Below are 121,896 nucleotides of genomic sequence, written 5' to 3' on the forward strand. Positions count from 1 at the left end.
TGCCACAAAGTTCACTGAGTAACCTTGGGCCTGTCACTGTTTCTCAGATTACTTTGCAGAGCTGTTATGAGGATGTATTGGGGATGAGAGCAATCATGTACACCATCTTGAGCTCCTTGGAGGAAAGGCAGGATAAAAACAAAATGATGAAAAATAACTAATAAACCAGGGAGTGAGAGGGGCATTTTGCTTCTGATACTCACCCTTTGACAGTTCCCCTCCACCCCATGTAGGCTTGCATGGAGCTGACCTATACTCTGCTTTCTTTTGGTACCAAACAAAGGCCATTTTATGCCCCAATGCATTTAAATTGTTTTTTAAGGTCTGTTTTTCTGCTGCTTTAAACTACTTTTTGTTGCCTTTGACTTTATATTTCTTTACCAACTATTGTCATGCATTATTCTATTTGTAAACTACCCTGGAAATTGAAGAGCCATCTAGGAATTCATCAGTATCATAATCAAATTATTGTTAGATTTCAAACCCAGCAGCCCAGATAAATTATTTTAATATGAATATGCTTGGAAAAATAACTCTGGAAAAGAAGATCCTTGCCACCTTATAGACCATCTTCCAACATGGCCACCCGTATCTGTGTCTGAAATCAATAGATTTGTAGCCCAACTAAAACCTGGGAAGGCCTTAGGGAGGACTTCATCCCACCAGAAGTTATTAAAAGCAATCTGGACTTCTGGGCTCCTATACTGGCCTCTCTCTTTACTTGCATTGATTTCCATGGACGAGCCCCCATTAAATTGGGGGCTGGCAGTCATTGCTTCCATTTTTTAAAAAGGGTCAAATGATGATCTGGCTAATTATAGACCAATCAGGCTACTTAATACCATCAGCAAGCTCTATGCAAGACATTTACAAAGGAAATTCTTGGACTGGTTGGAGTAAGAGAACATTCTAGCAGATGAACAACCTGGTTTTAGGGAAAGGCGATCCACTATCGATCAATGCTTCATCTTACCTCATTTGATTAGGAAATATTTCTCTTGTAAAAGAACTTCCCCATATGCCGCCTTCATAGACTTTAGAGCCACATTTGATTCCATATCCCGACCCAATTTGTGGAAAAAAATTGGAGGCATCTTTGATTGATAGATGATTTATCTACCTAATTTGAATGCTGCATGAAGGGACTTCTCTTAAAAGTAAGATAAATACTCCTCAGGGTCATCTTACTAGAGCAATCAAAACTGCAAAGGGAGTTAAACAAGGCTGCATACTGGCTCCACTTCTGTTCAATTTCTGTATCAATTCTATGGTGGATTTTCTTCGCAACAATAATTTCCACCCCAAAAAACTAGCTGGAAGAGACATCACTGTCCTGCTCCCATTGGCCTTAAAAGAGTGCTGAGAGCTTTATCTCTTTTCTGCAAAGAAGACCATCTAAGTGCTCAGTCACCAGAAAACTAAAATTATGGCATCTGCTTTAAAAAAACAACGACCCAGGGGACACTGCTGGACTATAGATGGACATAAAGTAGAACAGGTCTCCTGCTCCAAATACCTGGGTATAGTCTTTCATGCTTCAGGAAGCAGGAAAGCGCGTGGAGACTATGCTACTAGCAGTGCTCAGAGGAGCTCAATGGATATACAAAAATTCTTCAGATCTAAAGGAGACCATTATACACCAGCAGCATTGAGATTATTTGAAGTAAAGTCTGTTGCCCAACTCTTATATGGTGCCCAGCTAGGTTCCTTTCCAAATTTGACATTGCTGGTGTGCATCCAATCTAAATTTATAAGATCAATCTTTCAGGTCCCTAAATGTGTCACCAATGTCATCTTGAGGCTGGAGGCAGGTCTCTTGAGCAAAGAGGCCAGAATATGGATGTCTATACTCAACTACTGGCTAAGATTCTCATTTTTTCCTACTGGGCTTGCTCCCATTGTTCTCAAGGAACAATCTGCATGGTATCAGGCAGTTATGACCTAAATTCTAGCTCTGGGCTTTTCTCTTGAAGAATTGCTCAGAATGGGGTTTGAGCAGCCTAAGTCAGCCATCAAACAGTGTATCACAGACACAGAACGCCAAATGGATCTGGATAGGTCCCCATCTTTTATTGTCAATGATTGCAGCAGGTATCTCTCAACGCTTATGGAGTATCTAAGCAATCTGGAAGTGCCTAAATATCGAAGGGCGGGGTAGGCAACCTAAGGCCCCCAAGCCACCCCCGAACCGAGCCACCTGCTCGACGAGCCCCCACGAGCTGTGCTAAACCGGCAATGCGTGGCGCAGGAACTCACTTCCATGGCACTGGAAATCGTGTCCACGCAGATGCCAGAAATTGTGTCTGCACGGACGCCAGAAATTGCAGGAGCATGCGTTCCTGTGTGAGCACAATCCGACCCACGGAGAGATCTGCGCTGGAGTGAACCGGCCCAGGCGAGGTAAACCATGCTGACCCCTGTCGTAGGGCATTCACCTTGGCTCAATGCTGCTCTCCCCTCTGCTGTTCCATTTTGTCTCACATTCTACAAATGCTAGAAACGTCTGCTTTTTAAAAATGAAATCTGTGATCCTGAGAATTATGGTTCATTTAGGGGAACAACTATCCCCTTGACTTCCCATGGACCTCTGCCAGATTAAACCCTGTGGAGGCCCCTAGGCAGCTTGCAAATTATCTCCTACTAGGCTTTTGTAATTTTGTTTCAAGATCAAATCAATATTATTTTGATCCATTGTCGCGAGTCCCCTAAAAGGCCCATAGGTTGATGCCAACTCTGCCTATTTGGTAATCCAGTAGGGTACCTGCATGGTACGCTATTGATGAAACATTCAGTGGTTCAGGGAGAGGTGTAGGCTAACACATCTATTCCATCTCCTTTCCCCCATTCACATGACAGCCACTACAGTACCAAACTACCTCTTCAAAGAAGCCCACATCCTTAGAATTCTAATCAGCTACTTCCTATTGATGTGTCATTTGAAATTCTGAGAGTGCCGTTGCCAGGCTTAAAGGTATAGTGACCATTATTTGGAACGAATGCTGAATATTCATCATGTCTGTGAATAACAGGCCCCTGCTGAGAGATCTAGAAGGAGGTGATGCTCTTGGGAATGCATAGAGTATAAACAGCTCTGAACTTTAAACAGCATTGTGGAGTCTTGGATCACCTCAAAGTTATATTATTGCACGGGGAGGATAGGAAAATGATATGAAGCAGGAATGCCTTCCAGATAGGGACAGGGGAGAAATTTGATTTGGTTCTCATTTAAAGGTGAACCTACCTAATTCACACTTCAAAAAAAATATGCAAACCAAAATACAAATATGATTTAAAATTCACATTTTTCTAAATCTTGTAGTGCTGTCATCTGTACCAAAAAAAATGTATATACTAGTGTAACATGTGCATGTAAAAGCTTGTACAGTGGTACCTCAGGTTAAATACTTAATTCGTTCCGGAGGGCCGTACTTAACCTGAAACTGCTCTTAACCTGAAGCACCACTTTAACTAATGGGGCCTCCTGCTGCCGCTGCGCCACTGGAGCACGATTTCTGTTCTCATCCTGAAGCAAAGTTCTTAACACGAGGTAATGTTTCTGGGTTAGTGGAGTCTGTAACCTGAAGCGTATGTAACCTGAGGTACCACTGTATTAGATAAAATAACATGCAAAAAACATTGCATTTTGGGAAATCGCTTGCCAAAGTTAGCATATTAGTCAAAATTGCATACAGAAATATTTATCATGAGGGCCATATTATCTAGATTAGAGAAAAGGTGGGCAGCCATTTTCTGCTTATAGGGAATTACCTTTGTGCAGTAGGCTACATTCCAGCCATGGCAAGCCAGTGGTTCCTGTACCTATGTCTCTCTGTCCCAGATTCCCAATGAAGCAATGAAGGAATCAAGAGGCATTATGACAATTCGGTGACATATTTCAACCAAGGCAAAGGCATTTGAGGAGGGCATGGGATAATGTCAGGGTGGGGTGTGGCCTAGAAAGGGGCATGCATGGTCTACAGAAAACCCCAAGGCCTAGACAGAGAGTCCTGAAGGGGCACATTAAGACCCCTGGCTTGAAGTTCCCAACCAGTGGTCTAGAGTAAAAAATGGTATGGGTTTCAATTTATTTGACTAACTGACTAGCTTACTGCAATGTGCTCTATGGGGCTGCCCTTGAAGATAATTTGGAAACTTGTGGCTGATTTGGACTCTGGGCTTTTTTTCAGCCGGAACCAGTGGCGTAGCATGGGGGGTGCAGGGGGGGGCCGGCCGCACCGGGCGCAACATCTGGGGGTTAGGGTTAGGGGGTGCAAATCCACGGGTTAGGTGGCGCAAATTACTTGCCTTGCCCCGGGTGCTAACAACCCACGCTACGCCACTGGCCGGAACTCATTGGAACTCAGTTCTGGCTCCTCTCAGGTGGATGAGAAGAAGGGAGGCATTCATGGTGAATTCTGGCATCTCTTTTCTAGAAAAAGAGCACTGGTTGGATAGTGTGCATTCGGATGGAATCTGAAGTTTTCCGACCAAATGGCCTACCCTTTGACCAAGGCAGCTCTTAAGGGACAAGTGGCCTTCCAAAGCCATCAGGAGCACAATGGAATCTGCGGAAGTGAACGTCTTGCCCAATTAAATGTTCCCGCAGAAAGCAGGATGGGCAAGAATCCAGCAGCCACAGAACTTGAAAACACTGAATGTCTAATTGCTCCAGAGAGAAATTAAAGAAGAGCCAAACAATGATGGCTGAAAACAAAAGGCCTATAACAAGAGATAATTGACTGTGTGGTAAGCTGCTGAACAGATAATTCAATATTTAAACAAGTGCTCTGATTGCTGCTAAAGAAGAGTGTTGCACCAGCAGTGCCAGTAAGTTGGCAGCCATATTTCCACGTATCCCACACCTGACCTCTCAGCAGCTTACATAAAATATAAAATATACCTTAAGTCTGCCATTAAAAATTCAAACTATAAATAATATACAGCAGGGATGTTGTTTTTAAATAAAGTACACCCACATACTAAAATATACATCAAATTTACATGTCTGGATAGGCTTTCTTATATTCATTGGGTTATTTCACACCAGTTGTGAGGCAGGTGGGGGTGGTTTGGGGGAAATGGTGTCTTGGCCCAAACTGAGATTCATGCTAGTAACTCAGCCAGTTTCTCAATTAAAAGCCATACAGTCAAAATGAGGATTTTTTTTATTTATTTTGTTTGTATGTTTCAAAAGTTTGTATACTGCTTAATCAAGGCCATCTCCCAGTGGCCTGCAGCAGGGCTACTCAAAGTGGTGGTCCATGGGCTGGTGGCAGTCCACAAGCCATTGGCCACTGGTCCCCAATGGCTCGACCAGTTCCTGGCACATTAGAGGGGGGGTTGACAGCATATCACATCAGATAGCTTACGAAGCACTGGTGTACAGGAAACCCAATACACTGGTACCTCAGGTTAAGTACTTAATTCGTTCTGGAGGTCCGTACTTAACCTGAAACTGTTCTTAACCTGAAGCACCACTTTAGCTAATAGGGCCTCCTGCTGCTGTTGCGCTGCCGGAGTACGATTTCTGTTCTCATCCTGAAGCAAAGTTCTTAACCTGAAGCACTATTTCTGGGTTAGCGGAGTCTGTAACCTGAAGCGTATGTAACCTGAAGCGTATGTAACCCAAGGTACCACTGTACAATAAGGGTAAAAATGAATTTAAAATGTAAAATCAGAACTCAATATTTAAAACCTTCTGAATTTTTTTTTAAAAAACAGTCCTCAATAAGTGCTGGAAGTTCAACAGAGAGAGGGCCTATTTGATCCCAACTGAAAGGGAGTTACACAAAATTAGGCCTGCAGTACTGAATGAACAGCACCTGGTGGATCAGAGGCATCCACCCGAGCCCTGGGGGACCACTAACAATGGCTCCCTGGAAGACCTTCATGATCAAGGAGGGATATAAGGGATCAGGTGGTCCCTGAGATATCCTGCACCCAAGTTGTTAAGGGCCTTGCAAATTAATGCAAGCACCTTGACTCTGGCCTGGTAGCATATGGACAACCACTGCAGGCTTTTGAGCACTGGAATTATGAGCCGGCAATTGTCTCCACCAACAGCGTAAATTAATAATGCAGAATTTTAAAGAATAAGCTCTTTACTGAGTTAAAATAAACTTCTTCATAAACAACATGGTTCCAAACAATTTGACTGGGATTACATACTGCTCACAACTGAGGCAGGCTGACTCTGAGTGACTGAAATCTGACAGAGAACACACAGAAAAAATGGCTGCTAAGTCACATGTCAGAGTGACTCCACAGTCAGCAGTTAGGCCTGAATAACCTTAGTAGGCCCTCTGCAACCGTTTAAGCTTTTTGATCAGCCATTTTAAAGATCATTTTGTACCATTCTCATGGTGCTTTACGTTTTATTGTATATATTGCTGTATATATCCTTGTTACAGTGGTACCTCGCAAGACGAATGCCTCGGAAGACGAAAAACTCGCAAAACGAAAGGGTTTTTCGTTTTTTGAGTTGCTTCGCAAGACGGATTTCCCTATGGGCTTGCTTCGCAAGACGGAAACGTCTTGCAAGTTTGTTTCCTTTGTCTTGCAAGTTTGTTTCCTTTTTCTTAAAACTGTGCATTCACTTCGAGGAGCAACTCATAGCACGCGGTGTGGTAGCCTTTTTTGAGATTTTTGAAGACTTTGGTGATGTTTGAAGCTTTTCCAAAGTCCGTGCTTCGCAAGACGAAAAAATCGCAAGATGAAAAAACTCGCAGAACGAATTAATTTCGTCTTGCGAGGCACCACTGTATATTGAAAGAGTTGACAGTATATAAATCTTTATTGTTAATGATAGCCAGCCCACAATGGATTCAGGGCTAGGTGGACATGAGTGTACAATCATTATCACCAGGATGTTTCTATTACGAAGTTCTGTAACTGCCCCCTTCCCTTATGGTATAACAGAAGCCTTGCTATGCTTGCATTAGTTTGCAGATAGCTCCAGTAATAGAGATAAGAATCTACCAGCTTAGCAAAATACTGTAAATGTGACCTTTAGGGTCTGGAAAGTACTTAGGTAATGTAAACTATAAGGCATAACAGGAAGCTAGAGGTTTTGCCAAAATCATATATGAAACTGCAAATGCAAGGAAGGAAAAACACAAGAATCCCCACAAAATGGGGAGAAGACCAATGAGAGCTTAGCATGTTTTGTCCATGCAGGATTCTAACCAATTAGGGAAGCTTATAGGGATCGGGCACAAGCCCAGGTATTTTTGCAGTGTGTAGAAGTATCTGCTTCTCCCAACGCTTGGCACACAGGCTTTGTGAAAATCACCCTGTGTCTTGATTGATGCATCTCTCAATAAACTGAATACCTTTCATCTCCTCAACTGGCTTTAATGGGGGAAGTGGTGCCAGAGACCCTTTGGGGGGGCAGTTTACATTATTGTTGTTGTTTATTAAATTTGTATACCTCCCTATACCCACAGTTCTCAGGGCAGTTCACAGGATAAAATCACAACATAAAAACATGAAATGCACAATCAAAACAAAAACAACCCAATACCCCATTCCACTTTCATAAGTAAATATAAACACACAAAATAATTACACAAATATGTAAAACTAACGTTCACTGCAACACATAGAAGCTGCCCTCCTGAATCAGACCACTGATCCATCAAGGGTGAGACATACATATTTTAGCACCCACTCTAGCTGACCTGGCACTGTATGTGTGCAAAGCATGAGCTCGTCTGCCAAGCTGTGGCTCTTGGTCCTCCCTACCTCATTTCCCCTTCCCCACCAATTCAGAATTCTCCACCTGCGAATGGCAGCCGCAGCATTTCCTCCTTCCAGGAGGCTGAAGAAATATTGCAGTCTGCATCTTCAGCGACATGTCTGTTCATCAGCTGTGTTTACCCCCATGGTTCTATTTCCAGTGCTCAAATATGAAAGGGAACGAATGGAGGAGCAGAAGGTGCCATTTCCATAGCTACCAACAAAGCACTGACAGCATGAAGTAATGAAGAGGCCCCCTTTTTACCAAGGCACAGCTGTCATTAGCATTCAGTGCGGCAAGTCAAGAGACTCACTCACGAGGACAGGTGTGCACAAAGAGGATGCACGTAAGTTCCCAGCAGAAGGTAGAGCACCACTTTATCATAAAGGGAGCAAGGCACTGCTAGGCTGAGTCAGAGTGCAAATTTGTTATGTCTACAGAGGTTTAATGAGAGACAGCAGGGGGTGTTAAAAACTGTGCAGTCAAAATGCTCATGATCTCCTTGGTGACTCACACAACACCCAGGACCATGTGTATGTTGCTGCACAATGCAGAATCTAATCACCGTAGAAGTTCAACTGTCTTTTCTTTAAAAACAAAGAAAGCATGTAGTCCTCAAGGGTCTTGAGGGGAAAATGGAAACATGCAGGGAGCTGCAATGCAGAAAGCTCAAATGTAGACGGAGGAGTCAATTCAGGGTTGTGTGGTTCTCAACTTCTTAGGACCTATATCATTATAGCAGTCCATATCACTGTAGCCATACTAAAGCCAGAAGTTCCAGTTACCAAACTTAAAACCATGGAGAGACCTGGTCTGAACAAAGACATTGGATTCTTATCTCATTATACATGACAAAGCCATTTTTCACCTTCTCAACCCTTGCTTTTTCCTGTAAGACCTATTGCAGTTGTTAAGAGTCGTCAACAGGCTCATCACAGCTATCTGCCAATCACCCAATCCCACCACCCTTCTGAGTAATACCCCTCCCCACCTTCTCACTATATAGAAGGGTCTGGTGACTTCTGTTTCAGTGTATCTGAAGAAGTGTGCATGCACACAAAAGCTCATACCAAGAACTAACTTAGTTGGTCTTTAAGGTGCTACTGGAAGGAATTTTTTTATTTTGTTTTGACTAAAGCCAGAAGGCCACCTTCTCTTCTTGCCCTTCACCAATCCACTCCTTGGAAACATTCAAAGTTCTTTGAAAACCCAAGTACTCCCCAAGAATCAGCCACAAGCTCACTGGTACCACATCTATTTGCATGCAGAATGTCCCAGGTTCAGTCCTCAGCATCCCTGGGGAGGGCCAGGAATGTCCCACATCTCAGCCCTAGAGATCTGCTTCCAGTCAGGGTGGGCTACGCTAAGCTGGACCCACCAGTGGTCTCACTTGATATAAGGCCGCCACATCATCCATCAACAATAGATAGACTGGGAGAGAAATAATGCAGGGCTGGTTATTGACCAAACTTTTTAGCACCAGCAGTGTGTTGTGGGGGGTGCAGCCAGGGAGATTGTCCCAGGAGCATGTACTTGAGGAGCACATTTTTTTTTGGGGGGGGGACAAGTTTGTAAACTTTAAGAGTCTAAAAAGGCCACAAGAATAGAAAACTGCCTTGGCAGGGGGTGGGGGACTTTTTGGCCATGGCAGTCCTTCTTTCTCTACAGGCACTGCAGGGTTCTGTCTTCATCCTGGACGCCTGGATTGTGGGTGCTGCAGCAGTGGCATCTGGGATGATGTGAGGGCTCCTTCTCAAAGCCTAGGACCCTGCAGAGCCCTCCTGCCCCAAGCCAGGCAAGCCCCTCCTCTCTCAGCTTACACTTCTGTAGAAAGATCCTCCGGCTCTGTACTATTCCTTCCCTTCCTGGCTTAAAAGGCACCCTCACCAGGAAACCTTCCAGAAGCAGCAGCATCAGTGACTTCAACTTCAACTGTGCCACTGCTACTTCTTCTTTCTCTTTGATTTCACCAGGAATTATTGCTATGCCTCCTCTATCACCACCACAGTTCCCAAGAGTGCTTGTTTGCGCAAGCACACACTTAAACAAATTGATGTTTTTATTTTGTTTTTATTTCTCAACCACCACCATTTATTTGGTTGTTAAAGCCCATCCCCAATCACATATGCAGGGACGTGGGTGGCTCTGTGGGTAAAACCTCAGCGCCTAGGACTTGCCAATCGCCCGCAGCGGGGTGAGCTCCCGTCTTTCGGTCCCAGCTCCTGCCCACCTAGCAGTTCGAAAGCACTCTTAAGTGCAAGTAAATAAATAGGTACCGCTTTATAGCAGGAAGGTAAATGGTGTTTCCGTGTGCTGCGCTGGTGCTGGCTCGCCAGTTGCAGCTTTGTCACGCTGGCCACGTGACCCGGAAGTGTCTCCGGACAGCGCTGGCCCCCGGCCTCTTAAGCGAGATGGGCGCGCAACCCCAGAGTCGGTCACGACTGGCCCGTACGGACAGGGGTACCTTTACTTTTACCTTTAATCATATATGCAGATTTACATTGAAGTTACTCACGCTGGAGTTAAGGTTTTGCTCACAGGCAAATGCACAGGACTGGGCTTCATGGCTGCACTCCAAATCTTTTGCATGCTTACTTCAGAGTAAACCATTGCAAGTCTTTGCAGTATAAGCATACAGGATTGGACTGTTTATATTTTTGCCCCTTTCTGTTTATATTTTTGGCTCTTTCTGCTCCCCCTTTTAGTTTTTGTGCAAAGGTGACTTTGAGCCCCCTACTCTCTTTCAGCCTGACTGTGTCAAATATATGGAGAATATTTGCATTGGGAAATGAAGATGCAAATGATGCTGACGACTGAGCTGCTTTCAGTACAAATACTATTTTAATTGCTGGTTTTAGATATACTGTGATGTATTTAAAGTATTGTTTTTAAGTAGATTGTTTTTATTATTTATTATTTTATAACTGATGTTTTTAAATGTTGTAAGCCACCTTGAATCCCAACTTGGCAGGAAGGGGAGATTAGCAACTGACTGGTAGTAACTTAGATTTTCTGAATCCAGTTAATTATTTATTAATTTGCATTTCTTTCTTTTTAAACTGTAGATGCAAGAATCTGTGCCCTCTTATTTAATGATGCATCTTCCCTCTTTTGGTGATGCATAAGTGGCCACCCAGCTCCCACTACCTCCAGTATTTTAATTATCTCCACAGAATAATAATATTGCTGTGTATATGTAGATGGAATCTGAATATGCAAAAAGGGAGAATAATTGATTTGTCCCTCTAGTTTGGGAGGGAGTTTCCCATCTTTCTTTGAGATGCAATTGATTTACTGTGATGAGAGGTTTTAATCAAAGTGCTGTGTGCTGAAGACATAAGTTACAGTGAACAGGTGCTTGGGGACCATTTCTTGAAGGACTTGCTGACATCCTTAACTTTCAATGTCATCAATCAAGAGTGTTTCCCTTCTCCCCAGACTGCTAAATTGCCCAATAATATCTAGAACCAAGGAACAATACAAACCCTGTATAGATCTCTATAAATAATATGTCCATAAATATGTCAGAGGAATTACCCAGAATGCCAACCAACAACCTTTTTGACATTAAACAATCCATCTTTCATAAAATTCATCTCAAATGGTGAGAGAATAATAGCCACCACATTATTCCATTTACATTAGCCCTGTTTGGCTGCTCTGAAACTGTGGCCTCATCTATGCTATACATTGAAAGCACTCTGTCCGCTTTACCAGTCATGGCTTCCCTCAAAGAATCTTGGAAACTGTTGTTTGTCAATGGTACTGAGAATTGTAGCTCTGTAAAGAGGCAGCTACAGTTCTCAAGATTCTTTGTGAGAATTCACGTGCTTTAAAGGAGACACTGTCAATCCCTGGTGACTGGGAGTGGCCGCCAAGACCATAAAACACTGGTTCTGAAAGACCTACATTGGCTCCCAGTATGTTTCTGAGCACAATTCAAGGTGTTGGTGCTGACCTTGAAAGCCCTAAACGGCCTTGGCCCAGTAAACCTGAAGGAGCGTCTCCACCCCCATTGTTCTGCCCGGACACTGAGGTCCAGCGCCGAGGGCCTTCTGGTGGTTCCCTCACTACAAGAAGTGAGGTTACAGGGAACCAGGCAGAGGGTTTTCTTCGTAGTGGCACCCGCCCTGTGGAACACCCTCCCATCAGATGTCAAGGAGATAAACAACTATCTGACTTTTAGAAGACATATGAAGGCAGCCCTGTTTAAGGAAGTTTTTATTATTTGATCTTTTATTGTGTTTTTAATATTCTGTTGGGAGCTGTGCAGAGTGGCTGGGGAAACCCAGCCAGATGAGTGGGGTATTATTATTATTACCTTCAAAGGTAACCCCACGTAGAGCCCATTGCAGTAGTCCAAGCGGGAGATAACTAGAGCATGCACCACTCTGGCGAGACAGTCTGCAGGTAGGTAGGGTCTCAGCCTGCATACCATATAGAGCTGGTAGGCAGCTGCCCTGGTCACAGAATTGACCTGCACCTCCATGGACAGCTGTGAGTCCAAAATGACTCCCAGGCTGCGCACCTGGACTTTCAGGGGCACAGTTCCCTGTTCAGAACCCCACACCTACCCACACCCTTTTCCCCAAGAACAGTACTTCTATCTTGTTTGGATTCAACCTCAATCCATTAACTGCCATCCATCATCCAACTGGCTCCATTATTATTATTATTATTATTATTAATAATAATAATCATTTATACCCCACCCATTCGCCGCCTTCCCTGGTTCCGATTTAAATAATATAGATATTAAAAACCATGGGGGAGAGGACAGAACCTTGAGACACCCCAGAAGCGAGCGTCCCAGAGTCCAAACACTCATCTTCCAACACCACTTTCTGGACACGACCCAAGAGGAAGGAGTGGAACTACCGCGTAACAGTGCCCCCAGCTCCCCACTCCTGTATTCAAATATAATAGGATGTTTTAAGGAATCTAGCAGGGTGGTGAGCAGGGAAGCAGCTGCCACATCAGGAAAAAATGGCTGTCCCCAACAGTTACTCTGATCAAATTCACAGTTGCTTTTAGACAGATGAGTATGTGTGGTGTGTGAATGTTTTGCTTCCTCTTATCTAGCTTGGCCCTGAATTCTTCTTAGCCAGTTGAAGCAAGAGGTTTACAATTTATGTCTCCAACTTCCAATAAAGCACAAAGTGTTCATTAAACAATGTGCCTCTGGAGCCCTCTTGTGTGGAAACTCTATAGCTCACCCTTGATATAATATTGGTCTAAATTTCCAATAGGCTATATAAACTTCTATTTGTTTGTTCAACACAGGCACCTAGACAGCACTTTTTCGCAGGGGGGTTGGGAATGGTGGGCACTACCCCACGTACAGTCGGATGTGTGCTGTTTTTCAGTCTGCTGTGGTCCCCGCTTCTAGCGATAAGTACAGAACCAGAATGGAATACAGATGAAAGCGCTGGCTCTCACAGGAGCATCCTGTGAGGAAGCATGTCTACTGTGGTGTTGAAAACAGACAAGTAAAATTTTCTTTCTTTTTTTTTTTTAAAGAGAATTTTCTTATATGCGACCACCACAGCTAGGATAGTAATAGCATCTAAATGGAAAGCTAAAGAACTACCTACCAAGGAGGAATGGATTCTCAAATTAAATGAATATTTAAAATTGGCTAAATTAACAGCATCCATACGACAGCAGTCAAATCAAAAACTAAAATGGCAATGCTTTGATGATTATATGCTCGAAAAAAGACATACCAACTGGCAATGTGGAATTCATAGGAGCCAGTTGGTGGGCATTGCCATTCAAATGTTGCACGTGCACTGCATCGTGTGACTGATTATGCGGATTGTGGTTTACCTCCCCCCCCCCAATACTTTATTCAAGTTGGCACCCTGGTAGAATTCATATCATTCAAAGGAAAGGAATTGGGGGGGGGGGGAGAGAGATTTGTTATCCAATCCAATCCGATACTTTCAAACATTCCAAAAGAGAATGGTGAGCTCTTAGGGTTAATTCAGACATTATTCATGTTTCTCATGTGACAACTCATGAGAAAAAGGTCATTAAACTTTCCCAGGCTTAAGGAAATGCCACCTCCCATTTTTGCCAGCCCTAGGCCAGCCCAAAGTTATTCCTTCTATTACCTGGTGGGCAATGGCAGTAGTGGGCACACAGAGAGGGGAAACATGTATTCTTGCATCTCTATCTCCCAAATTAGCAGTGAGTTGAGGTACAAAAAGTGCTCCCCCCCCCCCACAATGTCAGGAAGATGGAAGAGGAGGTGGAAGGAGACAAACCTTCCCTGTCTCTTCTGCTTATGTGTCAGCTAGCATGTAATAACTCCAGAGCCTGAATTTAACAGAGGGAGCTTGGGTGGGTAAGGGAAACTGGGCATTTGTCTCCAGTTTGAATTTTGATTAGAGCCAGAAAAGTTTACTTCTTGCATGAGGGTGGTTTTTCTACAAGTCCACAAATTTTACACCCAAAACTGACTCAGGAGAATGTCAGCAATAGCTCTCATTTCCAACAACAAAATGCCAGGAAAGTGTATCTTCTCTTGCAGAATCTTAGTAAAATCTAAACATTATAAGAATCTAAAAACTGCCTGGCTGGATTACACCAGCAATTGTGGAGGGAGTTTAATGTTAAGTGATAGCAAGGCAAGAGCAGGATGAAGTGAAAGGGCCTGTGTGGAAAGCTGATAATAATGGGAATGAATGTGCTGGGAGTGGGAGTGGGCCAAAGAATCCGTTGAGTCCCTCCAAAAGGCAGAATGGGAATAGGATCAATTGAGAAGGATAATAATTTTGGAGAATAACTAAATGAACTGTTTGCGTCAATCTTCACTGAAGAGATCCTTAGAGAGACAGCCCCTTATCTGATTTGTCCTCTGAGGTGATAAATCTGATCAACTGATTCAACCTGAAGAGTCTATGCTGGCAGCTTTAGCAGAAACTAATAAATTAAGAAGGTGCTGCATCAAGACTGCATCTGTCCCAAAGTTCCTGAGAAATGTGACGTTTCTGATCTAGCTAGTGACTCTGGAGTGCAACATATCCTCACAATCGTTTAAGTAGCAGTTTTCATTGTACTAGATACTTTAGAAGTCTTTCATCTTATTCATTATCAATAGCCCCATTTTAAAGATGAGGAACGGGCTGGGATAACTACATGGATGTCAGAAGCTGCTTGGGTGGCCATCCTCTTAGATGTCTTTGAAAGGGGATGAAACACATTCATGTGGCATAAGACTAAGGCTTGAGTTAGTCCCCCAAAAGAGGTGCTCTGGGAAAGTGAAGATGGAAATGGGGAGGGGGGAACTTGCCCCTATTCCAAACTCTGCTCAGCTCAGGCACATGACCCAGTGGAAAATACACTCACAAAATGAGTGGTGTAATAGTTGTTTTCTCTCCGTCAGGCTCAAGTTGGCCCGGCCAGCAGTAGCCCCATTCCTCAATGGAGTTTGAAACAGAGGTAAGTTACAGCAGCATCATTTACCCCGTCATATATTACAGCAGCTTCCTATAGTTTGGATTGCTCTTATCCATTATGTTCCCCATGCAAACACACATTTGGTTTTGCTAGACTGACTATTGATCCATCTACCTATAAGATTTCTTGCCCAGTCTTCATTATAAGGTCCCACCATGTTACAGCAATAAAACACATAATTATGAAAAAAGACAAAACCATTAAAACTGCATCACAAGCAAAGCCCTCCCAAATGGAGCATGGTAATATCAATTCAATAGAAAAAGTGGGTCCAACAAAACAAAAAACCCTGTCAACTCTCCAACTGATAATATGATCGCCATCTTTGAATGCCTGAAGGGATTCAATATGACCTTAACCAGGGATAGGCAACCTAAGGCCCGGGATCCAGATGTGGCCCAATCGCCTTCTCAATCCAGACTGCAGACGGTCCAGGAATCAGTGTGTTTTTACATGAGTAGAATGTGTCCTTTTATTTAAAATTCAAATCTGGGTTATTTGTGGGGCCTGCCTGGTGTTTTTACATGAGTAGAATGTGTGCTTCTGTTTAAAATGCATCTCTGGGTTATTTCTGGGGCATAGGAATTCGTTCATTTTCTTTTCTTTTCAAAATATAGTCCGGCCCACCACATGGTCTGAGTGATGGTGGACCGGCCGACGGCTAAAAAAGGTTGCTGACCCCTGGTTTATTTCAAATCTTGCTCGCTCATTCCTTTGGAACTGGCAGCGGGGGTGTTTATTTCCACATTCTGTATCCAAATCTTTGCATAAGCTTACATCTAACAAAAAAGTGTCTTTTAAAAGTTGCAGAATCACACTGGTATTTGAATGCATACTGCCTCTAAGCAGTTGCCAAATGTTCCAAACGACAAGTACTCTGGAGTTATGATTTGTGTTCTTCCGAGCATTCAAAGCAAGCTGCATTCTAACTGCCTCAGAATTCCAAGGAGCAGTTGCTACGGTGCTCCGACCAGCTTCATTCTTTTCAGGTCTTGTCCTAGATCAGACACTGGAAGAGAAAGACCTGGAAAAAGCCCTCGCTCTGGGAAAAGACTGGTTGAAGAACTGATTCATGCAGGTGCATATATGCAGCGCTCCTCAGTTCCCCACCAACATAGCAGTGTTTTCTCACATAGGAACAAATTGACTTTTATTTCCTTTTGTATGCAACAACGGCAGCAAGGATACTCATCGCTAAGAATTGGAAAACTCAAGATCTACCCACACTGGAAGAGTGGCAGATGCAGCTGATGGACTATATGCAACTGGCCGAGATGACTGGCAGAATCCGAGACCTGGGAGAAGAGAGGGTTGAGGAGGACTGGGGGAAATTTAAGATTTATTTACAGAAATACTGTAATTTGGTTGAATGCTAAGAAGGATGCTAGATCATAAATAACTGCCTACCATTGAATTAGATTTGATTTTGACGATAAGTGAGAAATAAGGAAAATATAAATTTTTTGGAGAATTGTTAGATTTTATCTAAATGAGCGGAGATAAATATTGTAAACAAGTGGGTAATTTGCCTGGAAAAAATCTTCTGTAACGATGTAAGTGGGAGTGGGAGATGTGAGGGAGTCCAAAGAAGAGACGAAACTATGTTATGATATAAGTAATTTTTATTTATGCATTTGTATTCAAAAATCTTAATAAATATGAAATTTAAAAAAAAGACTTTTATTTCCTTTTGTCCTGTCTGAGAGCCACTTGGTAGGCTTTTCACAGTGTATGTGTGTGTGTGAGAGAGAGAGAGAATGAGGACTAAAGCCAGAAAGGATTCGGGACTTCCGGGTTAGCGCCATTGGCAATGGCGGAGCTCCTCTTACAGAGAGGAACCCGCTCCGCGAAAATCGGGTCTTGCTGCCGCGGCGAAGGCGGAGACCCTCTAAAAATCCCAGGCGGAGGAAGCCTGGGAACATGGGATTCGGCTGACACCAGGAGCGCCTCCCCTACTCGCAGGGAACCCCTTTTTTGGGGGGGTCCGAAGTGACGTGGGGTGAGCGGCACGGTGTTTTGAATTGACCGCTATTTTTACGGAGTGAAGCCACACAGCCGTTGCCGGATAGCGCTGATTTTTTCCTGTGGACAATTGGATTTTAAACAACAACCCGTGAGTAGAACGGAAAATTGGACTTTTAAACAAGTTAATTTGGCACCGAACGGGGAAGGCTCAAACAGGAAGTCCACCTTCCCTTTCTGAAAATAGACTGAAGCAAAGTAGTTGCTAACTAAGGTCTTTGGAAAGTCTTATGTAAAGGACCAAAACTCCACTGACTGAAATTATTTAATCGCCCCTGGAAGCGGGGGGAGAATCTAAAGGAGAAGGTGAAAATTTAAAATTTAAAATTGAAGCACCATGTCTCTGAACCTGGGAGCGGTTTGCAAAAGCCCATCGACAGTGAACAGGATAAATTTGACAGCTAGTCTGAAAGAAGGACATTGTTTCCATTGTCCGCTTCTGCGCTTAAAAAGAAGAAAAAGTAACTAAAAATTGTTACTAAATTTACTTTTGGAATTGTGCTGGAAAGGATTGATACAAATGAAGTCTGGCTTCCAAACCAATGACTTCAAATTATAAGGAGATTCCAACTAAACATTAGAAAGAACTTTCTGACAGTGGAAGGGATTCCATCAGTAGGTGGTGAACTTCGCTAGAGCATTTTATTTTATTTTTTTTTTTTTTAAATAATTTTATTGCATTTTTCACAAAAAGGAACAAAAAAGCAAATTTTCACAAACATTACAAAAAGAAAAATTTTCACAAACATTACAGAAGAAAAAAAAAAAAAAAGACATAGACAAAAAAAGAAGAGAAAAAAGGAGATTTTAACATAAAAAAACAAAAAAAAATCCCTCACTTTCCAATTATAACCTTCAAAACCTTATTTTCCTTACTTCCACCCGCCTCCCGATCTTGTATTCTATGTAATAATTAGTTCAGCAAGCTCAATCTTTATTCATTTTGATTCTTGATCCCTCCCTTTGTGCTCTTATTTAACTCAGTCACTAGAACCCCTTCTTTCCTTTTCAATGTCCTCAACATTCAAAGATTTTACAGTGTTTTTGTAGATAAACTTTAAACTTCTTCCAGTCCTCTTCCACCTGCTCTTCTCCTTGATCTCGAATTCTGCCAGTCATTTCAGCCAGTTCCATATAGTCTATTACTTGCATCTGCCATTCTTCCAGAGTGGGTAGATCTTGTGTCTTCCAATACTTTGCGATGAGTATTCTTGCTGCTGCTGTAGCGTACATAAACAAAGTTCTATCCTTCTTTGGCACCAATTGGCTGACCATGCCCAGAAGAAAGGCCTCTGGTTTCTTCAAGAAGGTATACTTAAATACCTTTTTCAGTTCATTATATATCATCTCCCAGAAAGCCTTGATCCTTGGGCACGTCCACCAAAGGTGAAAGAATGTCCCTTCAGTTTCTTTGCATTTCCAACATTTATTATCGGGCAAATGGTAGATTTTTGCAAGTTTGACTGGGGTCATGTACCACCTATATATCATTTTCATAATATTCTCTCTTAAGGCATTACATGCCGTGAATTTCATACCGGTGGTCCACAACTGTTCCCAGTCAACAAACATAATGTTATGACCAACGTCTTGTGCCCATTTTATCATAGCAGATTTTACCGTTTCATCCTCAGTATTCCACTTCAACAGCAAGTTATACATTCTCGACAATATCTTAGCATTGGGTTCTAACAATTCTGTTTCCAACTTTGATTTTTCCACCTGGAAGCCAATTTTCCTGTCCAAATGATAGGCCTCTCTTATCTGAAAATAATGTAACCAGTCTCGCACCTTATCCTTAAGTTTCTCATAGCTTTGCAATTTCATTTTATCTCCCTCCTGCTCCAGAATTTCCCAATATTTTGGCCAGTTAGATTCCATATTGAGTTTTTTTAAGGCCTTTGCTTCCATAGGTGAGAGCCACCTAGGGGTTTTATTTTCCAATAAATCTTTGTATTTCATCCAGACATTAAACAATGCTTTCCTGACAATATGGTTTTTAAATGTCTTGTACACTTTAGCCTTACCGTACCACAAGTATGCATGCCACCCAAAAACGTTATCATATCCTTCCAAATCCAAAATATCCGTGTTTTCAAGAAGTAGCCAATCCTTCAGCCAGCAAAAAGCTGCTGCTTCATAATATAACTTGAAGTCCGGCAGGGCAAACCCCCCTCTTTCCTTTGCGTCAGTAAGAATTTTGTATTTTATTCTGGGCTTTTTGCCCTGCCAGACAAATCTAGAAATTTCTTTTTGCCACTTCTCAAAACAGTCCATTTTGTCAATGATTTGTAGCGTCTGAAACAAAAACAACATTCTTGGCAATACATTCAATTTGATAACAGCAATTCTACCCAGTAAGGAAAGTTTCAAGTTTGTCCAAATTTCAAGATCTTTTTTCACTTCTGACCAACACTTCTCGTAATTATCTTTAAATAAATTTACATTCTTCGAAGTCAAGTTCACCCCTAGATATTTCACTTTTTTCACCAATATTAAACCTGTTTCTTCCTGAAACCTTTCCTTCTCTACTGCTGTCAGATTTTTCTCTAAAACCATAGTTTTTGATTTATTCAATTTAAAACCTGCCACCCGACCAAATTCTTGTATTATTTCCAGTGCTCTTTTAGAACTAGGGATTGGCTCCTGTAGCGTCAGTACTAAGTCATCTGCATAGGCTTTAAGTTTATAGTGTTTAACTCCGACCTGTATACCCTGAATCTGTTGGTCCCTTCTAATCATATTCAGCAAGACCTCCAGGACTGAAATAAAAAGCAAAGGGGAAATTGGGCAGCCTTGTCGTGTCCCTTTCTCTATCTTAACTTCTTCCGTTACTGCATTATTCACTATTAATTTCGCCTTCTGTTCTGAGTAAATCGCGCCTATACCGTTTCCAAACCTTTCTCCAACCCCCATCCCTTGCAAATTTTTCCTCATAAAGCTCCAGGAAATATTGTCGAAGGCTTTCTCCGCATCAATAAATATTAAAACAGCTTTTGTATTTATATTAACTTGTAGCTTTTCTAAAATGTCAATTAAGTTTCTCGTGTTATTTGACAATTGTCTGCCTGGGAGAAAGCCAGCTTGGTCTTTATGAATCATTGTTGCTAAAACTTTTTTCAATCTTCTAGCTAAAATATCAGCAAAAATTTTATAATCCACATTAAGTAGGGATATGGGGCGGTAGTTCTTTAGTTGTGTCTTTTCTATCTCATTTTTCGGTATAAGCGTGATGTAAGCTTCTTTCCACGACTCCGGCGCTCTTTTCCCTTCCATAATTTCATTGCCAACCTCCATTAGAGGTTGAATTAAGTAATCTTTCATGTCTTTGTAGTATTTGGAGGTTAGCCCATCCGGGCCTGGAGACTTGCCTAGTTGCAAGTTCTTAATGGCGCCTTCAACCTCCTGTTCAGAAATTTTGTCGTTCAGTATTAGTTTATTCTCCTGGGAGATTTTTTGTAATCCATTTGTTTCCAAAAATTTCTCGATTTTGATCTCATTCTGTGGCCCTTGTGAATACAGTTGTTTAAAGTATCTCTGGAAGCAGTCTTGAATCTCCCGTGGGTTTTGTATATTTCGTCCATTTACTTCAAGATTGGTAACAGTATTTAACTTCTGTCTTTTCTTCAGCTGCCAAGCTAGCAGCTTTCCACACTTATTGGCCGATTCGAAGGTTTTTTGTCTCATTTGTTTAATTTTCCATTCTATATCCTGGTTAACCATTTTCAGATATTGTGCCTGATGTAATTTAATTTCTCGTAGAATGTCCTGTGACTTAGGTTTAGTCCTTAATCTCTTCTCGCCTTCTCTAATTTTCTCTAAAATCTTTTCTTTCTTCTCCTCTTGAAGTTTCCTCTTTATAGCATTTTGCTGGATCAAAAACCCCCTCATTACGGCTTTACTTGCATCCCAGATTACTCTTTTCTCCACGGTAGTCTTCAAATTTATCTCAAAATAGTCTTTTAATGTTTTTTGGGCCTTTTTCACAATTTCAGAGTCTCTAAACAAGGTGTCATTCATTCTCCATCTAAAGGAACCAGTGGGTGTTAGTTTCATATCCATCTTCACTGGGTTATGGTCGGAGCAGATTTTGGGGCAGATTTCCACCTTTCGAATCTTGGGTGCCATCCCTCTTGTAATCCAAATTTGGTCTATTCTAGTCCAGGTCAAATTGGCTTCAGAGAAGAAGGTCCCCTCTCTACCTAGGGGATTTTTAGTTCTCCAAATATCAATCAAGTCCATATTGTCTGTCAATTCAAAAAAGGTCTTTGGTAGTCTTCCATCTTTTGTGACTACTTGTCTTTCAGATTTATCCATATATGTCGAGACAACGCCATTCATATCTCCCATCAAAATGATATTTCGATCTATAAAGTCCATTAACGTCTCATGCAGTTTCTTATAAAACTCTGATTTCCCCTCATTAGGTGCATAGACTCCAATTATTACTAATTTCTCTCCTTGGAGTTGTATTTCAATTGCCACAAATCGTCCATGTTCATCTTTAAGGAGAAACTTTGGTGATAATTTCTCTTTTGCGTAGATCACAACTCCTCTTTTTTTTACTTTGTCTGATGAAATAAAGTCTTGGCCTAACTTTTTATTTATCAATAATTTCCTTTGGAGTCTTGTTATATGTGTTTCTTGTAGGCAAATTAGGTCCAGTTGTTCCTTTTTCAGAATATGAAAAATCCTCTTCCTTTTGCTGGGGGAGTTCAAACCTCGAACATTCCAAGTTAACATCTGCAGAGACATGTTGTTGTTATTCTGATGTTCCACCAGTTGCTCCTAGAAGTTGCTCTTGGTTTGTCGGCGGTATCTCTTTCCGTTGGTCCAGTCCCAAGAGAGTTCTTCCTAAGTCAGGTGGTCCCAGTCCTAATATTTCCGAGTCTTTTGTTCTGGCCTCTCTTTGTAATTCTTCTCCAAAATTTCTCAGAAAACTCTCTTTATCTTCCTCTGATCTTATCTTAATTTTCTTTCCTTTAAATGTAAACGAGAGGCCTTGTGGGAATTCCCACCTGAACAAAATTCCGTTTCTTTTTAGCAGGTCCACCAAATTTCCGTAATTGGTTCTAAGATCAAGCAGGTATTTCGGGATATCTTTAAAAATCTCAATTCTCACCCCTTGGATATCGAGTGCTTTCTGGTAGTGTAGACTCAGTATTTTATCTCTTTCCTCTTTTGTCCTTAGAGCAATCAAGCAGTCTCTCGGCCTATTTTTCCTCTTAACCCTTCCCAATCGAAAAGCACTCACTATCTTAAATTCTTCTTTCTCTGGATCCAGGTCCCAGCACTCCTCAAATTCCGATGTCAACAATTCTATCAAGTCTCCTTCTTCTGTTTCTGGGACCGATCTAATTCTCAAGTTGGTCTGTTTCTCTTTAAGTTCAATCAAAGAGAATTGTACCTTGTATTCGTCCAATTTTTTATTTATTGGTGGTATCTTTTGTTCTACTGCCAATACCCTCTCTTTGGCTTCCTCCGCTATCTTCTTTGTCTCTTTAGACTCCTGCACCAGTCTGTCAATCGCCTGGGTGTTAGTATTCACATTCGTCCCCAAATCGTTTACTTTTTGCCCCAGGTCCTTAACAGTTGAAGTATTTTGATCAATCTTAGCTGTCAAATTTTGCAGAGCCGATAAAATCTTGTCTAATGTTGCAGAATCCGATCCTGTTCCTTTTGATTCTTCCCTTTCTGTGGCTTGTGGGACAGAGAGTCCTGCTGATGATGTTCTTCTATGCTGGAGTTGCTGCTGTGCCTGCAGCTGCTGCTGTTGTTTAATTTTTGCTCTTGTTGATACTTTATCTGGAGGCTGTAACTTGTCTGGTTGTTTCTCTTCCATTGCTTGCCTCTAGAAATCAAGGTCACTCACACAATTCCCAAGCTTCCTTCTTAGCTATAAACAATATAGAAACTCTATAGCTCACCCTTGATATAATATTGGTCTAAATTTCCAATAGGCTATATGAACTTCTATTTGTTTGTTCAACACAGGCACCTAGACAGCACTTTTTCGCAGGGGGGTTGGGAATGGTGGGCACTACCCCACGTACAGTCGGATGTGTGCTGTTTTTCAGTCTGCTGTGGTCTCCGCTTCTAGCGATAAGTACAGAACCAGAATGGAATACAGATGAAAGCGCTGGCTCTCGCAGGAGCATCCTGTGGGGAAGCATGTCTACTGTGGTATTGAAAACAGACAAGCAAAATTTTCTTTCTTTTTTTTTTTTAAAGAGAATTTTCTTATATGCGACCACCACAGCTAGGATAGTAATAGCATCTAAATGGAAAGCTAAAGAACTACCTACCAAGGAGGAATGGATTCTCAAATTAAATGAATATTTAAAATTGGCTAAATTAACAGCATCCATACGACAGCAGTCAAATCAAAAACTAAAATGGCAATGCTTTGATGATTATATGCTCGAAAAAAGACATACCAACTGGCAATGTGGAATTCATAGGAGCCAGTTGGTGGGCATTGCCATTCAAATGTTGCACGTGCACTGCATCGTGTGACTGATTATGCGGATTGCGGTTTACCTCCCCCCCCCCCCAATACTTTATTCAAGTTGGCACCCTGGTAGAATTCATATCATTCAAAGGAGAGCCACTTGGTAGGCTTTTCACAGTGTATGTGTGTGTGTGAGAGAGAGAGAGAATGAGGACTAAAGCCAGAAAGGATTCGGGACTTCCGGGTTAGCGCCATTGGCAATGGCGGAGCTCCTCTTACAGAGAGGAACCCGCTCCGCGAAAATCGGGTCTTGCTGCCGCGGCGAAGGCGGAGACCCTCTAAAAATCCCAGGCGGAGGAAGCCTGGGAACATGGGATTCAGCTGACACCAGGAGCGCCTCCCCTACTCGCAGGGAACCCCTTTTTTGGGGGGGTCCGAAGTGACGTGGGGTGAGCGGCACGGTGTTTTGAATTGACCGCTATTTTTACGGAGTGAAGCCACACAGCCGTTGCCGGATAGCGCTGATTTTTTCCTGTGGACAATTGGATTTTAAACAACAACCCGTGAGTAGAACGGAAAATTGGACTTTTAAACAAGTTAATTTGGCACCGAACGGGGAAGGCTCAAACAGGAAGTCCACCTTCCCTTTCTGAAAATAGACTGAAGCAAAGTAGTTGCTAACTAAGGTCTTTGGAAAGTCTTATGTAAAGGACCAAAACTCCACTGACTGAAATTATTTAATCGCCCCTGGAAGCGGGGGGAGAATCTAAAGGAGAAGGTGAAAATTTAAAATTTAAAATTGAAGCACCATGTCTCTGAACCTGGGAGCGGTTTGCAAAAGCCCATCGACAGTGAACAGGATAAATTTGACAGCTAGTCTGAAAGAAGGACATTGTTTCCATTGTCCGCTTCTGCGCTTAAAAAGAAGAAAAAGTAACTAAAAATTGTTACTAAATTTACTTTTGGAATTGTGCTGGAAAGGATTGATACAAATGAAGTCTGGCTTCCAAACCAATGACTTCAAATTATAAGGAGATTCCAACTAAACATTAGAAAGAACTTTCTGACAGTGGAAGGGATTCCATCAGTAGGTGGTGAACTTCGCTAGAGCATTTTAAACAGAGGTTGGATGACATCTGTCAGGGATTCTTTAGCTTTAATTTCTGCATTGCAGGAAGTTGGACTAAACAGCCTCTTGGGAACTCCTCCAACTCTACAATTTTGTGATTCTAAGTCCAGCACTCTGTCCTCACAGAGACCAACCAGATGCCCCCAGGGGAAATCTTCAAGGAAAGTCTGAGTGCAACAGCAGCCTCTCCACCTGTGATTCACTGGTATCTGACAGTGAAGGGAGGTTTTGTTCATCACAGCTCATAGTGCTGATAGCCTCATCGTCATCCGTGTATTTGTCTTAACCAGTTTGAAAGCCGTCCAAGCCGTCACTACCTCTTTGTGAATTCCAGAATTTGATTATGTGATGCATGAAACAATCCACTGAAAATGTTCAGATAATTACTCTTCCAAAGAACAACCTGGGCCGCTTTCTTTTTCATACCTTGGGATGGGCTGTATTTGAACGATACCTAGCCCCTCGTTGGTGCTTTAACATTTACTCTGCCAAGTCTGACAGTCCAAGAGAGCTGCTGGTGAATTATTAGCTTGGAAGCCTGTCAGACCCCAGCTTTGTGCCTTCTCGGCGTCTCAGTTGGGATTCAGCTCATCCATCACTCCTGACATTCACATAATTCAACAAGAGGAATGGTGGGTTGTCAGTCAAGACAAGAGTTCCTCCCTGGATCACCTCAGCTCATGACACTCATAAATATTCTATGCAATTTTGGTTCAAACGCCAATTCACTCAGCTCTCCTGTTCCAATCAATAATGTCCATTGGCTGTCAGAACCTAGATGACCAGTGGGTACACAGGAAGTTGCCTTATACTGAGCCAATCTCTCAGAAGTGTGGACACTATCAGCAGCTCTCCAGGGTTTCAGGCAGCGGTCTGTCCTGGCCATGCCTGGAGGTGGCAGGGACTGAACCTGAAACCTTCTGAATGTCCCCTTGTTAGAGGAAGAGACCACCCTTATAACATCCTGTTATATTCATTGAAATACCTGGGATTGCTCAGCCAGCAGAGCATGAGACTCTTAATCTCAGGGGCGTGGGTGGGTTCAATCCCTACGTGTGAAAGATTCCTGCACTGCAGGGGGCTGGACTAGGTGGTCCTCATGGTTGCTTATAACACTATGGTTGAACAATAGAACTCCCTTCTATGGTTCTATGGTTCCACAGGTACACTGAAACAGTGCAATCTTTTGTATGTGTACTCAAAAATAAGGCCTCATTCTGCTTCAATGGTGCTTACTCCTCAACAAGTATTCTTAAGGTTGCAGCCAAAGTCACTGCATTTAACATGCCTTGCTTTAATTCTTCTAAATCAGGGAGAGTCAATGTGACGCTCTCCAGAGCTTGCTTGGCTCCCAGCACCTTTCAGCCCCATACAGCATGATCAGTGGCCAGGGATGTTGCTTTGCCCTCTTCTAAATCATTGTCTTTCCGTGTTCTGGATAACAGCTTGGGAGTGAAGATCAGGACCATGGTGAATAGGCCTTATGCTACAATACTGATGAAAATCATTTCTGGGAACAATAGTTCCTTGGGAAATTGTTCACCTGGAAGGGAGTAAAGGTAAAGGTACGCCTGAGCATTAGGTCCAGTCGTAGACGACTCTGAGGTTGCAGCACTCATCTCGCTCTATAGGCCAAGGGAGCTGGTGTTTGTCCGCAGACAGCTTCCAGGTCACGTGGCCAGCATGACTAAGCTGCTTCTGGCAAACCAGAGCAGTGCACGGAAACGCCGTTTACCTTCCCACTGGAGTGGTACCTATTTATCTACTTACACCTGATGTGCTTTCGAACTGCTAGGTTGGCAGGAGCAGGGACCAAGCAACGGGAGCTCACCACGTCACAGGGATTCGAACCGCCAACCTTCTGATCAGCAAGCCCTAGGCTCTGTGGTTTAGACCACAGCGCCACCCGCATCCCATGGAAGGGAATAGCCCCAAGCAAAAAGACCCAGTGTCAAATGCCTGACAACCTAATTCATCTTACAGGCAGGTCTAGAAGCAGCTGTGTGGCCATGTTTCTACTTTACAAGGGACAGCAGTCTATTTGAAGGACCATCTGGTTTTAAAAACCTTAAACAGGGAAAGTGAGGGCCTGGAAGCTGCCCGGAACAGTAAGCCGAGGTCAACTGGCCAGTCCTCCCCACAGCAGTGGAGTGTATTGCATTTCTGTTTAAATGATAAAAAGGTAAAGGTAAAGGACCCTTGACAGTTAAGTCAAGTCGTGAACGACTCTGGGGTTGCGGCGCTCATCTCACTTTACTGGCCGAGGGAGCCAGTGTTTGTCTGCAGACAGTTTTTCTGGGTCATGTGGCCAGCATGACTAAGCTGCTTCTGGCGAAACCAGAGCAGCGCACGGAAACACTGTTTACCTTCCCTGCCAGAGGAAGTTATCTGCTTGCACTTTGACGTGCTTTCAGACTGCTAGGTTAGCAGGAACAGGGACTGAACAACGGGAGCTCACCCCGTTGCGGGGATTCGAACCGCTGACCTTCCGATCGGCAAGCCCAAGGCTCAGTGGTTTACACCACAGCGCCACCCGGGTCTGTGGTAGTTATGTCTAAAGCAATGCATGTATGTGTATAAAGTAGAATATGCAGATTTATGCAGATCTGTATCTTCTCTTGGTGATGCATTCCATCTCTTCCTTTTGGAAAGAGCCACCTTAATCTAGACATCTGTATAAATATGTACTCTCTTTGTGCTTCTTCTAATATTCAGTGTCTTTAGATGCCCTCAGGTTCTAGAACTACGAGTTATATTTCCATTAATTGAATGGCAAAGCCCTTATTTTGCCAAGCATTTAACTCTCAACCTGTTGGCTACTGAAAGTCAATGAGGTTATGCACTTTAGAAATCTATATAGAGAAATAAATCTGTGACTCTTGCTTATTATTAGTATTAAGCCACGTTAGGAGCTCTTTTTGAAAGCCGGAAAGTATTTGATACTTATAAAAATGTAGCAAAGATGATTCTAGCTTTTCTGTTGTGTCTTGCTACCACCTAGTGTTCTCAGACATTGAAGCTGAGTTTTCTCCACTGTTTACTAGATTGGAACTGTCACTTTGAAAAGGGGAACTGTCTCAGGTTAATCCACATAATATTTAATGTACAGGACTTCCCAAAAATAATCCAAGGAACTGTAGTTCATCCCTCACTGAACTACAATTCCCAGCACGCTTGCCAACCTTCCGTTCCCATGATTCTTTGAAGAAGTCACATGCTTTAAATGTATAGTGCAGATGCGACATTAGTTAAAACTGATCACATGCAAAGAACAAGAGGGGGACGGGAAACATAGACTTGTAGAGTTGGAAGGGATCATGAGGTTCATAGCCCATCCTGGCTTTGGAGTGACAAAAAGAGACTTCTCAAAGAGCTTCAGCACCACTATCTGAGCAAGTCCATTATGACCATTGTATCCAGATATGTTCTCTCCTGTGTAGAGCAACAGAAGTACCGGTATTTCATGAAATTTGTTTACAGCTTGATTGTATAATTAAAAAAACCCTCGAAGGGCCACCTGGAATAGCCACACCCCCATGTTCACACATGCACTGAAAACACCTTCAGGGAGGGGGGCTTTGCTCATACAGCAGTATCATGGAAGGCACCCCCATGACATGGTTGTACAGGGTTCCAGGTCATGGGGAGCCCTTTGAGCAGAGGCTCCTATTCCTGCAAGTCTTTTGCTATAGGTGGCGCTGTGGTCTAAACCACAGAGCCTAGGACTTGCCAATCAGAAGGCTGGTGGTTCGAATCCCCGCAACGGGGTGAGCTCCCATTGCTCGGTCCCTGCTCCTGCCAACCTAGCAGTTCGAAAGCAGGTCAAAGTGCAAGTAGATAAATAGGTCCCGCTCTGGCGGGAAGGTAAACGGCATTTCCGTGCACTGCTCTGGTTTTGCCAGAGGCAGCTTAGTCATGCTGGCCACATGACCTGGAAAAACTGTCTGTGGACAAACGCCGGCTCTCGGCCAGTAAAGCGAGATGAGCGCCACAACCCGAGTCATCCGCGACTGGACCTAACGGTCAGGTCCTTTTACCTTTTAGGGCTGCCATACATCCAGATTTTCCTGGACATCACCGGGATTTCAACTGATGTTTCGGGGTGTCCTGGCTTTTACTTTTTGAAATGTGGCAACCCTAGCTATCTGTGGACACCAGGGTGCAGCTGGCCAGCACATGACATGTGGGGCATGACTACTCAGTATCACTCAGCTTTCATGTTCGTTCTGCGGAAGAGCTACAACACTTGCAATAGGCGTCCCAATCCACACCCATGGGGATGCTTATATGAACATGTGAGGTCAAAAATGTGTTTTCCTTTAAGATGTTACTAGGCTTTTTGTGTGTGTTACACTCATTAAAATGTATATTCTGAAAGATGTATGCACCAAATGCAATGTTTATGCATGTTTAGTAAGCAACATAATTTAAAACTAGTATTCTGTGGCATGCTGCCCTCAACACTGGAGGAGAAATGCAGTGTTATACTACATGAATTTAGGACAGTAGAGACACAGGAAGCTTAACTGTAGTCACACCAGCTGGAACTCAACGGAACTTAATTCCACCACCTCCCAGATGGGTTCCAGCACCTCTCAGGTGGGCGCCATTGCCATTCTAAGAGAACAAGAGAGTTCACTGTGAGCTCCGGCAGTTTTTCTCTAGGAAAATAGCAGTAAGTCACCCCATTGGTCCTTCTAGCTCATTGTTGTCTACAGAGACTTATAGCGGCTCTCCATTGTTTCAGAAAGGAGTCTCTCCTGGTCCCTACTTGGACATGCCAGGGATGGAACCTAGGACCTTCTGCATGCAAAGCAGCTGCTCTTATACCTGAACTACAGTCCTTGTGCTTTAAAGCCATCCAAGTTGTCCTATGAACCAACATGGACCTCACTAGATTGCAACTTGCACAAACACAGAAGAACCAAACGGAAGACCACCAAGACACAAGGAGACGCCGACTGAAACAACAACGTTTTGTCTTTATTAGGAGTTCCCATGGTAATATAACACAGAGTTCGTAAGGAAGAAAAAACACAAGACTCATTTTATGCCATTGAGAGAATGGTCAAATTTTATCAGTACTCCTTTTGTCTACACACATGATCAGCTTATTCACTTACAGCTCCTTCACTCATGTTCACAAGCACAAATCCAAGGGTTAAAATCCATCTAGTAGTAAATTCTACATGGTTTAATTTTTTTTTAAATTATTATCATTATTTTCCTTTTTCTTTAGAGCATCAAGTCACTGCGGCAAATTAATTCCAAGTTCAATGTCATTTCCTTTAAGCATTTACATATGACATTCATGAAACAGACACACAAAGCGAGCAAGCTCCCACAGGAAAAAAACATGCTTACATAGCCTGCAAAGTTTTATTTTTTAACAAATCCTTTATTCCCTCCCCCCTTAAAAAAACACACACAATGGTCCAAGAACAAAATAATGAACACGAGGGGGAAAAGGAAGACTCAAGTGAATCACAAAGAGCTGCGCATGTTTCGTATAACTGAAACATGGGGTTGCATCCCACTAACCTCGACTCAAAGCACACTCATTGAACCTAATGGATCGAAGTTAGCCATGTCTATTAATTTCAATGAGTCTACTCTGATCAGGACTAACATTGGATACAACCCATGGTCACTTCCCCCCTCCCCCTTCCCGAAACAGAACTTTGCTTAAATTCATCGAAGCATAAGTGGTGAGGAGAGAGAGAAAAATTAAAAAGCTGCAAATATATATATTACCCTTAACTAAATATTTTTTAATTATTTAATAAAAAGTGCAATCTCTGAAGCAAACAAAACAGAACCAAAACACAAATGAAACTGTCTGGAATGATGAACAGCCATCAGTTATGGGTGAAAGGGTGAGAAAGGGGGAATTCAGTTCAAGCCTCGACTGCCTTTCAGCATCTGACTGGCAGATTTTTACTACTCCTGGCTGAGTTGCACAGTACACAGCCTGGAATACAGAAAGCGTCCCACACTAAAGTCCAGTTGAGCTATTACCTTAGGCTTGTTCACACATTACACTAAACACAGGTACAAGCTGTGTGCAGGTGGGTGCATCTGCTGCTGACTGACTGTGCAAACTACACACTTGTTGACTACACACCTTTGAAAATCTACAGAAGAGCACAGCTCCACTACAAAGGGGTGTTGGTGCACTCACTGAATATAATGTGTGGTCTCCGTATACAAATAGTTGAGCTGTGCACTCATTATTCACAAGTAGCATTCAACGCACAATCAAGCATACATTCATTCAAGCAAACACTTGCATAACACTTTGCAACTGTCTTCAGGGTAATGTATTTTGTGAACACCCCTCGCATGTAAGCTCAACATGTGAAGGAGGGGGTAATGTGAATGTGCCCATTGTCCCCAGCAATAATGCCTCTTGTGTCTTCAGAGCTGTATATATCCTGGCAAATATACAGGGGAGGAGGCGTATGATGTCACGCATAGGCCCAGCAGGCCCACTGCTTGGGAACCAATGCACAGGACTCAAGGCTCATCCCCACTCCCCCATGCCCAGTGCAGCAGGGTACACTAGGCAGTAATGGGTGTGTGGCTCCAGAAAGGATCAGAGAGGGGCAAATGCATTATGCAGGTGTTAACTACAATGGTGGGAGAGGAGTGAGTTCAGTCTGTAGGGATGGCTGCCTCTGTAATCTCCTAGCCCCCTCCCAGATTCCAAGGAGGCTGCTGCTCCCCTTTTTCACATCACTCAAAGAAATTGGCTTTAGTGTGGCAGATGTGTTTTGAGGAATGGGCTGTGGAGCCACTTTTGTAGATCACAACTCCATCACTTGTTGGACTTTAAAAGACAAAACACATTGACCTGGCTATATTCTACTTTTCTTTTCAAAGAATCAGCAAATATACAGATGTTAGGATTTTTAAAACTAGCTTGTATTGTTGCTTTTTTAAAAAAAGAGGGGAAATGTGTGGCAAAGTATCAATTTAAAATCAACTGAAATGAGTGAACGAAGGAAATGAGGTTAAGCTGCCTTCACAATTAAGAATTTATTGTAAGGTTCTATGCAATATTTCCATATGTTCTTTACTTAGGGCTGATCGTGTGGCACCTCCACATGGACACTCAGGAACAAGAATCTGGGCTGTACTTGGGAAAACCTTTTCTAATAAGGGGGTGGGGGGAAAACATGCTATTGGCCCCACAATGTGTAATCTGCTTCCATGCACACAGACCCTATGCAGCTCAATCCACATTTAAAAGGGCGTCAGGCTTACTTCAGATTCCCCATAGGTCTAATGAAATGCCTCTACACAGCAGTGCACCAAAAAAAGGAGGAATGATTTAAGTACAGCTTAGCACATTATCAACTTCGTAGAATGCAGTGACCTAAATTGGCACAAGCGATTTAAGGGTCAGTACACAGACACCTGCCCATTAGATTCAGCTCCAGGCTAACCCAGTCCTGCTGCAAGCACAAAGGAAAGGAGGTTGCCATATGGTATAACACAGGCTCTTGTGTGCAGGGGCAATGTTCCAAGGCAGCCCAAGAAACCAGGAGTCTTATGTGCAGTCCATGTACCTGCTCAGTCTCTCATCTACTCAAGCAACCCCACCCATAAGACTGCAAGCCTTGACTGTGGAGAGGCAAGGGTGGATGGAGGCATGGGAGGTGGGCATGGGCCAAAGGGGGTTGATGGGCAAGGGAGGAAGGGTGGTGGAAGAGACTGGCACAGTATTTGCACATGAGGAGGTGAGGAATCCAGGCACAGTTATGCGTCTGGTGGTGCATCCATGATAAGACCAGACCAGTGGTTTTCAAAGGGTGTGGCACGCCACACAGGTGTGGCAGGAGGGGATGGCAAGCATGGCAGGAAGATTCAAGGACAATCAAAGAACCATTTCAGTGTAGCAGGGATATGCAACCAGAAACTGTATCCATGCCTCTCTCCAAGAGCATTGGCTATTCTTCTACAGTTCTCCACATGTTGTGAGCAAGGATTTTCAACTCTGACATATATGGAAGGTCAGAAAAGAGAAAGGCTTCTTTATGTTGATGAGAAGATGAGAGTTTGTCTCAAATTAGACCTAATATAAATGAGACTACCAGGCAAAAGTAAGCTCACACCACTCACTGATGTGTAAGCATACGTACTTAAGATACATATGTATGAGGCTTATTTATCATTCAATTTTAGGGATGGTTCATGTTCTTATGTAGCTGCATTGTTTTATACTTTCTGGGTGTTCCATGATCATATTATAAAGTAGTTGTGTTCTACGTTATGAATCAAGCGCTGCTAGGACTTGTTTCTTTTTGTTGTCCAATGCATTTCTTATTAATAAAGAAATTGGCGTGGCACAAGCAAATTTTTATTCTGAAAGTGTGTCCCAGAGAAAGAAGTTTGGAAACCACTGGACTAGACTGTTTTTAAAGAGATTCCCATTTCCCTCCAAGTTCTACTGAAGGAGATGCTGGTTTTTGCTTTTTAAGGGAATGGGTCATTTGGCAGCACGGTTCCAAGCTAGATCTCCTGATTTTAGTTCTGAACCCAACTGATAAAGAGCTGGTGTTTAGAAAGTTCTCCAACGGATGGACATGCAATGGCACCAATAAATGGTGACTTACTCTATGCAGAATCTGACACCCTTACCAAAAGGAGAATGGAAAACCAGTTAACGATACTGCTTGGACACCCAGCAAATCAAGGTGGAGCTGGCCCAAAAATCAAGTGAATTATCTGACATACAGATAGGATGACCATAAGTTGTTAGAAGGACCTTGGACCTCATGAGGCTCAGAAAGACCAGGATGAGCTTAATTTCAAAATAAGGCATCTCAAAGTATAACAATGTAACACACAGAAGCAAGCACACATGTCTCCTCTCTCTCTCTCTCTCTCTCTCTCTCTCACACACACACACACACACACACACACACACATCTATTAAAACAAGGAAATGGATGAACAAATGATCCTTCAATTCCGAGATGGGATTAGCGCATTAAAACCCAAGAACAACACGGGCTACATCCTCCCAGCACCATAATACCTGAAACCTTAGCAGCACAACTTCTACCTTCCTCTAATTGGAAAGTGGGGTGGATACAGATTTGGTCCTAGGGAAATCATGACTCCCACATTTTTTAAGATGCAGGGCTGCAAGTCCAGTTTCTGAAACATCCAGTTTAAAACCTCATTTTTTTCCTATTCCTCTTTCCAATAGTTAAACGTGAACCTTCATTTATATAAAAAGTAAAATATAAAGCAGCTTCTGGGAAATTCACTTTTTCCTTCCTTTTTTAAAAGAAAAACAAAAAGATAAAATGGTGTTAATGGTGATATAAGTCACAAGTTCTACTCTTCAATGATTTACTCCTTTTTTCTGCATCCCCCATGTGTCAAAATGGGGGAGGGGGAGTTTCCCAAATGTATAAGGAGGGGGAGGAACGAATAGGTTCTGTGAATATGGGGGCGGGGGGGGGGGGGGAGATTGACAACAAAGGGGCTGGGGAACTGCAGCCTTAACTAGGCCTTACCCATTGGTTGCCCGCAGTAACCATCACAGGCTCTAAAATAATCAAAAAAAGGGTCTTCAAGTGCCCCACCCTCTCCCATGATCCGCTAAGCGGTCATGAAATTTTCCCCCCCTTTCATTGCTCTTTTTTTAACCCAAGCTGGTGATATTGGCACGGCCACCAGGAGGCGCCACTATGCGCTGCGTAGTGCGGCGTGGAATATTATCGTCAATCTGTGCACCTAGAAGGAAAGGGACAAAGAAGGAGAGGTGCATAAGCATAGTGAAAAACTGAGAATATATACATAAATACATAGATTTATTGTGACTTAAGTTAATGGTGACTTCAATGTCTGGCTCTGGCTGGCGCAAAATGATGCAGAGAGACACTGGATGGGGACAGACTGCCATCAGCACAGCACACCAGTGCTTAAAAGCTTGTACTGGCTGCCCATAGGTTACCAGGCCCAGTGGCAAAGCTGCATGCTACGCTACCAGGGGAGGAGAGCAGACGGGTGTGGTGCGTGCCCCGGGGGGGCGTGGCGTGCACCCCAGGGGCATGGCATGCCCCCATGAGGGCGTGGCCTGCATTCTGGGGGCATGGCACCAGGGGGTGCTCAGCGTGTGTCCGGGAGGCACCATTCCAGAATAGTAGTGCCGGGGGAGGTCCGCTCCCTCCGCACCCCCGTTCCTCCACCAGTGACCAGGCCAGGTTCAAGGTCCTTGTGTTAATTTGCAATGCCCTTTTGGGTTCAGGATATCTTAAGGACCACCTAATTCCTTATATCTGTACCGGATCATGGAAAGTGTTTTTGGAGGTCCCTGATGACCCCACCCCATGACTTGTAACTTCTAGAAATTGTGTGCTCAGTGTTGTGGGCCCAAGCTTGTAGAACTGCCTCCCAGGTGCCCACCTTCCTTGCTGAATTTCAGGTGCATAACATTGTCTTATTCCAGCAGCCATTTTAAGGTAGTGTGTGTCTGGTTTTATTCTCTACAGGGTCTATTTTAATGCACACCACTTAGAAATGCTAATAACTGAACAGCATATAAATGCCTTAAGTAACTTAAATGAACAATAAAATGTGCTCCCAAGTCCACAATGCTCTCAATCCAGCACACTCTCAGGACTTCTCTTTACAACAAACATGAAAGCACCTTCCGTATCAACTCATCTCCCCCTGCAATACTACTAATTTGCTCATCAGGTCCTGCTCAAAGTTCCGTTCATTGGGGAGTTTTGGTTGCTGCTGACAAGAATCAGGGCCTTTTTGATAATGGCCCCTCTGGAGTGGAATTCCTGTTTTGTGCATGGGAAGGAAGAGGACCCAGGGCCTTCAAGAAATAAAACAGAAATAAGATTTCACCATAATAATTTAGCCTCACATAGGTATGTACCAGACAAGCTAAATCCAGACTGGTGCAGGTTCCTGACAGGCGGGGCCTGCTGCTTCGCTGGAGACGTCTTGGCTGAGGATGCCGGTGTGACAGTTTTCGGTGTCACTGATACTTCACAGACTGGGCCGTCATACAGGCCACGAGGAACACCCCTCAGCTCAGCCAGCTAGGGGAAAGAAGGGGAAATGCAGGAGAAAAAAGCACTGAGAAGCAGCCCTGGTTATGGACACATTCAGCTTTAACTATCAATGTTCCAGCTCTCAACATGCAGGAATGAGAAATCTGTGACCCTCTAGCTGCCATTGGACTCCAACCACCATCAGCCCCAGACAGCATGGTCAATGGTGAAGGATGATGGGAGTTGTAGTCCAAAGTCTGAAGGGACTTTGGCCTTCCAGATGTTGTTGAACTACAACTCCCATTGCTCCTGGCCATGCTTGCTGGGGCTGATGGGAGTTGTAGTTCAGAAACATCTGCAGGGCCAAACCTATACATGCTTATTCAGAAGGCCCCACTTCTGTTCAGTCAGTGGGGCTTGCTCCCCTGTAAGTGTGTTTAGAACTGAAGCCCAAATGTTTCAAGTTGACAAAGAGTTAGCCCTGTGGATCAAATGTTCTTAATGGAGGAGTCATCCTGCCCAAGCCAACTCTTTTTCACTGCTTAAACTCAAACCAAACAGAATGCTTTCATCCAGCAGAGGGCAGTATTTGAAAGAGATTCATTTTACTTATAACAAACTTCAGCAACCTGGGTGCCATCTGGATGTTTTCAACTACAACTCCCACCATCCCCAGACAACTCAGCCGTAATCCAAAACATCCAGAAATCACCAGGATGGCAAAGACAGGCTTCTCTTCCTAGATCTCTTGAAGAGAGCTAGATAACAATTACAATCAGGCCAGTGAGCTAGGCTTAACTCCAGTGTAGCTATGATGATTTACAACTGAATTTGGTTCCGAAAGAAGAAAATCAAGGCAGGTTTTAAACTTTTGGTCTCTTGCTAATAGCTTTTGTTTCTGGCGCTTGTTTCTGGTGCAACCCATTGACTTCCTAAACCACACCTTAAAACAAGGGTCAGCAAACTTTTTCAGGAGGGGGTCAGTCCACTGTCCCTCAGACCTGGGGACCCACCCTCTCCCAAAAGCACTCCCCTCCCCCAAAAGGACCCCGCCGCCACTCATGCCGCCACCGTCTTGCCTTCGGCAGCATCGTCCTCTACCTCGGCCAGGGGTCCGCAGGGTGCAGAGCCCATGGCGCTGACCTGGGCGGCAGAGGTAGCCTCCCTGCCACCACCACTTCTTCCCGCTCGGCTCTTGGTCATATGTGGCCGCCTCAGTGGGAAGGAAGGGGCGTTGCCCAGAGGCGTCTGCGGCTTCGGATTGGCTGCAGGAGCTTTTTGCAGCCAATCCGAAGCCAAGCCAGCGTCACGCAAGTCAGTCCCTGCGCGGCGAATCCTCCACGCCACACCAGTTTAGCACGGGGACTGACTGAGCGGATGGCCCCTGGGCCTTAGTTTGCCATAGTCATTCTGCTACAAAATTGTTTGGTGTTTTTTTAAAAATTGAGAGGTGGGTGGAAAAGGGGAATAAAGACAACCAAAATGTTTTATTTCTGCATTAAAGCGTTCCGAACAATGGGAGAAAATTAAGGATGGGTCTTTGACCTAGGATGGTGTGTGTGTCGTTCAGAAGGTAAGCATTGGGACCAGGCTCTCAGCAGCACCACATACACAAAGCAGTGTGTGATACACACTTTTATTAGGGGCTGCAACCCATTCACTCTGCTCGCCGACTGCACCTACCCCTTTGCACTTGTGATACACCTCACCCATCCCCTCGCTTATTCCCTCAGCTTGCCCCACCCCTCCCCCATGGCTTCCCCCAAGCCCCACCTGCTTTCAAAGGGGGAGGGAGGCTTGCTAACCCCCCTACCTCTGTTAAACTGTTCACCTGGGCCTGCCTGCCGTTCCCCCTGCTGCGTTTGGCACAGTCTACTAGGGGCCACACAAACTGCAGAGTGTGATGACACTTTACTTTCAAGGCATGCCGATGGAGGCTGGTTAAGTGCAGATTGAGGTTGGTAGGGCAATGGCTACCTCAATGGAATTCAACATCTAACTGTTGCAACTATGTGAACCTGAACGATTAAAATCCTGCTATCCAATTTACTGAGCTTTCAAAGGACACACGTTCATCCAGCATACTCACCCTGCTCCTGGCCTTGATGCGCTTGTAAACAAAGTCAGGGAAGGGCTTCCTGGCAACGTATCGCCCAGAGCCCTCAGTCACATGGAGGTTGCTGTCCTCCAGCACAATCTTCCCCTGGCTGATGACCACCAGTGGTGACCCACGGCACTCCATACCCTCAAAGATATTGTACTCCACAGCCTAGGAGGGAATTGAAGAGTTAGCCCCAGTCTAAATTTTAGTTGAAGCTTCTCTTATTTAATGTTCTCATAGCACACTGTTAACTCCCTGATGACAGTTTCCACCCACGCCCTACGGTTAGGCATATTAAAAAGGCTCCCTCTGGTGCCAAGTGATATTTTCGGGTGCCAGAGTGATGTGTGCTTCCAGTTTCAAATTCAGAAAGCAAGTTTAATTCAGAAAGCAATTTTGCCTAAGCCATTAGAAGTTTGGGAGAAACTCTTCAGTCCAGATGTGCAACTCAGAGCTTGCACGTTCTTGCGTAATCCTTCTGTATTTCTGTCACTCACACAAACAATGCAGTGGAGGTTTGTGCTTGGACAGGGAGTGGGGGGAAGCGCAGAAACCACTTACTATGTTGTGAGTCTTGGCTGAGATTGTCTTGACGCTGTCTGGGTCCCAGATCACCAGGTCAGCATCAGAGCCCACAGCTATACGTCCCTTCCTGGGATAGAGGTTGAAGATCTTGGCTGCGTTGGTGCTGGTCACAGCTACAAACTGGTTCTCATCCATCTTACCAGTAACCTAACCGTAAAAAGGTAGCATCCCCATCAGAAGAACAGAGGCAATAATAAAGAAATCCTTAAAAGCAAACACAGTAACTCAAAATTCATACAGTGCTGAAATAGGGGGCAATCCTGCTAATCTAAATACTAGTTGAAACTTCTGTCCACTTTGATGAAACTGACCAATGGTTGGAATCCTTTCCCAAATTTTTTATATTTTTTATCAGGTTGCTTTTTCAAATCAGGATAAGCATGTCACCTATATAGAAAATCTTTACTTGCTGTTCCATCTTATAAGATGTATGATAGGTACAGTTTGAACCTGATTCATTTTCACTAACCATAGTTTAATCAAAACTTGGTTACCCGAGTTTGGGCATAATGAAGAACTATGGTTAGAAACAAAATTAGAAACAAAAGCTTCTGATCTCCTTTGCTGTGCAAAAGAGGAGAAATGGGGAGAAGCAAGTGTACCTGGTTGTTCATGTAGCAGAAAAACATGATTTCTTTTGACATCCACACTGGGACATAAATTTGCCTTCTGTTTCCTGTACTTGAGACCACTGGAGTCAGCTGTGATACTTTGAATATATTAGGTTACCTGTTTATCATGTTTGGGGTATACTCCACCAACTTAGAACCACACTCATCACAAAATATTTAACCCGAGCATTTTGAATATATTTAGCACTTTTGCTAAATGGTCAAAATATTTATTCCTTCCCCCAACACTTCTAAAAGTGAAGTGCAAACAGTCTAGGCCAGCTCAAATGAGCAGCTGACCAGCAGCAAACCATTGTCCACTGCTATCACAGTTCCCTACCAGAAGTATTCAAAGTAATCATAGGAGAGGGAAGGGACAAGATGGAATGGTGTGGCTCAGTGGTCGACCACATGCTTTGAATGCGGGAAGTCACAGGTTCAACCCCCTGTATCTCCAGGTTGGAGGTGGGAGCATCCCGTTACAAACCCTGGAGAGTTTAGACTTCCGGGTTAGCGCCATCGGCAATGGCGGCGTTCCTCTGACTGAGAGGAACCCGCTCCATGGAATTCGGGTCGTGCCGCCGCGGCGAAGGCGGAGACCCTTTAAAAATCCCAGGCGGAGGAAGCCTGGGAACGTGGGATTCGGCTGACACCAGGAGCGCCCCCCCTACCCGCAGGGAAACCCCTTTTTGGGGGTTCCAAAGTGACGTGGGGTGAGCAGCGCGGTGTTTTGAATCGACCACTATTTTTTACGGAGTGAAGCCGCGTAGCCGTTGCCGGAGAGCGCTGACTTTTTCTTGTGGACAAACCCTGGAGAGTTTAGATAATGCTGAGCTACATTGACCCAGAGTCTGACTTGGTATAGCAAGGCAGCTTTCTATGATCCCATGGATAGGCTAAGAAGCAGCTTGAGCTCAGGGGATTCTGTCCATGCAAGGAAGGGAACCCCCCACCCCTCGCCCAATGTTTCAATACCAAAACTCTAAGACTGATAAGAGAGTCTTCCAACATTGTGGATTCATTGTGCTCTGTCCATTTCAACAAGGCTCAAAAGGCCCCAGAACTGGCCTAGGATCTCAAGTAACATCAGCAAGAGATTGCCTGCGTGAACCAAGACCTCTCCTGCCCCATCAAAGCAACACACCACAGCTTTATCCCAGATGATGGACATCCTTTCCTCAGTTCCATTGGTTCCTTCAGGGATCAGAGTAAAGTTGTCCTTCCCAACAGCTTTCTGGGCAGTGTTGAAGGTACAGTGGCCACTGCCAGTGACTTGGAGGTCTCCACTGAAACCAAAGACAAGAGGTGTGTCATCAACAGGAGTTACATCCAGAGCATGAAGCTACCATTGCAAAGATCAAAACAGTCTTCAGGGGTCAGGGCTGAATGGAAAACAACGGAATGAATGGAAAACTATGTCAGGAGTGCTCTGATGGTGTTTCCTACTTGGCAGGGGGTTGGACTCGATGGCCCTTGTGGTCTCTTCCAACTCTATGATTCTATGGAACCCATTTCATCTAGAGAAAAGACATAACTTCCTAATGGTCTGCCTTGGAAGGTGATGGTCTCTCCTCTGCTGGGGAGAGGCTGGATGGCCATTAAGGGATGGAGTAGTTCAGAAGTAGACAATCTGAGAACCTCCAGAGGATGTTGGACTCTAATTCCCATCAGCTCCAGCCAGTATGACCAGGGGAGATGGAAGTTGAAGTCCAACAACTTCTGAAGGGTACCATGCTGCCTACCCCTGCTGCAGTTGCACCGTGTGTTGTAGTTCTGGCAGCGATCAGGTGATTTGGACTAGAAGACCTCTAGTGTCCTTCCCATCTCTTAATATCCAAGAAACCTTTCTATTTACCCATGGCTTGCTAGCATTCACCTAAATAACCAAGGAAGAGAGTTTTCTGGCACAACCTTGCTAACTTACTCAAATGAGACCGCTTTTTTGAGCAAATAGGGAAACTTGAATGTTATGAGAATATGGAAGAGGAGATATGTGCTGTTCTTGAAGAGAAGGAAGGAGGAGCTGTAACCTCCCAGATGTCAAATGAGAGCTGCAATTTGTGGCCTGACATGAAGGCAATAAAGGAGAATAACAATTTGATGTGGAAAGCTTGGCCTGAATTGGTGAGCCTGAAACTGAGAGATCCCCTTTTGTGGAGACCTGAAGACCGAAGGATTACAAACTTGATCAAGGCGGAAATCGGAGCTTTGGGGACATTTGGACTTGAAAGGAGTATGTCGGGGTACCCTATAGGCTCTTTTTTCAAGTATGGAGGGCTGGCTGGGAAAAATATGGATCCTGTTGGGCCAAAGCTTTTCCGAAATCTGGGGTTTAACATTAAGGACTATCAAAAAGGCCGGCAGAGAGGAACTGAAAGAGATTTAAAAGCCTCGGATGTGAGATCTCCAGGCTAGACAAGATATTGAATTGATGAACACTTGTTGGGGACTGTAACCGGGAAAGGGGTGGGTGGAGTCTGGGAATCCAAAGGGTATATAACTATAACTTGTTTTATTTTTATTCTGGTTTGCTACTTGTTTGGAACTGGGGAAAGCCGTGGAAGGGAAATTTTGGTCGATTTTAGGAAAAATGATGAAGAATGAGTAATGACGTTTAAGTATCTGATGTTTAAATTTGGATATAAGGATTTGCTGTATTAATAATTTAAATTGGAATACAAGAAGGGGAGGTGAGAGGAGGTCTGAGAAATAAGTTAACGGAAATAAGTAATGGAAAATGTATTTGTTTTAATTTTGTACTTTTGTATTTTTGTTATCTTTTTGTCTTTTTTCTTTTCTTTTTGTTTTTATATTAATTGTGGAAAACCTAATAAATATATTTAAAAAAAACAAAAAACAACAACAAATGAGACAGCTTTTTAAACATTTGTTTTATTTATTACAATTCTGCTTTAGCAGAATACATATTTAACCTTTTTATAAAAAAGGAGGGGGAATTAGACATTTTCAACTAAAAAAATGGCACAGTTACATCAGCCCTTCTGCAACATTGTGTCCTCTTTGAAAATGCTTAAATCTACTATTTTCATTCTTTTTTTCCCTCCCACAAGAATGCCAATTATGTTCATGGGAAGGTTTGGGGGAATGGGGGAAGGAGAGAATATTTTCTCTGGGGAGAAGAGTCAGAGATTTTTTATGTTACTATTTTTATTTTTTGAAAGTTACTAAGGTTTGAAAAAACCACCAATTCTGTTTGAGTCTGCACTCAGACATATACTTCTGGTGAAGGACAACACTGATCTCTAGGGGAACAGATATCAAGTTTAGGGCAGGACACAGCTGTGGAGATTCGAATCTCACTTCTCATTTGGCTTTCAAGTTGACTCAACTGCCAGCCATGAAAAGGACGACCACAACAGCCCACTTCAGACATCATACTAAACCAAGCTTCTTGAAACTGAGGCCCTCCATATGTTTGAGATACCAAATCCCATCAGCTGCACCCAGCTGTGTTGGAAGGGAGGGGAGGGAAGGATGTGGAGTCAGTGGAATCAACACTACTATCACCACAGACATGAAGCAAAACCCTGTAAGCACTGTGGAAGGTCTTAGTGGTAGAACATGGGTGTTGCATGCAGAAGCTCGCTAGTTCAGTTCCTGGCATCTCCAAGGAAGGCTGGGGGTGCCCCCTAGATCTTCAGCCTTGAATCTCCAGATGTGGTTGGACTGCAGCTCCCATCATCTTCGACCAGCCTAGTCAACCTAGTCAGGGATGATGTGAGTTGCAGCCCAACAGCAACTAGAGAAGAAGAAGAAGAAGAAGAAGAGTTTGGATATGATATCCCACTTTATCACTACCCTAAAGAGTCTCAAAGTGGCTAACATTCTCCTTTCCCTTCCTCCCCCACAACAAACACTCTGTGAGGTGAGTGGAGCTGAGAGACTGGCCCAAGGTCACCCAGCAGCTGTATGTGGAGGAGCGGAGACGCAAACCCGGTTCCCCAGATTACGAGACTACCGCTCTTAACCACTACACCACACTGGCCACATTATCCTTAAAGCACTTTTATCTTTAACCTCCCTTCACAGCTGATCTTTTACTTTAAGCGCGTGCGCACACACACTTTTACTTGCCTGAATATTACCTCTCCTTTTCTCACTCTCTAGGAAACACTGAGCTTCACCAATGCCGGCGGCCTCTCATCCTTACCTTCCAATCTCCTTTCACAGGCCCAGAAAGCGGGGGGTGGGGGATGAATGCCCATACTGTATTCAAAATCACCCCCTCCCTCAATTTGCCCTCCCTTATTCTGTATACTTATTCTGTATTATAAGAACCTAATCCAAAACTTCTCGAGGTCACCAGGTTGGAAAAGTCTGTTTAGTGTGGTTAGTGTAGCGGGGCAAACAGGAGCCACAGCAAGTCTTGGACTCAACCTCAACATCCCCTCAAAACAAAGAAAATTTTACAATGGGAAATTGGGGGCAGTTGGTACAGAATGAAAAAAAATATCTGGGGGGAATTGTTAACCATTATCAGCTTCCTTCATAGCAGCAACTGGATCGCTGTTTTCAGCCAAGACACACTGTTCTCATGTTTTTATGCTACTCATTACTTCTAAAGTACTTTCCAGTCCACACTGTGCAAGGAAGAAGATCAAAGGCAGGCAATGCCCATAGGCTAACACAGTAATGGTCTTATCTGCCTTCACATCATGCTTTCTCTACCAACGCTCGATGCTCCAGAAAAGGAAGACATCAAAAACCAGGAGAAAAGGGGAGGGAAACCACCCAGAGGTAATGAGTGAGCAATCCCTGTGTGAACGCGGACAGTTAAAAGAGGGAAAAAATGGCCACAGGTTGCCTAATGGGGTGGAGCTGATGATAATTGTATAACCTGTTTGAACTGAAGTTTAATTAAATCCTGGAAGGGAAAACACTCTACAGTAGCCTCCCCCAAACTTGGATTCCAAATGTTGTTGGACTAATAATAATAATAATAATAATAATAATAATAATAATAATTTATTTATTTATACCCCGCCCATCTGGCTGAGTTTCCCCAGCCACTCTGGGCAGCTCCCAAACGAGTGTAAAAAACAATAAAGCATTAAATATTAAAAACTTCCCTAAACAGGGCTGCCTTCAGATGTCTTTTAAAGAGAAGATAGCTGCTTATTTCCTTCACATCTGAAGGGAGGGCATTCCACAGGGCAGGCGCCACTACCGAGAAAGCCCTCTGTCTGGTTCCCTGTAACCTCACTTCTCACAATGAGGGAACCGCCAGAAGGCCCTCGGAGCTGGACCTCAGTGTCCGGGTATAATGATGGGGGCAGAGACGCTCCTTCAGGTATACAGGACCGGGGCTGTTTAGGGCTTTAAAGATCAGCACCAACACTTTGAATTGTGCTTGGAAACATACTGGGAGCCAATGCAGATCTGCTGCATTCTGGATTAATTGCAGTTTCCGAGTCACCTTCAAAGGTAGCCCCACGTAGAGCGCATTGCAGTAGTCCAAGCGGGAGATAACCAGAGCATGCACCAATCTGGCGAGACAGTCTGCTGGCAGGTAGGATCTCAGCCTGTGTACCAGATGGAGCTGGTAGACAGCTGCCCTGGACACAGAATTGACCTGCACCTCCATGGATAGCTGTGAGTCCAGAATGACTCCGAGGCCATGCACCTGGCCCTTCAGGGGCACAGTTACCCCATTCAGGACCAGGGACTCCCCCTACAGCAATCATCAACATCATGCTGGCTCCCATGAAGACATAATGCAAAAATATAGGAACTTTTGAATAATTTGTAAGGCTCTGCAAGATATTAGCGGGTAAACCTTTTCTGCACAAAAAGGGAGGTGAGGAGGGATCGCAAAACTGTCTGAATGACAATCAAAATCTTGTGTGTTTTTGCACTTTTTTGCTTCCTCTTGGGCAGTGCCTTCTCTTTTTAGAAACAGTATTATTCTTCCTCTTGTGTGAACTAGCCTGTCAGAAATCATGCAGCCTGTGTGACAGCATCACAGTGGCAAGTTAGCCAACCAAATCTGGCTATATAATAATGTTGTAAAGACAAACCAGAATGAGAGCAATGCTTTCTGCCTTCACAAAGAACGGGCAAATGTTTCTACTTTCCTTGAATTATTGTCAAAGGGGGAAGGTTGTGGTGAGAGTTTTAGTAGAACACAAAGTTTTGGTTCAGCCCTATTTATACAGGTCACAGAATTCAGATAGCACAGAATTTCTCTTTTTAAATACACTCATCTCAGGAACTTTCCCTCTACTTACCAAGACAGCAGAGAATTGAGAAAGTCTGGAGTAGTTGGGTCAGGGCTCAGTGGTGGAGAGGTGACAAAAGCAGCTGCTTTGGCCCAGTTTTTACTCCAGTAGTGTGACCCATCAGTGCCCAAACTCGCTGTTATGGGCTCACCATAGACCACAGTGCCTGCAGAACAGGGTGACAGAAACAGGATAGATGTAACCGTTGCAGAACATACGATACTATGCAGATGTTTTGCAGATGTTCTAAGGAAGAAATGTCTGGAAGTTTGGGAACATACGATGCAGTCACACCGAGCCATACCATTGCTCTATCTAGCCTGGTATTGTCTACTCTGGCTGGCAGCAGATTTTCAGGCTTTTTTCACATTACCATATCCTGTGGCAATGAGTCCCACAGATCAAGAGTGAGGCCCTTGTGGCCTTCCAGAGGTGTTGCTGGACTACAACTCCCATCTTCCCTGACTACAGCCCAAGCTGGAGGGCCACAGGCTCCTCTCCTCTCATAAAGTAATCGTGCTATGAGAAAAATGGGTTTTTTTTCCTCCATGTTGAATCTGCTGCCCATGAGGCACCTTACGCTTAACACAGTATTATACCATCAAGGTTTTCTCCAAAGAAACCTGGGAACTGTTAAAAACACTCTGCAAACAACTCTCCCGTGTTTCAAGAACTGTAACCCCAGGGAATCTAAGCTAAAGAAAAGCTCCTTGCTTCAAAGCAACAGCTGCACCTTTCGACACCTGGAGGTCAAAGGTGAGGTCCTCCCAGCTCTGATCTCCCTCACAGCTTTCAGTCTCCTCTCTCTGCTTCTCTTCATTGCCTTCCTTTGTACAGGTCACTGCTCTTGTTAACACTGTTTAACGTGGTTTGAAAATAATCTGTTTCTAAATATACCTAAAAGGCCTCGTCCTCTCATATCTATCTGGACCAACTCCACAGGGTTGTTGTGAGGGGAAAACAGGGAACGGGGAGGACATGATGCATGCTGATTTGAGCTCTGTGGGTGCAAAAGGCAAGCTATTAGTTTAGTTATTCGTTTTATTCATTTGAACATCCCTTTCTAACCATTTCCCACTGGCTAGTAAAGGCATTTGTTTCTTCTTTCGGTCAGGGCCATAACTAGGGGATGGTGAAGAAGGACCCTGCCAGGGTGCAGGCGGGTGGGGAGCCCAAAATCCCCGCAGCCTTTGGCAAGACCTGGCAGCCAGGGATGGGTGAGGAGGAGGAGGAGGACTCTGAATCGGAATCCGGTGGGCAAAACAGGATCCTCGCTCGATCTGGAGACGAGTAAACATGAGTGCCGCTGCCTGAAATAGAACTTGCATGCGCAGGAATATCCAGGCAGAGATTGAGATGGGCTAGTAGCTCGCACTCAGGAAGGTTTGCCCAGGTTTCTAGTCCGCATTAAAGCAGGTCTTTCGAAAGGGGACAGGCATTTCTCTCTCCCCCACCCATTTTTTTTTAATAAAAAAACCAAAACCCACAGCAACAGAGATTAGTCTTCCAACTTGTTTATAGTGGAATTCAGCTTAGAACTGGGAGCATTTGGAGTAACAAAAGAATGCATTTAAGCATGCACAGAGTGCAAGCGCCGTGCAACTGGTTTTTGAAGAAAGCTGTTGTCTGTGGGGGTGTAAGGGGGTGTCCTTCTGGCAGTGTAACCTGACTTACATTTGAGCTTTAGCAATTGAGCTCTGCTGAGATGTGAATAAACATTCTCAGGCTTACAAAGAAAGGCGGGTATCTTTAAAAAAACAACCCACATCTCAGATGCTTTAAATAGAAACTAATAAGGCTTTAGCAATAAAAGAGAGGGGGGAGAGGGGAAATGGGAGCTATTGACACCATTTGAACAGCAATTCCCTGAAGGCTAGAATGCAGAGAAAGAATCTGAAGTTAAAAGAATGCTCTGTTGATGTCTAACAAGATGCCTCCCTTGGCCCACACAGTCCCAATGAACAGGACAACTAGCAGAAGCAAAGGCCAGCCTTAAGGCTGCTTTGCACATTGCGCTTGTTTAAAGTGTATGCCTAAAAACATCAGGCAATTACAGTGGTACCTTGGGTTAAGTACTTAATTCGTTCTTAACCTGAAAGTGTTCTTAACCTGAAGCACCACTTTGGCTAATGGGGCCTCCCGCTGCCGGAGCACGATTTCTGTTCTCATCCTGAAGGAAAGTTCTTAACCCGAGGTACTATTTCTGGGTTAGCAGAATCTGTAGGCTGAGAGAGAGTGACTTGCTCTAAGCCAAACAGACAGCTTCATAGTTGTGTGGGGATTTGAACCCTCGTCTCCCAGGTCCTACTCCAACACTCGAACCACTAATCCACACTGGCTCTTGTCAAAAGAGCTGATGGTCAAAGGTCTAGGACATGGTTAAAGAGATCATGCTTTTCATACTTGCAAAACTTGCGTTACCAAGGCAACTATGCAAGTGGTGGAACAAAACAAAAGGAGGAAAGTTGGATTAGAAAGCCCCAGTCCCAAGCAAGCTATTTGGCCTGTAGAACAAGCTCATCAGAAAAAACCTAAATGCTCAGGAAGTTAAAATCCAGATTGGACAGAGAATGCAAATGTATCCATACAGCACTGCCAAGAAAACAAAAGAGTGGAAGAATCAACAGGAATTTTCCATCCAGCACTTACCCTTTTTCCTGGCCTGGGCGATAACTTCAGCTGCACTTTTGCTCATCACCTTGCTGACATATAAGGGGCAGTTGGTTTGGTTAGCAATGGTTATAGCCCTGTTCACAGCTTCAGCCTCCACCTACGGAGGGGAGGGGGAGACACACAGATCTATCTTAGTAATAAGCCACCCCCAGCCAAGGCTTCCATTATTATTTCCCTTTGGAAAATGAAACCCTAAAAAGAAGAAATTAATGACACAAAACAAGTGGCATATGGAGACTACAAACAAATTGGATTAAATGTTGTGGTGTTTCCAAAGAACCCTGGGAATTGTAGTTGTTAAGGCTGTTGTCTCAATGCATGTTGGGCTACAACACCCATAATCCATGCTGGCTGCGGCTGATGAGAGTTGGGAGTCTCCCAGGTTCTCTCTGGCCTCCCCCACGCTACGCCTCTGGTCGATGGCTATTGCCACATCTCCCAGAAGCAAATTCCATACTTTAATGATGTGCTGTGAATAATTACTTCCTTTTGCTTGTCCAAATCTCCTACTATTCAGCTTTGCCGGATGATCTTGGTCTAATATTAATGCAGCCGGGGGGGGGGGGGCTGTGCTCTATCCACTTTCTCCTAACCATGCATAATTTTACAAAGCCCCCCTTCGTTTGCCTTTACCTCTGCCCCTCCCAAAATTTTAGAAAGCCTCTCAGGCAGCTGCAAGTATTTCTGACTCACTGCTGGAGGCAAACAAACCATTACTAAAAGCCACATTAAAACCTCACTGTGGCGTTTTCCGTGTGGGTGGGGAGGCCACGGCTGCAAAATGTCACCTTTCAAATCCCTGGGCAATGCAAGTTGTGCTTTCCGGCTGGATGAATATAGTCACACAGATCACTGCCAAACATCTTAACCCACTTTGCACTTCTATGTTCCTTGCTGATTATTCTGCTGTCCTTTTCCTCCCTCTCTTTCCAAGCAAAGCTATGAAGCTGGAATGGGGAAACTGCAGTCCACAGGTGGTTGCTAAACGACAACTCCCATCAACCCTGACCACTGGCCATGGTGTTAATTCAGCCTGGGCCCAAAGTACAATGGTGCCCCGCAAGACGAATGCCTCGCAAGACGAAAAACTCGCTAGACGAAAGGGTTTTCCGTTTTCCAAGGTGCTTCGCAAGACGAATTTCCCTATGGGCTTGCTTCGCAAGACAAAAACGTCTTGCGGGTTTGCTTCCTTTTTCGTAAAACTGTTAATACCTGGGGAATCCGCGCTCCACAAGACGAAAAAATCACAAGATGAAGCGACTTGCGGAACAAATTAATTTTGTCTTGCGAGGCATCACTGTACCTTTAGGACTGTCCAATTCCTTATGCTCCACCTCAACCAATGAAGTCTTCTGCTGGGGCACTTTCAGTGGTCCTACATGCCCCTGAAGTTTGGATGGACCTTTTACCAGATGCTGAGCCTTTGGTGTGGACCTCTTTGGTGTGGACCTCTTTGCTAACAGATGTTTGGCAGGAATCAGCCCGGCTCGTTTTCAGACTTCTTCTAAAAACTGTCTCATTCAGACAGGAATTTCAAACCTGAGTTCTTTGGCCAACCAGCTTTTACCCATATGCATGCATGCATGCATGTATATTTGTTTGTTTGTTTGTTTGCAAGGAGAAGTTCTAACTCTGCCCAGGCTTGCATCCCAGAGACCACTTCAGGCAGCAATACAAGTTGCCAGTCTCTGCAGCTACAGCAGGCACAGTGACTTCATTCCCAGAGGCGCACTCCATCGTCCCTCAAGACGGATGCCAATTATTATTGTTTTTACTGTGTTTTTCAAGTTGTATACTGCTCTAAGGTATTTTATATTAAAGTGCAGTTTAGAAATTAGATAGGTAGACAGACAGATAGCATCTGATCGTGGACAAAGCTTTGCAAATGCATTGAGCATTTCACCAGGGGTGAAGAACCCACGGAGCCTCCAGGCCTGTCCCCAGGCAACACCCCTCAACTGTCCTACTTCATATCCTCGCCTTGGATGCTTTTCACCTGCATGGAATGGGTCCGTGAGCCTTGATCACGCCTCTTGCTTGCCTGGATGGAGGATGGCAGGGGGTGTGGGAGGGGGTGAGTAGAAACTAGCCTACTGTACTAAGGTAAATTTTGCTTTCATTTTCCACACATTTTGACCCCTGGTCCCGCCCAGTACTAGCATGTGCCCCCCTCCACCCTAAAAAAGAAGATTGCCCAGATGGGAATGTGGCTTTTAAGCTGAAGAACATTCCCTGTGCCTGGACCATTCTGTTCAACAGCACATTCCCAGTTCCTCATTTCCTGTGATGCAGATATAAAACTCCATCTGTCCCATGAAGCGGATTTGGAAAGCATGTAGGAAAGTAAGGGGAATCCAGCAATCATTCGGGCGGGGGGGGGGGGGGGGGAGAGAGGACCTGATCTTCCCTTACCTCACCACTGCATGCTGCCTCACCAACCTTCCCATCTTGTGTTCCACTGCTCCTCGGAAGAAATCAGCAACGCTCCTGCAGCTTTCAGCTCCCTACCCTTGCAGAAACGTGGCTTCCCTTCTTCCCATCACCGATATTGTTACTGCCTTCTCCTTTAGAGGTTTCTTCACCTCCCCCTCTCCACACTCACAATGGGTCCAAGTAGCACAGACTTGAAATCTGAGCCAAAATTCTGCTGGTGCCCCTCTGCACACACACCCCCTCACATCAGATCCTCCATTTCCTGATGAGATCTTGATGCTTGGTTTTCCTTCGCCAGCAACTTGCTTTTGTGACACCAATATACCTTTTGGCAGGCTCGCTGACCCAGATGCCTAGCTAACCACCTCCTACAACAGGCTTGGGAACCGTGTTTTGCCTGAAGGCTGCATTCCCTTCTGGGTGCCTCGTGCCAGGAGTGGGCAGAGCCACAGGCAAAAGCAGGCGGAGCAACAAACATAAATGTTTCCTCTGTACAGTGGACTAGTTTCTAAAAACACACACACACATCTCTCTGTCCCTTCATCCAGGCTAACAAGATCTACAACTGCCTTTCAATTGAAGAGATGGATAGCTCAGTTGGTTAGAGAGTGGTGCTGATAATGCCATGGTTGCAGGTTCAATCCCCGTAAGGGACAGCTGCATATTCCTGCATTGTGGGGGTTGGACTAGATGATCCTCAGGGTCCCTTCCAACTCTATGATTCTGTGAACTAACCCCTACCCCACTGGGGCCTCTGTGCCATCTGGCCACCTCTGTTGTACATGTGGCTACCATGTGTAGAATGCAAACTCCTCAATGTGGGATGCAGTATTCTGTGTTATTGCTACTGGCGTCATGAAAGGCAATTGAGGCAAAGGAGTAAGCCAAAACTATCCATCACCTCTTCAGGCCTGCTCAAAACGTGCCCCTCGGGGCCGGTGATGCCTAGCTCCAGGATCCTCTGCTGTTCCTAAAGCAAAATGGAAAGGAGAAAAGATTAAATGTCTTTTACTAGCATGTGTCAAGGACTTCTTCCAAAGTGCTGAAGCTAATTCGCTTGTTTCCAAGGTCTCTCCCCTGACCTGCCATCTTGCCCATTGACAGTGGAACCTGCTCCATTTGAGAAAATGGGATACAGCCCCATCCCCATCTTACTAACAACCAGTCTAGGGGGTACCAGTCTCTGCCATCTTCCTCCTCCTTAGTCTCAGGCTTGCCCTTATAGAATTCAGTGGGGAGGAGGATGGGGACAAAACTAGAATTAAGTTGGCTCCACTCGTCGTCGGCTCTGGCCCCAGTCCCAATGGGAAAAAGCCATCACTATTGCTGAGCAAACTCCTTTTCAGAACGCCTGAAGGGAGTTCATTACTTCTCATGATTGGGAAACTCTGCTTACCTCAGCAATGATGTCTCCATTTTCAGCATGAACTTGGGCTATGGCCCCAATGTCACGGATCACACTCAGGACCTCGTATATCTAGGGAGACAAGAGAGAAAGGATGCTGGCTTTCCTAAATTACGTTTCCCTCATCTCTAAAACTCACCCTCCCATTCCAGGACTCAGGGAATGAATTTTCCAGCTACCTCAACCCCATCCATGGAATTCTGAGAAGTTAACACAAAAAGATTCCGTACAGCCATAACTGAGCAGCTATCTATCTCGTTTCTACATCTCCCTCCAGCATAGATTTGTCCTCATCTGACAACACTTCAGGGTGGGTTAAGCTACCCCAAGGCAGCCTAGAAAGAGCAACAGATGAGCAAGGATTTGAACCTTGGCCTCCAACCATATTGGCTGGGCTGGGCCAGCTGCTCACCATAAAGTAAACTAAGAGCATAATGACCAAACCTACAGGCAGGGCCTGAAGCCAAGAGCACCCCCCCCCCCCCCGCTGGTGTACAGAGTTTGAAAATCTAGAAGAGATTTAAATGTATGCATGTTTCTAGTTTACAGCTCCCATAGTCACTGTCATCAACTGGCATGCTAGCTGGGGCCGATGGGAGTTGGAACTCACAACATCTGGAGGGTCACAAGTTCCCCACTCCTGATTTTTGAAAAACAGAGGGGGGGGGACACACTCAGCCACCTTGTATTAAGGTAAGAACCTCCCACCAAAAGGTCTTAGCCCCCACCCTACCTCAAATCCATATTTCCTTGAAAAACTGTCAGGGTATTTTTGCCCTGCACCCAAGGAATGTCCAAAAAATCTGGGCCAAATATTTTGGATCAGCTATAATGCAAACCAAGAAGGTACCATACCTGAGAATCTGAGAGTTGGAAGTGATCCTTGAAAGCCATATACACCAAGAAAGAATTCACTCCTATCAGAAGCAAGAGAGAAAAGGAAATTTAAAATCCATCAGAATTCCATTTAGTTGTAAACATATGGACAACCACATTGGGTCATACCTATGTGAAGCCCCAATTTTACCATACAGTCCGATAGAGAAGGGCAAAAGCTTCTCAAACCCAAACACCACATGACAAGCCAGTTATGTAACCCTGGCTTTAAGACCTGGTGCTAAAAGTTTGCTTTTTTTGCTCCTCCCTCCTTCCTTTATTCTTTGTTGTGTTTTTAGATGGAAAATCCATTTGGAGGGGCTGTCTTTTCTTTCCTTATCCTTATCCTTTTCCTTTTCTTTTTTCATTTATCTGGAAGCCACTGTGGAAACCCTATTGCTTGAAGAGCCACGGGAAAAGTTTTTAAACAAGCAAACAAATGTAGATCAGATTTGCCTATTTGCACGTTCTCATTACTTATGATTGCAGGAACACGATCCCACGTGCACCACGAGAGCAGTTATAACATAGGGTATGAGAATGGTGACATTGTGGCGAGGCCAGGAGCTGCTATTCCCTCTCTGGACAGAATGGGAAGCCCATTCAAAATGGAAGGGCCACAGCAGTGGTAGAGCACATGCTCTGCATGTACAAGCACCAAGGGTCAATCCCTGGTGCCTCCAGGCAAGGCTGGGAAAAGCTCCCGCCTTCAACCCTGGAGAGCCACCGCCAGACACTGCTGACCATACTGAGCTAGGTGTGCCACAGGTCTGCCTTGGCATAAATCAGCTTCCTGATTCATTCTGGATGGCATTTGGCTGCTGACTCAATTGGAGTTTTTACAAAATTACAGTGGTGCCTCGCAAGACAAAAAGAATCCGTTCCGCGAGTCTCTTCGTCTAGCAGTTTTTTCGTCTTGCGAAGCAAGCCCATTAGCGGCTTAGCGCTATTAGCGCTATTAGCGGCTTAGTGGCTTAGAAAAAGGGGGGGGGAGTCGGAAAAACTCGCAAGACATTTTCGTCTTGCGAAGCAAGCCCATAGGGAAATTCATCTTGCGAAGCACCTCCAAAACGGAAAACCCTTTCGTCTAGCGGGTTTTTCGTCTTGCAAGGCATTCGTCTTGTGGGGCACTACTGTAATTGTGTAGTATGTTGAAAGGCTGTTGCTATTGCTCTCATTGATGCGCCTTATGCTTGGGATATTTACATAAGCCACATTGAGCATGGGGAAATGACTATTTAAATAATTTATTTATTTAAATAATGTATCTATTATTTAAATCCTCTCTATGCCCTGTACAGCAAAACCAGGTATGACTTCTAAGTGGAAAGCAGAATTCAAAGTTGCAGCTAGGATGCAGATGTTTTTGTGCCTTTGTGTTTGCCTCAGAAACTAAAGAACTGAGCAAGCACTAAATAAAGACTCCTCAGGCTTACCATGATCCTTAACCAAGGCTTCCATCTCCTCCTGAACTCCTTTATGCCACTCCGTGATGTCCACATGCAAAGAGTAATCGCAGCAGGACTTGCTGTCTGCCCACTCTCGCCACTGGTCAAATGCAGAGAGCAAACTGGTGCCTGGCTCAGGAACAACGTGATCAACTGAAGAAATAAAATAAAAAATACAAACATTGGCAAAAACAAATGCATGCTCATGGGTGTGTTTTTTAATTCTTTTACTACTAATGCTCAAAGCAGCTTAAAACATTTTATAAGTTCATCTACAACAACAATCTAGAAACAAATGCTTAACTGCAAAAGATTCACTCGCCAGTGGCAAGCCGGAAAGGGCATTTGTGAACCCTTGCTTATGAATTGCCTTGGAAATGAACCAGACCTTCCCCTGCACAATGCAAGGGGTGCAGAGATGGGAGAGATGCGGACAGTACAGGAAAATCCCCTTCACACATTCAGGTTTGAAAATACTTCTGTGATATAACCAAAATCTTGAAAAATACAGTGGTACCTCGAGTTACAGGCGCTTCAGATTACAGACGCTTCAGGTTACAGACTCCACTAACCCAGAAATAGTACCTCGGGTTAAGAACTTTACCTCAGGATGAGAACAGAAATTGTGCGGCGGCAGCGGGAGGCCCCATTAGCTAAAATGGTGCTTTAGGTTAAGAACAATTTCAGGTTAAGAATGGACCTCTGGAACGAATTAAGTTCTTAACCTGAGGTACCACTGTATATTGTCATTTGTGTCTGGAGTCGCATCACTATAAAGTGGAGTTTAATTTTTTTAACTTAATCTATTTTTCATTTCATTTTAATTGGATGTTCTGGTATATTTGACATGCTGTTGGGGTGGGGAGAGAGAAGAAACCCTAAAAGGTGCGCTGCAAATTATTCTGCTGACCTCTCCCACACATTTCAAGGCTTGCAGCAACATTACTTTGAGAAAGTATAGGAGGCTGTTTTAAGTGCCTTCCAGACCTTCACCACATGCAATGCATAAAACACGGCCTTGAACATAATACTGCCACACTCTGTTTACAATGCTACAGATCAGAAATGGGGGGCTGCTTTTCAGACATCTGGTTTGACATGCAAAAGTTGTGAGCAGGGTCAGTGGAGCAGACAGTGTTTATGACAATTTGACAAGTACAGTGGTACCTCAGGTTAAGTACTTAATTCGTTCGGATGTCCGTTCTTAACCTGAAACTGTTCTTAACCTGAAGCACCACTTTAGCTAATGGGGCCTCCCACTGCCGCCGCGTGGCCACGCAATTTCTGTTCTCATCCTGAAGCAAAGTTCTTAATCTGAAGCACTATTTCTGGGTTAGCAGAGTGTGTAACCTGAAGCATATGTAACCCGAGGTACCCCTGTAGTAGGTGCCGTCCTGCTCCCACCACCACACTGTTTGGAGAAGGATCTGAAAGGGGCTCCAGACATACTTTGAATCAGAAGTGGGACCCTCCAGATGTTGTTGGACTTCAGCTCGCATCTGGACCAGTCATCAAGACCAATGCTGAGGGATGATGGGAATTGTAGTCCAACAACTTCTGGAATGCCAAAGGATTCCTGAGTTCTGCTTCGACTATATTAAAAGAGTTACCCCTGAAGATAGCCACAAAACTTGAAATGAATTGGGCCAAATTGCAAGTATCACGTTCCTGGAAACTCATTGCAATCAAAATGGTTCCTTCCCAAATTTCAAGTCCAAAACTAAAGCAAAAACAAAAGACACATTCTCCGCAATCACTTGTGAAAGCAGCTAGGGTTCACTCGCTCCAAATGCCCACCAATGCATCACAGCAGGCTTAAGAAAGCAGAAGTGGTTTTGGTACAAATGGAAAAGGAAGTCTGCTCCAGGATTAGGAACATGGCACATGAAAGCAACACTGTCACCCCATTTTCTGCAATTCCCTTTCAGCACTTTGACAGTTCAAGGCTGCACTAAGCCAAGACTGGCACCACTTATTAATTCTCATCTGTAAGCTGGCAGCTGTTCGTGATAAATAATACACTATTTGCAAAACAGCTCAGGGTATTATGCAAATCAAACACTACAGTACTGGAAACAGCAGCCACCAAGGCCCACCAAGTATTTCACATGTAAAAAAGCAGCCAAATGATAGCAAATTGGCATTCAGAACCTCTAAATGCAGTGCTATTTTTCTAGAAAAAGAGGTGCCAGAACTCACTATGAACACCTCTCCCTCGTTCTCTCAGAATGGCAATGGCACCCACCTGAGAGGTGAGCTCTTGCGAGTTCCAGCTGAAAAAAAGCCCCGTCTAAATGGATCCAGCAAATATTGTCAGTAGGTCCCAGAACCAACTCTTGTGGATGGCCCTGATCCATGGTGGTCATGCCTCTGCTCTTTGCAGGCCCCACTCTTCTCCTACCTTGTATCCTGAACTCAGGAATAGGGCTGGGCAATATATCAATATATCATCCAAAACGGTTTGAAATCCATATTGTGATATGGGTTTAATAACTTTTGACCTGACAATATATCGCAAATCATGGGGTGGGTGGGTGGGTGCATGCATGTGCTATGCAAAAATCACAATGTGGGGGGAACCATGAAGCCAGCCAATGCCTCTACATAGCTCCATCCTTATTTCAAACATTGTGATATATCAGTATAAAGCTCATCTCGCTTTATTGGCCAAGGGAGCCGGCGTACAGCTTCTGGGTCATGTGGCCAGCATGACTAAGCTGCTTCAGAGCAGCGCACGGAAACGCCGTTTACCTTCCCGCCTATTTAACTACTTGCACTTTGACGTGCTTTCGAACTGCTAGGTTGGCAGGAGCTGGGACCGAGCAACGGGAGCTCACTCTGTCGCGGGGATTCAAACCGCCGCCTTCTGATCAGCAAGTCCTAGGCTCTGTGGTTTAACCCACAGCGCCACCCGCGTCCCTATACTATATACTATATAAGTATAGTATTGTGATATTTGGCTGGTGATACATCACAATGCCAAAAACCAGATATCGTCCAGCCCTACTCAGGAGACAACTAGGTCTCCACGCCCATGTCACTTCAGAACAGAATCTTGAGTTACTTTAAGACTTCACACAGTGGAGGCATACTATACATGCTTCACAAGCAAAAGATCCTCAGCATCTCCCAAGTTGGGATGGCTAGAGAACTGCTACCAGCCAGTGTGGACTGTACTGAGCCCATGTATAAAGCAGCTTGTTGTTGTTGAATTATTAATTCAATACATTTATTAAATTATTTATTATTTATTAAATTTGTATACTGCCCTATACCTGCAGATCTCAGATATACATGACTATCCAAGGTGTTATTCCATTCATGTATGGTCAGCTCCAGACACGAATGCGTCCAATGACTTCTGGCCATCTCACAGCAGAATGTGGATTCCCTTAACCATTTTCATTCCCCCCCCCCCCACACATGTAACTTTCAACCCCAACTCCCAAAGCAAACCTCCAATTACAATCTCCCGCATTCTTCCTCCCAACCCTGGCTTGTTTCTTGATTGCTGCCTTTGTCTCTACTGTTCCCCTTTCCCACCGCCCTCCTTCTCCCCCGAACAAATTAATCAGCTCAAAATAAAAACAAACAGACAATAAGCCAAAGCTAGACAACAAGGCTAACCACTGTTTGCTTATCAGTGAGGTTTTATGCACCAAGCCACACTGAAAACATTATGTGCCTTCTTTTTTTAAAAAAATAAACTGGTTGGGGGAGATAAGCACCATTAATGTATCCGACAGGGAACTGCAAAAGAAACTGCACTATCAGATTTATTTCAGCCCCTCCCCTCTAAAAACTCCCAAATACCAAACAAAAATAGCAGAGTTGAAAGAAATCTTTCATAAGGCAGTAGCCATTCATAAAGGGGACAGGCAAAATCCAAGAATATGATTCTACCAAGAGTATTTAGAAAATAATGGGAAGTTCACCAAATTGGTAAACATGGGTACATTTGAAAGGAAAGACCAACTTTTCCTCAAAACATTTATGTTCTTTTAATTTTTATTATTCAAACCAGTGGTTTTCAACCAGTGTACCATGGTACCCTGGGATGCTGTGGGAATCACTAGCCTCTGTCCCTCTTTCGTTCCCTCCTTGGATGCCCTCTTGCATCTCTGCCTCTCTGTTGCATCAGCCCTGGTGAATGGTGCCTCTGGAGCTGGCCAATTGATGCTTCCCTGGCTCCTGTGGGGCGACGTGAGGAGGCACCTCTCTTTGAGGCAGGGGGGGCAGCTCATAGGACTCCTAAGGTGAGGGGAGAGGAGAGGAAGCTGAGGGAACACTCCACAATGGAGGGTGTTCGAAAAAGGGTGAGGGGTTGCCACCTCTGCAGGCAAGAGGTGATATAACTGGGTTCCTGAGCTCCACAGGGGTGCCACAGAAGGAATGTAGTTGGTTAAGGGAGCTGTGGACTCAAAAAGGTTGAAAACCTCTGATTTTAACCATTTATACAGCACCTAACTACAATCACAGAATTGTAGAGTTGGAAGGCTCCCCGTGGTCATCTAGTCCAAGCCCCTGAAATACAGATCTCTGCTAGCCAACCAACCTCCAATGACACCTTCCACCGTCAAACAGCTCTTACCCTCTGAAAGTTCTTCCTAATATTTAGCTGGAATCTCCTCTCTTATAATTTGAATCCAGTGGTTTAGTTACTACCCACTGGAGCAGCATAAAACAAGCCTGCCCCATCTTCCACCTGACAGCTGTTGCCGGCTAAAAATCCCAGAATTCCCTGTGAGGCAGGACACTCTGGGAATTGTAGCTCTCTGAGCAGAAAAGGGGATGTTTTAACTACTCTCAGCACTGTTAACTAACTAGAGTTCCCAGGATTTTTGCAGGAAGTCATGGCTGTTTTAAGCAGTATGATACAGCTATAAATGTATAGGGCAGGTAGGGCCTTACAGAGCAAAAGAACAAGATGTCTCTTAGGCATAGGGCACACAAGAAGAACATACAGATCTCCTGCATCACACATGTTTTCAGCCAAAATCGGGGTTATAGCCACTGGTATTTCTGAGGTGCAAAATAATGAATACTCTGACAGCCAACTCTGACAGCTCCAACTTAACTGATGGACCGTGTTCTGCAGGAGCCAATCAAAAGCGAAGGGTGCCCCAGTATCAAGCCACTCATTGAAAGAAAATGTTTAGCAGTCCCTAAATCAAGACAAACAACTCTAGTGTATTTGCAACACCAACTGGCTAGAATTGGCTCAATCTGCTCCTGGCACAGAGGGAATCAAGTTGACCTGGATGAAGCTAAGCTTAGTCGCCTGGTGGGTCCCAGGACAATCACTCTACTGGAGCTATTTTATTTGAATGGGACTCCATCAGGATTGTGTAACAGGAAAGTCACCCATAGAGAGATAGATAATTATAATTACTACTATCTGTAGTCTGGGGGTTTACCTAAGATATTGCCTCAGGTAACATGCCCACTTGACCGCTTCGATCTGCACAACTGGCACTGTTACAGATGCCATATAATGCCCATTCTGCATTCATAAGAAATTTATCTTTTTAGTGTGGCAGCACCTATACTTTTGAATTTGCTGCCTGTTGACATCAGGCAAACACCTTGGTTGTACTCTTTTCGGACCCTGTTAAACATTTTTTGCTAGACAAGCCTACACAGATATGCAGAATACTGGCTGGTATCTTAATTTTTTTTAAGTGTATCACCCTTTTTTTAAAGTTTCAAATCGTTGTTTTGAACTGTTTTTACTAACAATTTTATTTTTCATTCCTCTTGTACACTGCTTTGAGGTTTCTTTTTACAATCAAGCGGTGTATAAATTATATGTAAATAAAATTATAAGTAAATAAATAAAGAGTATGAGAACATCCTATGCAGCAAAAAGCTCCCCTTTGATAGTAAAAGCCCTGCATGCATAAAAAAGTGAAATCAATGTGGACAGATGGGGAGCGGGGAATAGGCAAGGAAGAAGAATTTTATCGTTTCCTGCTATTATACTGCACGGCCATCTTTGTGCACATGTGTGTGTAAAAAACATCCTGGCTGTGCAAATAAACAGTTTGTGCTTTATTCGGCCACTTTTTCCTGGCATAACTATTAATAGACACAATAACAATTATCGGCACATAGGGAACGCTCTCTCTTCCCTGCTCCCCTAAACTTTATGCTCACACACACAAAGGTCTGGCTAATCATTAAAAGCATATAGGAAATTTCCTTCATTATTTGAGTTAGGGAACAACACTTAACAGCAGGAAAACAGGTGTTAGTTTTAACTAGAAACTTTGCTTAAGGGTTGCATCAAACTTTCCGCACACTATAAAAACGCTTACTGTTTTATGCACACAAAATCAAATGATGATAAGTCAAAAGTCATTTATAACACAGAAATCCTTAAAAAAGGGGATACACAAAAGACTCTTAGTGGACATCTTTGCCTCCCAAGTGAAATATTAAATAACATTTGTATGTTCTAATACATCTGGGTAATGTGACTTAACCTCAACAGCATTAGGTCTGCCTGCATGTGATGAAATTGTGGGAACTCTACCAAGTGAATTTCCTCTTGCAAGCCATTTCATTTAAGAATGTAATTAGAGTTAGCAGTGGGAGCTAGCCAGCTTCCTCCCAACACATGAATTTGGAGTTGCTGTTACAGAATATGCATACTCAGTGCTCAGCAAACTTTGTGGGATGGGACTTTTATTAAAACCACATCTCACACTTGACACCACTGATTTAGGAAGTTTCCAGTGAGGGACAAGAGAAGAGTATAAGCCGCTTCTTCTACTATATAGAAGTTAACAACAGGTCAACAAAAATGGATTTTATGTACTCTAATGGTAGCCAAGAGACCGATATCGATGAACTGGAAGAATAAAGACATTATCTCCTTTAATCTGTAAATTGATAATATGATAACACTTGCAACTGCTTGGATAAATATGACAATTTTGGAATGAATTTATACAAAATGTAGTAGGCTATTAATACTCAGTGGCGTAACGTGGGTTGTCAGCACCCGGGGCAAGGCAAGTAATTTGCGCCCCCTAACCCATGGATTTTAGTAGGGGCAGAGAGCTGCGAGTGTGAGCACGCCCCCCCAGATGTTGCGCCTGGCCCCCCTGCACCCCCCACGCTACGTCACTGTTAATATTTACATTAGTATTAGTATAATAATATCAAATTTATAAAAGAATGTATGGGTTAGGGTATTTTTGTTAATATTCATATGTTTTTCCCCTTTACACAGTTTTGTTTTCTTTACACAGTTTTTTTTTCTTTTTGTATCACTTTATTGTTTTATAATTTAATTTTTTTCAATAAAGTATCAATTTAAAAAGTTTACCTCCACATAAAAACCCAAAGATAACCCAGGGTGGTTATATAATGTATACGTAGGTGGGATCTGCCACATTTTGTAACCAGAGCAGGGGGATCTGCAACATTTTGGTGTTAGCAGTGGGATCTGCTATACCTTACATGGCTCAGGACCTCAATACCTTAAGGACAGCCTCTCCCCATACGGACTGGTCCAAACCCTGCACTTGTCATCTGAGGCCCCTCTTCGTGTGCCTCCCCAATGAGAGGTCCAGAGGGTGACAGCATGAGAACAGGCCTTCTCTGTAGTGGCTGCCCGTCTGTGGAATGGTCTCTCCAGAGAGGCTCACCTGGCGACATCACTACATGTCTTTAGGCACTAGGGGAACACATTCCTCTTCACCCAGGCCTTTGGCCATTAAACAATCAATGCCCTTTAAATATGAAGGACTGTATTATTACTATTATAATTTTCTGTGATTGTTTTATTGATTTTTTATTATGTTATGTAAATTATGTTTTTAATGTTGTACACCGCCCTGGAATATTCAGATGAAGGGCAGTACATAAATTACAATAATAATAATAAAGCAAAAGTCATGCATTTTTCAAGAGGCGAGGAATCCTTTAGTGAGACATCCCACCCAATGGGTTCCTTACTGTGGCTTGTTTAACTGTTTTATTAAAATACACTGCAGCTTTTCATAAAATAGAACAAACACTTTTTTTGCACCTGGCAAATACTGGAAGGCAAAGTATTTCCCAAGTCCTGGGAAACCTCTTCTCAGTTTCATAGTGACAATACAGATATGACACTGGAATTCTCTTAACAATGGCTATTGGGGCCAGGCTAAGAAATGGAGCACACATGATGGCTGAATTCACAAACAATAATACGCCAGAAATCAGTCTCACAGGTGAGTAGCCACAGCACTATTTATTTATTTATTTGCTCAGTGTTGGTTTCATTTTCTAACTCTTCCTGCCTCTCTTCTCTGTAGCCTGGTAAGCATGTGGGGATACGGCACAAAAACAAATGAGGATAAAGGTGTCATAGGTAACAAGAAACCATTGTTTACGCAAGCAAAGAATCATTTGCCAAATCAAAACAATGTTTTCATCTTCTGGTTCATAGACCATAAACAAACCATAATTAGTTGGCTATACAAACCAATCAGTTAAGCTACATAAACCATGGCTTACCACTGATGTGTTAACCAGGCCACTTAGCTTAATCAGGCTAATGGAAGAAAGCACAATCATAAGTTGCTGTGGTTCCTACTAACCAGCTTCCCTCTTAACCAGGGTTTGCTAACCAGCCTCAAGTCCTGCTTTAAAACAGTCCAGTTAGCATTAACCATGGCTAGCTTCGGTGACACAACACACAAGGGAAGAAGTATGGAGGGAAAGAGGAGAGGAAGGAAATGAGATTGACGATGCCAGAACAAAGTGCTGAGTTGTAAACAGCAATTATACCCACCTGGGAATCTTCCCTTGATGGTAATCGATGTAATGTTTTACTGTGATTAAGGTTTGCAAAGGGAAATATGTGATGGAGAGGCTTGAAGCAGGAAGCATGCATGACTTCTATGGTTACAGCAACACTTCTATGGTTAAAAGATCTCCAACGTTATGTCGCCACTGACCCATAGAAGAGAAAAAAGGAAGTGTGTGCTTAGCCTGGGAATCATTTGCAACTAAAATTCCTTTCCAAGCTAAGAATAAAACAAAAGCTTCCCTTCTGTTTCACAAATCCTTTGCAAATCAAATATTTAAGTAACTGACTTGGAATAGATGCAGATTAGGAAAAGAGCGATATTCCACTCGGAGACAACTGCTAAACCAATTGCAAATGCAACAATGTCTTGTTTACTTCTTGATTCTAAATGAATCCAAGGAGACAAATGATGTTATATGTTGTTTTCTGTCTGCTAGATTCAATGAATAAGTCTCTCTTTCCAAAACGAAATGGATGAGCTTAGAGGAAAGTGAGTGGGAAGCCAGATGATGCAGGCTAGTCTAAGAATGGTGATCACTAGGGATATAAACAACTGCTGTGCACAGAGCCACTGACATTTCATTTGCCACATCAATTCCAAAATAAAAAAATGAATAAAAAGATCTGGGTCCAAAAGCATTAAACAATAGGAGAGTGTACATCCAAAATGAAACCATTAGTTAATCTTTCCAAATGCCCAGAAATGATAAAAATAGCCAGAATACAGAGAAAACACAGATTCGTTCTTGCTGCCTACATTGGAAGTATTGGTTGGAAGAGACCCTGCTCTGGAGCCCTAGAGAGCCACAGCTGATCAAGTGTGGACAACCCTGAGTGATGGTCTGGTGTGGTCTAAGGCAGCTTCCTATGTTCCTATGAACTGGTAACTAAACCCTGAATCAAAGTTAAGCCAATTTAATAATGAATATGCTTGAAGGAAACAGGGAGCAAGAATTGGCTTTCATGCTATGGTGCTCAGGCACACAGACACTTCAAAGAGGGTAGTTACAGATAGGTAGCCGTGTTGGTCTGCCATAGTCAAAACAAAATAAAAAAATTCCTTCCAGTAGCACCTTAAAGACCAACTAAGTTAGTACTTGGTATGAGCTTTCGTGTGCATGCACACTTCTTCAGATACCTAAGTACTAACTTAGTTGGTCTTTAAGGTGCTACTGGAAGGAATTTTTTTATTTTGTTCTAAGAGGGTAGTGAGTGAGCAGCCCTGAGCAACTCCTAAACACCTATTCTGATGGTTTGGGGGTGTTTTGTGGGTGCCTAGCAACCACAGTATGTGCTCACCAACCACTGCTGTGTTGACCCAAAAGGCACTGGAAAGAACCATTGCCAAGAACCATTGTCTCTAGGCAACAACCATTCATTTTCTGAAGTGCACTCTTTCATTACATTTTTCCAAAGCCCCAGTGTTGCCCCTGGGAAAGCTCAACTTTCTTATTTCCAGAAGTTGTGTTCCATCTGTGTAGATCTTCCAAATTCTGCCATTTTGTTCTTGAACTAACACAACGCTTATCCCTTTAGGGAGGGACCATAACACAACAGCAGAGTACACGCTTTGCATGAAGAAGGTCCCAGGTTCAGTCCACAGCACTTCCAATTACCGTATTTTTCGCTCTATAAGATACACCCACCCATAGGACGCACCTAGTTTTAGAGAAGAACAAGCAAAGTGGGAGGAGAAACGGAAGGGGCTCCTATTCTCCTCCCGCTTCACTGAAGGGGCACTGCGCAGCTCTCCCTCTCTGCGCACCGACCCCTCTCGCTCTCCAGGCTTCACCAAAAGCAACACAAAGCCATGGAGCCTGCATTCGCTCCATAAGACGCACACACATTTCCCCTTAATTTTTGGAGGGGGGGGAGTGCGTCTTACAGAGCAAAAAATATAGTAGAATGCATGCCAGGATAAATTATTTCCAGGCAACCTTATATCCTCACACTTTTGTTATTACAAACTAAGTACAGAGGTCATCCAGAAAGAGACATAAATGTTGTGAGTTTGAACAGAGCAATACTAACCTAAAGGCAAAAGGGGAAGAGGATGAATCAAGTCCATCAGAATGTTGTTTACCCTCCAGCATGAAAGAAGCTTGCATTGATCTGGGCCATTTTGTGGCATTTTGAGATTAAAATGTGATTGCACAGAGCACTTAACAGTGGTTGCTTCCCTAGAAAAGATGCCAAATCCTTTTTGTCATATTCAGAGTATGTGGGGAGGGGGAGAAGGAAGAGAGAAATATCTAGGTCAGCCATCCACATACGTCTGTTGCAAAGAGGCTGGCAATAATGTCATTTTAGCACTCTTTAGTCTTCAGCTAAGCAAAGAATTCGCCATCCCATAAGGCAATTTCATTCAAGCCTGTTAGCCCCTGTTAATGACCATACAGTAGCTTGAATAATGAGCGTGGCAAATGCAGTTGCTTATGAAATCAAGTCACACAATTAAATACAATTTTATGGGTGTGCTTTTCTTCTTTAAAATTCAGGTGCCTCATTAGGAACACTGAAAGCTGGCAGTTGCTTTTTAGGGTTTCAGGCAGCGGACATTCCCAGCCACACCTGAGGATGCCAGGAACTGAACTTGAGACGCTCTGCATCCTAAACGCTACCCACTGAGCTATGGCCCTACCCCATGTTTAGCTTTCTGATGCTGCTAGGCTACAACTCCCATCTTCCCTGACCATTAGCTATGTTGGGTGGGGTTGGAAGAAACTATAGTTCAACAACATCTGAAGGGAACCATGTTGCCTATCACTGGTTTAGATCTTGAAATGTTCCTTCTCTCCCTTCCCTATCAGCAAATTCCACTGTTTGAGAGGACTGGGAGAAGGGGACCTACAGGGAAAACAACATTCTCATTCTCTCTCTCCCACTCACACACACACGCACACACTCTTAAGTGACAGTATGGAAGCCAGTGCAACTAGAATAAAAGGGAACCGTGTTCCCACTTTGCTCCTTTTAATGTACCATGAGCCAAGAGAGGGTTCAACCTGTCATACCATCATCAACACCACACTCATCTCTCTTAATGGCCAGAATGAATCTGCACCAAGGCCTCCAGTGTAAGAGAGGCATAGACTGCAAACGTAGATGTCAGAGCTGCCTCTAGGTCCCAGCTCACAGAGGACCAACGCTAGGCTGTCGTAATGTACAAAAGTCTTTATTGAAGTTCAATTTCCATTTCAAAGCCGCAGCGCGCAGCCCTACATCTTAAACCCTAGATCGGCGAAGTCCCGTCTGAATCTCCTCCCCTCTGACACCAGTTTAAGATCCTAGCCCTGCTCCACCTTTTCCGCTGCTCTCTTCTCCTCTGGGTCCTCCTGCCCGCTGGGGCATTCCCCTTTCTGGACTCCTCTGACGCTGAGTCGCTTAGCTCCTCCCCCTGCCTCCTGCGGGCTTTAGGACCCGGTTCCCAATCCTCATTCTCTGCTGTCCCGCGCTCCTGTACATTTGAACTTGCCTCTCGCGCCAACCCAGTGACCTTCCTCCTGACCGTTACACTAGTTCTGTCACTGCTTCCCTCTTCCGGGATACTGGCCGGATCTGACCTCCCCTCCGTTGTCTGACTCTCCGATGGAGGCGTGGTCAGCCCTGACTCCTCTCCTCTCCCTGCTGGGGGAGACGCTACTCCCGATACCTGTGACTCTTCCCCCCCACTGCGCTCTGGTGGGGAAGCTGGTCCTGATTTCCAACTGCTGCTCTGGGAGTCCCCGCTGGCCCCTTGCTTCTGGGGTGTCCCCCTTGGGACCCCCCTTGCCCTGGCCACCGGCGCCCCCTTCTGTGAATCTTCCGATTCGCTGGAGAGGCTCATGGAATCTCTCGGGCCACTGTCATCTTCTCCTACGCTGCCCTCAGATTCTTCCCCTTCGCTCTCCATCTCCCCTCTTCCCTGTGCTTCTGCTCCTGAACCCCTGACAGTAGATATACGTAATTTCAACAGCAAGCCTGCTATGGAAGGATATTCACAGCGTTTGCGGCAGACATGGTGCACATATCCTAGTAAGGCTGGATGAATCCGTCAGTTTCAGTTTCTCTCTCATTTTTTCCACATCAGTGTTCCACAGTTTGTACAACTGTACTATTTATTCAGTTTGTACTATTTCTTCAAGAAGGTGCTCATGAAAATTCATTCATTCAACCCTCAATTTAATTTCGAACCAAATCTCAGTGGTACCACTTCCTGTTGGGAATATATTTTCCAATGCCCTTTCTGTCCTGCATGCCAGCTGTTACTGGATTCGGCAATGGACTGCAAAATCCATGGGATTCTGCTCCTGCTACAATATCCTGCAAGACAAACAAGCTCAAGATTCTGTTTTGGACCTGCTGAAAGACAACGCAGCGCCTTATCTGGCCTGACATGACACCATAATCTTTGTTTATACCCTCCCCCTTTCAAAAAGAGGCTTCCACCCTCAGTAATCTTTCTTTCTGGACAGAAGCAAGAAGGCATAATAAATCCTATCAACATGACCAGATGAAAAAAGCTTGATGGAACGGGAAAGCATAAGCAGCTGTTTCCTTCTGTGCTAATTGGCAAGCCACCCCCCAGGCTCCGCTGAGCAGTACTTTCATCTAGGGAGGGGCCCCAGCAGAATCCCGACATTAAAGCAATCCATAAAATTACTTTAGCTAGGAAAATAGCACTGGGAAGGTTTTTAAGAGGCATTTCAGCTACAGGAGCACACACACACATCTGCAGACAATGCACAACCAGGCTTCATGTTGGTTGTGTTATCACAATGCACTTAAGAGACATGGAGTAAGAAGGGGACGGGGAAACAGATGGGGGACTACCCCATCTGGGGGAATAACTGAGGAGCTATTCAGGATTCAGACAAGGCTATTGGGCATGTAACAGTACACATACAATATTTGCCTTTAACACTACAACACGGATGGGGAAGCTGAGGCCCAGGGGCCACCAGGCCTCTCTCGCTCTGGCCCTCAAGAATCTCACTAGACCAGACACCTTTCCCAGCCACACCCATGCCTCCCAAACTACATTCCTCACTGGTCCCACTTTGTATTTTTTGCCTGGCTCGATCGTGACCTTGAACTGCAATGCCTCCTGCTTGCCTGGACACTAGAAAGGGAAAGCAGGTGGAGAAACTAGCCCACTGTGGAAAGAAAAGGATCCACACATTTTTGCTCTGCACACTTTTTCCGTGGAAATGATGCATACCAATAAAACAGGAAAATAATACAGTGGTGCCTCGCAAGACAAAATTAATTCGTTCCGCGAGTTTTTTTGTCTTGCGATTTTTTCATCTTGCAAAGCACAGGCTTTGGATAAGCTTCAAAAATCACCAAAGTCTTCAAAAACCTCAAAAAAGGCTACCACACCGCGTGCTATGAGTTGCTCCTCGAAGTGAATGCACGGTTTTAATAAAAAGGAAGCAAACTTGCAAGACAAAGGAAACAAACTTGCAAGACGTTTTCGTCTTGCAAAGCAAGCCCATAGGGAAATCCGTCTTGCGAAGCAACTCAAAAAACGAAAAACTCTTTTGTTTTGCGAGTTTTTCGTCTTACGAGGCATTCGTAAAGCAAGCCCATAGGGAAATCCGTCTTGCGAAGCAACTCAAAAAACGAAAAACTCTTTTGTTTTGCGAGTTTTTCGTCTTACGAGGCATTCGTCTTGCGAGGTACCATTGTATGTGATGATGTTGTGTGGACGATGCACAAAACCTGCATGCATGGGCAGCATCAAGTCCACAATAAACAGCACCCAAAGATCTTTGCGACACCTTAAAAGCAGCAGGTCTCTTACAGCATAAGCCACTTTGACAAATGTATCTCCAATGAATGAACACTACCATGAGCAGTAATGTCACAGCTAATTTGCATGAGTTAATCCCATAAAAGCAATAATTCTCATTCATTATGATGACAGATGACAGGGTATACAATATATTCTTATTGTGAAGTCAGACAGAACAAACTTGAGTCAGCTCGGTTGTGGGGGGGGGAGGGCGTGCACAGCACATGCTTTGCATCTAGAAGGCCCCATGTTTAGTTGCCAGCATTTCTAGCTAAAAGCATCTCAGGTGAGATTAGGAAAGAGCCATGACCAGAGACTGCCAATCAGAGTAGGGGGCACTGAAAAACTGGACCAATAATTTGACTCAGCAGTACATCTGGTAGATTTAGATGAGCAGAAATTCCACCTAGGTGAGTATGCAAAATAACATGCGAGTGGACTGGCGAAAGAGGGACATTCCTCTTCCAACAGCCCACTGTTTCGTGCTGTTTTCTGAAAGGGAAACCCACATCTCAGCTCTGCCTCTTATGATCCTTTAGGAAAGGCAGAGTTGACAAGATGTATTGGTGCCTGCCCCCTAGCCACTCTGAACCAGAATGGAGAGGGGCGATTTTTGCACCCTCCAGGGATTGCGCCCTTGATGGGGGCCTACCTAACCAACCCCTAGGTACACCCCTGAGGGAAGGAGCCAAGCTCAGTAGCAGAGAACCTGCTTTGCATGCAGATGGTATCAGGTTCAATTCCTGGAATCTGCAGATGAAACTGGGAATGTCCCATCTAAAATCTGGAAGGCTGCTACCAGTAAGTGTAGACTGATAAAAGGTAAAGGACCCCTAGACGATTAAGTCCAGTCAAAGGCGACTATGGGATGCGGCACTCATCTCGCTTCAGGCCGAGGGAGCTGGAGTTTGTCCACAGCTTTCCAGGTCATGCAGCCAGCAGGACTAAACTGCTTCTGGCGCAACGGGACACCGTGACGGAAACTAGAGCAGACGGAAATGCCACAGCAGTACCTATTTATCTACTCGTGCTGGTATGCTTTCGAAAAGCTAGGTTGGCAGGAGCTGGGGCAGAGCAACAGGAGCTCACCCTGTCAGGCAGATTCGAACTGCCAACCTTCTGACTGGCAAGCCCAAGAGGCTCTGTGATCTAAACCACTGAGCCACCCACTGTGTAGACAAGACCAAACTAGTTGAAGCAATGGTGTGACTCGGTATAAGACAGATTCCTATGCTCCTTCTTTGTCTTCTACTGAACGGGCTGGTAGAAGATGTATTTTCTTAGCTGAATAGTTAAAAAGAAGAAATCAGGCTAGGAATTTGTGGGCTTATTTACAAGGTTGGCTTAATATGTTCATATGAATAAATTATGTCGGAAGCAGGGTTTAATAAATTATTTTTTGTTCATTTGTAATTGTTTCCAATCCTCTTGACTTGTTAAACTTAAGGGCTTGAGTAACACTTTTTAATGTATGGGAAAGGTAAGAATTCATGTGAGAGGGTGAGCTCCCGTTGTTCAGTCACGGTGCTTCGTTGCGCCAGAAACGGTTTAGTCATGCTGGCCGCATGACCCAGAAAGCTGTCTTCGGAAAAACACCGGCTCCCTCGGCCTGAAAAGCAAGATGAGTCGAATTTGACTGGACTTAGCCATCCAGGAATCCTTTACCTTTTACCTTTTAATATATAGTTACCAGAAAGCAATACTAAAAAGTGTGGGGCAGGGAGGATATCTCTGCATGCAATCCATCTGCTAGTTTTTTTTTATTATTATTCCACGTAGTTTTGCCAAACAAATGCTTCTGCAAGTTCAGATAAGTAAAAGTGCAATTATTAAACTGTTTTCATCCCTCAGGTAATAAAAAATAAATGTGGTTATATAACACACATAACAAATGTAAATCAAATTAAGTTAAATAATTAATGTTTTAAAGTGTGTCAGGGCAGACCAAAAAAATACTTTGGTGCCAGAGGTGAAAAGAGTATCCAGTTTCAATTCTTTCCCATTTGAACAACATGCGATTATTATGAATTTTGTAGAAAAGCAACTAACTCAAGACAATGTCCATAGGACACCAAAACATTGACCTAAATAAAAATAAATAAAAAAAAAAGACCAGGATCAGCATCAAACTCAGCATTTACCATATTGGCCCGAATACAAGCCACAGTTTTTTTCCAAATTCTGAACGTGAAAAGTTAAAGTAAGGCTTATATTCAGGACCATATGCCGCAGCACAGCCCCCAACCCCCACGGAAGCAGCCCAGGAGCGCAGCCGCCGGCTGCTCCAAAGCCTCCCCATAGCTGTTGGAACGAAGGGAGGAGTCATGCCGCTTTGTCAGCAGCCTCCCCCTTCGTTCCAACGGCCCCCAGAGAGCAGTCTGAGAGCGTGGGGCAAAGGCGCACAGCCCGCCTGCCGCCCCAAAGCCTCCCTCGAGCCACTGGAGAGAGAGGGGAAGTGGGGGAAGGCTGCCGGCAAAGTGGAGCGACCCCCTCCCACAGAGGGCAGCCCGGGTGCACAGGGCAATGGTGCGCAGCCCACCTGCCGTTCCCAAGCCTCCCCAGAGGTGCCGTAAAGAAGGGGGAAGGCGGGAAGGCCGCTGACAAAGCGGTGCAGCTCCCCCTCCCCAGAGAGCAGCCCGGGAGAGCGGGAAAATAGTGTGCGGCTTATATTTGGGGCTTTTTCCCCCTCCAATTTTAAAGGTGCGGCTTCTATTCGGGTGCGGCATATATTCGGGCCAATATGGTAAATCTAAGCAACCCTGGAATAATGAAAATAGGAGTGCAAACCTTAGTTACAGTTTGTCACTTGTCTGGTGCAAAGCAAACTAATCCCAGGTTTGAACATAACCCTAAACCAAGCCATGGCTTAGCTCCAGGTAGCATGGCAGCAATAAGGAGAGGGAAATAAGTTCTGCAGCCATGGCCTTTACTCCAAAAAACCCCAGTTGCTCAATTCTGCTATGTCAAGGTTTGGCTTAGCACGATGTGTGAACCAGGCCACAGAACGTCAACAGATTATTCTGCATGAAGCTGATAAAAGGAAGAGTTTGCCAGCTTGAATTTTCAAAGCAACAGAGCTTGAATTCAGATCACCTTACCCCATATGTGCCCAGTCCACTGCTTGGATCTGTATACTGGCACTGTTACAGGTGCCACAGTTGTAAGAAATCAATCTTTTAAATGTGGCAGCACCCACACTTTGGAAGTCCCTGCCTATTGACATCATTGTACTCTTTTCAGCACCTTCTTAAAACATTTCTGTTCAGGCTAGCCTGTGCAGACACATAAATGTTGACATGTTTTAATCCTTTTTATTAATAATTAAAATTATCATTAATTGTTCTTAATTGTTTTTAGTGATAATGTTAATATTCCTTGTAAAACTTTATAGGTCTTATTACAATCAAGCGACATATACATTTTGTTAAATTATTATGTATTGGGAAGTCAGATTTAAGTTTCCACAGGAAAAATAAAAGATTCTAATTCATGCCTATATACACACACACCCCTCAAATAATGTAAACTATATACATTTTTATTTAACACTGGAATTAAATTAGGATTGTAGCAATTTTAAGATTCATTAAAACAGAGCTATATTTTATGTGCCGTGATGGAGCAAAGTATAAAGTAGAAAAGGGAAGGGAAATCTGCAAATCTGCGTATGTTTGCCCAGTATCCCTGATTCATTCCAAATTCTGCAGAAATACATATCCTATGATATTTTGCAAGTAACCAAAGGAAATGCAATTGATTTTGTTCCCCCAGATTTTTCAAAGGTGGAGTCTTTTGAATCTCTGCGTACCTGGAAGGCATAAGTATCACCATGTGCAAAGTGCCAACTTATGGATCACACCACTGAATCTGCTAGAGAAATTCAACTGTCTACCAGCTTCTGTCTAACATTACATTTTTTCCCCCTATACAGTGTCCAGAGACGCAGGTGCCTGGAAGCCCATGAATAGTAACACCAGGGACTAAAAGCAACCCACAGTAAATGGGCAAGTAGCCAGACCTGGTACAAGGAAGTCTCCTGTGTTCCTATTAAGGCATCAAAAGCCAGCAGCCAAAACTGAGGTCTCGCCCTGCAGCGCTTGGACTACAAATCCCATCAGCCCAGCAAGCATTGTTCAGGGTTGATAGGAGCCGTAGTTCAGCGACGGCCAGAGGACACCGCATTGGCCATCTCCAAGCAAAAAGCTGATCATGGTGAGAAAACAGTTGCTCAGTTGTCAATGTACCAACTGGTTGATCCCCATTTCAGGTCTGGAGGAAAACCATGAAAACATGAGTAAAGACTCATATATATCAGGCTGAAGACCGAGGAACCTGGAGGGGTCTCTTTATAGGCCAGGGGTATGCAATGTGGTGTCGTTGGACTACAACCTCCATCAACCCCAGTAATCATGGTCAAAGATCAGGGATGGTGGCAGTTGCAGTTGAGCAACATCTGAAGGGCACCATATTGGCTCTACCCAGTATGTACGACGTCTGACTACGGTGAGGCTCACATGACTGAGCCACACACACACCCCACCTGCCTTTCCCTTCTTGACACAGCAAATGTGTATGGGGTGGGGGGAGTACAAAACCTTTCCCCCAGCAAGTCTACCCAGACATATAATTTAGTTATGTATAGTTATTTTAAATTTTGTGATGATTTTATCTGTGTTACTATTGAGAGTATTTTAGATTGTTTCTGAATTAATAAGTGGGGCACATGGGCATCGGGGGGTGTACAAGGGTGCCAGACCCCACCGCTAACCCTGAAACTATTATCCCCAGATTTTCATTTCAAATGAATAATGTTCTAGTATTCTGTAGAACCAGAGATACAAAACAAAATGTATAGGCTCTGCTCGTCTCTAATTGCAAAGGCAAGTGGATGCTGCAAATCAGTACATCTGGGTCAAACCGAGGTCCTGTTTGTGAGGAAGAGGTCATGCGCATACAGCCCTTTCTAATTAATGCTTTCCAATTAACGCTGAATTAGCAGCTGCTAGCGGTGTGGCTAGTGGGTACTTTGATATCTGGGGTCATGAACAGCAGTCTCACTCTTCTCAGTGTCCCATCTTCCAGTGCAAATATGCACTGGAACAGCTGCACACATTGGTACAGTCACTTTCAACTCAAGCTCTTTCCATTCCTACCTATGGCAGCAAAGTCAGTGGGTGAACATTTATTTCCCAGTTAGCTGCATAGTGTCTTGGGTCTGGCACTGACAGCCGGTGACCCCCTTTGAAGTTAGGGAAATAATCTGTGGCAAGGTTGGAGGGAGCACAGTGTTACTTCCGCCTCTTCCTGGGCATTCCTTGGAACTTTTTATAGACCTGGAGTTGAAGAGCCATGGAAGGTGGCTTAGGAACAGTGAAATATCAGTCTGACTTGAAATGTCTGGCTATAACATGCATTGGGTTAACCAATAAATTTTTACTTGACTTGAAAGGTTTGTAAAGTCTGCCCTAAGCGTGGCTGTTCTCTGCTCAGCAAAATCATAGGTTTCCCATAAGGAAGTTCTGCAAATGACAGAGATGCCTCTTCTTTAATGGATGGGCTGTAATCTTCCCCCAAAGTAAAAGTGACTGCAAACACAACCTGAATCTGCAAATAAAGTTCTCTGATGCCTTCCCAGTAAAATGGGCAAGAGAAACTGTCACCCGCCAGTTGCTGTAGGACTGTAGGACTAGAACTCCTTTTATTATTATTATCATCATCATCATCATCAGGTCTCAGGGCGGTTACAACATAAAATCACAATATAAATACAATCCCTGACCACTGGCCATGATGGCTATCAAGCTCAATGTGAACTTGAGCAGAGTCTTGGAGTATTTTCTGTTGGTAACCTTTTATACACTATAAAATCAATTTCATGCCCAGTTTCCATTGGTTACACCCCTTTATTGATATTTGTAGCTTGTTTCAACCAGAGCCTTTTCCTCATTTGTCCTGGAACCAGATTGCATTTTCTCTCTCTCTCTCTCTCCTATTACAGTGGTACCTTGGGTTAAGAACTTATTTCGTTCTGGAGGTCTGTTCTTAAGCTGAAACTGTTCTTAACCTGAAGCACAACTTTAGCTAATGGGGCCGCACAATTTCTGTTCTCATCCTGAAGCAAAGTTTTTAACCCGTGGTACTATTTCTGGGTTAGCGGAGTCTGTAACCTGAAGCATCTGTAACCTGATGCGTCTGTAACCCGAGGCACCACTGTACAAGTATTGGTGTTAAGCCGATTACATTTATATTTGATAGAGAGCAAGGTCTTACTGATCATAGTGGTGCCCCCAGCCAGGGCTGCTTTTGTTCCTTGGAAGAAGTCATCAGAAGAGGTCATCCCCTGCTCAGGCATCTGGAAGCGAGTGTGGACATCAATTCCTCCAGGGATCACCATCCGCCCATGAGCCTCAATGGTTTTCACTCCCCCTGGCACAATCAGGTTCTCTCCAATTTGTCTGAGAAGAGACCATTTGTGCAGAGTCATACAAAATGTCATAACCACATGGACAGAGTCGAGCATATGCTGCCTTTAGACCTCCAGGTATAGGGTGCTATATAAATTCAATAAATAATAAACTTTCATCAGGTGTCCCACCAATCGTATTTCTAGAACTTTCCAGCAATGCAACTTCTGTGCTGTAACATGAACAGAAGCAGGCTTGAGACAGAAAAAAATGGTATATAATCAGATTCTTTTTTTTTCCACCTCTGCTTTGCCATCATTCTCATCGCCCAACAGGAATGTTTGCATTCGTGGCTACACAAAACCAAAAGAGAGGTTGTGTTTGCTTTTCTATAAACTATAGGAGTTGCAACATGGTATACAGTATTATTGAAGCTCTGTGGGATCTAAATTCTAGAAAAACACATCCGTTCCTCAATAGGACAAAAAAAGCAAGCCTTGGTAACAAGCGACTAATAAATCTAAGAAATAATCATTGTTGCAGTTGAATAATGTGTTTTGTTTGCTTTGGTTGAGATCAGAGAAATGTGTGTGCGCAGGAGCCGCTCATTTAGCATATTGTAGTTAGAATGTAGCCTACTGTACAAATATAACAATCACATTCATTGCCCCACCCACTTTTTCCTCTGGCCCCACCCACCACTGTCATGTGGTCCCTGAAAGGTTCCCTAGGAGGTAATGTGGCCCCCAGGCCCCCAGATATAGGAGAAACTTAGAACTTTCTGAAAATGACTTGAAACCTTTCAGGTCTTTTCATCCAAGAAGCATATTAAACCTACCAAGACAGTTGCTACCAAACTTCTGCTGTGAACTAATTTGCTCATATTTTAAAGTTGTTGTTGTTGTTGTTGTTGTTGCGGGGGGGGGGTGAGTGTGAGATATTATAATTACATGTCTGTCACTGACTACTCTTACTTTAAATTCTGAGTAAAAGAACAGATGTGTTGAACACGTAGCCAAGATGTGTATCCATGTTCCCTCCTTTCTCCCACGCAAAGAAAATTTTATTCCAAGGAAGTCTGGAACATGTTTTTATTATGTCAGAAAGTATGTGCTGGAAGAAACTCTCTTAAAACCTGAATCCGACATTGTCAGAATCACACTGCTGGAGCCAATGGATTTGAGGTGGGGCTCCCAGCCCTACTTCAACAGTGCCATCCTATGCATGCTTACTCACAAGTAAGTCCCGCTGAGCTTAATGTAAGTGTGCACCAGATTGTAGCCTAAAAAGCTTGTTCCACCGACAACCTATAGCTCAGAAACTAAAGTAGGCAAAGCTACTGTCGATTAGGGGATGAGTTTGCAGATAACACTACAGAACAAAATTATTATTATTATTATTATTATTATTATTATTATTATTATTATTATTATTTGGACACTGAAGCAAAAAATGCTTAGGAGAAAGGGAAACACCCAAAAGCACACTCAGAGCAGTAGGAAGGGATCAGAGTGGCACAGCAAATGCTTTCCACACAAAGGCTTTCAGATTCAGTTGCTAGCATCTCCAGTTAAAGAAGCCTTCCTGCAACTTGGTGCCTCCACATATGTTGAGAACAACAATTCCCATCAGCCCCAGACAGAACAACCACACTCTCTGGCACCAGGTTGGAGAAGGACAAATTAAAGGAGTTCTGGGAACAAGTGATGGGGAACGCTCTGCCCAAGATCCTAAATAAACCTTCCCCAACCCCTGGTCCCCAGACTCCACTACCCCTAACCTTGGCACATGCTGGCTGAGGACAATGGGGTTGTATCCCAAAAACTCAAGGTTGAATGAAGGCTGCTCTAGAGCTCTGATCTTCAGCTGATGGATTAGGACCTATCACCAGGCTACAGCTTAATCCAAGGTGGGTCACCATTCAAGAATATGGTAAAAAAATAAAACAAAGTAAGAATTGAGTCCTCAAATGAGAGAGAAATGTTGGGAGAGAGGCCACCTCAGCTAGAACACCAAGAGTCAGATATTGGGCAGCTCTCCAAGGTGTTATGCCCTTTCTTTCTCTCTCTCCACTTCCCTAAAGGCAAGGTGGTTCTTAGGTAGCTTCTTAGGAGAATGGAACCCTATGCCCAGTTTTTAGACAACCCCAGAAAGCTGCCAGTTTTGACCTTTAAAGCATTATATGGTTCAGAATCCAATTATCTAACAAATGACTCTCCCAACATAAACCTCCACCTAAGGTTTTAAAAACAAAAACACAAAAGCCTTGATGAGTTGTCCTCTGCGATTTCTTTTATGAGATTTTACATTTCTGATATGCAACCCCACTCCAAAAAAAAATATTACTGGGTACTTACTTTATCAAGCCATCTTCCATGTAAATATCTGCATAGAAAGACTGGTCATCGTTAACAATTTTACCACCCTTGATCAAAAGACGATCACTCTGAAACAAAGAGACATCAAACAATATTTAATTATGGGAAGACAAGTGTACAGTGCCAGATTAAAAAGCTGCGGCAGGATCTCTCTTTGAATTATTCAAAGGCTGTTTTATATAAACAAGTCAGCTACAACACTTTCAACTGGAAAGATGAAATGATGCTTCAGAACCACAGAACCTTTCGTCAATGTGACAACTGAAAAACAGTAAAAATTAGGTTACACAGACAGAGTTTGTATATCTGTTTATTAAGCAGCATCCATCACCAATTAAAGTCTTTCCAAGATTTGGCTACAGCAGAGCAACATGCTTAAGATGAGGCTTTCCAAAAAGCCTTATTTTTAATTTAGCTGCAAGCTTAGCTGCCTAAAGATACCATAGAGGTTACTTCACTTGGGTTTGTACTGAGTCAACGGCAAGTAAGGAAACTGACTAAAAGTCTGTTGCCATGGGATTTCCAACACAAACAAGTCCTTTCAGCTCAGTGCTAGAAAGGTTTCAATTCAGGAGATATTTTCTCCCCTCTTAGGCAGCTACTGTAAAGTCCAATGAAAACACATCTACAGTCACAAGTTAAGCAGGAGAAGGGAGGGGCAGGGAAGCTGAAAGCCAGAGTGACTACATTTCAACCAGATCAAAATGTTTTAATAGTAGAAACAGAAGCGTTCATCCTGCACTAGTACTGAAGCCAGCACACCCCACACTGAAACCAGTGTGTTAAGGAAGACATGTTTATTTGCATACTGTCCACTGTAGATGGCAAGCATGTGACCCTCCAGATCTGTGGCAGTGAACCACCGGTTCACAGGCCTCCCCTTATGTCTTTTGAGGCTGTTTCGCTCAAGCCACACCCATCTATTTCAAGCGTGAGTAGGAATGGTGGAACCTGTCAGTTTTGATTTTTCTGAGGACTCAGCTATACAGCTGCAAATAAACCGTTTAAAATGTGTTTTAAGTGCAATATACAATGTGACACTAGATGGCATTGGTGAGCCTTATGGTAAATTCAAAGTGTTTTTAAAAACACTTTAAAAAAGCATTTTCAGAACGGTTTTTATATGTGTTTAGATTCCACCTGAATTTCTCCTTTTTTCAGTCTTAAGTGCAGTTCACCACATTTCCATGTCAGTTTACAGTTTTTTTAATAAAAAGAATATCCATGAAAACTCATCAGCATTGTAGTGCTATTTTAGCCAGAAAGACACATTTTTTATGCAATTTTGCCTAATACAGACATTTTTTGCAAAGCAATTTCCCATAATAGGATGCACTTTTCTACACACACAAAAATATGCATTTTTATGCACACTTTCCCCCAGTGTATGCATTTTTGTACTCATTCCTGGGCTAGAGAATTGCATTGCAAAATGTGGGGAAATGCCGATTTTGATGGATGACTATGTTTCAGTGTTCGCGTTGTTTCAGAAAGTGCAAATTAGGTAGATTCACCTTTAAATGTGAATGGAATCGAATTTCTCAGGGAAACCCAATCAGGGAAACCAAATAAAAGAGTTTGCAAGGACTGGCAATCACTTGGCCACAATGTCAAACAGTGCATACAAAAATGGGTCACCTTCCCTGCCTGGTTGTCAGAACTTCCAATTCCTCCACCCTTGCTGGACTCCCAACCCTTATCAGCCCCAGCTAGCATGCCCAATGGCCAGGGACAGTAAAAGCTGCGTTGCGCGCTGTAATGGTTCTAGGGGTTGCTTGTGCGTAAGTTACCGCCACTGCTGGCTTGGTTGCCTGGTTGAACCCTTTATGTCTGGACTGCCCTTCACATTGTGGCTGTCTCAGTACTGGCAGAATCCGTCAGTGGGCGTTTTTTGAATCTCTTCCAGCAAAAATTTCTTTGACGCCAAGTCTCCTCCTACTCTCCCTGCGCGGAAGTCTTCTGCGCAGGGAGGGAGTGGGCAGCGGAGTACCCGTACTCTCCCCGCTGGTTTCCGGCGAAGAGTCTTGGAGCCTCCTCTCCAAATCCCCTCTCTGCCCCCCTTCTCCCCTGGTGTTACGCTGATTTCCTTCCCCAGCTGATGAGCTGCCTCTCTCCCTACTGGGACCCTCTCCGGCATCCCTCTGGAGCCTTCCCTCCACCTCCAGCTCTGATGGCAGTTCCCTGACACGCGCACACACACACATTGTGATTTGCAATATATCACCATGTCAAATATTATGAAACCATTATCATGATGTGGACTTCCAAACAATTTGGGGCGTTTTATCAATATGTCACCCATCCCTACCAGTCACCACAGCCAATCATCCGGTTCCGCTCTGCCTTAATGGAGGCAGCCCCACAACAGCAGGAGATCGTAGGCAAAGGAAAAACAAGGATGACTGAGGGTAAATCATCCTTGCAAATTCCCTCCAGGGATGGGGGGAACTGGCTTCACTCGCAGTTTGTCTTGGCACCTGGCTCTCGCTCCTGCATTGAATGTGGGGGGCAGGGAGGCGCTGAGTGTGAAAGCACTTTGCCTGATGAAAACCCTTCAATGCCATTAATCAGAGCTTCATTGGAATAAAGTACTGGAAGAGAAGAGATCACAAACTGCGGAACAAACCAACTGCAAGGACTTCAAGGTTTGAATTTGAGATAAGACTTCATTCAGTGCAAAAGACGGTGGGAGGGGAAGGGGAGCCTACGGTTTCACTATTTTGGGATGGAGGCTCTATTTTGCAAAAGGTTTGCAATGGAAACTTAGAGCTGACTCTTCCTCATCCTTTATCTATCAAGGAGAAGAAGAAGAAGAGTTTGGATTTGATATCCCGCTTTATCACTACCCTAAGGAGTCTCAAAGTGAACAGAGTAATGCTAAGAGGACTTGGAATTTAATTTAATTGGAAAGATATATCTTCAGCTGGAAGGAAGGATGAAAGGAGTCTGTGAGCTGCCAAGGAACTGATAAGGTTCTTTATTGAGTCATCTGCAGTCTGATAGACCACTCTTCTTCCCAGACTGAGGGGGGAAATGGTGTCAACAGTTTATTTACTGGGACAGAGCGACTTTGCAGCTGTTGTTAAAGTTCTCAGTGCAAAACAATGAAGCACGAGACAAAGCGATGGAGAAATTTCTGGAATAACAATGAGATGATGGATAATAGCAACAATTGGGGGAAAGAAAGACATAACATCTTACAAGGACAGGACGAAACACCATGGACAGAATAATTGCCACACACAGGAAGAACAAGGATATAGTTTGAGTTCCTCACTTAAAGTTTTATAAATAATTTAATGTGTCAGCAGGAATGGAAGTTATTAATATTCCAGTTGCTGTATAACGGATTATTATAACTGGAATGTACTTAAAACAAATAAGATTTAGGAATGCAGAAATAAAGAAAATTATGAAATCATCAAATCTAGCACACGGGGGGCCACTTTAACTAAATTATATAATTTGCTACTTGAATGGTTGGTATTAATAATTGTATTATAAGTTGGTATTGTTATAATGAGGCTGTTATTGGACTGTAATTAAAAACTAATTAAAAAATTATTATTTTAAAAACCCATCAAGGATGATCGCAGCTGCAGTCTAAAACAACTGGTGAGCACGAGGCTGGGAAAGTGTGATCCAGTCCCTTTGATTTAGCATCTCTAATAATGGATCCCAAAAATAAAACAGCATACTAATGTGCAACAAACATTGTGGCCATTAATTGCTCCCAGCATCTTAAAAATGAAGAGACTAAACTCAACTGCTTTTAAAGGAAGAAAGAAGCAACCGTGCAGATTAATTGTCTTTGCTGAGAAACCAATAGCTGCACAACAGGAGAGCAACACAAAGCAGGCTGGTTAAAATAAATGCTCATGTGCAAGGTTCAAGCAACTATTACAATCCGAACCTATGCATGTTTACTGGGAAGTTGTGCTGTTGTTCTAAAGGTTTGCTTTGTTTCTTTTTACAATAAAGTAGTATATACATTTTGTTGAATGAGTACATAAAATAAAACATTTTTCCACTTCAGTTTTAAAGGCTTAGGCTCAAGAAGCATACATGGAATTGCAGCTTTGAAAGAATGCAAGGTTTTTGCAGATGTTCTAGCTGCGAGGTTGGAGGCAGCATGCCTCTCAATACCAGATGCTGGAATCACAAGCGGGGAGAGTGTTGTTGTGCTCATGTCCTGATGTTGGGCTTCCCATAGCCACCTGGCTGGCCACTGTGGGAGCAGGATGCTGGCCTAGATGGACCCATGGCTGGATCCAGCAGGCTCTTCTTCAGTTCTTAGACGCCCCCCCCCCATGTCCAATCTTTAGTCTTACCAAAGAAACTGTCTATCCCTAAGAGAGAAACAGTATAAGCTGCCTCCCTGGAAGCTGGCCGCCTTACAATGAGCTATCCCTCTAGGAGGTATTAGAAGAGGAGTGTGACAGACAGCTGAGCCAGACCACAGTCCGGTGATGCAGTGCCTTGGAATTCCACCAGAGGCTGCAGCATCTCTCCGATTGCTACCAAGACAGCTGGTCAGAGGGAGATGGACCAGCACTTCGGGAGAGAAAATAAAAGGAGCCGTTTCTGAGGGAGGGTTCAGATAGAGTAGGCTGAAGAGAGAGCAAGAGGAAGAGAAGGAGAGTTGGTTCGGATCTATGCGTGCAACATCCACTCTGAGGAAATTATCTGCAGTCAGAGAAGGAAGCCTCTGACCTTAGATACAAAAATACTGTCTTGAGAAAGTATTTAGTCAGGAGTTAACTGGAGGGCTGAGTTAGAGAAGTAGAAGCTGTGAGGATACAGTCTCCTTGAGTCCCATGTCAGTCAGGAGAGAGAGATCTTCTAGAAGGAAAAGACTCCCAAACCAGTTAAGAGGGGTGTAGTGATCCGCTGAGTCTGTTATACTGCTGGAAGTACCTCAGGAGTGGGATTAAGAAAAGGTTGGAAACTGACAGAAAGTTCCACCTTGTTTAAGAACCAATGTATTAAGCTGTAACAGCTATACAACAACTAAGTTAAAAACTGAAGCAAAATAACTGGAAATAAGCTGAGCATTTACCATCTAGTCTAGAAACCTGTAACATCTAAATGAGGAGTAATAACTGAATCAAGCAACTGTGTGTTTACTACCTTGTTTAGAAGCCAGTAACACCTACTAGGTTTAGTATAATGATTAATAAGTTAACTGTTTCCTGAAAGACCTTTATCAGCTGACACATCCTGTATTTTATCAATTTTGTTCTGTAAAATAAATATTTTATTATTTGCTCAACTTCTGCCTGAGTCTCCAAGGATCTAGGTTTACCCTCACTCGAAAACCAAAAGATGACCCATGGTGGTTATATAGAGAATATTTAGGTGGGATCTGCTGCAATCGGGAGCCAGAGTGGTAGGACCAACTACAAGGAGTAAACCCACTTCCTTGGCATTGGCCTAATCATACATCCTAGCCTATGGTTTTAGGCTAGGAACAACAACATAAAAATTGATACACCAGAGGCTGTAAAAGCCTTATTCTACTTTAGAGCAAGTTTTCACAACCAGTCACGTGAGCAAGAAATCACATGCCTTATTCCAATCAAACTGGGACCTCTCCCTCCATCCTCTCAGCACAGTGGCAATCTTGTGGTCAAGAGTCACATGACTAGCGACTGTCCATCTTATGTAATTATCCAATCATTTTTCTTATCTCTTGACCTTCAATCATCATTCCACAACATCAAAACAATCTGAAATCATTGTTAAAACCATAAAAATACCACTAACAGAAGTTTGTGGGTATCATTAACACTAATGTGCCAAAGGCCTGGGGGAGGGGCGGAAGCAAGCCTTTAACTGGCCCTGAAAAGACACTCGTGTTAGAGACACACGCAATATTCACAGGGAGGGACTTCCACATCTGGGGACCACCACTGTAGATAGTGGGCTGTATTTGCCAAGAACATCATAGAGCATCATCTGGAGGGACGCAGGTTACTCACTCTTGCTGCAGATGGGTTGTCAGTCTATGGAGCAGGTGCAAAATGCAAGATGCATGGCACAAAATGCAAGAGGCCATAGGCCTCTTTTCAGCAGAGATTCAGGCCCCATCTGCATTTAAAGCAGTATCTCAGCACTTTAAACTATCATGGTTTCCCCCCATGAATCCTGAGAACTGTAGTTTATTAAGGGTGTTGAGAGTTGTTAGGAGATCCCTATTCCCCACACAGAGCCACAATTCCCAGTTACCCCGGAAGAGGGATTGTTAAACCACTCTCAGAACCGTAGCTTTGTCAGGGGAGTAGGGAACACATATTCAAGCACCACCTCAGCCCCTATTACAGTGCAGATACGGCCTCAGACACACACATTTGAATCCATCCTCAACTTTGCACTGTAACTTGCTCTGAAAGCAGTGTTAGAAACTGGGACAGAAAAGCTAGGAGCCAAATGACTTCTGGGACCTGGGCTGTGGGCATCAAAACAGAATGTCTAGTCACCACGGGGGAGGGGGCTGGCAACACTTTTTTTTTATTAATTTGATAAGCATGAATTAATACACATTTCACATAAGTGACACATTGTTAATATCACATTTTTAGCAGAAATTGTTAATTCATGCTTAATTTGGTGTTTACAATAAAATATTGGTACCATATTTCAGTTTTCAAAACACTCTACTCTTCATTGTTAAACTCCTTAACATATTGTCTATCCTTAACATATACTTCGTGGTTTCAAAGCACATAGGTTTTAGTAATTCTTGAGTGTCACCCAGGCGCAAAAAATGGCACCCAGACTTTTGGAAGTGCTCACAAATGGAGAATCTTTAAGCGCAAAATGCACCTGGCACCCTGTCCACAAGTCAAAGAAGACATCTGAAATGTTCCGTGGTGGCAACCTCTTATACACTAATCTTGGATTCCCAACACTTTTGCCAAAAAGACGTGTCATCATCACTGCTAAGCAGCATGATACGTTCACTCCCTGGAATAATCTAGATCTGGTTTTCTAAGGCACAGTTACCCACAAACAGGTGCCTATGAAACTCACCAAGATTGACTCTTCTTATGTTCTTATGACTGAGAATCGTAGGAATTGGAGGGGGCCTTCTTTGGCATTTGGAGAAGAGGGCCTGGTTGGCCATTAACAGGAAGTCCAAACCTAGAGCATAGCAAATTGCCCAGTTTCTGCTTGAAGGCCTTCTGGGAGGGACAGTCCGCTCCCCACCCCATAAATGATTTACTTTCCTCCAAAATGTTAAACTGAAATCTCACGTCATATAGGCCCATATTGTTTGTCCTACCTTCTGGGGCAGCAAAGATGCCATTGGCCGCTTCCGTGTGAAAGCCCTTCAGGTGTTTGAGCTAAAACTGCTCTTCTTCAAGATAAATCAAGCAATTATTCCTTCCAGTAGCACCTCAGAGACCAACTAAGTTTGTTATTGGTATGAGCTTTCGTGTGCATGCACACTTCTGAAGAAGTCCTATGATCCCTCTACAGTGTGGAATACGTGAGCTAAGTCACATCCATACCATACATTTAAAGAACTCTTATACCAGCTTAACGGTGATGGAGAATCCTGGGAACTGTCATTTGTTAAGAGTGCCAGGAATTGTAGCTCTGTGAGGTCTGTAAATGTATACTGTGGATGTGACCCTAGTTTCTAAAGGATTGGGTTAACTGAAACTTGTCTTGTTTCAAGGGGTTGGGTCACTGGCCTTCAACCAGAGAGTTGCAACCGATAACTGAGCCATGACTTTAGATTAAGTAGATTGCACCAAGAGTGCCACAACTACATTTTGTAAAGAGGAGCATAGAAGACTGGATAAAGAGCAGAGAAAGAATGTGGAAGAACAAGATAAAAATAAATACATAAAATCAGTACCCATATTGCAAGTTAAGAGTTACAAAATGAATCGCAGAGTTGGAAGGTTGAAGGACACTAGTCAAAATGAATTTCAAACCCCATCCAGGCCTAATAATTCCACCCTTCTAATAACTGTTGGATGCAGAAGTGTTGCTCCTGGCAAAATCCACTTCTGTGCAGAGTCACGTGGTCAGTGCTTTTCCACTGTTGTCACTCCATTAACCCTGCAGTTATTCTAGGTTTACACACTGAAACAAACTAGATCAGACTCTTTATACATTTCACCCTTTTATCTTAGAGCACTGCTGTCATTGCAGAAAAAAACAAGTGTACCAAACAGCTGAAGGCCTGAATTGCTATCAGCCTCATGCTAGAGTATAACCTTAATGTCGCTCCAATGTATTTTTTTAAAGGCTTTAGATTTTAAGAGTCGATGAGAAAATACCAATTGACTGAAAAGATTCTTTGACATGAGAGAGGGAGGGAGAGACTGCTGTCCAACCCAACATTTTGTTCGGATTCTTAAAAATTTCTTCACAACTCTCAGCTTTAATACTCAAAGAAAAAAGGTTTGGCATGATGAGATGTGTCCCAGTCATGTCTAGCTGTCACTTAAGTAACAGGAAAAAGAAGGAAATTAAGCCTCTTGCTTCTTAGAGCACATTATAGTATTAATTTAAGAAGTGAGCTGCATCTCCTACTAATATATATACTGCAATTGCATCCAACTGTGCTGTGTACATGTTTTGTGCCTCTGCATCTCGAAATCCATGCATGGCAATCAGGTCCTGCAATAACGAACACTAGGACTTTATTATGTAACTGTTCTTGTCTGCCCGTCCCCCTTCGGATTCCCTGCAGGAACGAACATGGGGAGATTCTGACAGACAAAGTGGGGAGAAGAAACCCTATTTCATCTTGGATAAAGATGGGGAAAGGTGGGTGGACGGGAGAATGGAAGCATGCTGCAGAGGGTGAGGGACTCCTGTACCAACCATTTATTCACTTCCTTGCCCTCTCCCAATTTTTCCTTGCTGGGGAGGGACAGCAAAGATGAACAGCCAAGCGGCCAGCCCCTTTCTGCTCAAATCACCCAAGCCATCACCGCCATTACTTCCTGCAAGGGGTGGGGTGGAAGGAAAAAGACCTAGGTTTGTCTTCCAACCTTGCCCCTACCCGCTCCCACTTGCCTCCTTTGTATGAATAAAGAGGGCGAAATTGGGGGGAGATCAAGAAAGGGAGGGCAGAGAAGAGAAATTTAAGACACCAGCCAAGCCCACCACTCAACCATTCCCTTCACCAGCACCCAAAAAGGCAGCGGGTGGGGCAGACTTGCCAAAGCTCCCAACATCGCAACCACGTTCTTCTCAATCTTCGCTTCATATAGTAAAATTTAAAAGACATTATAATTTTTAAAATACACCCACTGGCTCGCCTGCCACAACCACGACCAGAAGCTACACCTTCAGGTCGACCACCCAACTGCCCACCCTGGCTGCCAAGAGGGTCACCCCGTCGGACCCCATTTCTCCCCCGCCATCCAACAAAGCAGAATGAATGCGTAGAGTTAAATTGTATTTTAAAGGAAGAACAAAACAGACCTTCAAGACCGCTAAGAGCAGCTATTCATTATGGGCTTATGAAACAACGTACAGTCACAGGACAACTCTCTCTCTCTCTCTCTTGCCCTTTCTGTGTCCAGTTTTATTATTTCAGGCATGTACACTGAAAAATCTGCAATCGGCTTGTGACTATCCGGGGGTGGCAAGATAAAAGCATCTTCCTGGCGGCCACAAATAACAGAGCGCGGGGGGAGAAGCTCTTCACGTTTGCATCCGCTACGCAACTTCAAGGCAACCATTGTTCCCCCGCTTGCACCAGCTTTCCCCACCTTCCCTCCCCATCATGTTCCTTATTATTATTATCATTATCTATATCTCGACGGCGGCATCAAAGGCTTTTTTGAGCGCGCTGCCTGCAGAAGCCTCTCCGCCTCCCCCCCCCTTAATGCACACACAAAGGGCTTGATCCACGTCGCCCTCCCACGCGCCCCCCTCGTCGCCCCAGCCTGCAACTCACCGTGATGCGTGGAATGTTTTTCTTCCCTTGGTAAGACATCTCGGGGAAACCAAGTCCCACGCAACCTTTCTTTAAAAAAAAATAGTAATAAATAAAACCCCTACTTTCTGCAGATTCTCTTAGTTGCCCCCCCCAAGAAAGCGCTCGTTTGCTTTAAAAATTGCAAGAGTGTTATTCGTATTTTTGAAAAGGGCACGTAAACAGTGCTGCGCTTGTCTTCCTTGCAAGAAATAATATTTAAAAGTACAGATGCAGCATATATATATATATTTGAAAAGCAATCGTGCAGCGGTGTCGTTTGCACACCCGCCCACCCCAAAAAAAAAATCGCAAGGATGAGAAAGGAGCCGCGATCCCCCCGTGCGACGCCTTTTCTTCCCTCTGCTCCAAACCCAGCCCAGTCTCGAGGAGGCGGGAGAGAGAGAGAGAGAGAGAGAGAGAGGGAGAGAGGAGCCCTCTCCGGCAGCAATCAAAGCCCGAGCACAAGGAAGGTCCTGCCGCGCCTGCGCGCCGCGCCACGCCCTGTGCTCCACAGACGAGTGGGGCCGGCCGGCTGCGGGGCCCTGATTGGCCGCAGGCGTCGGCCGCATGCAAATACCGCCCCGCCGCCGTGCAATGGGGAGCGAGCAGAGCGGCAACATGCAAAGTGGCGCAGTGGAGGAGCCAACCGGCAGCGAGCTGCAGCCTCGGCGGGCTCGCCGCGACTTGGAAGGCAGGGCGCGCTAAGGAGGGAGCGGGCAGGACGCCGCCGCCGCCGCCGCCGCCGTTGCCGTGCTTTGGGCTGCAGTGCCAATAAGGAAGCGGCGGCGGGGCGGGGCTTCTCTTTATCCTTGTCCTTCGGGTGATGGCTTTTTTAATAAAATGAAAAATGCTGCAAAGGGACCCAGTTTTCTTTCCGGCTGTGCCCTTCAAAGGGTTGCTCCAGTGCTGGTTTCAGTTGCATCCTGGTGCAGCAGGAAGGAGAGAGAGAATATCCGCAGTCTTGCAGATGAGCTGCTGCTGCTGCTGCTGCTGCCCACGCCCTGTTCTCTGCCAGCCAGACATATACAGAGAGAGGGATAATGCGTATACGCTTTGGATCCCTTGCTGTCGTGGGGAGGAGAGAAGCGGCTTCTGCATTCGCTTGGCTGCATTTGCATTCGCAGCCGCTAACTGCTGGATCAGTTAGTTTGAGGGGAGGGTTGAAAAGGTATTGTTTGGCTTTTTCTTTGAAGCAGGAAATGGCATCCACCCATGAAAGACGTTGGCCATGATGGAGGATGTTAAAAGGAGCTAGACTAGACGAACCTCCGATTTCTTCTCCTTGGTTGATACTAGCTTTACTGGTGCATTTAATTTTTAATTTTAACACTTTCTCCCCATCCATCCAAAACGTACGTTTGTGCCTCTTCCAAAATAGAAATTGCAAGTTATTGTGAAACGACATACAATTATCTATGAACATGCTTTCCAAGGCATTGTTTTTAATAAAGTGTGTCTTACAAATTTGTATCTGGGCTGGTCAGTTCCCACATGCATGTTAATTGCCCTTTGATAATCAAGTTTTGGCTAGTACACTGAGTAAACCTAGGAAAATTTACTATCTAGGTAAAGGTCTAGGACCCCTGGATGGTTAAGACCAGTCAAACTTGACCTTATGGTGCGGAGCTCATCTGGCTTCAGGCTGAGGGAGCCAGCATTTGTCCACAGACATCTTTCCAGGTCATGTGGTCAGCATGACTAAACTGCTATGGTGCAACAGGACACTGATGAGTGCCAGAGCGCATGGAAACACCATTTACTTTCCCACCGCAGCAGTACCTATTTATCTACTTGTGCTGGTATGCTTTCAAACTGCCAGGTTGGCAGGAGCACGGACTCAGACAGCCAACCTTCTGATCGGCAAGCATAAGAAGCTCAGTGGTTTAGACCACAGTGCCACCCACTCCCTACTAGTGCCAAGAATAGACCTGGTTCTCACAGTGGCCCACCAGATGCCTGTAGGAAGCCTGCAAATTATCGTCATCATAATGATTTTAAAACAGGGCCCTCCATACTAGTGGTTTTGTTTTTGCTTGCAAGATTCTGCAACACAGTGGTACCATTGGCGGAGGAAGAGGAGTGCGGGGGGAGCACACACACACACACCCCGGCAGCGCGATCCCGGTGGGGTGCCATCATGGCTGCTCCTGTCCCCCCCCCACCTGCGCTGGGTGCCATGCCCCCACAGGTGATGTGCCACGCCCCCCTGGATGCACACCAGCCCCGCCCCCACCTGCTCTCCGCCCCCCCCCCCCCCCAGTGCCAGAACATGAAGCTCTGCCACTGAGTGGTACATTTATTCTGGAGCTTCCGTACATAATTCTGGTTTATTAGTTGTTCTGTGACATTGACTGATACTACATTATTGCCCTCTGGAGGGGCACTCCCACAGAAGCAAGACAAAAAAATTAACTAGAACATTTGTGGTGTAAAAATTGGAGGATTTCAGCAGGGAACGGTGGGACATACACTGACTGGACACAAAGTAATAGGTTCGTTCTGAAAGTGTTGCAGACACAAAAAGTATTGAAAGTGGGATTACCTATAGCTACTCCAATATCTTTATGAGTGCACAATTAAAAAAAAAAAAGCAGTAACACACACACACAAACCATGGTTACAGCTTATGGTCTCTTTGGAACAAGGCAAACCATTAGCCTGAGTTCAGACACAACTATGGCTTAATCTCGGGTACCACAGCAGCAGCAGCAGCAGCAAAGCAGCTGCGATTTTTGTCTTGCGTACCTGCACGCTTGCTTGCTGATTCTATGGCTCAGTGTTACAGGCAGAGCCATTACATATTCACCATATCACAAACAGAAGTTTCTCGTTTATTTATTTGCAAATTTGTTTTTTTACCCTGCCATTAGGCACTATGCCGGGCAGCTCAGTCACAAGATAACTGGGGAAAAATAAAATACCATTAAAACTCAAGATCAGGTTAAAACCGAATTCCTGTGAGTAGCATGGGGGAACATATATTAACCCCCAATGCTTGTTTAACAAAACACTGAAGACCCATTAAAGACAAGTCCAACCAGGACTCGTAAAGTAGGGGGTTCCACGATCCGGGCCCTCCCACTTAAAGAAGGCCCATTGGGCCTTTGGGGAACTGCTGGAAACCCAGCACTCCAGCAAAGCCCAACAGCTTATACATCGGTCACCATTGGGTCACCACATGGGCGACAGAGTGCCTACCAGTACCTCCCCATAACACCCACAAGTGGTCTCAGTAAATATCACCTCAAAAACACAGGAGAGACTGCTATCTTTGCTCAGTTCCTGTTTGCTTTGGGTTATGCCAGCAGCACCCCACCCCGTGCCCTCCAGCTGGGGCGGCCCAGCTGCAAAGCTGCCCAAGATAGCGAGGAGGGGGAAGCATGTGGGGGTGGCAGTGTGTGTGGTGGCAGTGTGTTTAACTGTGAGGGAGTGTGTGCCTGTGTGAGAGTGTTGTCCAAGGTAGCGAGGGGGGGGTAACACGCACAGGGGGTGGCAGTGTGTCTGTGTGGTGTCCGTCTCTCTTTCTCTCCCCCACAATTTGCATACATGAATTTTGCTGCATCCCTCCCCCCCAGCACCCTCCAATGTTGCTCCAATGCGCACCCTGCCCACAGTGTGCCCTGGCACACACCCTGGTACCCACTCCTGCTCCTGCACCCACTCCCCTCGCCACAGCAAATGTGTCCTCTTTTTTGCTCTTCAGAATATGGCAACTCTAGGATGGATTTGCGGAGGGGGAAGTGTGCACTACTAAGTCATCCTGGCATTTTCTTCCTGCTCTTTTAGATGTGGCAGACATTTTGTGTTTTGCCACACCCTCACAGCAGCCATTTTGTGTCATGCCACACACCCTAACTAGTCCCTACAGCCCTTTCTCAAAATTTTAAATGTGCCCACAGGCCCCAAAGGATTTTTGACCCCTGGGCTACTGCCTGCGCTGGGAATTGACAGCTCAGCAGCCGAGTAAAACCCACAGCCAGGCCAGGTTACCAACATAGGACAGGACCCAGAAGGCACATCGTCAAGGAGCCCCTCATACCTGGAGCCAACCTGAAGTCCTGCTCTACACCATAATGTAATAATTTTAGGTTCAATGTCTTGAGACAAGAACTAGTTAGCTAACTACCTCAGAAGCCATTCCACATCCTTCTTGGACTAGGGTCATGGTATATTTCCAGTAGCCTCAAACTTCTCTATGTCAGGTTTTACCCCATTAGTAGAGATAACATCTCCCCAAAAACACAATGTTCTTTATTTAGTTTAATTTCCTGCTGCATCTAAGACCTTCCCAAGCGATAGATCATGTTCACCTTTGACAGAGTACCACACAATATCATCTACTGAAGTGTCAATTCCATCGGTGTGCTCATATATCATGTGTATGGTACTATAGTACATGTCAGGTGCTGAAGCAACATCAAATAGGTGTCACAGAAAGTAATACCTCTCAAAGGGGTATTGACTGTGAAGTGTTTGGGTTGTCCTCTGTGAGCATTTGTAAATTGTGCCATGATTTTCTCTCTAGTGGGGAGTTTGAAATACTCAATCTTAATGGCCTTAAGGCTTCTGGGATCACCCATTCTGTGGGTTCCTCAATCTTCTTTATGACCTGTAAAAAACCCATTATTGAGGACTTCTCTGTGAGTTTGTCACAAAGTGCAAAATGCACTTTTCTGCACGGATGGATCTCTAAGGACATTACCGTATTTTTCTGTGTATAAGATGCCCCCATCTATAAGACAACCCCTATTTTTTTTGAACCCCAAATTAAGAAATCAATATTTTAAACATCAAACAGAACAACTTTGGTATTTTATTAATTATTCAAAGCACCAGAACCAGCATAGCAACGCAGTGAGCCCCACCAACACTGAGATTCACCATCCATGTATAAGACGACTCCTAATTTTCGACTAAATTTTTAAAGGACAAAGCATTGTCTTATACATGGAAAAATATGGTAGTTTTTATATTTATTTGGATAGTATGTTCACCTGGAAAGTAGCTAAGTCCTTTAAATATATTTTGATAACACAAAATCAGTGTGTCATATTCCTGTTTCCCATTGTCTTGCATGGCCAGTTCCCATTTAATCATGCTAAGTTTGTCATGCACTGCCAAACCCAGAACTGGAGTCAGCTTTTTAGGAATTATAATAAATGGCAAGCTATATTCAGTGTCTTTGTATCTGATGCTGCCAATATGGTGTCCCTTTACTAGTAATAGTCCATTAGTTAAGTACTTGTTGAAAGTATTTTTCACCTAAATTGGAGTCTTTCATAATCATCGGACAACATATTAACCTGAGCACCCATGTCTAGCTTAAAGGCTGACATTGTTCCTTGTATTTCCACTAGCTGATTCCAGTCCTTCCAGCCATGCTCCCTGCCCAATTCTACTACACCCATATAAAACTGTTTCTTATCACCCTGGAGTTTCAGAAATTGTGATCTGCAATAGTGCGCAAGGTGGTTGTGCTTGCCACATTTATATCAGACCAGGGGTGGTGTGTGCCATGAAGTGGGAAGTGCCCCCCTGCCCTCTGTGACCGCTCACACCAGGGGTAGGCAACCTAAGGCATGGGGGCTGGATGCAGCCCAATCGCCTTCTTAATCTGACCCACGGAGGGTCCGGGAATCAGCATGTTTTTACATGAGTAGAATGTGTCCTTTTATTTAAAATGCATTTCTGGGTTATTTCTGGGGCATAGGAATTCGTTCATTTTTCTCTCTCCAAAATATAGTCTGGCCCACCACATGGTCTGAGGGATGGTGGACCGGCTCATGGCTAAAAATGGTTGCTGACCCCTGGTTTATTTCAAATCTTGCTCGCTCATTCCTTTGGAACTGGCAGCTGGGGTGTTTATTTCCACATTTTGTATCCAATCTTTGCATCAGCTCACATCTAACAAAAAAGTGTCTCTTAAAAGTTGCAGAACCACACTGGTATTCAAATGCATACTGCCTCCAAGCAGTTGCCAAATGTTCCAAATGACCAGTACCCTGGTGTTATGATCTGTGTTCTGAGCGTTCAAAGCAAGCTGCATTCTAACTGCCTTAGAACTCCAAGGAGCAGTTGCTACGGTGCTCCGACCAGCTTCACTCTTTTTAGGTCTTGTCCTAGGTCAGACGCTGGAAGAGAAAGACGTGGAAAAAACCTTCGCTCTGGAAAAAGACTGGTTGAAGAACTGATTCATGCCTCAAGGTGGGAAATGCAGAATTTGCCCTAGAATGATGGCATTGTTTTAGCTGCACATCACTATTTGCTCAAACTTTAGGAGATGTCCATATGATACTGTGCCGAAGTATCTAACGGTTATCTTTTGTCTGTCTTTTTCTCCAGCATGCCTTCTATCGCCAGCCTTCCCAGCGCTAAAGCGGATCTTCCACCCCAGGCGCATGATGGGTCCTTCCCAGTCCGCCTCTTGTGCAGGGTGTCCTGCGTGCAACTCGCTGCCTTTCTCCTGGCTGCCCTGGGCTGCCTAATGAGCATCTGCTCCACATCTGCCAACCTTGACTGGAGAGTGTGGCAAGTGGACAAAATCATGGGCAACATCCAGCAGGGCACTGTGGGCATTGGCATCTGGGGTGCCTGTTCTGTCGGAAGAGTTACTATGAAGAAAACTAACATGATATGCATACCATTCAATGATGAGGAGTCCCTACCAGATGAAATCATCGTGGCCCAGGACTTGATGCCAATGGCCTCAGTGGCCAATGCGGTGACCGTTCTTTGGATGGCCTTTGCTCTATGCAACATCTTTGAGCCGGGAAAAGACGAAAATTTCATTGATAGCTTCTTTTCAACTGGAGCAAGGATAGAGTTGGCAGCGGGTACTTGTGTACTGATTTCCATTTCATGGATTCTTCATTCTGTATTAACAAATGAAGGAATTCCGCTTCCGGAGGTTTTGGGAGTGCCTCCGATTCCCACAGAACAACGTGCTGGAATGGCCATCTATATTGGGTTTCTTGCTGCAGCTTCGCAGCTTTTAAGCGGAACTCTGGTTCTGGGTGAAAAATATATTTGGAAAATGAGTGGAATAAACATTTCCAAGCCAAAATTTGTAAATGACCCAGAAAGTGTCACAGACACCGAAAACCCAAAGCTGAAGATGAAATACAGACAGCACTTCTCTTCTGTGACATCTGAATATGAAGAAGAAAACCCCCCTATCTGGCGGAGATATCGAAGTCATATTAAAACGCAACCCATGCCAGGCTCACTAGCAATGGCTAAGGGATGGTACCAGTCCTGTGACTGGCTTTTTTTAAACTGTAGCAGGGGACGTTGTGTATATTTATTTTCTTAGGCATATTCTATGTGGTTTTTTTAACTGAATGCTTCTGGGATGCTTACAACATAGGGTTAGCTATAAATAGGGGGAATAAATGAAAAGTATAAAACTGTTATATTTACCTGTAGATATTTATGCTATATCTCTTTTAACAATAAAAAGAATGTTATCTCATCGCAAACTTATGCTGGAGTGCTTATTTCACTGCAGACTCTACTGTCTATGGTGCTTTTTGAATTTTCTTCAGAAACACTGCAAATCGCAAAAGGTTCTGGGGCATGGTTCCTCTGTGTGTATGTTTGCAGTCTGTTTTACAGAGAATACTGGCCAAGCCTTTGAGTGCCTGTGTGCTGCTCCCAGCCCTGGCCAGCAAGAACAATGATCAGGGACACCCGGTTTCAGTGGTCCAGAGAGACCTAGGCCACTTCCAGCTTTAGGCAGAATAAAAAATTAAAAATGATGGAACACAAAACAAAATAGTGCCACACACCAAAGAAGTGAGATGTAATTAAATATGATGAAATATCTGCGAACAAAAAAGAACCATGTCTTTTACCAAATCACATCTCTCATTTGTTTAAGTTTTCAGCTCTAAGCTGAGAGTGGGTGTCACATTTTGGTCTGCTGCAGGTAGAAACAAGTTGAGAGAAGAATCAAATACCAAAAATATTAAGAAGTGACTAAATCTGAGGCCCACTTTGAGGTTGTGCACCAGGCCAAATGCCCCCTGCAACCCCTCCCCCCAACTGGCCCTGCTTACAGGATTCCTTCAAAAACTCCTGCTGCTGAACACCAAACATTGACAGTGGAGGGGGCCCTAAGGAAGGTCAGGTGGTACCCGGTGCGGAAAATTTCTTCTCAACCCCCCCATTTATTTATTTATTTTTAGTTTTGACTGCAAAAATGGTTTTACTTTATTTCATATTTTCTTACAAAGGAATGTGGATTCTGGGCCTCTGAGAACAAGTAGGCGACTATGGACAGATATTTAAATCTACAGGATGGATTGTGTTTTGGCTTGTGATATTTTATTCATATTTATTTTTTATTTCTTTTAAAAAACCTGCAAAGTGGTTTACCAAAACAAAAAACAAAAAAAAAACCACAGCAGTAAAATAAAGAAAAATTAACAATTTTACTTTAAAACATACAAAAGCTAAAATATTAAGATTAAAATTACTACAACTTCCTAAGCATCTAGGTAAGCCTGCTTAAAGAAGAATGCTTTTAGCAGGTGCCCGAAAGGCGTCTAGCAAAGGCATGTGCTTAGTTGCAATAGGCGGGGAGTTCCAAAGTGCAGGTGCTGTCACAATAAACAACGCAGTACAGATATTATGTGGAACCTGTAGTAGTGCTTGAAGCTACAGTGGTACCTCGGGTTACATACACTTCAGGTTGCATACGCTTCAGGTTACAGACTCCGCTAACCCAGAAATAGTACCTCAGGTTAAGAACTTTGCTTCAGGATGAGAACAGAAATCGTGCTCCGGCGGTGCGGCGGCAGCAGGAGGCCCCATTAGTTAAAGTGGTGCTTCAGGTTAAGAACAGTTTCAGGTTAAGAACGGACCTCTGGAACGAATTAAGTACTTAACCCGAAGTACCACTGTACTGAAGGGGAGGTTTTATTTATTGTGATTTCTTTGTGCTCTGTGTTATCTGAAAAGGAAAATGTTTATTTAAAAAATAGGATTGCACAGCAGCAATCTAGTCTCATCATGAGCAGTGGGACTTATTCCTGAGCCAACGGTGCATAAGATGGGCTGCAATCCTATGCACCCCTTGCATCCAACTTGTACCTAAAACTCTGCACAAGCCTGTACCGGAGAATTGTAGAGTTGGAGGGAACCCCTGAGGGTCATCTAGCCAACTCCCTGGGGCAATGCAGGAATCTCAACTAGACCATCCCTGACTGATGGCCATCCATCTTCTGGCCATCCATCCCCCCTCAGCCAAGACACCCAACAACGGAGACTGGAGGTGGGGGGAAAGGTAAATTTTGACAATGGGGCGGATTTGTCAGGCGTGCGCAGGAGCAGCTTGAAGACTGAACCCCACACGGGTTTCCCCACATGTAACGTAACAGGCAGGGAGCCAGCTCAGATAGAGGGAAAGACATTGGGGGAGGGGAGGAGAAAAGAGTGCCAAAGTCCGCCCATTTGATCCTCTTTTGGGATGGTGGCACTAGGGCTCTGGGACCGCCCTCCCCAAAATATTTACTTGTCTTCAATGTATTGTTACCACTGTTCTTCTATAGTACAGAACATCTTTAAATTAAACACTTTCTCTAAAATTAAAACGGCAGAAGTAATCAGTAGCATAGATATCAAAGGAAAGGCGAGAGAATAGTCCCTAATAGATACAAGGGAGACACAGATACACAAGCACACAGAAGTCAATAATCCAGCCTTGGGGAGAGGAGTGGGAATGTACAGTTTCCTGTACTTAGCATCGAGATGGGAGACTGAAAGGGCTTAAAAAATAACAAATAAAAGTCTTGTGTCTAGGAATATTTGTCTGCAAAAGCATCAGACTGGTTGTCGAAAGTGTGAACTTCATGAATAGACCCTATTTAAAGGAATTGTTCAATTAGCCACAGAATTGCTTTGCTGATTTTTCTCCTCTTCTTTTAATGCCACAGCTGCTTTTGGGGGCGCTAGCTTCATGCAGGGGAGGCTGGGGGCAAAGGGGAGGCCGGCCTGCCGAGTGTCCAGGGCGGCACTGAGCTGCTCCTCCTGGCGCCACACGCGGGCAAAAGAAGGTGGCAGCACTGCCATTGTCCCCCACGCTCCACTTTTGGGGGCAGCAGAGGCTTTCCGCAGGGGGATCAGGGCCTGAAGAGGGTGTGCAGGCCAGGCAGCGGCCTTGACAGGCTTCCCTGGCAGCCCGGAAAGTCGCCTAGGTGAAGAAAAGGAGACTAGGCTGAGGAGATTGGGCCTGGCCTTGCCTTCGCCCCCAACCCAGCTGGCCAGTCTTGACCCTGCTCCCCTGAATGGAAATTTCAGCCTTCGCGACATAGGAAAACAGCCAAGTAAACAGCTCTTTTCGTGGAGGAGGGTCAAGATATGAACTGATATGCATGAAGTTTCATATATAGCTCCATAATGCCTACTGTAGTCAGATAAGACCATTGGAGCAGGCATTATTTTTTAAAAAAGTTTTTTATGAACCACCCTAGTACGGCAGTAATTGTTCCTTGATAATTTGTCACCCCCTCCATGATGGCACCTGGGGCGACCCACCCCCCCCTTCCTGTGCCCCTGAGTATATAGTGTTACAAAAACCTGGTGTCTGCCCCTCCCTCTCTCTGGCAAGCAATGGCAAGCGCACATGGGGCCAGAGGCAGACACACAGGGTCTGTGCCCCTTTGGAGAGCAGAGACACGGCAGAGACTGCAGTGCTCTAAGAAATAGGATTTACTCGCCTATTTACACCTTCAGTTTGCAAGGGGGATGCCCAGCTCCTACAGCAAGCACAAGTGCCCTTCAGGCTGCTTCCCTCAAAGATGGATCACAGCCTTCCTCCCTCCTCCTTCTGCCCAGAAACCCTTGCTTCAAGCCTCCCTTTTCCTGTCCCCTCAAACACACAGTTACCCCCGGCCACCTTTGTGACATCTGACTCCCCAGCCCAAAGGGGAGTTCAAAGTTATCAGAGTTCAGTGACACATTCCAGCCAGGTAAGACACTCATGGAGGGTGCAGAGCTGGACTGGTGATGGATGTGGACCAGGGAGAGTCAGGATCAGGATTGGATTAAAGCATACGAAGGCCCTATGTCAAACTGAAAAGGCCCCATAGCAGGGCTGGATTAACCATTAAGCAAAATAAGCACGTGCTTACTTAGGGCATCAAGGGAAGGTGGACAAGACAGAAATTTCCCACACAAATTGCTCAGCTGAGCATTCATTTTCTCAGTTGAAGTACAGTGGTACCTCTGGATGCGAACGGGATCCGCTCCGGAGCCCCGTTCACATCCTGAAGCGAACACAACCCGCATCTGTGGGTCGCGATTCGCCGCTTCTGCACATGCACATGAAGTCATTTTGAGCATCTGCGCATGCACGAGTGGCGAAACCTGGAAGTAACGCATTCTGTTACTTCCGGGTCACCGCGGAGCGCAACCCAAAAATGCTCACCCTGAAGCAACTTTAACCCGAGGAATGACTGTATATTAAAAATCCCAACCAAACAACTTTGCAACAAGGCAAGGGTGGATGCCTCACCTCTACAGAAGCAGATGTGTTACGTAAGATTCTTTCTGAGTATCTAATCAAACACTTTGCAATTAGAAAAAGTAGGCTTCAGGAGCCTTGTGACCTCCACTTCTGACACCACATAATAAGTTTGGGTTCAGTACCTTGAAGCAAGAGCTAACATCGTGTTTCTTTTATTAACAAGCAGTTACACGAACTAATTTTGTGTTGGAGCCCCTTCAGCCAGTCAGGCATGATCCCTTCACACCATTGCCCTTCTCTCCACTTAGAGATACCAGGACATCAGCCAGAAACCACAAGGAGGAGGAGAAGGTTCATGTCCAGGAAGCTCCGAAATTGGCAGTGGGACCTACGGGGGCCTCAGCAAGTGCCCAGCGATGCGGATCAGCCTTGGTGCTAGCTCATCATGCCAAAACTTGGCAGCTTTTTGATTTCATTTTCATGCAGTGAAGCACTTAAGACACCTGTTCCATCCTGTAACATTGATCTAGACAATTATATTTTAAATTTGCTGCTCATACGTCAGGGCCAGGCCAAAAAGACCTGTAAACTGTGTGTGTTCTCAAACCTGCATCCCTTGAGCACCGTTGCTACCATGCTGTGTTCCCTAGAAAAGGGACAAAGGATCCCAGAATTGTTTTATTGTATTTTTTCCTATTGTCAATGGTTATATTGTATTCTTGGATCTTGTTTTTGTCGTCTTCTTCTTCTTCTTCTTCTTCTTCTTTGCTTAATTTAGTTAAATTTGGTCAAAGTTAAATGCATAATACTACTTTGTTTTTCAAAAAATAGATCTAAATTTTTTAAAATTGCGATTCTTCAAATCTTCTGTTTGCATTTGTATTTTTTTTCCAGAACGAAAAAAGGAAAAGTTTCCAATATTATACCAGACTTACAATGCAGACCTATACATGCCTACTCAGAAGCAAACTCCGTTGTCTACAGGATTGCAGCCATAGCCAATCCAGAGGTTGCATACTGTCTGCCAACCCCAGGGGTCTATGTTGCATTCTCTTATTCTTTTCTGGGCCTGGAGGGCATAAATGTGTAACCTAACACATCACATGACCTCGCCTCCTCAATGTGGGGGGCAAGTTGGCGCCCCTGAGCAATGGTAGCATTTGACTGTAAAACGTTAGATGCATAGACCTGCTGACAACTTCAACACAGGCTGATGCTAATCAGTGATTCCAGTGCAGAGGAGGGAAGCTCTTTCCATTACACATTAAGATGTGTGAGGTATAAATAGTAAAATTATCATTATGGAATGGGACGTCCCTATTATCATATGAGAAACGTTGGAGGGTATGGAACCAATGACTGGAAATTTCAGGGAAGCAGATTTCAGCAAAATGTTAGGAGCAGCTTTCTCATGGCAAGAGCTGTTGGAGATGGTAAGAATGGACCAGAGTGCCTTCACTGGACGTTAAGCAGAGGCTGGATGGTCCATCTCTCAGGTATGCTGTAGTTGCCTTCTGTGTTGCAAAGTAGGTGACCTAACCAAAATGATAGAAGAAGGACACTGACAAACTGGAACGTGTCCAGAGGAGGGCAACCAAAATGGTCCAAGGCCTGGAAACGATGCCTTATGAGGAACGGCTAAGGGAGCTGGGCATGTTTAGCCTGGAGAAGAGGAGGTTAAGGGGTGAGATGATAGCCATGTTCAAATATATAAAAGGATGTCACATAGAGGAGGGAGAAAGGTTGTTTTCTGCTGCTCCAGAGAAGCGGACACGGAGCAATGGTTCCAAACTACAAGAAAAAAGATTCCACCTAAACATTAGGAAGAACTTCCTGACAGTAAGAGCTGTTCGACAGTGGAATTTGCTGCCAAGGAGTGTGGTGGAGTCTCCTTCTTTGGAGGTCTTTAAGCAGAGGCTTGACAACCATATGTCAGGAGTGCTCTGATGGTGTTTCCTGCTTGGCAGGGGGTTGGACTCGATGGCCCTTGTGGTCTCTTCCAACTCTATGATTCTATGATTCTATGATTCTATGATAGTCGTAAACCTGGACCTACAAGAGAAAGACTTGAGAATATTTCAGGAATCAAAACGAAGGGCAAAAAATTAAATACACTATCTGAGGATCTGGCTATCAGCCAAGAATCTAAACATTTTCCAGTATATTTATTCTAAAATCCGCAATGTAATAAAAAAAGACCTAGATAAATGGTCTAGGATAGATCTGTCTTTGTTGGGAAGAGTATCTGCAGTTAAAATGAATGTCCTGCCCAAGATGATTTTCCTATTTCAAACACTGCCAGTGATAAATAGCCCGAACTGTTTTAAACAGTGGAAGAAATATGTAACAAATTTCATTTAGCGGGGGGGGGGGGAACCCCTGCATTAAATACAAAAACCTGATAGACACAAGAGAAAGAGGGGACTTTGCCCTACCTGATATTAGATTTTACTATGAGGCAGCTTGCCTCTGCTGCATGAAAGAATGGATGGAGCTAAGAGATACCAATATTTTAGATCTAGAAGGGTTTGACCTACGCTTTGGATGGCACGCCTATTTGCACTATGACAAAGCAAGGATGCACAAAAGATTTCAAAATCACACTATAAGAAGAAGCATATACATTGTCTGGCAGAGACATAAAGATCTATTAGAGAGAAAACCCCCAAGATGGATATCACCATTTGAGGTGGTGTCGGTGAAAAGGTTAAATATCGATACCAGATGGGCTACTTACAAGGATTTTATAGAGTTCAAAGAGGGAAAGGTTCATCTGGAAAAAAGGAGAGGTATTGGATAATATTATAGATTGGTTTCAGTACTTCCAGGTGAACAAGTTATTTAAAAGACACAAAGAAACGGGATTTGGGGAAATGAGTTCGGAACTTGAAAAAAAAATAATAGGAAAAGATGATAAACTAATTTCTAAGATTTATAAACTGTTACTGGAGTGGGAGACTAAATATGAAATAGTAAAAAAGTGACAATGATTTGTTATAATATAGAAATGTCTGCATGGGGAAAATTATGGGGGAACTATGAATTTCTCTTTTTTTAAATTATTTTTTATTAATTTTCCAAATTATTACGAATCAAACCAAATTAATTTAATTGAATACAATTTCTTAAGATCAGGTTTCCTGCTCCTTTCCCAAACATATGATCATCATTATTTCCTCACATAGCTGCATCATTTCTTGTTTAGAGTCCAGCTGACATCCTTCACTTGCCGTTAAACCATTCTTCCAGCTGGCCGCTTTTTTTCACCTTACAAACAGCACCTCCATTACACCTTATAAATAAGTAGTCCGTTTCATGTGTGTAGTCCTTCATATACATTGTTGTTCCAGACCTGGTGTGCTGGGAGAGTTAATTACTGTCTTCCATTGTTCAGTTCTTTGCAGTCTTTATCTAGATGGTACAAGATCACATTCCACATCTTCCGCTGTTTACCGACTAGCGTATGAGCTGTTTACTGATTAGCGTATGAGCTGCAGCCATCAATAACTCACAGAATGCCTATCCAAACTCCGCCATTAAAGTTCCACTCTGGAGTTCTTCCTCGGCACACAGTTAAAAGCAAGATCTTTTCTCAAATTCAACCTCTTTGCCGCATCTGTTCGGCAGCAGTTCATCCCCCCGCCCAGCAGTCTAGGAATAATTTTAAATAAAGTCCATTCAGCCTCAGTCGATTGGGGGAGCGCATAGTAAAGGCTTGTTAAATTCCTTGTTGAGCATAAATCAAAAGCCTCTCCCCTTTTTTTCAAAGTAACAAACAGAATAACATAGCAGCGGCTACACACATCCTTTTCATTATGCAGGGGAGGACAGGAAAAAAGGAGACTATTCGAAAACCATAATAAAGCACAAACCACCCCCTTCCTTTCCCAGCTGTTGTAAGGATTCTCAAGCTTCAAAGAAAACAGTCAGATACCGTATTGGCCTGAATATAAGCCGCACCCAAATATAAGCTGCAACTTTAAAATTGGACGGGGTGGAAGAAAAGAAGAAAAAATACCCAAATATAAACCGCTCGCTTCCTTGCTGCTCCTTGGTGCATACTGGGGGGGCACACTGTGTTGCCGGCAGCTTTTCCCCTTCCTCGCTCTCTCCTTTCCCAGCCTCAAGGGAGAGGACGAGGGACCATGCACAAGGCTGGCGCCGCTTTGACACGCTCCCGGCGCTGTTTGCCCTGCGCTACTGGCTGCATACTGTAGGGTCACAAATATAAGCCGCAGTTTAGCTTTTCACGGTCAGAATTTGGGGGTAAAGTGCAGCTTATATTCAGGCCAATACAGTACCTTCAAAGAGCCAAGCAGAGTCCTTTCGGCAGCTGACTTATTAGCAAATGTTGGTCCAGGAGCACCTCTTGATTAAAGCCAATTGTCCAAATTATACAGGAACCAACCACAAATCATGCTGGAGATGGAGGCTCATCCATGGCAGGGACACACTCCCAGGTCACACCTGCTCTGCCTTTCAAGTTGGCAGATACAGGCTTGAACAGCATAGCAGGATGCAGTGAACTCCCCAGACCCCACTGGGGAGCATTGCCAGGGTTTTTGCCTCCTAAATCCTGGCTTTCCGCTGCCTGAACCTCCTCGCTGCCCGTGGAGAGCTGCGAGGAGCTACCGCCATTGAGTTAGAGACACAGCTGGAAAACCCAAAAACTATGAATTTCTCTGCCTGCTACAAAATATTATGTACCAGGACTCCCTGTGCACCTTTTGGGTTTTATCTGTAGGTTTCCCCCTGTTGTGACGTGGGGTTTGTGATTTCAGCTCTCTTGACATAATATGCTGGAGACAGTTCTCTAGTAACACTTCTTTATTAAAGCAACAAGACTGGGGCCTGAGGAGGGGAGAGCTACATTTATAGGGACAGGGAACTAGCTAGAAAGGATACATTTTGGAGGGAACAATATCAGGCAATCACAGTCCTGCCTTTTGGAGGAAACCAATAAGACAGAGGATCCAAATACAGCAGCTTAAATGAACCAATAGTAGCTGTACCCTCTGGAACCAAAAGGCAGTTACTTTACCCTAATGCAAATACAGACAAAAATAATACAGATATAAAATCCTTTGACTCAGTACACAACACCCCCTCTGTGCCAAATAAGTGTTGCTTACTTTTTATAATACATGGAAGATGGATTTCCCTCAGGAGGTTCTAGACTCTCCTTCCATGGAGGTTTCTAAGCAGAAGTTTGCCATCTGCCATGGATGCTTTAGCTGAGACTCCTGCATTGCAAGGGCTGCACTAGAAAGATGACCCTCAAGGTCCTTTCCAGCTCCAGGATTCTACGCTTTTCTTCTTCAACAATATTTCATTATGTTCCTATCAGTTTATGTAATTGTATTTTGTATAAATTATTAAAAATATAAATAAAACATGTTCTATTCATAAACAAAACATTTAAATAGCTACCTTTCTACCGGTAGAATGGGGAGGAGCATGCGCGTAGCCAGGATTTTTGTTAGGTGGGGCAGAACCTCATCTTTGTATTGGTTTTTACTTATTTGGGTGGCAACTGCCCCCTGCCCCCCATGGGGGGCACAGGAAGGAAGGAATGTCGGAAGGGGGCCATGTTCAGGAAAAGGCTGGGAAACACTGTCTTAAAGGGTACAATAGTCAATTTAACTTACAAGTAGGAATGTACACAGGAGCAACAGATAACACTAAATAAAGGAAGATTTGAGATGAAAATGGGTGGAATAATAGAATATGCAGCTGACAAAAGACTACCTGGAATGCCATGGAGAGATGGACTGGGAAGTCTGAGGATAAGAGAGAAATGATGAATATTGTATGATGTATATATAAGTTGTAAAAATGCACGCACACACACACACACACACACACACACACACACACCGTATTTTTCACTCTCTAAGACACACTCTTTCCCTCCTAAAAAGTAAGGGGAAATGTCTGTGCATCTTATGGAGCAAATGCAGGCTGTGCAGCTATCCCAGAAGCCAGAACAGCAGGAGGGATCACTGCGCAGCGCTCCCTCTTGCTGTTCTAGCTTCTGGCTTAGCCGTGAGAAGACGCTTCAGGGCAGGAGGAGCGCAACTGATCAAAGACTGGGTTGCGGCAGTGGAACTACAGTTTTCCACCAAGGTGCAGGGGTTCCAGAGTGACCGAGGTGCAGAGGTCACTGGGTCTGCTCTGCAGAGTTTCTTCTGCCAGAAGGGAATACGTCACAGATTGACGGTTGCTACTTCTCCTCAGGAGATTGGTGTGGCGGAGCGAAGGAGCAAGGCACTAGCTGGAGCAGCTGGCTTACTTTACTGTTTGACTCTGGTTTGCCTCCGAGTTTTGGGGGGAGGCGGTGAAGACGGCCAATTTGACGATGAACAGGTCCTACAATTCAGTGGTAGGTGACACCCCGTATTTCTTGCTCCATGGAAAGAAGCCGCAGGTGCATTTCTTCCGTGTGTTCTGGCTTCTGGGATTCAGAATATTTTTTTTCTTGTTTTCCTCCTCCAAAACCTAGGTGTGTCTTATGGTCTGGTGTGTCTTATAGAGTGAAAAATACAGTGTGTGTGTGTGTGTGTGTGTGTGTGTGTGTGTGTGTATAATAGGTGACCTCTCAAGTCACTTCTAATGCTGTGATTATGTGCTACATAAAGAAATACTTTCTTTTGTCTGTGCTGAATGTACTGTCAGTCAAAGTCCTTCAGCAATCCAGAGTTCTGAGTTACAGAGCAAGGGAAGAGGGATTCATCCATCCCCCCCCCCCACTTTCACTGCCATCTGACAATGGAGTGTTCCTCTAGGGGTGAAGTCAAACAGCCACGTTAGCAGCTCTGAAGTGACATCCCTGGGCTGCAAGCCTGGCAGTGTGTTTGGAGGTCCTGGGCTCGCCAGATGGCAAGACCACCCCCCCCAACCTCACTGATATGGTGCTTTTCCCCAAAGGAAAGCATAGCAAAACGTTTGGCACCAGCTTGGCTGCAGGAGTTGCTGGAAGGAAGCATACAAGGAGCTTTCCAACTGTCTTAAGGACTCCACTCCAGATTTGTGTAGGGTTTACTCCTTAGCCTTCTCTTCTCCTGAGGAAATTCAGCAGAGGGTTAAGATCAGAGTTTTTCTTTTCCTAGATGGGCTACCTTCCCAGGCTGACAAGCCCCATCTGCCCCTCATTTCCCTCAACAGCACATGCAGAAACTGCCTTCTTAACAGTTGGGCCCACTATTGGTCTTGTCTGCTCAATCTGCCAAAGCCATTGTCCACATGCAGGGGAACTCCCTAACTCACATAGAGTTTGAGACCCACTGGCTCACGTGCTGACAGCTTCTAGGAGCCATAGGTGAGAACTGAGTGAAGGGTGGGTACCAAAAGTGGACAATCTAACCCAGAAGGAGCACAATGTGTCCGCCACCAGAGGGACTACCCGTCCCTCTTATTTTATATATGCCTATCATTTCCCTCTGTAGTCATGAACTTTCCTCCAAACTAAAAAGCCCCAAATGTGTTAACTTTGTTTCCATAGAGAAGTTGCTGCAACCTGTTTGTTTGTTTGTTTGTTTGTTTGTTTGTTTGTTTGGTATGCCACCCTTCATTGTAAGTTCACAGGGCATTGTAAGTTCACACAACACAAAAATACAAAATGAGAGAACAAAATACATAATAAAAAGAAAAACAAGCCAATAACCCCCTTCTCACAAATATTTAAAAAGCCATCTATGGTTTTAATCAACTAAAGGCCTGGTAATAAAGAAACATTTTACCTGGTGCCTAAATATATGTAATGAAGCCACCTGGTGAACCTCGCTGGGGAAAGCATTCCACAAACGGAGCCACTGCAGAAAAGGCCTGTTGTCAGGTTGCTACTCTCTGGACCTCTTGTGGAGGAAGCACATGAAGAAGCGCCTCAGATGATGATCTCAGGATCCAGGTAGGTTCATATGGAGAGAGGCAGTCCTTGATGTATTGTGGTTCTGAGCTGTTTAAGGCTTTATAGGTCATAACCAGTACTTTGAACTGGGCCCAGAAAGTAATAGGAAGCCAGTGCAGTTGGACCAGGATCAGGGTAATATGCTCAAACTGTCTTGCCCTGGTGAGCAAGCTGGCCACCAAATTCTGCATCAGTTTCCAAGTTTCCAAATGATCTTCAGAGTCAGCCCCATGTATAACATGTTGCAGTAATCTACCTTAGAGGTTACCAGAGCATAGAGAACAGACGTTAGCTCCATAGAGATGCAGCTGGACCAGCAGCCAAAGCTGATGGAAGGCCAACGGAAGCTCAAGGAACAACAGTGAATGTAGAAGTACCCTCAAGCCACGTACCTGCTCCTTCAGATCAAGAGCAGGCAACCTCTCATCCATCCAGTCCAGGGAACTGCCCAGTGACTGTGTCTCAGTCATATCTGAATTGAGCTTCAGTTTGTTGGCACTCACCCAGTCCATTACCAAGGCAAAACAACAGTCCAGCACATCCACTTCCACACCTGCAGATAAAAAGAAGTAGTGCTGTGCATCATCAGCATATTGCTGACAGTGTACTCCAAAACCCTGGATGACCCCTCCTGGGCTGTTTCATGTAGATGTGAAACAGCACAGGAGATAAAAACCTGAGAAACTCTGCACTGAAGGCTCCATTGGGCCAAAGGGCACTCCCCAAGCATCACTCTCTGGGAATGACTATCCAAGTAGGACCAGAACCACCACAAAGCAGTGTCACCCACCTGCAACTTAGACAGCCAGTCCAGAAGGGTGATTGCCATTGTTGATAGTATCAAAATCTGCTGAGAGGTCAGGAATAATTGCTCCTGTCTCTCTCCTGACATAGGTCATCATACAAAACGACCAAAGCTGCTTCTGTGCTGAATCTTGGCTAAAACCAAATGAAATGGATCTAGAAAACCAGTTTCCACCAAGAGTGCCTGGATTTGGTCTACAATCACCCACTCAAGAACCTTGCCCAAGAACGGGAGATTGGCAACTGACCAGTAGTTACTTAAGATTTTCCAAATCTTGCCACAGCCTCATTCAAGCAGGTAGGGACCACCCCCTGACCCAGCCAACTGTTCTCTTCCTGCTAGTTTTTATCAGGGTCACCCTGACTGATCCGAGCACCTTGTCCACATCCTCAAGCCTTACCAACTGAAACTCATCCAACACAACGAGCCTAGACAGTGCTCTGGACACCCCTTCAGATTCTGTGTAACAACCAAGTCAAAATCCCAGTAGATGCAAGTGATTTTATCCTCAAAATGCTTTGCAAACAAATCATAGGTAGCTACCCCCCGCCAGGTTCTGCCACCTCCTCCTACTAGACTACTGCTATGTGTTCTGTGTGATTTGGCCTTTGCAGTTGGTTTGGAATCTGCAGTTAGTGCAGAATCCTCAGTCATAAAATTTCAGGGTATACACACACAGTAGACACACACTCCACAGAAACCAGTCTCTCACTCTAACTAATATTAGGAAATATTCCTTGAGAAAATCTCACATTATTTTAGCAAACAGAACAATCCCAAAAAGCCATTTTGACTCTCCCAAAATGACCTCAAATATTCCTCTGCAGTAGGAGGAAACAAATGGGGAAACTTTCCAATTGTCATTTGAGTTGCAAATCCTATTAACAAAACTGCCTGGAATCTAGGGGGTTTACTCCTCCCTGCAAATCTAGTCTGGCAAGTTTCTGCTAAGCTGAGGGAACTGTCAATAGGTATAAGTTTTTAAATAAGAAATTCAGGAACTAAAGTATTTACCATCTCAATGGAATGGTCAGGTGGCACAGGTAATCAGTGATCATTATTAGGTATCCTGATAGACAGGAGAAAAGCAATACTCAAATATCTGTGGAAGACCATCTCCTTCTGTGATGTATGTATGATGCTTTTTGGATGGTATTTGGCTAAGGGGTGGGTGACTTCAAAAGTCTTTAAAGGGGTTTGCACACTTTTGTTCCGGGTCTCCCTTACCTCCTTGCAAGGAGGGGAGGGAACTCTGTTGCAACAGAAAAATAAAGATTTGCCTTGCTTTCACTGCATACTGCCTCCATCCATTCATCTCTGACCAATCACGGACTTAGGGGACTCAGCATAAGCCACCCCCTCTATTTTCTATATCATCTCCTAAAGGTAAAGGTAAAGGGACCCCGACCATTAGGACCAGTTGCGGATGACTCTGGGGTTGCGGTGCTCATCTCGCTTTACTGGCCGAGGGAGATGGCGTACAGCTACCGGGTCATGTGGCCAGCATGACTAAGCCACTTCTGGTGAACCAGAGCAGCACATGGAAACGCCGTTTACCTTCCCACTGGAGCGGTACCTATTTATCTACTTGCACTTCGTGTTTTCAAACTGCTAGGTTGGCAGGAGCTGGGACTGAGCAACGGGAGCTCACCCCATCACAGGGATTCGAACCGCTGACCTTCTGATTGTCAAGTCCTAGGCTCTGTGGTTTAACCCACAGCGCCACCCGCGTCCCTTATATCACCTCCTACTAGGTTATTAATCAGGACAACTTTGCAAAAACATATTGCACCAGTTTTGAAGGCGTGGCATTGGCTCTCAGTTTGCTGAGCCAAGTTAAAGATGCTTGTTGTGATATGCAAAATCCTTGGAAAGGTCTACTTACTTGATGGAATGCCTCCTCCCTTATCCATCTGCCTGGTTGTTATGATGCAGCAGTGTTGACCTCTTCAGTGCCACATTATTGAATATTTGCCATGTAGCAAATATTCTCAATACAGGCAAAATCACAAGAGCCAAGGAAGCAGTATTTGCAGCCACAGCTGACCACCAGCAGCTACATCCTCACTTCTTTTGCCCACACAGTTTGCAGTTGAACCATGTGAGCAAAGGAACATTTTCTTTTACGGATGGGCTTGAAGACAAGTCTTTCTAACCTTTCAAAGTGACTCACACACCCTCACACTCTTCTCTATTCTCCATCCAAGCAAACAAAAGGAGTTCTCAAACTTCTGAGACATATTCCAAAATGCAAAAACAGTAAAGCCGGGTTTGAAACAAAGCAGGTGGCAGGTGTGGCTGGGGAGGTGGAGTGGATGGTCCCATGGCGGAGAAAGAGAAACCTGGATGGCTGCATTTGGTCCCTGGGCCTGAAAATCTGTTTCATAAAAGGGGGGAAGGGATCCAGAGTGGTTAAATGATATGAAAACTGGTTTATTGCAGCAATAAACTTATGAAGTGGACTGTGAAGGTAATCAGAATATGAACAATGGAGGACAAATGGTTAATGCTCCATGCTGAGACTTCTCTCAGCCTGGATAATATAAACAAAAGTTCACAAAGCTCTCAGACATTTATTTTATTGAAGCTCACAGGGCACACGTAGAGGTATTTACTCACATTCCAGCAGCCTGTTCTTTTGGCTCTGAATGAATGTGGTTAGGGAGCTCTTTATGAAGTTCTCTATAGAGTTCTCTATGGAGTCCTTGGTGGAGTGAGTTTATTCCTCTTCCTTGGCTTGCAAGAACTAAACTACCTGGACCCTGAGATCATCTTCTGAGACCCTCCTTCGTGTGCCTCTTCCTCAAAAAGTCCAGAAGGTGGCAACACAAGAGCAGGCCTTCTCTGCAGTGGCCCCCCCCCCCATTTGTGTAATGCTCTCCCCAGGTAGGTTCAGCAGATGCCTTCATTCTACACCTTTAGGTGCCAGGCAAAAATGTTCCTTTTTAACCAGGCCTTTGGTTGACCTGATGGACATCCTATACCCTTTTAAAATTTGACTCGGGGTGTGTGTGTGTTATTGAGTTACTGTTCTTATTTTGATTTTATATATTGTGATCTTTTCTGTGAACTACCCTGAGACCCCCGGATATAGGGTAGTATATAAATTAAACAAACAAACAAACAAACAAACAAACTGAATTAGGTTGTGAAGGAGAGAGGGAGTTTCCCCCCACTCTGGCAGAGCCAACAGAAACTAGAATATTACTGTGCCTTTATTTCCCAGCCTGCCGTGAGGTCTGGAAAAGGGAAATGCACTACCTTTTCTTAAAGGGGAAATATTATTATTCCTTCTACTAATACTAATACACTGATTTGCCATCACTAAATATCTGAACCGTTAACAAGATGAGAACTCACGAGAAAGCCGGGGTGGGGAGGGGATGAAGTACTAAATCAGGATTCAATATCTAAGCATTTACAAGAACATTAAACAATTCACGTTAAAAATGTGTGCACATTAAAACGGAACATAGTGCAGACTCGACTAGATATTTATTGTTTGTTTGTAGTGGTAGTACAACCCCTAATCATCGCTCAATCTCCCACCATTCCACAAGTTGTTAATGAATTCTGAGTTCTTCACCCTCTTATGCAACAAACTCTTTTACATCAACCACCTTGCAACATTACAACTGCAGGCAGAGTATGTTTGATTTTTAATATACTTAAAGCTTTGACCATCCTGATTTCTCCCAGTATAAAATATTACATTTGGAAGTGTAGATGGTGTGCTACAAATGGACTGAAAATATGAATTTAAATATCTCCTGCTCACGGGGAAAATGTGGAAATGTGTCCTGTTTTTTAAGCTACAGATGTATTTCCCTAACCATCCATATGGTTATCTATGAACTTTAAAGCATGTGTAAATTCCAAGGAGTGCTGGTAAGGGATCCCAGGATTTAAAGTGTGCATATAGATGCATGTATTGGTAAAGTAATGTATTAAAATGCATTATATGTGGGGAAATTGTTTTGCAAAAATGTGTATATTTGAAGAAATTCACACCAAAATGCTTCTGAATTTTCATGAGGATCCCCACACCCACAAAAAATTCTCAATCTGATGTGGAAATTTAGAGAACTGAATTTGATATTGGAAAAAATGAGAAAGAGAAACTGAAATTGCTGAAGCCTGCATTCAGACAGCACTTTATTCAGTCTTTGCAACTTTTCCTTGCCTGTAAATTTTCACTTTTTTTATATCACACATGGTGTAAAAGCCACTTCTAGAAATCTAGTGGAATCTAATGGAAATTTAGTGCTCATTTCTGTGTTAAATTGTTTCCAGGAGAAAGCCCACATGCAACCCTGTAAACTTGAAAAATCATGGGCATTTTGTGTTGTAATTTCACATGACGAAAATTGGAGTGGTATCCCAGTTCTTTCCCACTGTTTAAAAATTAGCACGACATTACAGTACATTAGTCAAAAAGTCACAGTTCCATAATGCAACAGGTACTCTAGTGTAAAAGGAATGTTAGAAATTGGGGCAGAAGTGCTAGCATTGCAACTGATGAAATTCACACAATAAATCCTACATCTGAATATTCATACGTCCCTTGTGGCAATAGGGGTCAACAGCTTGGCAATCAAGAGTCTTAGTACATACATTAGCCACAGTGGCAGCCTCACTCATTTGAGCGAGAAATGTACAGGCACTTGTCAGGCACTTAAAAGTATGTGCCACATAAGATGCCGCATGCAGAGGCATGTGTGCTTGGTGCTTTGATTTGTGCTTTATGTTATCTTTCTCCACCACCAACACCCAAGTGGGAGGAGAGTCCCACTGGCTGCTTATGCAAGACTTCATGTGGTGCTCCTGTATCATGGAGGGGAAGCCTTAGGCCCGTCCAGATGTTGCTGGACTGTAACTTCCATAATCCCTGACCATTGTCTAGCAACTTCTGGATTATCACAGCTTTCCCACCCTGTTCTGTGGCATGCACTCATTTAGTTGCATGGTGGAGAGGAGGGAGCATAAGTGAGGTTGCCCCTGTGAGTAAAATATAACCCAATGCTGAAAGATCAAGGAATGGGGCATGACTGCTAGAGAAGGCCAACAGTAAGGGAGCAAAGAAATTCTCTATGAGCCCAAAGCCAAGTGAATGACACTCAGCTAAAAAGGAGTTATGCCTGGGCTGGAAGCATTTATCAGAGGCAGAATCACCCTTATCAAATCACTAGAGCAGCTCGAGGGCAGCATTATCTTCCAGGCAGTATTGGGTGGATACTTGCTAGTGGTGGGCAGGAGGTCATAGACAACAGTGAGCAAAGCAGAGCAGAGCATGCACATTTTACCTGTAAGATAGTTTTGACACACACTTGCATACACCCTCTATATTTTGCCCGGGCAAGCAAAAAGCACAATCAGAGTCCATGGACACATTCTAGCCAGGTAAATACAATCGAGGAGGGTGCAAACTAGGGCTAATAAAGGGTTTAGCCTGGGGAGGGTCCCAAGGGCTGGATAGAAAAGCCTGGAGGGCCACAGTTGACCCCCAGGCCTGTCCTGTCCCCGCACTAGAAAAGTGTGCTCAGCAGCAGGGATGAATATTTATCTGCTGGTGTTCCAGCATTCCAGTTTAATGTTGCACCTGGATGGAGCAGGAGCTAAGTTTATCAGTGCAAAACTGTCATAGGATTGGAAACAGGCTCCACACAGGTACAAGGCTCCAAGTACAAATGACATACAGATTTTGTGGCAGAAAATCTAAGTTAATGGCCAAGTACGCAATTGATAGAGACCTGCAGCCAATCCTGGGTCTCTGGTTAATGCAGAATATCCCAAGTTCAATTCCCAACATCTCCAGGTAGGAATGCCCACCATATGAAACCACAGAGAGTCAATGCCAGTCAGTGTAGACAGTAATGACACAGATGGATCAATGGTCTGACAGGATAGGCAGCTTTTTATGCTGTTTCAAATAAATGTTTGTCTTGGAATAAATTAAATGTGATGCCATTCACACAATTAGCAATAGTGTGAATGGCTCTTTACATGTACATAACAGTTAGATGAGGCTTGGTCTATATTAGGACTTTGGGGGGGGGCGGGTTTGACACTTTGTCCCCCTGCAGATAGGATATTTTAGACTCTGGGCTTAATGGTATTGATGCCCGAAACTTAATGGCCTTATGCGGAGGGCTCTTTAGTTGACAATGGGCATTATTATTCACTTAATTCAAAATGTGCTAAGCCAACCTTACTATGTTTGGGGGACTTCGTACCTGCCCTGATGGCACTGCTGCCCATTCATACAAATGGGGAGCCAGTCCAAGTTTGGACCACAGTAGGGTGGAGAGGGTTAAAGCTCCTTCCCCCATGGGCTGTCTTTTAAAAAGCAAGCAATGACTCATGTCCAGTCTTAGCACTGTGGGTCTACAGCGCTAAGATCAGATATGAACCTGTGCCTGCTACCAGCATAAAATTTGAATCACCATATGAAATCAGGTGATTGACAGGTAGATGTCCATGCCCACCTTCAAGGAGGGCCTATGGAGGGTGGGCCAGTCCTGGATCTGACCCCTGGTTTTTTAAAAATCATACTACTTGCATGAATGTTGTCACATTTAGTATGGCCCTCATTCACACACAAAATTTTTGGGTGTGTGCTTTAAAAATAGAGTCTGTGAACTTGTCATTTGGTTTCCACAGAGAGGATAGGGGTTTTCTCTGAGGTGATAAGCTGAGCTGGTGACTCCTGAAAATTCAAGCACTTAGGGGAGCTGCAATTGTGTAATATCTAACAAAGTGGTGCATCAGCCACATTCCTTAGATGCTACCTAGATAAAAGAGATTGTAGCTGCTGTGCAAGCGGAAGTACACAAAAAGCCACTTTCTGCTTTGAAACGGAAAGTCTGTTAGTTGCTGGGTAGACTTAGCTGCTTCTGATCTTCAAAGCTGCAAATGTGAGCTCTTTAATGGCAAAGGAAAATGCAGAGTGTGGCAGTATCCCTTGGCTGACATCCCGGAGAAGCTTGTTTGAAGTTGCTTATATATTGCTCTTAGAAAGCAACTGTTCACAGCCAGCCGGAACTGTGCCTCAAATATGTGTTTGCAAAAAGGAAAGACCTGCTTCTTTTTATAACCGTTGCCATAAAAAGAAAATGAAATGGTACAGAAAAAGGGATAAACATAGTGGTCAACATATGCCTTGGCTGCCTGTACTTGAATCAGGCAGTATTTCTGACAGTTGAGTGATTATTAAATAAGGAGTTATTAATTCCCATCCCCTCCCCACCCCATTTTGGTAGCCCCTTAAAAATGGCTTGCTCAAACCATAACCAGCGACACTTGCCAGGTAAGACCAAAGGCCCATCCTACTTCCCACAGGGACCAGCCAGATTCTTCAGGAATTGGGATTCTGGACAGGATGGTTGTTTACTGGCTGAGCTAACAGAGATCTTCTTCCCAGCAACTGTTGGAGATATAGTGGTGTAGCGTGGGTTGTCAGCACCCGGGGCAAGGCAAGTAATTTGCGCCCCCTAACCCATGGATTTGCGCCCCCTAACCCGTGGATTTGTGCCCCCTAACCCGTGGATTTGCGCCCCCTAACCCTAACCCCCAGATGTTGCGCCCGGTGCGGCCAGCCCCCCCTGCACCCCCCACGCTACGCCACTGTGGAGATACACTGCCTCTGGTCATTGACGTTCTAATCACTGTCTTGACTAATAACTGTTGATATAAATATTTCATCTTTAAGTTTGCCTAATCCACTTTTAAAGTGATCCTAGCAAGTGGTCATCCCTATGTCTTACGGGAATGAATTACAGAAGTTACTTGTACATTGTGTGAAATGACTCCTCCTTTTTCTATGTCCTACATCTACTGGATACCCCTGAGTGTTATTGTAGAGTAGAAATCTTTCTCTCCATTTTCTCCACCTTCTCTTCTTCTCCCCTACCTAGGCACTGCTTTCTCATTAGGTGGTGACTGGAGGCAGCCATTCAGGGTTTGGATTGACCAAGAGGTGCTAAGAAACACACAACATTTTTTGTACATAATCATATATTATATTTCCCTGGTCTTTATGTATAACACCTTTGAAGGTTTGCAAGTGAAGGTGGACAGATTTTTTTTCACCTAAGGTACTGAGATGGCTCTACATCCCCTCTCTCATTATTGAGACCATCATTCACATCCCACAACCTATTCTATCAAGCCTTGTGCTTGAATAAGATAAGCACCCTAAACCCTATTGCAGAGCAGGGGATCCTCAGGGCTGGGGGCCGAATGTGGCCCTCTGGGCATCTCTATCTGGCCCTCAGGAATCTCCCTGGACCACAACATTTCCCCATGCCACTCCCGTCATTGGTCCTGTTCCACCCACTCTTTAAGTGCTTAACTGTCAGTGGCAAAGACTCTAGCATGCCTGGATGAAGAATTGTGTGTGTGTGGAATGTAGCTTACTGTGCAAAGCTAAGTATTTCATCCTTTGCTCCACCCACTTTTGTCTCTGGTCACGCCCACCTGAAGCATGTGGCCTCCTGGGGGTTGTCCATGGGGTATGTGGGCCTCAAACTGAAACTGATACCCACTCATTCCCTATTGAAATCAGTAGAACAATGTCCAATGTCTTTTGCTCTAGGGCCAGCTGCAGGGGAACTGGGTTTTTGTAAGGGATGGGCTGTCTCTCAGCCTCAGACGCCTGTTTCGCATAGAGTGAGTTTCATTACTGCATCAATCAGTAATGCAATCAGGAAATTTTAGGCTCTGGGCCAAATGTTCTGGGAGGCTGGGTCTTCCTATGGTTTGGATTGGTGAATACTTCACTCACTTCAAAATGTAGTAAGTCGGCTCTCCTGTGCCCTTGGTCCCTCCTTGGTGTCTCTGCTGAGTGGGGCCCTGTACTTCTGCTCCCCAATTCTACCCTACCTCTCCAGTGGGGTGACTCAGGTCTCTGTCCTCTCCCCCATGCTTTTTAACATCTATATGAAGCCGCTGGGATAGATCATCAGGGGGTTTGGGCTGGGTGTTCATCAGTATGCAGATGACACCCAACTCTACCTCTCTTTTAAATCAGAACCAGTGAAGGTGGTGAAGGTCCTATGTGAGAGTCTTGAGGCAGCTGGAGGATGGATGGTGACTAAGAGATTGAGGTTGAATCCTGACAAGACAGAAGTACTGTTTGGGGGGGGGGCAGAGGGCAGGTGGGTATGGAGGACTCCCTGGTCCTGAATGTGGTAACTTGTGCCCCTGAAAGACCAGGTGTGAAGCCTGGGAGTCATTTTGGACTCACAGCTGTCCATGGAGGTGCAGGTCAATTCTGTGTCCAGGGCAGCTGTTTACCAGCTCCATCTGGTACACAGGCTGAGACCCTATCTGCCCGCAGACTCTCTCACCAGAGTGGTCCATGCTCTAGTTATCTCCCGCTTGGACTACTGCAATGCGCTCTATGTGGGGCTACCTTTGAAGGTGACCCATATGTTTCCAAACACAATTCAAAGTGTTGGTTCTGACCTTTAAAGCCCTAAACGGCCTCGGCCCAGTATACCTGAAGGAGTGTCTCCAACCCCATTGTTCAGCCCAGACACTGAGGTCCAGCTCCAAGGGCCTTCTGGCGGTTCCCTCCTTGTGAGAAGTGAGATTACAGGGAACCAGGCAGAGGCACCCACCCTGTGGAACGCCCTTCCATCAGATGTCAAGGAAATAAACAACTATCTGACTTTTAGAAGACATCTGAAGGCAGCCCTGTTTAGGGAAGTTTTTTATGTTTGCTGTTTTATTGTATTTTTAATATTCTGTTGGGAGCCGCCCAGTTATTATTAATTATTATTATTATTATACTAACAGCAACCACACTGGATTCCATCCCCAGTGTGTCCAAGTTGGGTTGGAAAATACATCTGCTGAAAATCCCAGAGGGCTGCTGCCAGTCAGTGTTGACAGTACTGAGCAGGTTGGATGAGGGGTCTGATTCAATATGACAGCTTCCAAAGTACATCTTTCCCTTTGGGACTAGGCCTACAGGTAGTCAGACCAGACAGACCAGCACTGGCTCAGAATTGGAACAGTACTGTAATTTGTGATTTGGAGCAAATATCCCATTTACCTAACAGACTGACTGCTCCAAGTGCACCCAAAGAAAGGTTTTCTCTGGACTAACTCAAGTTCAACTCAAGTTCTTAAAGCAGGGATGGGGATTTTTTTTTCCAGTCCATGGACCACATTCCCTTCTGGGCAGCCTTCCAGCGCCAGAGGCAAAAATGGGTGGAGCAATTAATTTAATGTTACCTTTGTACAATGCACTAGTTTCAACACACTATTCTCACCCCTCTCCATTCTCCATCAGGGCAAACAAAAGTCATTAGTCAGACTTCTAAGGGACATTCCAAACAAGTAAAAACACCCAAGGAGGGTGTGTAGCATGGCTTGTGAGGGGTGTGGCTTGGGGAGTGTTCCAAGGGCCAGACAGAGACCAATTTGGCCCTGAGTCTCCCAATCCCTGTTAAAAGGCAAAGCCTTCAAAATGACCTGAGAGAGTTTCATTGCATCACGGAAAGCAGACAGAAGATCCTGGTCCACACAATCTGCAAATGTAGCTGTTTTCGTTTCGTTTCGTTTCGCTTTGCTTTTGTTTTGTTTTGCTTGCCAGTGAGCATCTTTGTCTGGCAATTGACTCCCTACAGCCTTGGAACCTGCATCAGATGGGTGGGGCTTCCTTATTATACCACTGCTCGGAAAATGCCTAAGGCAGAAAAGGAGGAAAAAGTCTGCCAGCTTGAAAGAAATGGGTGGCGGGGCTGGGATGGAAGGTTGCTGCAGCCTCACACGTGCCACACTCACACCCTAAAGAGCAGAATTACCTCCCTGACGATCTGTCGATGGGGATAGTCTGAGCACGGTTCCCCTCCTCGTTTACTTTGTATGCCCCCGGTGAAAAAGCGAGGCCAAGATCAACTGGATCTCAGGTCCCTCCCCCGCTCCCCGCACCAAAAAAGACCTCTCACCTTGTCGTTCAGGTTCTGCAAAGCCTCTTTGCCAGTGGGTCTCCGGATCTCCACCTTCCTCCCGAAATCAACAGATGGTTCCCCTCCCTTCCTGCTCTGCCAGGAATAATGGGACTGAGCATCCGGTCCGAGGTGGGCCACGTCCTTCTGCTTGGCCACGATCCTGCCGCCCGAGGAGGAGGAGGAGGAACCGCGTCCTACCGAGAGGGAATCGAAGTCGATGGTTTTGTTCTCCAAGGAGCCTTCCACGGGGCAGAACATGCCACAGAATTTCTGGCGGGGCTTGGGGCTTCCGGAGCCCAGGTTCTTGAAGAAGGCTGGAACTTCCTCCTCGTCCTCGGTGGGCTTGCCCGACTGCCTCTTCTCGGCCATGGCTCCCTCGCTCTCTCCCCGGGTCGGGTCTCGCTGCGAAAGGCAAAGCTCTTCCCGATCGGAGCTCCGGCTCTGGCCCTGGAGGCAGGGGAGGCGGCGGCTGGCGCTAGCGGCTTGCAGAGGCGAGCAAGGGCTGGACGCCTGGGCGGTGGGGAAGCCGAGCCTTTGTACTGCTGGCCGCCTTCATAGAGAGGAGGGCGGGCTGCTCGTGGGGCGAGGTGGAGGGCAGCAGCTGGAAGGCTGAAGGCGATGCAAAGTTGAGAGGCGATCAGGGGAGGGAAGGAGGCGAGGGAGGGAGAGAGACTGTCAGTAGCAGTGCAGCCGGGAGGGGTGGGCTTAAGTTCTCAGCAGGATCCAAATGACGATGAGGATGATGTGAAGGGGGAGGGGACAGGCAAAGCAGAGAGAGGGTTTTTTAATTTAAAAAAAGCCTCACTCACTCTGCAGCAGAAACTGGGAATTGATCCGGAAGTGATGTGACAAACGAAATTGGCAAATGGACTGGATCAGCTGGTGGGAAAGGGGGAGTGGATCCCTGGGCGCACTGCAGCTTCCACAAGTGGTGGGGAGGAAGCTGGAAGGTGTGTCTGGGGGGGGCGTGGAGGTGTTCAACGCCCACCACGCCACTTTGGCAAGAGGGGCTGCGTCTGGAGGCTGAAGGCTTGCTCCTCTCAGCCACACCCACTTCGCGTCTCCTGCTAGCACGCTGCCGGCTTCTTCCTCTTCACACACACCCTCCGCTTTCAAGGCTAAGCGTGTATACAGAAGAGGGGGGATTTGGGGAGGGGGGTTGATCTGGGCAGTGGGGGGAGGATGCTGAGTCAGAGGTATGCGGAGCCCCTGCTGTGAGTCGAAGTGTTCTTTCTCTCTCCTCACCCTACTCTCCTGGGGCCTGAAAAGAGATGGAAGGGTAGGGGCGAGAGACAGCTGGCATTGGTGAGGCTGGATTTTTTCCCCCAAGGGGAGGGAAAGAAGCAGAGGCAGTATTCAGACCATAAGGGTTTGACCTTGGCAAGGCTGCGGTCCTTGTGGGTATGGCGAAGTGGTGTAAGGGAGGAGGGGCGCTTAAGGCAAAGGGAGAGGGTCATTGAATAATCCAGTCCAGTATCACCTGCTCCATAGATGGGGAACCTGTGGCCCTTCAGACGCTGTTGAACTACAACTCCCATTATCCCTGACCATTAGTCATGCTGGTTGAGGTTGATGGAAGTTTGGGTCCAGCCACATGAGGGGCACAGGTTCTCCATCCCTGGCCCGCTCCGACTGGCAGCAGCTCTTCAAGGTCTCCGGTAGCTGAGATCCTTTACTCCGGAGGATGCTGGAGACTCAATCTAGGGTCCCTGCATGAAAAAGTGCGCTTATCATTGAGCTGGAGTTTGCGTTTTCGATGGATACTTTGGAAAAGTCCTTGCTCCTGATCTCCTGTTCAGGATAACCGATATTCCCTCTGTTAGTGGGTTGGGAACCAGCCTCAAGCTCTACCTACAAAGTACCAACCTTGGTGAACAACGGGATCCTCTTGTTGAGCGAGATGGTCTCTTGTATTCGCCTCGCGCCGGTGGCGCTGTCCGTTCAGCACCACGCCGCTTTGCTCCTAGTGTGAGGAAACCAGAGCCACCCCCGAAGCAGGCACGAAAGAGGATTGGGCCCTGGGCATGTTGATCTTAGAAAATAAAACATCCGCTTTATTAACGAGGTGACGTCGACTGGCTTAGATGTACCTTCAGGGTATGATCGGAAGGCACCTCAAACCATTAGCCAGCTGATTGCCCGAGAATATATGTAAGGTGGGTGGGAGGAGAATTTATTTAAGGAAATTAGAGTTTGACTTGACATTGTTAAATGACGAGAAAGGTTAAAACGCTTTAAAACAAGGTTAAAACAAGCTTTAAAAGGATAAGCAGAGCAAACTTCTTGGGTATACCATAGGAATGGTCTGAAAGCACAGGAAACCACCAGTTTGCTGAAGCTAAGCACGTCTGAATCTGGACAGGGACTGGATGAGTGACTGGCTGGGAACCACGTGTTCCAGAATGGATGAAAGACAGGATATATCGTAAGAAAATAAGTTAATAATATCAATGATAGTAATTTATTAGATTTATTACTAGCGTGTTACCAAGGTCTCCAAGCAACTTACATTTCAAAACATAAATACATTATACCATTAAAAATTCATATGGTTAACATATAAATAATAGTACATATTATTATTATTATTATTATTATTATTATTATTCATTCACACACACACACACACACACACACACACACACACACACCACAACTGCCACAGAAAGCTTGGGCAGCACAACAGCAGAAGAACAGAAAAAGAATTAGATTAAATCATGGATGAAACCATCCTGTCAATGACTATTAGCTATGATAACTTAATAGAACCTCTAGGTTTAGGGGCGGTTTATCCCTAAATGACTCTTGCTTGGGAGAAAACCATGGGGGAGGGCTTTTGCATTCATAACTTTCTTGTGAGCTTCCAGATGCATCAAGATGGTCACTGTGGGATACAGGTTGTTGGACTGGAGATATCCCTTTGATCTGATCCAACAGATTTCTTCTTAAGGGACTATGCATAACATTCATGCCATCCACATAATATAGCTTTGCCTCAGCCATAGAATCATAAAATTGTAGAGTTGGAAAGGACCACAACCTCCCAAGAGAGACCGTTCCACTGTCAAACAAAGGAAGGTTAGCCATTTTTCAGTATATTATTATCTTGTGGTTTTTCATTATGGACTAATGCCTTCAAATTTTCAAACAATTCCAGTAATTACCCACTGAGCAATTGCAATAAAATATGACAAGTGCATGTGAGTGGATTAGTACAGAGACATTTCCAAACCAAAAAGAAAGACAAGCCT

General features: G+C 44.5%; 2 protein-coding genes and 1 long non-coding RNA gene across 12 annotated transcripts; 2 read left to right on the forward strand and 1 right to left on the reverse strand.

Moving 5' to 3' along the window:
* Positions 1-3,942: 3,942 nt before the first annotated feature.
* Positions 3,943-95,102, forward strand: LOC307203924 (claudin-34-like). 7 transcript variants are annotated; one of them, XM_079955214.1, is made up of 5 exons: positions 3,943-4,070; positions 4,434-4,746; positions 7,899-8,084; positions 15,129-15,184; positions 93,852-95,089. In XM_079955214.1, exons 3-5 carry the CDS (start codon positions 8,079-8,081, stop codon positions 94,819-94,821), a joined length of 1,032 nt encoding a protein of 343 aa, XP_079811340.1. In that variant the 5' UTR covers positions 3,943-4,070; positions 4,434-4,746; positions 7,899-8,078; the 3' UTR covers positions 94,822-95,089. The 7 variants fall into 7 exon arrangements, 4 of the variants coding, with proteins under 4 accessions (XP_079811340.1, XP_079811341.1, XP_079811339.1 ...); XM_079955215.1 differs by lacking the exon at positions 4,434-4,746; XM_079955213.1 differs by lacking the exon at positions 3,943-4,070 and having other exon boundaries at positions 4,349-4,746.
* Positions 29,767-119,313, reverse strand: DPYSL2 (dihydropyrimidinase like 2). 4 transcript variants are annotated; one of them, XM_079955042.1, is made up of 14 exons: positions 118,643-119,313; positions 77,540-77,628; positions 75,049-75,233; positions 54,188-54,352; positions 52,731-52,792; positions 51,867-51,947; positions 51,372-51,440; positions 48,014-48,134; positions 45,374-45,530; positions 40,270-40,411; positions 38,491-38,661; positions 37,918-38,097; positions 35,699-35,876; positions 29,767-34,554 (listed from the first exon to the last, which is right to left on the reverse strand). In XM_079955042.1, the coding sequence occupies exons 1-14, from the start codon at positions 119,012-119,014 to the stop codon at positions 34,463-34,465; spliced, it is 2,064 nt and encodes a 687-aa protein (XP_079811168.1). In that variant the 5' UTR covers positions 119,015-119,313; the 3' UTR covers positions 29,767-34,462. The 4 variants fall into 4 exon arrangements, with proteins under 4 accessions (XP_079811168.1, XP_079811169.1, XP_079811170.1 ...); XM_079955043.1 differs by having other exon boundaries at positions 35,711-35,876; positions 118,643-119,311; XM_079955044.1 differs by lacking the exon at positions 118,643-119,313 and adding an exon at positions 87,489-87,954.
* On the forward strand, positions 68,907-72,667 carry LOC307203988. The gene is made up of 2 exons (XR_013833422.1): positions 68,907-69,188; positions 72,550-72,667. It is a non-coding gene; the product is annotated as an uncharacterized lncRNA (long non-coding RNA).
* Positions 119,314-121,896: the final 2,583 nt, after the last annotated feature.

Source organism: Podarcis cretensis (assembly GCF_951804945.1).
Source record: "Podarcis cretensis genome assembly, chromosome: 15".
Lineage (NCBI taxonomy): Eukaryota > Metazoa > Chordata > Lepidosauria > Squamata > Lacertidae > Podarcis > Podarcis cretensis.

Coding starts and splice junctions, on each gene's coding strand:
- DPYSL2 (XM_079955042.1), bottom strand. CDS start 119,014: ATGGCCGAGAAGAGGCAGTCGGGCAAGCCCACCGAGGACGAGGAGGAA. Junction 75,234..77,539: donor ATGGAAGATGGCTTGATAAA/GTAAGTACCCAG, acceptor GTCTCTTCTCAG/ACAAATTGGAGAGAACCTGA. Junction 52,793..54,187: donor AGCCTTGGTTAAGGATCATG/GTAAGCCTGAGG, acceptor TGCTTCTGATAG/GAGTGAATTCTTTCTTGGTG.
- LOC307203924 (XM_079955214.1), top strand. Junction 15,185..93,851: donor CAATGGAGTTTGAAACAGAG/GTAAGTTACAGC, acceptor CTTTTTCTCCAG/CATGCCTTCTATCGCCAGCC.